Below are 144179 nucleotides of genomic sequence, written 5' to 3' on the forward strand. Positions count from 1 at the left end.
TCTTCCTTGGCCTACCACTGCATTCCAGTCTCCCATCACAATTAGATTCTCGTCACCTTTTACATATTGTATTAAATCTTCTATCTCCTCGTATATTTTTTCGATTTCTTCATCATCCGCTGAATTAGTAGGCATATAGACCTGCACTATTGTGGTGGGCATTGGTTTGGTGTCTATCTTGACGATAATAATTCTTTCACTATGCTGGTCGTAGTAGCTTACCCGCTGCCCTATTTTCTTATTTATATTAAACCAACTCCTGCATTTCCCCTGTTTGATTTTGTGTTGATAATTCGGTAGTCGCCTGACCAAAAATCCTGTTCTTCCTGCCAACGTACTTCACTTATACCAACTACATCTAACTTTAGCCTATCCATCTCCCTTTTCAGATTCTCTAACCTACCACAACGATTCAAACTTCTAACATTCCACGCTCCGACTCGCAGAATATCAGTATCCATCTTCCTGATGATCGCCCCCTCTTGTGTAGTCCCCACCCGGAGATCCGAATGGGGGACTAGTTTACCTCCGGAATATTTTACCCGGGAGGAAACCATCATCAGTACATCATTCATACAGAGAGAGCTGCATGTCCTCGGGAGTTAGTTACGGCTGTAGTTTCCCGTTGCTTTCAGCCATGTAGCAGTATCAACACAGCTAAGCCATGTTGAGTATTATTATAAAAGAGTCAAAATACATTAAGTGGCCCCACATCTTACCTACATTACTAAAAAGCAAAATTTATATCATACCTGAATAGTAGTAAATGAGAGAATTTTATTTTAGCTAATAGTAATTTTGCCAAATTCAATATATTATAGAAATTAAAAAATTAGGTCTTATGGCGATGATGGGATAGGAAAGGCCTAGGAGTGGGAAGGAAGCAGCCGTGGCCTTCATTAAGGTGTGAAAAGGTGCCTGGTGTGAAAATAGGAAACCACGGAAAACCATCTTCAGGGCTGCCGACAGTGGGGTTCAAACCCCACAACTGCGCGACCCAAACCACATGGCCAACTCGCCCGGTGCAGTGTTTTCTTAACTTCACATCTTTATAAATGTAAGTTGTAAATTAATGAAATTTCCAGAACTATTATCAAATGCAAAATATGACAATTGGAAGGTATAATTAGCAAATTAAAATAATCAGTTCTTAATAATATATAGCAATATTTCTTTATTCTCAAGCAGCTAAAATAAATATTCTTTTTATGTATCAAACCTATTTTAAACATTTTCAATTATAGTGAAAAAGTTTGCTTACCTCCATTTTTCAACAAATGACAGCTCTTCATTGTGCACTGTATGTGTCCCTCACTAGACCACTATAAATTGACCTTTCCACTTTAACCATTAGTTGTGAAAGGTACATGCTCCTATAGTATAGTTTATGTTTCTCGAATAACATGCTGACTTCTGTACCAATACAATCCTTGTCACCATCCATAACAATGTAATACTACTATAAACCTACACAGTACTGCCATAAGTTCTGTCAGTAAAATCTAAATGCACACTACTATGGTAATTGTGAATGAAGAAGAGTGGCAACGCTGTATGTCATCGTACAGAAGGTCACCTTCACGACTCCACCAGTAACCGGCTTGCAGTGTGCCATCAGCAGGCAGCAGTGAAAGATGGAGTGTAAGAGAACTGTATCACTGTATTGGCCTTATTTCATTGCGGAAAGCGAGATAAGGAAATTTTTTCTTCATTGAAACCTCTTGGTATCGATTAATGATTTGTGTTTCGGACAATAGCACAATTTAAAAAAATGGGTGGAACTGTTGATTGCACCAGATTGGGCCATCCTAGGAGTGTACGCAGAAATGAAGTTACGAATGCTGTTTGTGCAAGGATTCGACACAATCCTTTGCTTAAACAAACAATTTTGTCTCGTGAAATGAATATATATCCACGAACTATCTCGCGTATTTTGAAGGATGATTTACGTGTTGGTGCATATAAAAGATACACGCGGCATTTACTAACTGAAATTTAAAGGAGATATGCCGGTTTCGATCCCAGGCTTTGTTAACGACGTATGGGGAGAACCAGTATTGCAACATCCTATTCACAGATAAAATACTATACACTGTGGAGGAGTCATTTAACAAGCAAAACAATTGTGTGTATGCATGGTCCTCCAAGGAAGCAAGAGAGAAAGTTCCACGAGTGCAGCGCGGACATCACCCTGCTTCTGTCATGGTATGGTGGGCGGCTTCCTGGCGGGGAGCATCAGAGGTGCATTTTTGTGAAGGTGGAGTAAAGACTTCTGTAGCTGTCTACCAGACAATGTTGGAAAAGGTGATCTTACGTATCAATTCAAAGCTGTTTGAAACGCAGGAGTGGTTGGCAACCAATGTCCTACCATTCTTTGCTGCTGCTGACTGACCTAGTGGAAGTCTGGACCTGAATCCATTGGATTATTCTCTGTGGCAGAAACTCAAGGCGATAGCATGTCAAAAACGGCACCACAAAATTGAGATGTTAAAAAAGTTAATCATTTCAGCTGTCAAAAAAAAATTCCACTGGACACGATTTGTGCAGCTATTGATGAGTGGCCTCAACGTCTTTGCCACTATGTTGCTGCACATGGTGATCATTTTGAATAAGAGTATGTTCATTCGGTAACATTTTTTGTGTTTTTCAAACCAATATGTATATTAATGGATTTGCAGTTTTATTTAGTAGTTATATGCATTGGAAGTACCGACAGAACTTATTACAGTACTGTATACAGTCTTCAGATCCTCGAGGGTAAATTAAGCAACCGTGGTCAGTATTATCTCTATTGTTTACTACGATAAAAAGGTTTACCTACCCACTAAAAGCTTTCATTCCATACTCTGATGGCGTACTACGGTCCTCTTAGAGGTTGACTTTCTTTCTAAGCCCAGGAGATGTATTGTGGTGATTTGAGATGCAGACCTGTCTTGGCATTCGCCTTAGTGAGACAGGAGAAGAATTCTCAGGACAGGCGATGGCAGAAGCCTACTATGGTCAGTGATAAACGGGTTTTAAAGCACACAAGACAATATTAAGTAAATATAATCATTTGTTAAATGTTACCATTTTATTTCAAGGACTTTCCAGGTACAAAACATGTGAAAATACGAATTAGAAAATCGTATAACACTCTTAATAAAAATTTATCAATACAAACAATTTTTTTCAACAATGTAAAAATATGAGCAATACAATGCATAGCATTAATTTTATTTCTCTCCCTTCTATTGAGAAGAATACCTTTAACAATACTCCAAATAGAATATTTATTACATCTTCAATCTAATGTTAGAAACACTTCCTACAACATTGCACAGAGTAAATTACATATATGACTAGATAAAAACAATATGAAATACTAATACTGACTAAATAAGAATATATTTAATTCCATGAATTATTCTTCACTTGCACTACAAACTAGAACAATGGAGTCAGAGTATATTCCTCATCCCCTACACTACAGATGATCACTGGAATACAGCAGGCTAACTCTTATTACCCAAACCATGCACTTCTCAGTTACACTGGAAGTATGTAGGAACTTGTATGTAGAACAGTGCCTTGGTAACACAAACACTTTAAAAAATAACCACCATCATCATCATCATTTTCATTTTCCCTTGTCCATCTCCTGCCAGCTCAGGGCGTTGATGGTATACCATCGCTCATTTTTAGGCTACTGTTCCAATGGGGTCACCCCTCCCAAAGACTTTTTAAAAAACCTTGTGAAGTTAAAAAAAAAACTTTCCAAGACCTGAAGAAATACAAAGTGCAAAATACTTGTAATTTTAGAAAGACTATAGCTAAAATGATTGGCAAGGTTCAAAAATAATTCTATTTTCTCCAGTAAGATTGCCATAATCTCGTTAAGAGACGCATCACAAGAGCCGAAAGCTGAATTTTGTCCTTTGCTCTTAGAACGGCAAAGACGATGGATATAGATGAAGGGAGTTAACAGTTCCTCAGTCAAGCAGAAGTAAATTTTGTTACATGAGTCTGAGCTGAAGTAAGAGGTGCAGAAACTAAAGCGAACTGCCAACAAATTTCATAAAGAACGTGCCACTAATAAACCACTGAAGGCATCCGTGGCAACCCATGTTAAGGGCAAGGAGAACCACGCATTTAGCTGCAAATCTGTGGACATTTGTGATTTAGTAATACAGTGGAACCTCGATTATCCGTTTCCGCAAACTGCGTTTTCCCGGAATAGGCGTTCAAATTACGTGATCCCGCGAGCATCGTAATTAAATCACGTTGTAAAAATTCCGCATTATCCGTTCCTCGAAGAAACGATTTCCCGGATCAACCGCCCAGAAATTTCAGTCCCATCAACGCTAAATCCTCGATCAATCGTTTTTTAATAAACTGTACCTCACGAAAGGATGGCTATGCATACTTTGGATCTTGACGTTAACGTCCCGTCATTGCGATAATTAGAGCAAGTACTTTACTGGAAAAGCGATCGGCGGTGAACTTGCATAAGGGACCATCTTAGCATCGCATTCGGGTGGTATTGTTTAGAGAATCTCGGAAATCATAAAGCAGAGAGTGGCCACAACAAATTGTAAGGAGAGACAGCGCATTTCGACAGCTCTGCTTGAAGACGGAACAAGTTTCGTCAAATGTTCGCACTTATAAAACGTCCAAATTATATCCAGGGTTAGATGTTTATGTTTTTACTTTTTCTTCGATCGTACTGCCGAACAGGTTTTCGGCACTCTCTTCAGGGCACTGTAGAGTAACTGGGCTTTCGGGCAGGAATCGAAACTGCTCCCTCTTATAACAAATTTAGGACCGGATATTATCGTACACGATTATATGAGCGAGACCAGAACAGATGTTGCACCTTACATTAAGAAAGAAAGCCATGGGAGGTTTTGGGATTGCCTATTACTGTTCTGGTCCTAATGTAAGCCTGGGAATTTCACGTTTTCGTTTCAAAATGCCAAAAACCGCAGTCGTTTTATTTGCGCACGTTCCATTTAAATGGTTTGTATCATTTCCAACTCGTACTGACATGTGCAGCGAGCGCGCTTTCCAGATGACCTCAAGGTCACGAATAACCGTAATTTCTGAAGTTTTGATGACATTCTTTTTTCTCTTTCCAATTTGATTGGATTAGTGACGGGGAGAACTGAATACAAATACGTTGAATCCTCTACTGTATGTGGTTGAATATAACAAGACCAACTACAATTACATCAGACCGTAATCCAGGAAAAACATGGCGGACATCGGTGGGCGATATGAGAGGTTGAGGGCAAGGTTATGCGTGTTTATTCCGAGTCACCTACAGAAAAGATCACAAGTCGAACGTCATGAAATGCAACTCATTAACTCGAAATATGAATAATTAAATACGATATATAGATGTCAACAAAGAACATTATTAACCTTACATGAAATACTATGACACCACTATTAACCACCGCCCATTATGTAAAACACGCAAACAAATTTCTCCAACAATATTTCAACCCTCCAAAATCCACCTGTATTGTTGAGTAGGTACAAGCGATATTTGTATGATACACTTGGCCATCTAAAGAACTCGTTACCTTATAACTCACCAGAATTGACGGCAAAATTGTATATTACATAAAAAAGAACATAATCCTCATGTTCACTCACGGGAAAGGGGTTAGGTTTAGTTTACGCACGTTCATTGTAAAACGTTGAAAATTAATTACATCATTCTTGCACCACCGTTTAATTTTGTCTCTAAATCATAAATCTTGGTCATGATTTTCCGGATGTTTTTGGGGCTGATTTAATTTTCTTTGTAGTAAGGTACGTTGGGTGATAGGGCAAATGCTAGGATAGGCATCATTAGTTTTAACTTCGGAAGTTTGCGCGGCACTCAAATTAGATCACCACCTTACCTTCTACGGGTATATCATGTTTTCCCTAACAATACATTTGATTTCAAAAATGATAAAATGATTAATGTACACAGCATTATTAGGCCTATGATTCGGTTCGAAGTTTTCCTTACGAATGCTCTTAACCCAATTTTGCCTTAATATTAGGTCTTTTGGAAACGGGAACACTGAAACTCTTACTTACATCCAGGCACACAGCACATTAAACTATAAACATATTGCATAGGTAACTAAAAATGAAGAAAATACTTTCAGAGAACAACACAAGAATGAACGTTAACCTAATCACCGCCGATATTGTTGGAATAAATAAGCTCTTTGAGAACAAACAGCTTCTTACGGCACTGAAAGAGGATCTATAACCTTCTTAAGACCATAAATAAATATAATGTACGATTAATAATTTTCAAATTTCCGTAAATATTTGGTAACAACACGACTTTCACAAATCAAAACAAACGCATGCTAACACTCCAGCTGCCGCCATTATGGACAGTTTCGATAGGTCGGTTAAGGTCTGAGATATTGTAGTTGGTCTTGAATATAATGCATTCGAGAAGTTTGAGAATCGATACATTCGAAACCATATTTTCGAGTTCAACATAACCTTTAAAAGTCGACGTAGGCCTAATTTACGCGGTACGAGATTTCCAGAAACTGACTACGAACAGTATACTGGAGACCAAATTACAACGAAAGTTTAAGAAAATAAAGAATTTCGCCATCATGTTGGGCGCTTTTGTATCTAATGTACTTTATTTTATTAGATGACAGAATTAAAAACTACTTGTCGACTGTCGTTTGGCTTGGCGTTATTAGATTTTTCGAATAGTTTGGCTAATCAAACTTACTGAACTAAAAGAAGTTTTCACGGGAAACTGACGAAGATTCTCCTGTAAAACTGAATATAAGCACCTATCGAGATTTTGAACTCGCGTACCGGTAATTAATGCGGTTTCGCGGTCTAACATGCCTGCCTCTCATCCAGAGGGCCCGGGTTCGATTCCAACCAGCTCAGGCAATTTTATCTGGATATAAGGACTGGTTCCAGGTCCACTCAGTCTACGTGATTACCTTTAATTGAGGAGCTATCTAATGGTCAGATGGCGACACCGATCTAGAAAGCCAGGAATATCGGCCGAGAGGATTCGTCATACTGACCATGCGTCACCTCGTAATCTGCAGGCCTTCGGGCTGTAGTATGGTTTGGTTTAGGAGTTTTTGTAACATTATAATTATACATACCGGTATTTCATTTTTGTGATGTTGAGCCAAATTGTTGATGGTTTTCATTCATTCCCGGAATTTCCGTTTTCCCGTGTTGTACGTTTTATTTTCATGGTCCCTCGAAAAATGGAGAATCGAGGTTCCACTGTATTGTGTTTAGGGTAGTTACCTCGATAAGGAACATCTGTGCTGAATTTCAGCCATCTAGCTTCGTTGAAAGTGTGAGAATTTGTAATAATAATATTTGTATTTTACATATTTATATCGAACAATTTATTTTATTTTCTGTTCTACGGACATCAGGATTGTAATGTACAGTTGATCCCCATTGGCCACTATTCCTTTTGACTCCTATGGATGCTTCTTGAAGGCGTATTCGAGGGCTTAGGAGAAGAGTGTCATTTTCATACTCTAGCCACTGCCTGACTTGATAGTGGTTTCTGACGAGCTCTGAGTAACTGGAGTAGATTCCTGTCTTGTCCATAGCTGTTAAAATCTGGTAGTCGACGTAGGCTAGACATAGCAGGATATTTTACTCGTGCTCTTATCAATAAGTGTCCCGGTAATCTGGAGTTGGTCCACGATGATAGTTATATCCTTTTCTAAATGCAGCCTGTTCTACTGATTGATAAAAGTTATATTTGTATGTCAAAGATTTGGATTAAGTAATAACTTGTTTGCTTTTGAAGTGGCAGTGAAAGTAACTTACAACCCCAGCACCTTCTACTACTTCATCTGCAGTGTGAAAGACCATGAAGTAGAGATCAAAGAGGAACCTGTCTGGGTTGAAGGAAAAGCAAACACTTCACTTGGAAATTTTGAACTTGTGTCAGAAATGAAACCTATGGAACAAAAAACCAAAACAGCATTTAGAGAAGCTGTGCCAACCCAGAAAAATGCATTTGAGATCCTGGCTATACTTGTGTTCTCTGTGATGCAATTCAACGGATCTTTTATAAACTTCACTCCATTTTCCAGAAATACGACAGATTAGAACAAGATGTGAAGATGGCAGCAAGCAGCTCTGTAGTGATACGAGTTCTCCGAGTTTGTGTCATGTTTTTAATGGTAAAAAGTGTAATAACTTCTGTAAAAATAGTACCGAAGCACTCCTTGACAAACTGAAAATCGTGCACGGATTTAGGATTTTGAATTAAAGAACGCTTGTTAGTAGCATCTAAATGTGAAATTAATTCTTGGATGTAGTGTGGAAGTGAAGATCTACGGCCTACCGCAGCAACAGGTAGGGAGCGCCTGGTGGGGAGCAAGGTTGCCAAACCACCCGCATCATTACTCCACCTTGTGATACTTTTCGTTGCTCTTAGTGGAGACGTGGAATTGAACCCAGGACCAAACTCAGGAGTCTCATTCAACCGCCTGTGCAGCATGTGTAATTCTAAAGGTCGTGTGAATCGGTTATTTGTAACACGTAAATCTTGTCACTCGCCAGTTCACAGAACATGTGCAAAAATTAATACATCACTACTGAGGAAAATTAATTCAGGTGTACAGACATGGTCATGTTGGAAATAAAGTTTTCCTCAATTCTCAGAATCTTTTTTTAACATGATATCAAGCAGTGTAAATAGTGATTTGACAGAACATTGGACTGCAGGTATCAGGACAGTTACGGTGTTCTCATTTAATGCTCGTAGCCTGAAATGTGCGAAGTGAAAACAGGCGGTCTTGCCTCTTTAGACTCATCAATTGTGTGCGTTAATGAATCCTGGCTAAATTCGTCAATATATGACACAGAAGTGATACCTCAGTCATACACAGTATTTAGGAAAGATCGATCATGGACCTAAGGTGGAGGGACACTTATTGCAATTAAACCCGAATTTAACCCTGTGCGCCTCCAGCAGCTGGAAACAAAGGCAGAAGTTGTATGGGTGGGATTCACATGTGCTGTCTCTAGGCCGTGTGGATCACAAAAGAAATGATCAAAATGATACGTAAAAGGAATGCTCTTTACAGGAAATGGAAACAGGATACAAGCAATCTTATGTGGGACAAATATAAATGTGTGAGGAACACAACCAAGGAACTCATCTGCGAAGAATTACAATAAGTACATAAACAGGTAAGTGGCAACAGCAAAGACATGTGGAAATTCCTAAATAGGAAACATGGCAACTCGGCACCAAGTGTATTCTACTCTAACGGAACACCTCCCCCGAAGCTATTGCCACAACATTCATGGAGAAATTTAGAGAGAACTTTAATGAGCCAGGGAAAAGTACAAATATATACCCAAACACAACTCAGCCATCACCCCTCTCCCTCTCCAACCTTTACTTCACGGGGTACAAGGTAATTAACAGCCTCCGAAAGACTCGACCACATACTGCTTCCGGGCCGGACAACATAACTGCAATTATTTTAGTGCAGTGCACTGAAGCATTAGCCCCCTCTTTGTGCGCCCTGTTCAACTAATCAATTAACAGTGGCTGTGTACACAGTGAATGGAAGTGTGCAAACGTAGTACCAATTTTCAAAAGTGGAGGAAGTGATAACATTGATAATTATAGGCCGGTGGCAATAACACCACTCATTTGTAAGAGTATGGAGCGATTAGTAGCAAGGAACGTGTTTTAATTCTTATGGGAAGGAGACCTGATTGGCTATTCTCAGCATGGATTCCTCCCGGGGAGTTCTTGTGCAACCTTCTTAACGAAAGTCGTTGATGACTGGTAGTATTACTTCGATCAACCAGATGTGATTCAGGTAGACTGCCTGTCACTTGATTGGAGCAAAGCCTTCGACCAAGTGCCGCATGAAAGACTTCTGTTAAAGCTATAACAGCTTGGTATACAAGGCAGACTATTGATGTGGGTGAGGTCCTTCCTGGAAGGTCGAACACAGTGTGTGGTATATGGAGGGGCCTGGTCACAACCTATCAAAGTGACATCAGGAGTAGTTCAAGGTTCTGTGATCGGTCTCCTGCTGTACGTCGTGTTTGTGCTCGATCTTACCGGATGTATAACTGCACACATGAGACAATATGCAGATGACACTGTTTTGTATAAAAGTATAAAGAACATACAAGACAGTTGAAAACTACAATCAGACCTACACAATTTATCTGTATGGTGTTGCGTGAATGGGCTAAATATAAATGTAAATATATTAGGGTAAGCAGATCAAGAAACTGCACAGAGAACACATATGAACTAAATAAGAATATAATACCTCAGTGTGTAAATATCAAACTTTTACGATTAATTATTTCTAAGGATTTGAAATGGAATCTGCAGACGGAGGAGGCAAGGCGAAAAGCGATAAAAGTCGTGGGATTTCTTAGCAGGAACCTAAAAGGCTTCAAATCAGGGGCCCTATGAACAGTCTACCTTAGTATGGTAAGACCCATACTAATCTATGGTTTCCCTGCCTGGAGCCCCACCACAGTCACAAATCTAAACAAACTTCAGAAAATACAGAATCGGGCGGAAAGGCTAATAACTTACGGCTCCCATCTTCATTCGGCTAATTTCCCCCACAATAGAAACCATTGTCAAAAGAATTGACTTGATCTTCCTCCGAAAATCCCTCGCCGGCTCCATTAACCTTGACCCATTTCGCCACCTTTCCTTATCCTTTCACTGTGTCCGCAGAGGCGTTAATCTCGTCCCTCCATTTACCCGCACCACCTCCTACCAATCCAGTTACTACGGCTGCTCCGCACGTCTCTGGAATAAGCTACCACCTAAAATAAAAGCCTTGCCTCTAACGCAGTTTACAAACCATGTAAAAAGATGTAAATCTCTGTGTGTACATGGACGGGAGAGAAAATGTCGAGTGAATGAATTACTGTACGAGTGTAAATATGGGAATAATGTAATTATTGTATATATTAGCTTAGTAGGTCTGTGAAGCAACTAATGTACATGGGGCTTGCCCTTTTTCGCTAAAGCATCCATAGGATCTGTACGATTTGTGGTAAGTAAATAAATAATAATAATAAATCTCTTCTGTCAAGTCCTATACAAAACCATTCTCCCAGGAGAATGCCATGTAAAATGCATTATATATTTTTTTATTGATATATTAGATGAACTAATTTTAAATTTTGTCCCTTAAGGATTTCATCTAAATGTCAGTAACCAAAATAATGTAGCTTTGGTAAATATCATGCTAGAAATATCTCCTCTAATACAGGTAATTTTTAAAATGCCTAGAATTACAAACTTTATTTTTATAGTTTTTTTTTGTGATTTCCAAGTGCTTATTGTACTAGTTTTTTTTTGTTTTTTTTAACAGAATTGTGAACCTAACAAGGGTAATGGATTAGACAAACAGAAAGTGGCTGGTACACGCAGATGAGGTTTGCGTTTTCTTTACTATATCTGCATTCTATCTCCAGTGTTGCCAACTCAGCTGATTTTCCGTCAAATTTGGTGGATTTTTAAACGGAACAGCGGATAAATTTTCCATTTAGCGGGCAGCAGACTTTTTGACGGATTTTCAAACTTCTTTTAGCAATTTTCAGCAGTAACAATATCACCTTTCATCACCAGGGGAAAAAATAATATTGAACTTACTACGGCATAATAGTCTAGTTATTCCCGTTGAACTGAACTTGTGCTGCATATTACCAGTCGTTTTCTAGACCAGCTCTGGCCCACAGCCTCAGCCAGAATTTGTAATTCCCGTTGAACTGAACTTGTGCTGCATATTACCAGTCGTTTTCTAGACCAGCTCTGGCCCACAGCCTCAGCCAGAATTTGTAACAATCGTTACTGTATTCTTGATGAGCCGGGTAGCGTCGTGTTTGATAACGTGTTTCTTTTGACATAAGGTTTGTTTTGGTATGTCAAAATGTCGAAAGAAAAGGTTAAAAAGTAGTCAGATATTTTGTAAAGAGTGAAACTTTAAAAGACTAGTTGGATGAGCTGCACAGTGATCCCAACCACGGACGGCGCATCTATTGGCAGTGCAATATAAATGCGATATTGTTTGACATTATTTCTTTCCATAGTTATCAAAACCAATGAAAACAGTAATGAAAGTGAAAATAACTTTCGAAATACATTTGAAAATTTCCGTTTGTGCTTTGCTGCTGTGAACTGCGAGCATATATTTTGAAAAAGAATAGTACCATGTGGCTTCATATGAAACCAAAGGACCTCAACCCAGCACATCTGTTTCAGAGCATATAGTGTGGGAAGGAGAAGATTATGAACTCCTGTTCTGCAACTGGTGAGTGTTCAGTTAAGCTCTTTTATTAAATCAGCTGCCAGTATATGCTATTTTGCTTCAGTTCGAAATTTAGCGGATTTTCAACTAAAATTTAGCAGAGAAAAGATTTATGGGTTGGCAACTGTCTATCTCATTCTTATCACCGTTTCTCTTGCAATGCAAAACAAAGGCCTTCATAGCTGTCATGCAAAAGGGATACTTTCGGTTTGTCTAGTCTTTTGTGTGTACTTATGGCTGGGTAAGTAATTTTTCACTAGTACCATTGCATAAGGAACCTTTTTATAATCAACTGAATTGTAATATTTCTGAAAATTGTTGGTTCTGAGACTAAGGCTACATTCAATCTAATTTCATTAAAAAAAATCTAAACAGAAGAGATATACACCTGTTAGAGATTTTGTGGTTTTTAATTCATATATATGCTCAAAACATTGCCACTGAAATGGAATCCACCTAAGCAGATCCTGACTGGGCAATTTTCACCGTATGCAAGAGGTTACATGCAGGAACCATCTTTGGAGTCGGCCCTATGTGAGTCCCAGAGTGCATTATCTGGTAAGAGTTCCATGTCAGTGGTATGAGTGAAGACCTCAACGGAATTTAAAGTGGAGAAGATGGACTTCGGAGCGATGGAGATTGTGGAAGAGGCAGCCCAGTACTCGAAGATTAGTATGAGAACACAATTCATCAGCACTGTTTGTTTCCCGTGTTAGGGGCCGCCTGAATAATTGCTGGCAGTAGCTCTAAAATGCCTTTAGGAATAGTGATCCCATCACAAGAATAGCCTAAAAATGAGCGATGGTAAATATCAGCTTCGGAAAAGGAAAGGCAATGGTGGAGAAGTACCGTCAACCCGTCAACCTGGCAGGAGCTGGACAACAGGAAATGAAAATTATGATGCTTCTGCTGTCAGAGCATAAAGTATCCTTGTAAAATGTGTACAGTTTCTATTTGCTTGGAGTGCATAAAATGCACAGAAGGAAGGAAAGAAAAATGAAGTACAGAAATGTACTTCACTTTCAAGGTATCTGTATATTTTATCTCACTATATTTCAATTATAAAAGTAACATTTTCAAGTGCCACTGTTCTTGTTTCTCTCCTGTCCTTTGCATCCTTACTGAACGGAAATAACAACTTAATACTTTAGGAATAGAATTAAAATCTGAGGAGTTATTATACTGCACATGCAGGTATTAAAAGGAATATGTTCCCAACTCCAAATACCTTAAAAGTAACAGGTGTTTCTCAGATGTTATGATAGCACCTATGTGACAGTAAACCATAATACAAACAAAAGGTTAAATTTTAAAAATTTCAACCACTGATTTAAAATGACTAAAGCTGCCACAATTTAAAAAAAAAAGAAGACAATGACTCCACATGTGCAATAAAAAACTTCTGATTCAAGGCCACTGCATTCGACAGACCTGAGGAGCTGTAGGAGCCAGGATATTGTTGAAGTTAACATTTGAGTGAAGAGGAACAGGAGGTGGAAGACATGCACTAGCCTCCGAAGTAATAGCTTGACGACGTGGAAACTCCGATACATCTGCAGCTGCAGAGCGGTGACCACGAGGTGGTGTAACCAAGTTCTTCCCACCAGGAGTAGGAGCAACCTACAGGGAAAAAGACATTTATGTTCAGTCCTGGTTCCAATACAGAGATAAGTCCAACTCTGTATTTTATTTGATAGCATGTGGTAGAACATCAAAGGACAGAGTACAGAAAGAAAGAAAGAAAGAAAGAAAGAAAGAAAGAAAGCAATGAGTAATAAGAAGAAGGCATGTCAAGTACAGAATAGTGATAAAAAAGAAGAAAGCAAAAGAAAATATCAGTGAAGGAAAGAAGAAAAGTAGGGAAGGATTAACAAGAGTGTTGGAAGAGGATGCAAACAGCAGTAAAAGGAAACTGTATTAACTTGCAGGGCAGAAGAGAAAAGAAAAAGTTTACACAAAGGAGGTAAAGAAGAAAAATGAAGAGGATGTAAGGAAATGATAGCAAGATATTTCAACAAATTTCTGAATGTGAGATGTGATTTAGACAAGATAATACAGGAACATCTGAGGAGACATAAGCCCAGGATGGTATCACAATGGAAGAGAGAGAATCTACAGTCAAACAATGAAAGTGGGAAAAGCATTGGGAATTAATGAATTATGCGCGGAAGTTGGTTTATACTGCCTACAAGGTTTTGGAAAAAAGAAAACCAGTTTTTTTTTAAACAAATTGTTTTAAACCAAGTTTAATTTCAATTATTCAGTTTAAAATAATTGTGGCTTCTCATTCTCAAGTCAAAGAAAAGTACAGTAAATGATTATGTTATTACTTTCTAGTAGTGACTCAGTTAATGCAACTTTTAGAGCTTTACAGTTTTCCCTCTGTGGATCAGCGAAAGAGAGTGTCAGCCTCCGGATCCCAGGATTGCGGCTTCAAACCTGGCAGAGGTTGACACATTACTGAGTATGGCTTCCTTGTTAACAAATTATTCAGCCAGTCAGGCAAAATACAAATTTAAAGAGAAAGATCTAGAATGAAAGCTCATTCCCAAAATATATGCCCATAAAACTAAACCCACAACATCAGCTAAGATATCAACATCTCAATCACAGTTGCTACAGATAAGAAACTAATCCTGCGGCCATTGAATTACGCAGGTGAGGAAAACTGCACTGTTGTCAGATGTGGGAATGGCGAAGCGACAGAGGGTCAAGAGTCGCTTACCTCTGAGCACGGATTGGCAACGAAGATCGTGGAGTTCTGTCTATTACAAGTAATGAAAATAATTTTTTCTGTATTAAAAGAATCTTAATAATAATGTAAGAAATTTATTTAAAACTTCAACCTATTGAATACAGTGCAAGATGTTAACGTGTTAGTTAAACATCATTAAAATAGTTGAGACATGTTTTGCCCCTTTTGTGGGGCATCAGTCATATCAATACCTCAAAGTTCTACCAGACGTCTGGTTGGAAAATTGAAAAACATGTTGCATGAGTGAATACATTAAAAAACTTTACAGTATCTTGTTATTAACAAAATATCAAATTGATTAAAAATATGTTGCACTGGTGAACATGCTTGTGAATTTTTACTTAAACAATGGCTGTCATATGTGTAATAAATGACAATAGTGATAGCCTAAAATCTTATACGATGCCGAAGTTCGAAGACAGTTTAAAATTTATACACAAATATTGAGAATGAATGCAGAATACAATACAATTACAAAATACTGTTCATGTATTTTACATGTGAAATGATGTGGAAAAGCACTCCAAATTTGTGCTAATTTCACTTAAATTTGATCTTAAATTACGTTCATGATGTGGTCTAATGGAATTAGCATCAAGATGTGGAAAGTTTGTATATGGTTTGTGACCAGCTCATGTGAAACACGTTGCTTTACGTCGTAATTCAACCTAGATGTCTAAGTTGCGTAATTATATTTTAGACCCAAACAAGTTAGTTCGCTGAAGTATCCATGGGCTATTCAACTCTGTTGGACACTCTCTATGAGAAGTAGTGCCTAGTGCATGTAAACAACAGTTGATATTTGATTAAAATTGAGCCTATGTTGAAACAGTTGAAATAATGGCTTAAATGAGGGCAGTTGAAGTGTCGTTAATATCTTCACATTTGACTATATTTTGAAGTTTTAACGGTGTGTTTCAGTTGCCGGAGTATGGGATATCGGTATTATTAGTTGAACGGGTGACAGTCAAAACGTTGTGCGATGTAATTAATGTTGAGCTATCTTATGTATGTGAAAATCTGAAAAGAAGGACAATTCCTTAATTAGTTGAGTGAAATAACGATGGGGAAAAATAATAGTCGAATCAATTTTCTCAACATTACAATTACTAAGACCCCTAACAATTTTGATTTTCAAATTCACAATAAACCTTCATTCACCCCCACAACTATAAAACAAAATTCTCTTCACCCACAGTCACACAAACAAGCCTCATTTTACAGTTTGGTGTACAGAGCACTAAAAATTCCTATGTCAACCACCAATTTGAAAAAAGAAATAAATACCATAAAAGAAATAGCTAGTTTCAATGGATACAATCCCTCAATCTTACATAAAATAATCAATAAAGTGAAGTTGAAATTGACCACGACCCTCTCCCCACAAAAAAAATCAAAGGATGCATCCTTTACCTATACCAATCCCATCATACATCAAATTGCTACCCCTCTAAGGAAACATGATATTAAGATAGCCTTTAAACCCAAAATTCAAATAAAAAATTATTTTTCAACCACAACAAGATAAACTCGGATAACAATAAATATTCGGGTTCCGGCATTTACAGACTGAAATGTGCTGAGTGCAACAGTTCGTACATCGGTCAAACGGGAAGAAGTTTCACAACTAGATATGCTGAACATTTTAATGCCCAGAAACACAACAAACACTCAGCAATGAGTATCCATATGAAGGACACAGGACACAGTTTCACCACAATCGAACAAGACCTTCAAATTTTAAAAAGGACAGATAAAGGCAGACTTATGACCGAGCTCGAAAATTTGTACATTTTCTTGGACCAAAAATAGAACAGTAATAAAAACTTAAATGATCCAATAGATAACCGAAGCCCTTTATATGAACAATTAATAATTTTGTTTAATAAGTTAAATCTGAAAGACAAAAGACTTATTGAAGTCCTTAAAACACCCTCTTCAAGCACCCCCACTAAGCCGTTCAACATAACATGCCCCTGTTCTCCCTCCAATACACACAACTCCTTCCCAAGCGCCAATCACAAGTCCACTTTCCTCCACCAAGACGTCACACGTACAACACGAGGAGTAAGACGTTAGCGACAGCCAGCGCTTCAAAAACCTCTTAGCAATAAGTTAACAGCGCCATGACACTAAAAGTAAGCTTTAACTCCATATTCTCTAACGCATTTCAGTTTTTGTTTTTCCCCGTCGTTATTTCACTCAACTAATTAAGGACTTATCCTTTTTTTCAGATTTTTACATATGTAAGATAGCTCAACATTAATTACATCGCACAGCGTTTTGACTGTCACCCATTCAACTAATAATACCGATATTCCATACTCTGGCAACTGAAACACACCGTTAAAACTTCAAAACAATAGTCAAACGTGAAGACATTAACGACACTTCAACTGCCCTCATTCAAGCCATTATTTCAACTGTTTCAACATAGGCTCAATTTGAATCAAATATCAACTGTTGTTTACATGCACTAGGCACTCCGCCTCATAGAGAGAGTCCAACTGAGTTGAATAGCCCATGGATACTTCAGTGAACTTGTTTGGGTCTAAAATATAATTACGCAACTTAGACATCTAGGTTGAATTACGACGTAAAGCAACGTGTTTCACATAAGCTGGTCACAAACCATGTACAAACTTTCCACATCTTGATGCTAATTCCATTAGACCACATCATGAACGTAATTTAAGATCAAATTTAAGAGAAATTAGCACAAATTTGGAATGCTTTTCCACATCATTTCTCATGTAAAATACATGTACAGTATTTTGTAATTGTACTGTATTCTGCATTCATTCTCAATATTTGTATATAAATTTTAAACTGTCTTCAAACTTTGGCATCGCATAAGATTTTAGACTATCACTATTGTCATTTATTACACATATGACAGCCATTGTTTAAGTAAAAATTCACAAGCATGTTCACCAGTGCAACATATTTTTAATCAATTTGATATTTTGTTAATAACAAGATACTGTAAAGTTTTTTAATGTATTCACTCATGCAACATGTTTTACAATTTTCCAACCAGACGTCTGTTAGAACTTTGAGGTATTGATATGACTGATGATGCCCCACAAAAGGGGCGAAACATGTCTCAACTATATTAATGATTTTAACTAACACGCTAACATCTTGCACTGTATACAATAGGTTGAAGTTTTAAATAAATTTCTAACGTTATTACAGTTTTGTTTAGTCGAAGCCGATCTGCTCCAGGTCCACGTATTCTTTAAAGTAGTTATATTTTCTATATTAAGCAGTCCATTATATAATATTAAAGTATTTAAAGTTATACTGTAAACCATGAACAAATTAAAATATTTTGATAAAACTGATACAGATTAATACGTAATCCGAAAGTTCTTACTGTATCCTGTGTTCTGCGCTGGCACGCGCGACCCGAACGACCTCAGCTAGTGACATTTATATGGCCACTTTTCCATGAAAACTAAAAGACCCATGGAAACATGTTTCAGATAAAAATAAAAAATAAAAATTTTGACGATTTTCTACATTTTTCCCCGCAGACAACATTTTATTGGCTGAAGAAACAAAAACGTGGCCACCTACTGAAAATTTGAATACACGATTTTATGGATTTAAATTTACTTGTTCAGGTTTTTATTAATAATTATTTTAATTGGATTATGTGGAAAATATTTTTTTATACTGCTGAAATCAGCAGTCTTTCCTGAAGCTTGTAGTATAATTTGTTTTGCAGGAGACTGGGACAAAACAAACCACTTCCTGCTCCAAAATGTGTTCAATTAGACATTTCTTTGCCAGTTGCTACATAACCCTGGCAACAGTGTAATTTCTCTGACCCGCCTAATTTGGTGGCCGTGACTATAAATAATATTCACATATGGTTAAGAAACAAGAAATCAACAAACAAATTTAATGCAACCGTTTAGCCCTAAGCAACTTTTGGCACCCCACTCGATGTTATTCTACACTAATTTTTTACATGATTACAATAAAAAAACAAAAGATCACCGACAACAAAATCAGTAACCTAAGCAATAAACAAACTAAACCAGAAAACAATAACCACAACAAACTCACTAACTTTTACCCTAGAGTAATGAGTAGATCAAACACTACCTTTTCAAATAAGGAAATAAATCAGTCAGAAAAAGGTTTCAAGTTCAACTGCTATGAATATCACATGGAAAACAACATAAAACAACTAATAACTGTCGTAGAAATTGCTTGCGAAAACATATCCATGGGGATCATTGTAAGTACCTAGGTGTTAATATAAGGAAACGTCTTCATTGGGGTAATCACATAAATAGGATTGTAAATAAAGGGTACAGATCTCTGCACATGGTTTCAAGTTTAAGTTTCATTATGATACAGGTTCTCCACCAATCAGAGTTCAGATTTTCATTATGATACAACTGTTTGACCAATTAGCTAAGGATAGCATCGCACCTGCGCTCAACGCACTAGCTTCGCACTTGTTCCCAAAATCAAACATGTCGGACACACATATTAACATCAATGCACCTTCTACTTCCAATATTCCACAACAACACGGCACATCCCGCAAATTCACTTCACCAAACTGTACAATAAACAATTTGTATTTGAAATAAAGCTAGGTTATGATAACCTTCTATCAAAACTTTGAAAACATATGACATTATCAAGGTCTCTGATCCACTCATGGTAAATCAATAACGAGCAAAGCAAGTTTTATAATTTCCATACGAGTGTCTTAATTACCATTGCAGGTGAGTTGCATATGACTTTTTATGCTCAACGATAATTGCAACTCTATTTTTAAAATATTCATAAATTTATGTCAAGAAGTTGCTTGACAGTTGAGTTTACTGAACAGAGCGCAAAAGCATGAAAGTGACACTGACTATAATGAGCCTATTTAAGATTCAGTTTTCTGACATATAATATTTATATTTCGGCATCATCGGGCATAAAAGATATTTCTTAATCATGTATTCATTATTTTTATCAAATGTAATGGCTGATGAAGTCCTATAACAAAGATGAAACATGCACCAAAAATATGTGATTTTTAAGTATTGATGATGATGATGATGATGATGATAAGTTAATGATTTTAAGAATCTGATTAGTACTGAATGAGGAGGAGCCGGAATCATTTCCTTTTGAGGTTCATTAATACAGGATGGGCTCCTGGAGAGACTTTCTTGGCCAGAATGGTTCGTTGGTTTTCTAATTCATCCCATTCTATGAGGTTTAGGTCTAGAATCTGGGCTACCTAGTCCATGTCTGGAATCTTACTATCCTCAAAACATCCCTAAACAGACCTTCCTTATAGTAGGGAGAATCATCGTGCTGATGCAGACCATACTTTTCATCAAACTTATACTCTGAATTCCATGTAATATTACGACAGTAAAGTGATATGCTCAGTTATTGTCACTATTTTTCACAGGATAGTATTTATCAAAATGCAGTATAACAACACAACACAATGTGAGACTGTTTTATAAATCATTCATTCATTCATATCCTAAAGGCAAGGCCTTGTCGTTGCAACCACATTTGTCTCTCATCTGCTGAGCGTTTCAGATCAACATATTTTTTCAAATTCAGCCTGTCCATCACAGAATCCAGATACTTCTTCCTCGGTCTTCCTCTTCCCTTCTTACCCAGAACTTTTCCTTCCATCAGTTTTATAAATAACCTCTTATATTGTCCAAATAAGAGCCTCTGTTGCTCAGGCGGCAGCGCGCCGGCCTCTCACCGCTGGGTTCCGTGGTTTAAATCCTGGTCACTCCATGTGAGATTTGTGCTGGACAAAGCAGAGGTGGGACAGGTTTTTCTCCAGGTAGTTCAGTTTTTCCTGTCATATTTCATTCCAGCAACACTCCAATATCATATCATTTCATCTGTCATTCATTAATCATTGCCCCAGAGTGGTGCTACAGGCTTCGGCAGCCGGCACAATTCCTATCCTCGCCGCTAGATGGGGCTTCATTAATTCCATTCCTGACCCAGTCGAATGACTGGAAAGAGGCTGTGGATTTTCATTTTCGTTGTCCAAATAATGCTGCCATAAATCAACAATTCAAATAACAAAGAATACTGACAACACTAGTTTTAAAAAGCCTTAGAAACTCCTCTACTTGGATTAACAGACAACAGATAGGGAATCTGCCACCTGGGCGACTGCCCTAAATACAGATCAGTAGTGATTGATTGATTGATTGATAATTTGCACACTTCTGTATCGTTCTCTTTGTAGGCTGCATCCCTTGATTACTGAATACTGTATTGTACCTGAGAGGAGTATGAAAATCATGGACTTTCAGCCACAGTATATGCAGAGAATTCTACAGGTCTTGAAATAATATAGTCTGTTAAAATAGTTACTCACCTTATCGTTAATCTCTGGGAAAATAGTGCTGAGGTTGAAGTTCGTAAGCGTAGTTCCACTAGAGTTGGTGGCATTGGGTGAAGCAGTTGGATGCTGCTGCTGCTGTTGCTGTTGCTGCTGCTGCTGCGGAGTCCGTGTCACTGACAGGGTATTGAGAGTTGTGTTGCATGATGAAAATGGAGGTAAATAATTGGAATGATGAGGCCCATGACTGCTGTTGGTCTGAACTGGAGGACATGGCTGGGAATAGAGAGAACCTTGACTTGCAGCTGGACCACCAGTGTATACAGATGATCCACTATGCTGTGAACTAGGAGTCAAAAATGTCCCTGAATGATTCACATAGACTCCATCGTCTGTCAACAGAGGCGAACCTATACCAGGAGGCATAGCCAAATAACTCAAGTCCACAAAACCACTAACACCAGATGTCGTCGTTGATATTACTGGATCAGGAATACGTCTTCGGTTACGTTGTTTATTCAAAGTACAGTTACCAGCATTTATATTACTAGTTTGGTGGTGTGAGGAATTATTTATGCCGGTACCACTAACTCTGCGATTATTACTGTTACCATTGGCAAAAGGTAGACTACTATTCACCGAATTTGATGATCCATCATTCCTGCTGGGCAGATGTAACCTAGTACGATGGTAAGGTGGTGGCACACTAGGTACAAGAGCATGCCCATAAGAAAGACTATTACGGCTTTTACTTCCTGTCCGATGACACGATGAGCCTTTCGAGATGGTTGATGGAGGAAAGATGAAAGGATTACTTGTTTCAATATCTGTAAGAAAACTACCAGATATAGACACAGGAGGCAATGTAGAATTTGAAGATGTATTACCAACAGTAGGCATAAAATTAGATGTAGGATATAGAGATCCACTTCCTTGTCCAGAAGCAGATGATGGTTTAGGATAGTTAAATGTATTGTTATTATACGACTGTTGGTCCTGATGCGAGTGTTGAGAGAAATTATTGTGATTATTGCTCATACTAGCAGGGTTACCATCTTGAGAATGTGGAACAGGTAAATCAACAGATCCAAAATAGTTTCCAGGCAAAACTGTATCTGTATTGAACGGTGGTGGGATTTGTAACGACCGCGACACTTGATGATGAGGATAATTTTGGTGACAGAATCTTTCGGTTACCATTGGTGGAGGGAGAGAGATTACTTTACTACTTGGGCCATCCAATATTAAGGAGCTTGTTCCTTCATCACTTTGGGTATTGTTCAGACCAATAAGTGCTTCAGCAGAATAACTACTGACAGGTGCTTTGTATGTAGAAGATGCCGCCCTTGCATTTGTATGTTTCAGCATTCCACTGGCAACAGGCCAATTAGTGTTATTACTGGTGACAGGAGGCTGGGTATCCTGATTGTTGAAACTCACAGAAAACCCAGAAGCACTCTGAGGTAATGCTGAATTATAGTGGTTATTGGGAAGTGGAATATCAGAGCCCTTTCCAGGCTCCCTTTCATTAATATGGGAGAGGCTCATTTCTCCTGAAGAGAAGTTCACAATATTGGACTGTTGTTGTTTTCTATTTGTCTCCTTTTCAATACCACGATGGGATGACAGCCCCTTGTTAATATCTGCATTATTTGAAGAGACAACTTGCTGCTGGTGATGCGATGTATTGTTGTGTTTACTTGTTCCAAGAGGTTGCCTATTACTATGACTACTGCGACGAACCATGCTGGTCTGACCTCTCGATGAGCTGGCAGCAGATTTAGCCTGATCCACTAGCTGACTCACAGACAAAAAACTGCTACTTGATGACTGATTGCTGTTACGGTAGTCATGAGATGAATTTCGGGAATTATTTCGAACTTTTGTTCCTACATCAGCATTCTTCTCAGTTTGTCGAGCCTCAATCTGTTTCCCAGTTGGCTCTCTTTGGTGCTCATTTACTGATAATGACATACCTCCTTTTCTGTCAGTGTCACTTTCATTGAAATTAGTGAGGTGGAATGGCTTATTTGCAGTACTGTCATCAGTCAATGGTAAAGGATAATTTGTTCCCAGAGCCAAATCACCTACCAATGTTGGAAGAGTAGAAGGAACAAAGACGGAATTATTTATATCAGTTGGCATGATCGGTGCTGCCTTTCTCTGAGACCAAGATAAATTATATGACTCAGAAGACTGATTCTGCTCTAAGATCCTTTCAGTCTGTCTGTGCTGTACTGATTTTGCATTGTGATGACTACTTTCTGAAGTTTGGCAAGAGAGACTGTTTGAGGTAGTATTATGAGCACCATAAAATCCATTGTTAGTAAAGTGTCTGCTATCAAATGGAGGTAAATTAGAACCAGGATTTGTAAGAAGCAAGTTATGACTATTGCTACAAAATTCAAAATCCTTGCTACTCTGCAAAGAATCTGTCGATGTAACAGATGTCGACATGACAGAATTTGTGCTAAACGTGTTAACTGTTGAAGATGGAGGAAATACAGAGCTCTGACAAGAACGAATATCAGGTGCTGTCATCCAATTCACAGGTGGACGATGAACTTGCTGCTGTTCGTGGTGGGAATGTTTTTCACTTTGAAATGGTCCATTTTGTCTTGAGACCTGATGGAGCTTTTCATCTGCAGCTGAAGGAAACTTAAAATGTACATCACTACTGGCTTGAGCAACAGTGGTATGAACATTGTTACTGTTCTGAAATTCTAGATGAGAAGTTGGAATTTCTTCGCTACCGTTTACAAACATATTGTTTGTAAAAGGGCTAGGTGGTTTATGCATTGGATGACTGATAACACTGTTCAATGATGCAACACTTTTTTCATGCTGACAGTTTGCAGAAAGATCTGGAGATGCTGTTACGACCACTGTTGTACCCATGCTTCCCTTCTGACTTGTTACATACTTTGATGGAGAAACAAATGTTTGAGGAATGTTTGCAACAGAGTTTGATACAGAACTGAAATACTCGCACTGATTGGCATTTGACACTGTGGCCATTGGTGACAAGGTGCTCCAAGACAAAATGCTAAGGTTAGAGGAGTTATGTGCTAAAGAGAATGACGATGCAGCTGAAGATTTACAATGATCTCCACCAGCCTGTGAATAGCAAGATGATGCAATGACTGGATAGTCATTAAAATAATTATTATTAAAGGAATTAATAGTCACGGAAGGTTGACTGTAAGCACTACTAGCACATGTAGTAGGACATACATATTTCATTTGCATTACATTACTTCTTCTTGATGCCGCAGACTGCATATCTGATTTGAGAGATGCAGAATCACTTGTTTCATGTCTGATAGCATTAGTCATTGTGTCGTGAGGTTCAACGCTCGAGGGATATATCTCGAGAGCATTCTTTCCACCATCATGCATGGCTTTTATAGGAAATGACTGTTGCTTTGCACTGGGTGTAGATCTTTTGAGTTCAGTGATATCTTGCTGTAGAGGAGGAAGTGAAGAACTACCAATGTCAGGTCTGTGAAGTTTATGTGATGCATCTGCAGGCAATCCCATTGGATCTTCCAGAGTACATAAATGGGGTTTCTTGGCTATACCTGAAGTTCCATAAGATTCAGAATCCAAGCGAGTCACTTTGAATGTTGACATGTCAGATGTAAGGGCTCTTGAAGATGCAGGATTGTTCAGACAACTTGTGGCACCTTCTTTACATTCATTCAAATTAACATTCTTTCCAGATGAGGACATTAATTTATTGTCAGAGCAATCTGATGCAGTAAAGGTATTTTCTGAATATGCTTGAGTTCCAACACTTCTACTGGTGAATTTCAGTTTCCCATCAACAGCCCTGTTGTCATTATTACCAGAACTTGAGGCAGAAGATATTTCAATATCCATCCAGCTTTTAATACCAGATTTAGGTAGCTCTTCAGGTATATCCAAGTTAACTGCCGGTTTTCCAGTATTTTGTGATGCATTAGAAGAAAGGGCTTTGTCTGCTTGTGAGGACTCAAATGATCTACAAGAATGACTACTTTCTAATGTCTGCATAGTTTGTCCAAAATCTTTTTCATTGCAGTTGGCAGAGCTAGTTGATTCAGAAGGAACTGAGGAAATCTTGGCTGCACCGGAGATATCACGAAATTCAGATCTTTCAATGCAGGTGATAGTTTCAGAGTTAGTTGGGTCAGAACTGATGTTGCCTATTTGTAACAAGGTTGATGTGCCTTGCATACTGTCACTTCCAACATCCTCCTGATTGTCAACCATCATTTCAGACACTTTAGAAGTTGAAACTAAAGGGAAAGCAAGCAGGAATGCAGCTGTAGGAGAAATTGATTCAGAATGTTGTACCCCAGATGGAACTTGAAGGGTAGCAAACAGATCACTAGAAAATTCACTATTTGGAAGAGAAATCCCCAATGTTGAATTATTGGCAATACTAGACTCTGGGCCATCCACATTCTTACTCGATTCATTTTCAGATGAATTTGATATGGGAATAAAGGTATTGATACTATTATGTAAAACAAGGGAGTAAGAAGAATATGAGTTGGAAGTTGTGACAAGTGCAAAGTTATTAGACTGAGATGGTGATGTGTCTGAAGTACATGAATGGGTTAATGCTTTAACACTGTCTACTAAATTATCCTTTTCCTTTGGAGATGTGTCTGTTGCAGAGTTTTTGGGGAATACTTCAGGATCTTCCATGGATCCATCAGGATAACCAATATCTGATGACTCATCAGGTTTCAATGATAATGTTCTTGAATTTAGAATTTCTTCTTGCATAAGTGGAGCTTTGTCTCTTTCCAAGGCTGCATGACTGAGAAGTTCACTTTTGTCACTTAGTGAGTTAGCATTATTTGTCTCTGTAACAGAAGATCGTATAAGCAACTTTTCTGTACAAGGTACAGATGTTTCAACAGAACAATTTCCCACATCAACATTTTGAACAGAATTATCAATAGTGGATGGACCACTTTTTACCTCTGTTTCACTCATATTTCCTGCAACATTGATAGGCATTTCTGATCCAGTAATTGATAGTGAAGAACCTGTAAGAGAGGTCCCCTCAGTTTCTACAGCTGAGTGTTCTACATCCTGATCTTCTTTGGAAAGTGACTTACGAACTTCACACACTTTTTCAGAGGAGTTTTGGCAGTTAAGATTATTCTCTTCAACTACAATCTTATCCTCAACAGAATGATCTAAATTTTGATCAAATTTTTCCAAAACTTTAGTCTTGTTACACAAGGCATCGATAGAGTAATTACCAGAACTCCCAATTTTAGAACCCTGAAAATTAGATCCTTCCACATCATCATTTAAAGAAGTTGGTGCAGACTCATTCTCATTCCGCTCTTTACTTTCACCACCCTTCAAGCGTTTACCAACATCCATGATTTGACTTCCATCATCGTGCTTACGTTTTTTACCTGTGTCACACACAGAAGAATGAGAACATTTGTCTTCTTCAAGACTTTCTAAATGGTTCTCATCACAGGCTTCCACATGATCATCAGGATATGAATTTCCACTATACTTTGCTTCAGGAGTTTCGTGTTCTTCTGAAGGACCTATTTCACTGCTAATATCACATTCTGGTAGATTACCTGCAGACAAATCAGATTTTTCATTTGAACATGCAACAGATTCTATATCCTCAGTCTGTGATATTTCAACATCCTTGCTACTGTCGCAACCTTGTTGCAAATTACTAGTAGTCAACTTAGCAGTAATTTTGTTTTTGTTACTTTTGACTGTCATATGAGTCACTAATTTCTTGGAGAAACTGAACTTGCCATTTAATTTGTTACTATGATCTGGCTTACTATGGACTTTGTTCACCGCAGACTTAATCGACGAGATCGACTGTGATGTTGATATGCAAGGCTTTGGGTGATTACGAGATGATAATGCAGGTATGGGTACTTTATTTGCAAACGTGGTTTTTGTAGAATCAATTCCTTGTCTGTTTATGGGTTTTGGAAGACACAGTGGATATGAATGAGGTTGAGAAAATGTGGCTGAGGTAGTTGCAGTAACAGAGTTCTGCATTAAAATCAATGACTGCCTTGGAGGTGTTGGCATATGATTGGGGTTTACCACAAACTGGGCTGTCTGTGTTGGTGGTACTGCTTGTGATTGTGGTAGGATAGGAACAATACTCCCATTAGCTAAAATAAGTGTTCCAGGTCCCAGTCCCGCAAGGCCTGTCCCGGGATTAGCTAACACTGCTGGAGGCGGACAAGTCTGAATACCTGTAGCCATAATTGGAGCAGTCAACAAATGAGAGTTAGTCATTGCCACTAAACCATTCTGTTTCACCTGAGGACATACTCCTATATTGCTTGAATTATTTGAAAGAACCAAAGGGATTGGTTGAGGTCCAAATGTTGGAGTTGCAGTCTTCTTGGCATTTTGTGTGTTGGAAGCCACGACAATGCATGGCTGCCGAGCAGTCGAGGTAGTTAGGACGGGATTGGTTCCATGAAGCACGATGAATCCGGGTGGAAGCTGTGGTCCTGTGTTGAGAAGAGTAGTTCTTGCGGATCTGTCATGTGCAGAAACAGGAACATCTGCACCGACAACTACAGAAGTTGTTCGTTTCTTGACTTTTGCCTTCTTTTCCAAATCTTTTGGGAGTTTTCCTTCTTTAGTAGGAATACGACCCACAGGAGAGGTAGATAAGGCATCTACAGCTTGTTGTTCAGTGAGTTCTGATACCGAGACCTTATTCTGAACTGCCTTCAGTTCACTTTTTGGAGCCATTTTTAGTTTCATCAGCCTCTTCTTGACAACTGTCTCTGTAAAATATAAATTATGTTAAGTGTACCTTATAAATAAATACTGTGAAGAATGCAACTAAAATATACATAAATTTGATTCCATACACTACTAGCTCAAAAACAGTAGAATCTATTATAAAATGATCATGAATGAGTGAAAACAGTTATGAAGAGTAAGTCTCCACCGTGAAGACTTAATGTCATCAGCTCGGCAACCTACAGGTAGACCCACATCTGTCAAGAAACGCTTTAGTAGAAAATTCAAAGAAGGAATTTTGCATTTAAAGGAGATATATTTAAAGGATACTTGATGAGCTCAATTTAGAAACATTTCATTCTTGTTTGATGCTCACCATGACTAAAAATAATCCATACAGGAAAGCACTATTTTAAGAAAATGTGGAGAAGATAATATGTTCCTTGAAAAGCCCCTCTAGATATATTAAACAATACTTTTAATTGAGTATCTTAACAGAGCTTACCAGGCTGCTCACAATATCCAAACTCTCAGCACGACACATTTGTGCTACAGGTTTTAAAATGACATGATTTAGCAAGAGCTATGGTATAAAGTAATATGCCTTGCCCCTTATCAGGAGGCCCTGAGTTCAATTCTCAGCCAGTAAAAGGACTTTAATTTTTGACTGGTGGATCGAATAACATCACTTCTAAAATTTTGAAACACTGTAAATGTCTTGAGTTTTTAATTTATGGATACCTTGATTTCTACATATAATTTAAAGACAGTCGTTAACAATATATCAATCTTTCTGTGATTATAAATTTCACCTGTTAGTAAATATTTTAATTTAAATGTGAATTTACATGTGTTATTGCATAAACTGACAATCAGCCTATATTACCATTTATGGACAGTAGAATTGTTCAAAATAATTTAATACAGTAAAACAACTAACTACCCTGCACAGAATAATACGTATACTTTTATAACATCATTAGGGATAGAGGTGAGCATGGAAACCTTGGGTCGATACGGGTTAGTATGGAACAAGTGCTGTGGAATGGCTAGGTTCACAAAGAGAAATAGTTAACTGAGAAAAAAAAAAAGTCCAAGAATATATGTATATTACTAGAGACAAAAATGTTGAAAATAACACTACATCACAAATCCAGTGTGATACCAAATGTAACAGATATTGCCCTGTCGTAACTGTACTGACAAATTCAGGTAAAAGTTCATCTAAAATAAATTAAAAACTAAAGAGATTTGAAATAGAATATCTCTTTCACACTGTGCTTTTCTTCCTTCCCCCCCCCCCCTTTTTTTTTTTTTTGGCAAGTTATACTACCGATTAAACAAAATTGTGCTATGCCATAATCATTAGTGAGTAAGAATTTACCTTGACCTTATATTTCAACTGAACAAAGGAACATAAGCTATATAATCTGATGTGGCTTTATTTCCACTCCTATTACAATTTAACTATTAAATTCTTCACTTTATTAACACTTGAATGTTCTTTATTGTTTGATTTAAATACCTTCAAACCATATATTTCAGTACTCCATAGCTATCTTATGAACATTAGGTCAAGGATACTTAAATTACAGATATCACACTCATCCAGCTAATTCATAAATATTTAAATGTTAATTAACCAGTCCAAAATAAGCTTGTATTTATTTACTTATAATGTTACCAAAGTACACCCATTGAGAACTACTTCTTCTACTACCGCTTTTCCCACACTTGTGGGGTCGCAGGTGCGGAAGTGTCTCACACAGGTTGATTTGGCCCTGTTTTACGACAGGATGCCCTTCCTGACGCCAACCATGTAATGTAATGTAATGTAATGTAATGTAATGTAATGTAATGTAATGTAATGTAATCAATATTGCATGTTTCTGTGGTGGTTGGTATATGAAGAGGAAAGTGTTGGGACAAACACAAACACCCAGTCCCCGAGCCAGAAGAATTAATCATACGTGATTTAAATCCCCAACCCAGCCAGGAATCAATCTCGAAACCCTCTGAACCAAAGGCCTCAACGCTGACCATTCAGCCAAGGAGTCGGAAGAGAACTTTGTATACTAATTTTTTTAAATCTGAGCCTAAACTTCACATGTATGATAAAGGTTGAAATATCGTTTGGTTATCGTTTGAACTCAAAAATATAAATTTTATCAACATCTACATTTGAATTCAAAGTACTCATACACACACAAAAAAAAATCTTATTCCTGTCATAATGTAAAGAAATGTTATGCTGGAATTGTGGCAATTTATTATGACACGATTTCACTTAAGGGAAAAAATAAGTAGGTTAAAGAAACTTACATTAATAGATATTCTGACCCCGCTATGTGGTCATGGCGGTCTCCACGAATCGTACCTCATTGCGGCCCCTTTCGGAGGTCCTTTACAACATGTGTCTTACCCTTCCGCTCTCCTCCAAGATTTAAACTTCCATCATGGGATTGAAAAAGTTTGCAGGTTGATTAGTCATCATCTTCCTCTTACACATATCGAATTCGGGTGAAAAGGGATGTGGACGTCTTTGTGATGTCTTGCAGGTCACAATATGACGCCTTTTCCCTGATGAACATGTGCCATGATGAAATGAACTTACGAATTTGCACCTCACTTTTGCGAAATGATCACCTCAAACTTGTTCAAATCTAACACAACATAGGGTGATTGTAACTTAATTTTGTCCTTTGACAAAAGAGAACCCCTTTATTGAAATAATTATGTATATCTGCTTTCCACTTCATGTTTAAACAAACTCAAGTTCAACATGTACCACATGAACGAAAATGTAGCTTGACTATGTGTCAAGGACTGATGCGCACATGTCACACTTTCTAGAATGAATGAACATAAAAGAAAATGTAGCTTAACCATATGTCAAGGATTGATGTGCTCATGTCACAGTTTGTGAAACAAATGAACATTGCTTTGTTAACAAAAATCACTGGATATTTACACTCATTTTTGTGTTACTTCTCTGTGTTTTGCAGTTCATTTCTGAGTAACTCACATTAAAGTTCCAACATGCCCTACTCAAATGTGAGTGGGCTTTTACTGTCATACTTCAAGATTACTGTTCAATTTAACAAATACTTCCAACACATTTATACAACTAACCAACAATGTACAGTCACTTCCCAACACAATGCCACACTTTGCAACTTTGCGTTGTACAACTGTTGGAAAGACGTTGTTCCGGAATGTACAGAGATCAAAGTTCTTCTCTGCGTCCGTTTTATTCCCCTCCATGTTGTCCAAAGACGTCGGGCGGACAGATGCATCACTTCCCAATATTACCGTGAGTCCAAAGAACACATTGTGAAGACGACACACACGTGCCCGGGAAACATCGGGATGGGTCCACAAATGTGACTGTTTAAGGTAATATATATATAGTATATGTATAATTTACAAAACAAAACGTAATTTTTAGTATATTTTATAATAATGCACTTTTGAAAGTTTCTTGCAATTCTTTACCTTAATAAGTGTGTCTAAACAAAGCTATTTTAGATAATCCTTTGTAATTAGTAGATTTAAATACAAAAAGATATGCAGATAAGGTTTAAAATGATTATGTTAATGCATGAAAACTGATTTTTTAATTACCCACTTTCAACAAAAGAATAATGATTAATACTAGAACAGCAGAAGGGGTCAAAACTAATCTCGTAACTAATGACTTAAAAACCATTTGTACATTTTACAATCTTAAAATTTTACTACAATATCATAGAAGGCAGAATCTTGGTAGCATGCCTTATTAACAAGGACTTAGTAGTGGAAAAGTTGATAACAATACATTCATTTAAAATTATGGTACAGTAAGTTTGCTCTCAAATATTTACAAACAGTTAGTATGTCTAAAATCTTGAAGAATGACTTTTAATTCAATCTTAAGAACTAATAATTAGGTTACAGTCACTTGAAATTAAGAGTCTATAAAAATTCTAAGATCTCTTCATCTTGATAATTGAAACATGTGACAGGATAAACCTTAGTCTTCATGAAGTTTAAACTCTTGTTGTCATTTGACACTGGCAATGTTGAATAAGTATGTACTTGTTGACATCAATGACCGAAGATTTGAAGCAATGAATTAAAATGAAGCGTAGTTGAAAGGGACGTAATTCGACGAACTGTGTAGCTAAAAGTTGTTAAATAGGCTATTGCTTGTTGCTATGTCCCTCCGAGATGCGGAACAACAGGCAGTCACTATGCAACTTTAGATAACACCAGACAGATAAGCAGTAATTGGAGGGACATGCCAATAAGCGATAGCCTATTTAACAACTTTTAGCTACACAGTTCGTCGAATTAGGTCCCTCTCAACTACGCTTCATTTTAATTCATTGCTTCAAATCTTTGTCATTGATGTCAACAAGTACCTACTTATTCAACAACATTGCTGATGTCAAATGACAACAAGAGTTTGAACTTTGTGAAGACTACGGTTTATCCTGTCACATGTTTCAATTATCAAGATGACAAAATGTTAAGAATTTTTATAGACTCTTATCCTCAAAGGATAACAAACTTTTAGCCCGATCTCATTTTCAAATTTCAAATGACTATACCAGTAACCTAATTATTAGTTCTTAAGATTGAATTACAAGTCATTCTTCAAGATTTTAGACATACTAATTGTTTGTAAATATTTGAGAGCAAACTTATTCTACCATAATTCTAAATGAATGTATTTTTATCAACTTTTCCACTATTAAGTTCTTGTTAATAAGGCATGCTAACAATGATTGTGCTTTCTATAATATTTCAGTAATATAACTTTGAGACTGTAAAATGTACAAATAGTTTTTAAGTCATTAGTTACGAACATAAACCAACCTTTGAGATTCTAGATTGGCTGATGATGCTCTATAAAGGAGCGAAACATGTCTCGCATATAACTTCATATTAATGAGGAAGCTCTAAATGTAATAACATTTTGATATACTGAATAGGTGGTTTATAATAAAACATGTTTGTTGTAACACTGTCTTGCGATGGTTTCACTGCCACCATCCTGTATTGATTTTTTAGGATGACTTCTGCATCCTGAATCAGGATCCGATGTTAATTCTTTTTCTCAAAAATCCTATATTACATTTATTTCATCACACGCACTAATGCACTTCTTACGTTGTTAGGAAGAGTGATGCTTCAATTTAGATTTCCATATTCTTTTATTAATTTATTTTATTATTTTATTAATTCGACGTCCTCCAGCCATCTCGTAGTCCTGTATTATCACGCTCAGAGTAGAGAGCCGGCAACTATGTACAACATAGCCAGCAACGCGCGGTTTTGGCTGAGTGGCACCATTCTCTCGTGCTTCGTCCGCGACAGTCTGAGTTGTGTTTCGCTTGGTAGTGAAGGGAGATTTTTCTCTTCATAAGCGTTCTATATGTGATGTACTGTGTTAATATTTTTATTGAACTTACATCTATCAACATGCCACGACGTGGCTGCAAGAACAATTCAGATACATTCTGCTATGTATGTGGAAGTTTCGTGCCGATGAGACAGCGACGCAATATAACCGAGTTCGTGAGAAAGGCCTACTATGCCTACTTTGGCTTGAAACTTGGAGACCAAGACAAGCCGTGGGCACCACATAAGGCTTGTAGAACCTGTATAGAGCAGTTGTGGCAATGGGTGAACGGGAAGCGAACTGTGTTGCCATTTGGTATTCCAATGGTGTGGCGAGAACCCCCAGACCACAGTACTCACTGCTACTTCTGTTCTGTGAATGTGAAAGGATTTAACAGCAGCAACAAAGTAACATTGTGTATCCAAGCAATATTCGATCTGCAATTTTACCCGTTCCTCATGTCCCTGATACACCAGAACCACAGTATCAAAAACATTTACAGGATTGTCCCTCTTCTGAATCTGACACAGAAATGGTGGGCACTAACTCTGACTGTGATTTCTCCCCTGAATGTGCTGAAAAAGAACCGAGACTGTTTGAGCAAAGTGCATTAAATGACTTCGTTAAGAGATCTTGGCCTTACAAAGGAATCTGCCGAGTTACTCGGGTCTAGACTTTGTGAAAAGGAACATGTTGGCACCAGGGGCGACGTACTATTGGTACAGACATCGCGAACAAGAATGTACACCCTTCTTTTTTGAAAAGGAAGCCTTGGTTTACTGCAAAAACATTCCGGAGGTTGTCTTAAAACTAGGAGCACCACAGTATGACCCTATTGACTGGAGACTTTTCATCAACGCCTCCAAGCGTAGTTTGAAGTGCATCCTTCTTCACAATGAAAACAAACTTGCATCCATTCCCGTTGCTCATTCAGTTATTATGCAAGAAACATATGGAAATCTCGAAATGCTGTTGTGTAAACTGAAGTACCAGGAACACAAGTGGCATATGTGTGGTGATTTCAAAGTGATAGGTATTCTGTTAGGTTTACAAGGAGGTTACACAAAGCACCCCTGCTTTCTGTGTGAGTGGGACAGTCGAGCAAGGTTACATCACTGGACTCAAAAAGAATGGCCACGTAGACAATGGATTGTAGGTCAAAAAACATAAAACAAGAAACTCTTGTTCACAAGAGCAAAATACTGTTACCTCCGCTTCATATCAAACTAAGGATTACGTAGCAATTCGTTAAGGCCCTAAACAATGAAGGCGAATGCTTTCAGTACCTGTGTCATCGATTCCCAGGCATCACTAATTCCAAAATCAAGGAGGGTATTTTCACAGGTCCAGATATCAGAAAACTTCTTTCTGATGCTAATTTTGAAGACGTTATGTGCACTGCAGAGCAATTGGCATGGACAGCATTCCAGAATATGGTCAAAAACTTTCTTGGAAACACAAAGGATTCAGATTAAAAACAAATGGTGAATAGATTGCTTGTTTCTTTCCAGGATTTAGGCTGCAAAATGAGCTTGAAAGTGCAGGTTACATTCACATCTGGACTATTTCCCTGAGAACCTGGGAATGCTGAGCGAAGAGCAAGGAGAAAGATTCTATCAGGATTTACAGGAAATGGAACAAAAACATGCTGGCAGATTACTGCTGGTTACTAAAGAGAGAAGGTTCAACTACTCCTTGCACACGAAAAGCAAGGCGTGGTAATTTTTGGTACATTTGGCTGTGATTTTCTACAGATCTGTTAACATAATACACTACATATCTTTATATTATGTTCATAAGTATACCAGTGTAAGATAGGAGTGTTCAGATGGGTGAAAATAATAAGAAAGAAGCGCTCTTTACATGTGATAATAGTAATCTTGCATGTGCACGTGCTACATATTTATAAAATTTTCATTTTGAATTTGCACAAAAACCTGATGTGACAGGGGAAAACTGACTTCAGTTCCGGAATCAGCATGCCTGAAATATACATCTGCAATGCCTTTCCATACCTTGGTAAAATCGACGCCCATCCCGATAAGCAGCCTCTGCGAGAGTACGTCGTGCTTCAACTCATGGAGGTGTTTCTAAACCAAGGGAGAAACGCGATGACAGACAGCATCTTTACATCTCCCCAACTTGCTCAGAAGCTCCAAGAGTAAAATACTTCATTGGTGGGAACAATCAACCTCATTCATCGGGAAAACCCTACTGAGGTGAAGAACCATGTTTAAATTATATTCTACAACCACCTTGCAAGAGACTGGGAACATTTTTTTTTTTTTTTGCTAGTTGCTTTACAATACCAATTTAATGGTCCGTTATTGGACATTATAAATTTTCCAGCTAACTCATTCTTGGTTGCCTGCGTTTCGCCCCTATGTGCTAAGTTGGGCTCATCAGTTGGTACTTAGCACACCCACCAAGACGCATGGCTAGTGCATATCGTGGAGGCCACTGCATAGGCTACTTGAGGCCACCAGCAGTGCCAATGCACTATGACAGACTTTGTCTCACTTCCAAAAATTGATGCCCGCCTGGCCATCAGACGATATAGATGTTGATTCCCACAGGGAATAAGAAATATTTATCCTGAATGAGTAAATTTATAATATCAATTTAAATTAACCAATTATAAATTTACTCATTCCGGACAAATCTATATATATAAAATAACTTGTCCTGACTGACTGACTGATTCATCATCGCCGAGCCAAAACTATTGGACATAAAGACATGAAATTTTGGCGATACTTTCATATTAAGATGTAGGTGCTCGCTAAGAGAGGATTTTTGGATATTCCGTCGTTAAGGGGGTGAAAAGGGGGGTAAAATTTTAAAATGAGTGTATTTATATCTCAAAACTTTAAAAGTTTACAGACGTAAAAATTGGTATTTAGAAACTTCTTTTAAAATAAGGAAACACATATTTTTTTGTTTTCAGAAAATCCCCATAGGAGGGTTGAAAAAGGGAGAAAAATGAGTTGAATGCCTTTAGTCGGGATACCGGTACTTATATCTCAGAAAATAAAGATATTACAGACCTGAGAATTGGTAATTTGATCTATTTTAAAAATAAAGAAACACATATTTTTTGTTTTTGGAAAAACCAAGTAATGGGAGGGTGAAAAGGGGGTGAATTTTTAAAATGAATGCATCTATATCTGAAAACTTTGAAAGTTTACAGATGTAAAAATTGGTATTTAGAATCTTCATTAAAAATAAAGAAACGTGTATTTTTTGTTTTCGGAAAATCCCAATAGGAGGGGTGAAAAAGGGGTTGAATGCCTTTAATGATGATAGTTATATCTCAGAAATTGAAGATATTACAGACCTAAAAATTGGTGTTTGGGGTCTCTCTTAAAAATAAAGAAACGCGCATTTTTTGTTTTTGGAAAATCCAATTAATGGGGAGGGGGGTGAAAAGAGGCGAATATTTAAAATGATTGTATCTTTATCTCAAAACGTTTAAAGTTTATAGATGTAAAAATTGGTATTTAGAATCTCCTTTAAAAAATAAAGGAAGAACACGTATTTTTTGTTTTTGGAAAATCCCAATAGGAAGGGTGGAAAAGTGTGAAAATGTGTTGAATGCCTTCAATGAGGCTACTTATACTTTAGAACCTGAAGATATTACAGACCTGAAAATTGGTTTGGGATCTACTTTAAAAATAAAGAAATAGCTATTTTTTCGTTTTTGGAAAATCTAAATAATGGGGGTGAATAGGGGGTGAATTTTTAAAATGAGTGTATTTATATTTCAAAATTTTAAATGTTTACTGATGTAAAAATTGGTATGTAGAAGCTCCTTTAAAAATAAAGCAACATGTATTTTTTGTTTTCGGAAAATCCCAATAGGACTGGTGAAAAGGGGATTGACTGCCTTTAATGATACTTATATCTCAGAAAATGAAGATATTACAGACCTGAAAATTGGTTTTTGGGGATCTCCTTCAAAAATAAAGAAATTTTTTTTGCTTTTGGAAATTCCAAATACTGGGGGGTGAATAGGGGGTGGATTTTTAAAACGAGTGTATGTATATCTCGAAACTTTAAAAGTTTGCACATGTACAAATTGTTATTTAGAATCTCCTTTAAAAGTAAAGGAACACATATTTTTTTGTTTTCTGTAAATCCCAGTATGAGAGGTGTAAAAGGGTGAATCATGGGTTGAATGCCTTTAATGAGGATACATATATCTCAGAAACTGAAGGTATTACAGAACTGAAAATTTGTATATGGGATCTCATTTAAAAAATAAAGAAACACGTATTTTTTTATTTCTGGAAAATCCAATTAATGGCGGTCAGGATTGACAAATTGGGGTGAATTTTTTGAAAGACTATATCTACAGAATATCTGAGGAACGTAAAATGTTACAGACGTAAAAAGTGGTATTTGGAATCTCCTGTAAATTTAAAGAAGCATAGGTGATTTGTTTTTGGAAACTCCTCTTAAGGGGAACTAAAAAGTGGGTGAAATTTTAAAATGAGAATTTATACAGTATATCTCAAAAAAACTTAACATGTTACAGAAGTGAAAAATGGTATTTTTTAATGTCTATTAAAAACAAAGAAACGTTCATTTTTAGTTTTCGGAAATACCACTTGGGTGGAGGGGGGTGGTAAAGGTAACTGAAAATGGTGTGGAATTCTTTGAATTAGGCTACTGATATCTAAAAAATGAAGATGTTACAGACGTGAAATTTGATATTTGGAATCTGCTTTAAAAGTAAAGAAACACGTATTCTCGCAAAATCCAATGAGGGGGAGGGAGGTGAAAGAATTGAAATATTAACTGACTTAATTGTATGAGGATAGTTACATCAAATAAGAACTAAAGTTGTTGCAGACATGAAAACTGGTTTTTGGATCTCCATTAAAAACAAAGAAAAACCCATTTTGGGGGGAAATCATCTTATGGGGCGAGAGTGAAAAGGAGCTGAATTCCTTTCATGAGGACACATAAATCAAAAACAGAAGAAGTTAGAGTCGTGATAATTGGTATTTAGAAGATCCTTTACTTTTAGAGTAACAAGTACTTTTTGCCGGAAAATTCACTTAGGTGGGGGAGGAGTCTGAAAGGAAGTGAAAATAAAGTGAATTATTTTTATGGGGATACTTATATCTCAAAACTGAATGCAATAGACATGAACATTGGTGTTTGGAATCTCCTTTAAATATAAAGAAACACGCCTTCTTTTTTTTTGTAAAGGGGGGGGGGGTAAATAAACTTAATGGCGGTGGGGTGTAAAAGGAGGTGAGACCAATTGATTTTACTGTTCATAATGTACTTATAAGGAGCCTCCGTTGCTCAGCGCGCTGGCCTCTCACAGCTGGGTTCCGTGGTTCAAACCCCGGTCACTCCATGGGACATTCGTGCTGGACAAGACGGAGGTGGGACAGGCTTTTCTCCAGATACTCCGGTTTTCCCTGTCATCATTCATTCCAGCAACACTGTCCAATATCATCTCATTTCATTTGTCATTCATTAATCATTGCCCCAGAGGAGTGCGACACGCTTCGGCAGCCGGCACAATTCCTATTGTCGCCGCTATATGGGGCTTTATTCATTCCATTCCTGACCCTGTCGAATTACTGAAACAGGCTGTAGATTTTTGATGTACTCATTCTGATCATAAACCGTCAATTTTTAATCTTTCCTGGGTTCGTTTTCAAGAGCCATCTTTTCCTTTGGAGAACGTTCTTAGATTACATTAGATTCTCCTGGCATATTAATAAAAATTTAAACACATTTGAAATAAACAATAGGAATGAGATTGACCGTCCAATTGTTCACCCCTATAATAAGGCCAATTATGCACGGAAGTATGTCATTCGTGTCGCCGGAAATCTCGCACACTTGCTTACGCGCGACAATGGTGCTGGTCACACTGTCAACAATGGCAATGGCAGAAGATGTAATTTACCGCCAAGTAGCGGTCTTGCATCTTGCTGTGGGGTCCAGAACATCTAATAATAATAATAATAATAATAATAGTAATAATAATAATTAATGTTCTGGACCGTCGTGAAATGTGAGGATCGCGCTGGAAACGGGTCCTGAATGGGTAATGACTAAGAATGCAGTCCGGCCGCGGGTTCAGTATCGCCATGGCACCCAAGAAGACACCACGATGGATCTCCTAAAGGATTTGATCCATATTAAAAATGCTTATAGGAAAAGATGGCAAAGTTTTAGGGACCCAGCTGACCGGGTGGAATACCTGGACCTAGCCCGGGAAGTACGAAATCGACTGCTGGAAAGAAAGATTGAAAAATGGGGGGAAACTTGCCGTAATCTATTAGAAAACAAGTCAGATCGCGAATTTCTGCGGATTACATATAAAACAATAAGCATTCAATTATAAATTTCAGTATAATACCGTAGCGAAGCACGGGTATCTTGCTAGTATTTCATATTCCCTGTGGGAATCAACATCTATATCATCTGATGGCCAGGCAGGCATCAATTTTTGGAAGTGAGACAAAGGGCCGTATTCAGAGACATCACTTCAACTTAACTTCATCTTAACTTGGTGAAGTAAAAAGCTAGGCCACTCAAAGTAAAGTTCCGAATTTGTATTCGGAGAGAAAACTTAACTTCAACTCGACTAAGTTAGATTTGAGTTAAAAGCTAGTGACCTGGGTGTCCGATGTCATTATGTTAACGTAATACTTTGCGCGCACAGCAGTTCCGCACATAGAAGTGTTTATGTTATTGTGCTTTGCTTTTTGTAAGTACTGGTACCGTCCTTATAAACTGATTGAAATGGAAGAAAGTAAAAAAGATTGTACTTTACAGCAGATGAGAAAGTTTACATAAAAGAACTGGCATTCAAATATAGGGACATCATTGAAAATAAGAAATTGGATGTAGTGTCAGTTTCAATGAAGAAAAAGAAATGGCAGGAAATCACTGAGAAGTTCAATCTGAATTCCCAACATACAAAGGTAAGTGCAATTTCTAAACCATTTAATTGTAAATGTAATATCGTGGATTGTGCCTAAAATATTACAAAGGTAGGCCTAGGTAATTGCGAATATTAACTGAGGTGAGGTTATGTACGTACTACATATTAAATAAGCAAATGCGACCGTATGTAAACTTCACTATTCCCGGATTGTGATAGGTAGGCTACTTCTAAATTAGGTAAGGGGACTTGTACCTGAAATAATAAACAATGTCTTAAAATGTACGTACCGGTATACTCTTTAACAGTTAAGTTTGGAACCTACAAGGTTATAATTAACATGATAATTTTACTAAACTTTACAATATATGAAATTCTCAAAACTTTTGCTCCTCCAAAATTTACTTAGGTATATACAGCTAAAATATTCATATTGAACCTGGTTTTTGAGTTCCTAATTTTCCTTTCCTCTCTTCTGAGCTTTCTTCTCCTGATTCTAACTTCCTATGCTGTCTTCTGGATTGCTTTTTCTGATTTGAAAACCCTTCTGTGGTCAACTGCAATCAAAGGATTTTTCATAATTTTCCCCACAAACTACTACTGGTAGCACTTTCAGTCTTGAATCAGTTCTTCCATTAAAACATATAACAGCATTAAGTACACATATTTTCAATGTTTCTACACCCACTATGGCAGTTTTGGGTACCGTTCTAGTATCTGTTGCCACATGTAACTATTAACATTCTCGTTCAGGTTCACTGTTCTTTCATCTAACAAATTATCATTGAAATCCCTGTATATTGGATTCATAGGTTCTACTTCATCATAGGAAGGGATTGTTTATGTTAGTATTTCTTCTCTTCTTCTGCCATTGCCTTTGGATTCCAACACTGTGAATCAATGACAGGACCGAGCTCGATAGCTGCAGTCGCTTAAGTGCGGCCAGTATCCAGTTATTGGGAGATAGTGGGTTCGAGCCCCACTGTCGGCAGCCCTGAAGATAGTTTTCCGTGGTTTCCCATTTTCACACCAGGCAAATGCCAGGGCTGTACCTTAATTAAGGCCACGGCCGCTTCCTTCCAATTCATAGGCCTTTCCTATCCCATCGTCGCCATAAGACATATCTGTGCCTGCGAGACGTAAAGCAAATAGCAAAACAAAAAAATCAATGCCAGATGGACAGAGCTGGTGAACCGTCCGTCCGTCCGTCCGTCCGTCCGTCCGTCCGTCCGTCCGTCCGTCCGTCCGTCCATCCATCCATCCATCCGTGTGTGTGGCACAGTTCACACCTGCGACCCAACAGGTGTGGGAAAAGCGGTAATGAAGAATTATATACATATCTTTACAATATTTAATTCTGTCAATATTCTTTGTCTGAAGTCACTATGTTCCAAGCAATCAGAACTGTTGTCATTCATGTTGATTATGACTGGCTCGAAATGAGGGACATTTTCAGACAGTCCATCCTTCTTCCAGCTCTAGTCCAGAGTTTCAAAAGCATAGAAATTGGCATATAAGTAAAATCTCCAATTAATTCCAACAGTTTCAGGCAGAGGCTTTTAATTGTGGGGAATGCCTTATTTACATAAAAATCACATATATTTCCTCGTACTGTGGCCAAAGTAAAATTATATAGTTGGATTTTCGAATACCCCGGTCTCAAACACGGCTTCTTTCCTGACCTGGGTGATTCTCAATTGAAGTGGCTCCTACTCTCTTCACTGATGACAATGATGAAATCCAAGACAATATACTACATTCTGGTACACAGGGAACTTTTTGTTCTCTACTTTTTCCACCTCAATTTGGAGGAAACAAATAGCACTCGAAACCATTGCAAGTTCACCCTCTGACAATGGTGGTCTCGGAGGCATTTTGAAGTGATATGGTTAACGTGCAGAACACAGGCAGACTGAAAATAACATGGGACCAATCGAGGTCATCGATATTCCACTTCACACCTGCCCAGGAGGAGTGTGCATGGCAACACTGGACTTGGTTTCACCACACCGCCTGCTGTTAATTGCACGGTCCAGTGCACACGCAACTTCCATCAATATTACTCTTCATAAATTCTGTATCATACTCTATGGTTACAGTGGTTGCAGTTTTTGATAACCATGACTGAGTGCTTCAAAACAAGCCCATGTTTCCTGTTGTACAAAAATATATTTATATGGTTTTTGGAGATGCTGAGGTGCTAGAAATTTATCCTGGCCTGACAAAAAGTTGCTTTCAAAAAATGATAAGAACTTTTCAGGTGTGGTTGAAATAACTGTAACTTTAGTACTACACTACTGAAACCATACAGTGTCCTGTACAGCTCATTGAAATCATAGGTGCCTTTCTACCCTATTAAAATCACTTCTAAAGGTCGCGTCATTGGTAGGATTATGGGCGATGGGGATCGAGCAGCGTCTGGCCAGAACGGAACACGCGAAAGATCGCCTGGAAAACAAAGGAAGGTTGGGCTGGAGCCAAGCCCTCTCAACTCGCAGACAGAGTTGGAGATATGACGCAATGCTATGGTAGTCAAACGCCCCGAGGAGTGGCCTAGTTTCCCAGGGATCCAAACTAACAGAAGGAACTTTCATTTTTTTATGCACGTTTCACGGGTGCCAACGTTGAATTTTTCCGCGTAAAAATTATAAGATATTTTGATCCAGACATGGGAAAATTATGGGAGACACACCAATGAATAGGGCTGAATTTTCTGCATATCCCAGACTAAAAATATGGAATACTTTATTCAAGGGACAAAAGGAGGTCTCCAGATGTCCAGCCGTGACATATTGCAAACGCATGTGAACCCCCAAGATAAGAGTCATGCTCAAAGATGACTCCACCCCCCAGATGACACTAATGGAATAATTAAAGGCGGGAATAAAATTATGGGAAAACTGCCGATCGCTGGCCGAGCATACCTTGTTCACTGGTATAGCAGAGAGAGGGTTACAATACGTACCATTTAAATGTTTTGAATTCCAGGGATGAAAGGAGCTGCTGTCCTTAATGAACTGTGAATCGTTTACGCCCATAGTCTTCCGGTGTGTAGACCATAAAGGCTGGGCTGGCCCCCGCTGGAGACAGTTCCTAGCAGGTCGCTGAGAGGGGACAGCGTGTTACATTGTGCTCCAGTTTTTACAGTCCGAAACCTATTGACCGCATACTAAGACAGTGTTATTGTGTCCGTCGCAGCCGTGAAATACAAAAGCCTCTGTGAAGTGTAGACGGGAAGCCAAGCGAGCCTAGGCGAATGTCTCTGTGCCGCATGTCAATTAATTAAGCTGCGAGCATAATTTATAAACGAGTAGCGGGAGTCGGCTATGGACAATGCCGGCCTAAATGAGTCCGTGATATTAATAAATTGGGATCACCCAAAATTGCTACTCTAAGTCAGGGTTCTCAAGTATCATGAGCCACCCAATTCATGCTGTGAAGGCACCCGCCTGTGTTTAGAATGACCTGCCCGTTTATTGTGTAAATTCTGTGTGTGTGTCGCGGTAAACAGAGGACCGTGTGACGAGTTGTGGAGTGTTACCCCTTTGGATTACTCTAAGATTTCAGCAGTGAACGAGCTATCCAGGGTGTCGGACTTGTGTGGACCAGAGTCGAAGGACAGCACGTCCGACTCCAGTGCCGAGGCCATGCAGCAGTAAGCTCCGCCATGGGTCTCCCGTGGAAGGAAAAACCACAGCCACCAAACAGATGAGTGATGTCAAATAGAATTTCTTAGCACGTTAATGCAGAACCGGTAGTAGGGTGAGCTTTCCTTTGTAGTACCTAAATGCTGTAAAATAATGCATGTCCTAATATGGAAATTTTATTGTTCTTGATCATGTTAACGTAAATTCAAGGGAGCTAACCCCCCCGGATGACCCTTTTTTTCCCCCTTAATGATTAGTTTATCGTGAGGGGTTCTTCTTAGTAATATGTAGAATATCCTAGCAAGTATGGGAAACAAGGATAGGAGAGTATTTGAGTTCCCCTAGGGGTGGTTGGAACAATAGTGTGGAGATCCAGGGAAAACCATGTCTAAAGGTTGTTAGTTAATGTCCAAGATGGCTAGCATATATGCTGGGGAAACTCATGGGTCAGTCAGACGATGCATGCGTAACTTACACATATAATGATTGCATGTGCAACAAGAGAGAAGAGATCCTGACCGAGAGAGGTATATAAATATGTTATTTAAGTATAATTGTGAAGGACAGTTCGCGAGTTTCCCGTGATTCTTGATTATTTAACCAGAAATGTATGGAGTTTTTTTTTTACTGCAACCAGCTGAGATTGAGGGAAGCCAGTCTTATGTATGGTAAAAATATAAATATATGCATAACTTTGGGCGGTGAGCAAAGAGGATGAGAAGCGTGGAATTGAGGGATCACGAGAGTCCTATGCCCAAGGAAAAAAGATACGCGATATGAGACGTAATGAGAGGGCCGAATGCCCAGATAGTTTTACGATGAGATGATTTGGAAGTGATGGTGCCCACAGTCGGCGCTCTATGAGAAGAATGAGAAGGTATAGAATAAATGAGTATTTCTTGGGAATTCTGCAGTAAGATGAATAAACAAATGAAGTGGGCCATAGATATGTGTCTCCGAGAAAGGAGGGCTGGCCGTTGTAATTGAGAGAAGAATCCGGCGCGGCCAATGAATGAGTGATGGTTGCAGTAAAGTGAATGACCTTCCCGTCCCGTCCTTTTTTTCCTTTGTGAGTGTTTGCTCCTCGCCCTTCGCGACAGAGCGGCCCTGCCGGGCTATTGTAATAAGACTCGGGCTCTGGGTCTCCACCGTGACTACTTGTTTTAAATGGTTCAGCTAAGAACACTTCTGTCAATGATAATATCACAGTGATTTAGAAGGTAATTAATAAATGAAATAAGGGAAGTCTGGGGTTTTAGCTAAATGGTATGTGTTTTTTTTCTATGAATTATGTAAATATCTCTGATAATATGGAAATCATGTAGTGCAGGAACCGGTTAATTACGTGCTAAGAACAGGATGTATTATGTAGAGGGACATCTGCTCATCTCACAGTGTGATCGACAGAATATTAAAATGTAATGAAACGGTATGAACTAATGAGGGAAAGATGGACGATAGTGGTCGCAAAACCTCAATTATACCTTTGTGCAGACGACCCCTTCAGGCGAGTCAAAATTTAAAGTGTCAATTATTTTCTTTTCCTCCCGTATGCGGAGAATTCATTGTATAGGGTTGTATTTTTTATTATGTCATATTTTGAATAAATTAGTATTCGTAACCCCCATTATATGATTCTTGTCATTTGTAGTTATGCTAAGCAGTATCCAGTAACAGTTGAACCCAGAGAATCCTACTTTCAGATTACATAAGGCTCCATCTTAAGAATTTTTTTTTTTTTCTTCATTCGAATATACCATCCCCCACATGCTCGGGCTGCCGAGGCCAGCACAGAAAGTAGGAGGGGACTGGTTCGAAGCTCGTTAGGCAATTCGAGCTGCTCTTCATTCTAGTCTCATCCGTGTGTGTTTACCCTGTTATGTGAAGGCATTCTTATGCGCGGGTCGTCCGTTTGAGGCCCGGAAGGGTGTACTACGAATACATGAGGCTATAACATATAAAAATCTCATTACCATCACACAAGTAGTTTTCCACATATATATTTTTAAGTGAACGGTTGCTAGAGAAGAAGCCAAAAACTGGACTGTACTTACTACAACCACAAATGAAAGATAATTAATGAACTTCAAAAACAGTTTGTCTTATTCACTCTAATGCAGAATTAAACAAGGAAAACATTGGTATAACTCATTTTGAAATAGACCTGTCCATTCATTTGTAATTAATGTCTAAACTCAAGTGTAGTTTCAGCCTCTCCTCCCTACAGTCCTGCATCTTCCAGGCCCCAAGGATGAAGAGTCAGGCTATAAGTTTCCCCAAGAGGGAAAGTCTTCTCAGTTTCAATGAGAGTGTTGATGGAGAGAAGTCCCTCATGTAGACCACTGCCAGTACCTAAGCAAAGGTCTTCATTGGTGTAATCCAGTGGCAACATGTGACCCTTATCACTATGTTGTGGAAACGTGGATAAGAACAATTTATGGGTATTAAAGCTTAAACAGAAATATACAGTTTTAAACTTACACAAATCAATCCTCCCTGTACATCTGCAGATATTACATCTTGTAACACAGCTCTATCCAGCAATTTTTGGCAGCAAAAATGTCTTTAACAAAATCATGGAACCCCAGATTCTTCTTACAGCCTTCAAAAACCATGAAGATAGTTACTGGGATGTAAAAACCAATAACATTATTATCATCTTCTTACAGCTTTTCAGGAATTTCTTCTCAACTGAAATTAATGACAATCTTTCTTGTGTTTCCAAAAGGCCTACTTCTTAAATAAGTTTTTATCTGTTACATTGCCAAGAAAGATCATTTGACAGAGCAGGAAGAGTCAAAATTAACCCTTACAGTGCCAAGATGCCGATGCATTGGCACTTACATTCTGTACGAAAAATGCCAGGATGCCGATTCCATCGGCACCCTCTTATAAGTGGTGTAGTTATGTAGTAAGGTGCTAGATTGCACCCCAAATCAAGTAGAAACAAGGTAGAATGTTTGTAATTCCTTCTTATGTCATTAGATGGCACTGACTAAGCTTCATTTTTGCTAGTTTACACGTCGATTGCGAGTGTATGATCTGTGAGCGCACGACATCTATGATCCAATATTGCAGCCTCCTTGTTTGTTTACGTCCGCTTGTTGTGACTTGTTTTCATTAATTTTACGTTCTAATTGACACATTTGAGTTATTTATCATAATATATTAAGTTTATTATTATTTCTACTGAAGTTATAATTACCTAGCAATTTATTTAGGTCGTAGTCAAGTTGTAAATAGTACATTTATCACAAGGCATGTCGTCACTTAGGCCTAATTCGGGAGAAGAAATTGAGGAACTTTTGGGTTGCTTTGAAGATGTAAGCAACTCTAATTTTATCGAAAGTGATGATTATGATATTTTTGGGGTCTTCAGTTAGCGCACCAGAGAATGATGGAGCCGTGCCATTGGCTAATGGGCTTACAACATTTCGTGCAATGTCAAAGTGTTATAGCGACAGTGCTAATGAATATGACAGTGACAGTGAATTAGATGATTCTTGGTCTGAATGCATATTCCTGAAAGTAATGTCCAACCCCACCATTTTTATCAAATCCCAGGGCCTAAACACGTAGGCCTACCTCAACCTGATGCTCCGCCCATAGAATATTTCAATCTGTTCTTTACACTTTCATTCCTGACACTATTAGTTGATTTTGTATGTTGTTCTGATCTTCTGAACTGTTCTGTAGTAACAAATACTGCTACTAGACACAGTTCCCTCAAATGATTACTATTACTCTCCCAAAATTCATAAAATATTCAATCGTTGACAGGTTACACTGTTCGTCTCTTTCTCTCCACATGTTTAATGTTTTTGGAAATTAGTTTAAAAATTGGAAAGTAGACCTACATTAACAATATAAATTGGTATATATGATCCCAGGTATCAGTTAAGATTAAATATCTTCACTTAGTCACTTTGGGTTTAGTGTACAATGTGCTAATTAATTTCAAATTATGTTTTTCCTTTTTTCAAATAAAAAATAATAATATTTTTGTGCACATTATTCCACAAAATTTTGTTTTTTGAAATGCAAGTCACATGTTTATATTCCTTGGAGTATATCAAGCTCACATAACAAATTTTACCTCCATATCTTTTAAACTGAGACGTAAATAAATTATTTTATACAGTGATGCAAAATCCATTGAAACATACTTGGCATTCTATGCATATGATGACCTATTATGGGTCGGCATCCAAAGGGTTAAAGAACAGAGTTTGGTTACTTCAGATAGTTCCATATTTAATCCTGAACATGTTAAATATTTATAAGTTCTAGTATGCCAGACTTCTTAAATTCTGTGGATGCATGGATGGCCGACAACTCGGTTTTGAGTACCAGGATGTTGAAGTAGCTACCATATGATTCAACCAGGGACACAAATGGCCGAGCAGCAAAAAAAAATTCTATGTATATTTCAAATATCCAAAAGAGCAGGAAATTCCAGCTTATGGAGTTCAGAAAAGCCGTCTGTTATAGTCCAACCATTGTATCACGTACTTCACAATATAGTCCACAGTATGATTTCTTTTCGTCAATTTTCAAATCACCCATTTGCTGCCTTATAGCTTGAACTACATTTTCATTTGGTGAAACTGATTAATGTTAATCAATGCACTGCTCAAGAACAAATTACATTTATTATGTTTGACCCTCAGAAATCTCTTGAATTCATCAATCTTAACAGCACAGTATCTTATATGTCATTAATTTTGGTTTGTAAAATATTAAACAAGATTTTTTCTTAAGGCAGAATAGATGAGAAAAAATTTAAAAGAAAACTAAATTCAAAATCTTATAAAGTGGCAAAGAAACCTCTTGAACAGATTCTTGTTTCACCGTCCCATTCTTCGTTGTTGTTTACGGCCGACTTGAAACATTTCTTTAGATCCTTATTTACTTCCGACATTACTTCAATCAAACACTCTCTATAAATATCCAGTGGGTCAGGGCAATTGATGGCAAATGCTTAGTAGTAAATATGCCAAATGCAGCTTTTCTCTCTGAAGATCTCGAGAAAAATGTTGCTAACCCACAGAGTTTCAGAGATTACTTTACATTATTTCTTAATACCTATAACATTGTTTTAGTACTAGGTTTAGCTTGTGTGCATAGCAGTGCATAAATAAGGCTCACTGATATAGACCGTTATGTGCCTCCATCATAACAGAACATCCATCGTATAGTTGGACAAACTAATTCATCACCAAACTGGAACTGACAGATTACAGTAAACTGAAAACATTCCCAGCCAGAGAAGCAGCAGAGCGAACAGTACTTACATCAATGAACCTCATCAAGTGTAACATAACGAAGCTAGGATGTATGTGTTAAGTCCGTGGCCTCATCATCTTCTGCTTCTATGATCTCTTCTTTTATTAAAAAGGAGAAAAAGGCAGAGGTTTCCAAAAAGTTCTGTAATTTTTCATCATAAGTTGCTCTGTAATGGAGCAATCCAACAGTTTTTTCTATTAATTGAGTTGTGGTTTTTACAATGGCCCCTGAATGGCAGGTCTTGCTCTACCAGGAAAAAAAAAAAAGCATCTATTAGGCAACTAACAATAGACATGTTTGCATTCAATTTATCATAATGTTTGTCCTGATTAATTTTGAATGCAAGGCTTAGGGATTCTTCTATTCTAGTGCTACATACTGTTCATGTCATTTCTCGGCCAGTGTTCTCCCTAGGGCCTTTTTAATTGACGCACTGCCCTGCCATTTTTTACAGACTGCCCGGCTAACTTAACCTAGATATGCGCAAGTTACATTATATTAATACATATTAAGAATAATTGCGTCCTCCAAATTAAAATGTAAATACTTTAAATCTGTTCATTTAAATGATAAATCTTCATTATTTCACATTGATGGGGGACACAGAAAGAGCCTCGCCGAAGAGTGTATGATTTACATTCGGGTGTTCCCTGGGCAACGGTGAGGTGTTAACACCGGCTGATCTTTCCAATACAGAAGTAACATCTATTATTATATAATTACATTCATAAGTCGGGAAAGGTTCTTTTCAGAACCAAAAATGACCGTCATATCTATTTAAACATAGAAGGTATGGCAACTTGTAAACAATAGCTCTTACAAGAACTTTGCCAAACAACAAACTGTGATGCAATATGTGTACAGTAAACTCACAGGGATGAACACCAACCATGTCCTAGAATACAAGGTATGAAATTGGCAGCAGAGAGACTGCATGGACAATATGGAAATGCAATCTTCGTCAAGCCAGATCTCCAGATACTCTCCACATCAATTACAGAAGAAAATGATGTAGAATTGATCACAGTGGACTTGAGCAATTTGGTTATAGTTTCCATCTATAAACCTCCTAATGTAACATTCTCATTCATGCCACCTAACAATCTCAATGATTGGAAAGTATCTTTCTTCACTGGTGACTTCAACAGCCATAGCAGTGTCTGGGGCTATGAACAGGGCAACGAGAATGGTGAGAATGTTTTAGAATGGGCTGAGGAACACCAGCTGTCTCTTATCCATGATAGCAAGCTCCCTTCTTCTTTTAACACTGGTAGATGGAAGCGGGGCTATAATCCACACTTAATATTTGTGAGCGAGAAGATAGCACATCAGTGCATTAAATCTGTATGTACTCCTATTCCGAATACACAGTATCGCCCAATAATGTGTCAACTGGTAGCTGCCATTAGACCTCAAGAGGTCTACTTTAAAAGGAGATATAATTTTAAGAAAGCCAACTGGGAAAGATTCACCAACATACTGGACAAGAAGATCAAACCACTCAATCCAATTCCAGAAGCATATCAACAGTTCAATAATATCATCAGGGAGTGTACAAGAGCTACAATCCCTAGAGGATGTAGAACAAACTACATACAAGGTCTAACTCAAGAAACCTCTACCCTCCTGACAAAGTATCATAAACTATTTGAATACAACCCTTCAGCAATGACACCATCACAATGGGACAAGTAATTTCTTCTATTTCTGAAGTAAAACGGGCACAGTGGTTAAGGTTGATGAAAGAGAATGACATGGGTAGGAGCAGTCAAAAAGCTTGGCGATTACTTAGACGACTCAGTAGTGATCCTAATAAAACTTCAAAACATTCCAATGTCACAGCAAACCAAATTGCACATCAACTTCTACGAAATTGACAACCATATAATCCATGTCGACTTCAGAATAAAGGAACTGAGAAGGATTATGAGCATGAGACTGATACACTCACTAAACCTTTCACTTTATCTGAGCTGAACAGAGCAATAAATCAGTGTAAAAATGGTAAGGCTACTGGCCTAGATTAAATATGTATCTAGCAAATTAAGCAATTTGGACCTGTTGCTAAACAATGGTTACTAGAACTGTACAACAACTGTATAAACACCTGCAAGTTACCCCGTGTGTGGAGAAAAGCCAGAGTAATCGCAATTCTCAAACCAGGAAAAGACCCAAACGATCCATTAAATTACAGACTTATCTCACTGTTGTGTCATCTGTACAAGATCCTAGAATGGATGATCCTTGAAAGACTTAGTGATCATTGAACCACTTCTCATCCCAGAGCAAGCAGGATTCCAAAAAGGGAAAAATTGTACTTCACAGGTCCTCCATCTGACACAGTATATCGAAGATGGATGTGAAAATCATAAAATCACAAGGTTGGCTTTTATCGATTTACCTGTTGCATATGATACAGTTAATCATCGTATACTGTTGTGCAAATTATACAACATGACAAAGGATTACAAGATGACTCAAGTCCTTTGCAATCTTCTCCAAAATTGTAGGTTCTTCGTCGAATTTCAGGATCAGAATAGTCAATGGAGGAAACAAAAGAATGGTTTGCCACAAGGCAGTGTTCTCGCACCCTATGCTCTTCAACATCTTTACGAATTACCAACCTCTTCCAGTTGGCACCAGAAGCTTCATATATACGGATGATTGAGCTATTGCTACTCAAGCAAACTGCTTTGAGATTGTAGAAGAAAAGTTATCAGCGGCTCTTTCGGAACTATTCTATTACTACAGAGGAAACCAATTGAAGCCTAACTCATCTAAAAACTCAGGTATGTGCCTTAAAGAACAAACAGGCGTCAAGGAAACTGCAGGTAGTATGAGAAGATACTCAAGCAGATCGCTGCCCAATACCTAAATATCTAGGTGTAACATTGGATCGTGCTCTCACCTACAAACAACACTGCATGAACATCAAGCAAAAAGTGTCAGCTAGAAACAACATCCTTTGCAAGTTGTCTGGAAGCAATTGGGGTACACATCCAAAGATGATGAGAACTACAGCCCTGGCTCTGTTTTACTTCGCTACAAAGTACGCTGACATTTCTCTAAATGAAACATGTCGATTCATCACTGGCTGTTTGAGACCAACACCACGAGATAGAATCTACTGTTTGGCTGGAATCGCCCCACCAGATATTAGAAGAGAAGTTGCATCCACGAATGAGAGAAGTAAAGCACTTGCCTCATGTGCACACCCATTGTACGGATATGAACCTGCCCACCGAAGATTGAGGTCTAGGAGGAGTTTCCTGAATACAACCAAAGATCTAAATGAATCTGCTCAATCCACAAGTTTGAGATTATGGAGAACTAGAAATCCTCAACTTGCTGGTTGGATGCTACCAATTGAACATCTCCCTCCAGGACACGAGGAACATTGGTCTACTTGGAAATCGTTGAACAGGCTTTGCACTGGGGTTGGTAGATCAAGAATCAATATGGTTAAGTGGGGCTTTCCTGGCACATTCAGGCTATGTGAATGTGGTGAAGACCAAACCACAGCCCATTTCATGAACTGTAGTAAGTGTCCTTAAAGTTGCACAATGGAGGACTTGATGGCTGCAACACCTAATGCCCGTGATTTAACAAAATTCTGGGCAGATACTATTTGATATATATGTTATTAAATACCATTATGTTATGTAAAATCTATGCTTCTGATACGAATAAATAAATAAATTTCATCATAAAGATATTCACCGCTACAATGGGAGGCTAGGGGTACCAGATCCAAAACAGACTATATCTTAACCGACTTCGAATTCAGGAAGTCTGTTAGGAATGTACGAGTTTTTTGGGGATTTTTTGATGATACAGACCACTATCTGATCTGTAGTGAACTAAGTATCTCTAGGCTTAGGGTAGAGAAAGTGAAATCTGTCTGCAAACGAATAAGGGTAGAAAATCTCCAGGACGAGGAAATTAGACAGAAGTACATGGATATGATTAGTGAGAAGTTTCGAACAGTGGACAGTAAGCAGGTTAAGGATATAGAAAGAGAATGGGTGGCATACAGGGATGCTGTAGTAGAAACAGCAAGGGAATGCCTAGAAACGACTGTGTGTAAAGATGGGAAAAAGCGAACACCTTGGTGGAATGATGAAGTGAGAGCAACTTGTAAACGTAAAAAGAAGGCTTATCATAAATGGCTCCAAACAAGGGCCGATGCAGACAGGGAATTGTACCTAAATGAAAGAAACAGAGCGAAACAAATAGTTGTTGAATCCAAAAAGAAGTCATGGGAGGATTTTGGTAATTACCTGGAAAGGCTAGGTCAAGCAGCAGGGAAACCTTTCTGGACAATAATAAAGAATCTTAGGAAGGGAGGGAAAAAGGAAATGAACAGTGTTTTGAGTAATTCAGGTGAACTCATAACAGATCCCAGGGAAGCACTGGACAGGTGGAGAGAATACTTTGAAAATCTTCTCAACGTAAAAGGAAATCTTCATGGTGGTGTCGTGAACAACCAAGTTCATGGGGAGGAAGAAAATTATGTTGGTGAAATTTTGCTTGAGGAAGTGGAAAGGATGGTAAATAAACTCCATTGTCATAAAGCAGCAGGAATAGATGAAATTAGACCTGAAATGGTGAAGTATAGTGGGAAGGCAGGGATGAAATGGCTTCATAGAATAGTAAGATTAGCATGGAGTGTTGGTAAGGTACCTTCAGATTGGACAAAGGTAGTAATTGCACCTATCTATAAGCAAGGGAACAGAAGGGATTGCAACAATTATCGAGGTATCTCATTGATTAGTACACCAGGCAAAATATTCACTCGCAACTTGGAAGGGAGGGTGCGATCAGTGGTTGAGAGGAAGTTGGATGAAAACCAGTGTGATTTCAGACCACAGAGGGGCTGTCAGGATCAGATTTTCAGTATGCGCCAGGTAATTGAAAAATGTTACGAGAGGAATAGACAGTTGTGTTTATGTTTCGTAGATCTAGAGAAAGCATATGACAGGGTACCCAGGGAAAAAATGTTTGCCATACTGGGGGACTATGGAATTAAGGGTAGATGACTGACATCAATCGAAAGCATTTATGTTGACAAATGGGCTGCAGTGAGAATTGATGGTAGAATGAGTTTTTGGTTCAGGGTAATTACAGGGGTTAGACAAGGCTGTAGTCTTTCACCTTTGCTGTTCGTAGTTTACATGGATCATCTGCTGAAAGGTATAAAGTGGCAGGGAGGGATTCAGTTAGGTGGAAATGTAGCAAGCAGTCTGGCCTATGCTGACACTTGGTCTTAATGGCAGATTGTGCCGAAAGCCTGCAGTTTAATATCTTGGAACTTGAAAATAGGTGCAATGAGTATGGTATTAAAATTACCCTCTTGAAAGCTAAACTGATGTCAGTAGATAAGGAATTCAACAGAATTGAATGTCAGATTGGTGATACAAAGCTGGAACAGGTAGAAAATTTTAAGTGTTTAGGTTGTGTGTTCTCCCAGGATGGTAATATAGTAAGTGAGATTGAATCAATGTGTAGTAAAGCTAATGCAGTGAGCTTGCAGTTGCGAACAACAGTGTTCTGTAAGAAGGAAGTCAAGCTCCCAGACGAAACCATCTTTATATCGGTCTGTTTTCAGACCAACTTTGCTTTACGGGTGTGAAAGCTGGGTTGACTCAGGATATCTTATTCATAAGTTAGAAGTAACAGACATGAAAGTAGCGAGAATGATTGCTGGTACAAACAGGTGGGAACAATGGCAGGAGGGTTCTCAGAATGAGGAGATAAAGACAAAGTTAGGAATGAACTCGATGGATGAAGCTGTACGCATAAGTCGGCTTCGGTAGTGGGGTCATGCGAGATGAATGGAGGAGGATAGGTTACCTAGGAGAATAATGGACTCTGTCATGGAGGGTAAGATGAGTAGAGGGAGACCGAGACAATGATGGTTAGATTCAGTTTCTAACAATTTAAAGATAAGAGGTATAGAACTAAATGAGGCCACAGCACTAGTTGCAAACAGAGGATTGTGGCGACGTTTAGTAAAGTCACAGAGGCTTGCAGACTGAACGCTGAAAGGCATAATGGTTTATAATGATAATGTATGTATGTATGTATGTTATCATGTATGTATGTATGTATGTATGTATGTATGTATGTATGTATGTATGTATGTATGTTGCATCAATTATATTATAGCTTTACTATCACATAGTGTCACGCATGAGGGTTGTCTGGATTAGCGCTGAATCCCATGTGAGCACTCAATTCCATAGGACGTCACAAACCCGTATTGCACTCCACAGCAACTGAATGGTATGAACGAGCAGTAGAACACTGGAAGTTCAAAATACACTATTATCCCTTTTTCGTGATAACACTAAAATAATTCAATTTTGCAGTTAGTTTTCCTGTCTGATATTACTGTTAATGCCCTGAAGGGAATAAATTGAAATGTTATCATATTCATTTTATACATAGTATTTCCCACCTGGCTGATGAAAATTTCTGTCAGTACATTAACAGTCAACATCACAAACTCCTTTTGTTGCTCAAATATTTGTATCTGTTGAATATAAAAGGCAAGGCCAACAGTACAAGGAACACAACTTCCTACAGACACACAGCCACGTATCATTTGTATACCAGGAATCAACAAAATGATGCACTCTTCTTTCTGTTACCATAGCTGATATTCTAGAAGTAGGTCTCACATTGTCTACGACTTCTTCCTTAGCAAAAAATGTTTGGCTAGAGATTGAATGTTTTAATAAGTCCTCAATAACACAGCCGCATTGGTCCTCCATAATAAGTGAATTTCCCCTTAACAACAAATAACACGCTTGTAACAATCACTACTGAACACTACAGTCAAGTTAGCCTCCGGACTAGTGCAAACACTACAGTTTATGAATCTCTTGTTCAAACATGCAAACACGTGAGCCTACTGAAAGGCACACTCTGTGAAGTCATTTCGAGTGCATCGAATACGCAAGCATGTCCCGAATGAATTCAAGCTCGTCATCTTCGCCTCGGGGAAATGGCAAATTGAGCGCACAATCGGCATATCTTCATCATTTGACAGATACAAATCTTTCGTCACTTAATGTGTTATTTATATGGAAGAGGAATTAAGCTTTATGGTTTTTATAGTATACAGTATTAAATAAACAATTTATATGCCATAATATTATGTTGTCATATTCATTGATCTTTCATTTTGGATGATCTTAGCCTGGCTAACACAGCAAACACAGCCCTGCTGTACCGGTGGTAATTGCATTAACAAGATTGTAAATAAGGGTTACAGATCTTTTCATATGGTTATGAGGGTATTTTGGAGTTGTAAAAGAGAGGGCATGTAAGTCACTGGTGGGACCCTCACCAGGATTACTTCATTTCAAAACTGGAAATTATCTAAAGGAAAGCAGCATGATTTGTTTTGGGTGATTTCCAACAAAGAGTAGTGTTACAAGGTTGTTGGAAATTTTGGGCTACAGCGGGGAAGACTCTGGAGTAAGGAGATGAGCTGCTCGACTGAGCGGTAGGTTCTGAGCTGTCTGTGGAGAGATGGCATGGAGTAACATTAGTAAAGGATAAGGTTGAATGGAGTTTCTAAAGTAGGATATATGAAGGATGAAGAGACAGTTGGAATTAAGAGGACAAATTGGGTGAAATAGTTGATAGGAAGAAGAATATGGAATTGGAATAATTTACCAAGGATGATGTTCATTAAATTTGCGACTTCTTTAAAATCATTTAAGAAAAGTCTAGGCAAAGAAATGATGGAAAATCTGCCACATGGGCAACAGCCTGAAATGCAGATATTTCGTGACTGACTGACTGAGTTTAAGGAATTACATTTTCCTGGTCCGGATTGCTTATGGCAATTGATAATATTCAACTGTAATGCATGAGGATGAAATACTGATCTGAACTCGTCTCCTCCTCCTGTGGACTGGAAATTCTCAATCCAACAAGTTCAACTTCAATCTCAACACATTAAAAAAAACCCTTTCACTCTTGCAAAAAAATAATTTAAAATGTCAGAATGACTTACTACGATAAACCTTAAAATCATATATAGCCAAAACTACATCACTCCATTTCACAAACAAAACAATGAGGATGAAGAAGAACTATAACTGAGGAATGTGTTCAAAAGGTGCTATTTCCTCTTTCAAAAAAATAGATCAGTATTTTGTCCTCATGCATTACAGCTGAATATTATTGATTGTCATGAGCAATCCAGACCAGAAATGTGTAATTCCTTAAAAGTTGTACCAAACCCAATCATGGGTGCGTCCCATGGGCCTTTTATTTTATGTTTCTTGTGCTTTTCCCCACAATTTTCTTTAAGTTTAAATAGCACCTTTAGAACACATTACTCAATTATCATAAGAGTAACTTGTTATAAATGACCATGTATCAATGGTTTAGAGTAATACTAGCATTTTTCATATCTGCTAAACTTCCGTATCTGCTGATCAGCATTAACACTAGTATTCACCCGTTGTACGTACGGAACAGTACACTGTTAGGTCCACTGTGTCTATTATTTATTCATTACCTCTGTTGGTTTCCTTTATTTTTGTGATAACGTTAGCAATATTGCCGTTAATTATCTTATCATAGGGCCCCAAACCTCCTTTGCTTGCCCCTAGGCCAATGGTCTTGTACCTAGCGGGACTTAACCAATCCAAACCAATGGTTTTGTCACTAACACACCAGTGGTATTGACCACTCCCTTCAACTCAACGAAAACACTTAAAAACTATGCAATTCTTGATCACATAAATTTTACGTTATGCCCACACTTTTCACAAACTCTGGTACTTGAAATCAACTTGTGACGTTGATAAAATAATTAATGGCAAAATCGCTAACGTTATCATACAAACAAAGGAAACCAACAGAGGTAATGAATAAACAATAGACACAGGGGTCCTAACAACGTGCTGTTCCGTACATAGAAGTGGTGAATACTGGTGTTAATGCTGATCAGCAGATACAGAAGTTCTGACGATGTGAAAAATGCTATTTACAATCGTATTGCTCTGAACAGTCTATATCTGTGTGTGTAGATATGGGACATGACTAATCCAGGGTAGTGAAACACATTTGTAATCAATTGTATTCTGCAAGAAAGAAGTGAGTTATCACACACTTCAAACTGAACTGACTTTGCTATGCAGGAATGAAGGCTGGATAAGTTAGAAAAGATCTGCATGACTGAATCTGTGCACATGTGAGACAACCAAAAGAAAACAATTGACTTGGCAATGGTGGGTAAGAGAAAGTGAGGTACTGAACTAAAACAGGCAAATAGAGGGTTACAGAGGCACATGGTTAATTCACAATGCCTTGCATAGTGAATGCTGAAAGGCTATATATACAACATGTATGTAGACATAGGAAAGCACACTGACCTGTCATGGGTCTTCACTTCTCACCATGATTACTGGTGCTCTTTCTAAATTGCTTTTCAGAGGAACAGCACAGAATTTAATACATAATTTCATTACATTTGGGGATATCTTTCTCTTTCAGACCCTTTGGAGGGGATTCCTTTTTAAAAAAAAAATCATAATTACCTTCAAAACCTGTTACAATTTCTGAAATGTAAGGCTTATTGACCCTCCCACAGATAAAAGAGTGTGCAGTTCCTGATAACAATATCAGTAAAGAGATAAGACATTACCTAAGGCAAAAGAATTGAAAAATGACTGACCATAGGCCTTGAATCCCCAGAAATGTGCTCCTTAGATAACTGATTCTGCTAGGATGATTTGTGTATGAGGAGTTGCTGGTTGAAGTCTACAATAATGTTTTGCCAACCAGTGTACATCAAAACCTGACTTTTGCCTTAGGTTATGACTACTTTAAAGCCAGTTCTAAATTTCTTACTATTTTTGAGCTTCTCTTGAGCTGAAGTGGCATCCTCATGTTTTAACTTGTTGGTCCACTTAAGGGGCCGCTGACCTAGGGGACGTCCTTCAGGTTGCAGCTCTGTTGGTACGGTAATGCCAGCATCCCTCAATAAAGCTGTCAACTGTTGTGTTCTTTTTACTAGTTCATTAACACGCTGTTTGAGGTGCTGAACTTGTCTCCCTGAACATAATTCAAAATCATTTATGATAAAATTTCATATACAGGAAATTAACAACTTACACATATGAGACACATAAGACAGTTACTTCACCACATTTACCACACAGATGGCAAATAATGGATATACAAAAATATAAGTTTCTTTCCTCAGCGAACATACCCTCTGTAAGACCTGCCTTCTACATATACCCAGCATCAGTTTTATCAGTAACATTGCAAGTTCATCATGAGTGTACCTCATCCAACATCGTCCCTCAGCTTTCTACACAACCACTACAGTACCTGCAAAAACAGTAACATGGATCTTTCTGCCCCTGTTCACACCCAACACCATCATACCACAAATCCATGGTTTCACAAGTGAAGTCCTTAAACATTTACACCCAATTTCCCCACCCTTTTGACCTTAGAGATTTCAAAGTTGGACATCAACTGATGTTCAGATCAAGGGAAGTGCTCCCCTTTTCCATCACCCCCCTCCCTTTACCCCATAACTAAGGCCCAGATTCATATGCACTAAAAACTCCAAAAATATGCATGCCACATATGCACTAAAATGTTGAAAATATGCACGAAAATATGCACTAAAAATAAAACAAACACACTTATGAAATGCATTATTTAGTTTTAACTTAGCATTAAATTGATAAACATGTTTCATTCCTTGGAAAATTATATATGGCAGTAGGTTTTCAACAGTTTTACAATGTTTTCAGGAGCCAATGATTTTCTGTTGTTGGAAAGAATTAATTTATACGTCGAAAATGATCGTTCTACGTCAACGGACGTAACTGGACAATACTTGTACACTGGCACTGCCTGATTATGTAGTTGCTTATGGATTGAACCTTCTTCAGTCCTGGGTTTGAATCCAACAACACAATGAGTTTCCTTTTAACATTTTCTCCAGTTTATCTTGAATAATTAGTTTCATTTTCCGTACTGATAGTTAACATGTAATATAGATAAGAAAAGGTTCCACCTTATCAATACCAATTTTATTTATATAAGATTAACTTACAGGACCGGTTTCGACTTTTTGAACAGTCATCATCAGCTGTACATTGGTACCTTTACATAAGTCAAATATTGGTTGAACTGTCTTTCCAAATGGAGAAGTTGTGGGGAAGCACTATGTCCAAACATTCAAATTGGGCATGTTTAAGAGTAAAAATTGGTTATATGGTACAATCTAGATAGATGAAAGCGAGTCTCTTTTTTTTTAGGCCTAAAATTCGTGTAAATTAGCTAATTTTTAAAAAGTACAGGTATATTAAACACTCTAAAATGTATAACATATGTTAAAAACACATATTAAAATATACAGTGCATGTTAAAATCCTTTATAATGGCTCAGATCACTTCATTGGAATGGATTTATACGTCTTGCGTATGTCTATATTCTTGTTTGAGTCCAATGTAGATGAAGAATGTCAGTGCTTGCGTTCATCGGCAGTGCTCTCGTGGGGGTTCTACTATATATTAAGATATATCCACTTGTATACATGATAGGTTTATCATATTGTTAATAGCAATTCCAGTATACCGGGTTCTTCTGGACATAATTTATCCACTATGAAGTTCGCAATGTATCGACCACAGAATCGGTTGTTTCATCTATCAATATCCAGATACAGTTCCCTCCTATGTCAGATCGTATCGAATACAGGACAAAAGCATGCATTGAAAGTAAATGGTTCTCCCTATGGATAGACTCATTTAGTGTCTTTTGATTAGCACAATAGATTTCAAGAAACGTGCATAACTGTGATTGATACATGGACTTTAAGTATTGAATGTAGTTTCCGTTGTGCGTGAATATTTCAGATGCAGGTTGGTGGCTCTTTTCTCGTGTATAATATTTTGCTGGTGTGTGTTATTGCTGTCGTGCTTGGGATGCGTTGAGTTTGGCCAGGCCAATAAAATTGGTATTGATAAGGTGGAACCTTTTCTTATCTATATTACATTTCTCCAGTTTAACCAGGGACACCATTTAAAGAACTAATGGTGTTTTGAATTAACTGAAGGGATTCGTGTAGGGGTGCATCACGAGTTTCTAGGCCGTTAATCGCCTCCAAAAGTGACGAAAAATGCAGATGGATGAAACTGATATCCTTATATACAGTTTCAGATTCAAATGCGCACTTTGTTTCACGAATACATGCAGTATGACTATCGTCACTACTTTTAACTACCATACAACTTTCACTTGATAAAAATCCCCTGGTAGAACGGTACTGTAGATAACGAAGTTCCCCATCTTGTGAGAACAGGTTCCGGCGGAAGAGAAACCTGAGGCAGATGAGTTGTTTTACAACTGTACACGAGCCGTTACTTTTAGGAACAATTTATTCCCACTCTAAATTACTTTGTTGACAGATGGGAAGAGGGTACGTACACTCTTCTGTAATATGGTGCAATCCATGGGCCAAACATGATATATGGATGAGATTTGCAAAAAATACTCGAAGAGACTGACCAGCTTTCAACATATACGAAGCTGCATCTGTGACTAAAAGCCACACTTTGTAATGGTCACTCTCCAATTCACTAGGCCACAGAAATCGCAACTGAAATGTGGTTGTTTTTTCTAGCACTTTGCACGAAATGAGGTTTGCCGGGTTCTTCTGGACATAATTTATCCACTATGAAGTTCGCAATGTATCGACCACAGAATCGGTTGTTTCATCTATCGATATCCAGATACAGTTCCCTCCTATGTCAGATCGTATCGAATCCAGGACAAAAGCATGCATTGAAAGTAAATAGTTCTCCCTAAGGATAGACTCATCTGGTGTCTTTTGATTAGCACAATAGATTTCAAGAAACATGCGTAGGTATGGATTATTCCATTTTTGCAGCAAAATGTTGCTGCATACAAAAGCTTTACAAATATTAGCGGAAAATGTACTAACTTCACACCGTGTTTTCATGTTGGTTAAAAGTAGCTGTTGCATATTCTTAATCAGTTCTTTTGTTCAGAAGTATAAAGTTGTTTTCGAATGCTGATCAGTTTGAAATTTTTTGTCGCATTTTACATTCTTATGATAAAAATCATTGTTGTGCGTATTGAAGATACTGAATGTAGGATGCTAAATGGTTTATTTTGTCACCTATTCAATACATATAAATACATGTATTGAATAGGTGACAAAATAAACCAGGCGAAGAGCAGGTTAACAGATGAACGCACTTGTTTAAGCAAACCTTCGGGGGATATTGTAAGGAGAAAGTAATGTCAAAACTGTTGTGAAAGGGTTCATTATCTATCTGCTTGTATTGCGACAACAAAAGCTCTTTCCTTGATCCGGGAATGCTTCTCATGTTGCCAAGGGGTATACAACATATAGAGTTCATTAGATTTTCATTTACCGGGCGAGTTGGCCGTGCGCGTAGAGGCGCGCGGCTGTGTGCTTGCATCCGGGAGATAGTAGGTTCGAATCCCACTATCGGCAGCCCTGAAAATGGTTTTCTGTGGTTTCCCATTTTCACACCAGGCAAATGCTGGGGCTGTACCTTAATTAGGGCCACGGCCGCTTCCTTCCAACTCCTAGCCCTTTCCTATCCCATCATCGCCATAAGACCTATCTGTGTTGGTGCGACGTAAAGCCCCTAGCAAAAAAAAAAAAAATTTCATTTCATTCAGAAATCTTAGAAAAATGATCACACATAAGAGAAAAATATATCTGGATGTGCATTAACTTACCAAATATGCACTAATGTACAAAATATGTGTTAACGTTCAAAATATGCATTTTTAAAATATCCGGGCCCTACTCATAACAGTGTCTACTAGTCAACAATGACCACTATCATTCTTATTTCATCCTCCACTGATGAATGCTGGAGCTGAAAATTTTGGACACATTTCTTTCTTTTGTGTGTAATTTATGAACGTGTGGCTGCACAGCAAGTCACACTCCATCTGCTCCCTATATGTATGAATATAAATCAGATATGGTGTATATACCGCACATTATTCAACAACTTTGAAAACAATTTAATTTTATCTGCCAATAGTTGAGGAAGACAAATTAACCCTACTGTATTTGGTCCCTTCCAACACCCTTCCTCTGGAGCAATGCATTTCAGAGCACCATAATGGGTGATGGACATTAAAATCACCCAACAAGAGGAAAGGAACCGGGCGAGTTGGCCATGCGGTTAGGGGCGAGCGGCTGTGAACTTGCATCTGGGAGATAGTGGGTTCGAATCCCACTGCCGGCAGCCCTGAAGATGGTTTTCTGTGGTTTCCCATTTTCACACCAGGCAAATGCTGGGGCTGTACCTTAATTAAGGCCACAGCTACTTCCTTCCAACTCCTAGGCCATTCCTATCCCATCGTCGCCATAAGACCTATCTGTGCCGGTGCGATGTAAAGCCACTAGCAAAAAGAGGAGAGGAAGTAAGAGTTGATCAATAAGATCAATTACATCACTGATATTAAGAGGCTGGCCTGGTGGGAAATAAACATTAAAAACCGTAGTTGTGACGGGCAACGAAACACATATTGCTACTGTCTCCAGTTGGGTTCTTAATAATAATAATAATATTTGTTTTGCTTCCCACTGACCACTTTTACGGTTTTTGGAGACGCTGAGGTGCCGGAATTTAGTCCCGCAAGAGTTCTTTTAAGTACCAGTAAATCTACTGACATGAGGCCGTCATATCTGAGCACCCTCAAATACCACCGGACTGAGCCAGGATCGAACCTGCCAAGTGGAGGTCAGAAGGCCAACGCCACAACTGTCTGAGCCACTCAGTTGGGCTCATAGTAGCACCTCTTTTTCTATATGCATCAGAATGAGTAAAAATACCAACACCACCGGAAGCCCAGTTAGCACAATCCCCTTCTGTCGAGTATAGTCTATAATTTCTCAGGACAGTATGTTAACTTGGTCTGGGAATAGTTTCCTGAATACAGACCATACTCACCACAAACTGGCTGATTAGTTGGCTCAGCTCAGTAAGATGCCTGTCATAATTGTTACAATTCCACTGTAACAGTGGCATAATGTGTCTTAAAGAAAGAGTTAGGTTTTAAGCGGCGAGATGCTACTTAACTTATACAAATACCCCTATCTGAAGATGTTCAATGTACATCACCTCATCACGTGATGTTCACCTTGAGATTTTGAATGGTTTTTGGGAGCAGGGTTTCCTTTTACAACGGGAGTGTGCAGATTTTCTAGAGGTAGATCTCCTGGCGCTGCCATAGATCCTTTGGATGGACGGCATGTTTCCGCATTTGCAGGATGGGTGGAGGATCGCCTGGTAAGGATGTCCTTCTTCCCAGCCTTTTTTGTTTAGATGGGCTGGGATACCGAGCCCTGGTCGACGATGCCGCCTCTGCCATCTTAGGTGCAGCTATCGCCAACCTCTTCGGGGAGGGAGACTTCCCCTCCCTCCCTCTGCTGTGTGCTCGAAGGCTGGGTGGACACCACCTTTCAGCTTTTACTCTTCGGGGCGTTGCTGACAGGAGCAACTGCTGCCTTGGGTGCAGCAATCTTCATAGGTGTTGGTGAAACAAACAACGAACCTGAGAGACTCTGTGCTATCATGCTAAAGGCTAGTGTCTTCACAGCAGCATTCATGAAATTAAACTTACAGCACTTTCCAGTGTCTTGATCTCCTGGATCATCTTCTGAAATACGTACCACACACAGACTGATTCGAACAAGATACCATATGTCCGAACCTTTGGTATTGATAGCACCGCATGGGAGGCAGGATATACTGCCTCACATTGCAATAATATGTCGTTACCAGGGAGGTGAAAGGAGTAATGGAGTGGCCCTTATGCAGGTCAACTGGGACCACTCCTTGAAAGTGATAGCCATGTTGTTTGGCACCATGGCTGGCTGGGGAGTAGTGTGAGCTAGTTGCTAGTCATAAGTTTGTATTCACCCAGTGAGTTACCTGTGACAAGTTGCCTAATATAACCGTTGTTTATCATGGGTCTTTGTTGTGTATATGGGTGCAACAATAAAAGTGACAGGAACAGAAAACCCAGCATTGCTTTTCAACAGTAAGTTTTTCTTCTCCTAGGCTGGTACATATCAAACGTAGACATGCATGTTTATTTTTTCATGGAGAGAACGTCATTGTTTTAAAATATACATTGGTGTACGTTCCCTAAGAACCCAAACCGTTGGGCCCTGTGGACGAAGGCAGTTAAGGGAAGAACTGGACACCTAGTGTTCATAGAGTTATTTGTACGGAGCACTTTAGGCCTGACAAGTGAATAATACATACTTATCCGGGATGAGACTGAGAGGGAATGCCTTTCCGAATGTATTCCCTGCCTATCCCAGCTTCTTACAGCCATCAGCGCTTAAGGTAATTATCACTTGAGGACTTAAATTAAGATAGTCGCTGATATGCTTTATTGTTCCGTTTGGATGTCATTCTAAATAATCATGGTTTGCAGAAAAGGAAGGAACCACAATCCAGAGATGTTGACGAACTCGAGCTATGTAATATCATATTGAAGAGGGCTACCAGTGACATTAATGCTGTTCGGATGTAAAAGGTGAGAACATTTCCTATTTTATTACAGGAAGAGCTTGGAACACAATATATTCCTATTATAGTTCGGTAGTCCCCATTTTAACTAGTCATTTGCTTATTCAGGATGTTCAATCCCTGGACGAGGAAAATGGAGAAAGCTTTGAACATGCATAGTGTCAAAAGAAAGAAGAGAAACTGAAAATGATAATTAGGGAAAATGAGGGCTTCATTGAGACATATGAGAATGATCATTAAAAATTTACGAAGAAGGAATGCTAGGATGAAAAAAAAAAAAAAAAAGATAGTGACAACTATGAAAACTTTATTTCATTACTTGAAATCAAAAAGTTTAATTATAAATGAGTGCACTATTCAGCTCACTGATATTTCAGGGGTTCGACTAAGACACTTATTCAGAGTGCAAAATGGAAAGATCCAGGAAACAATAATGACACAACATTTCACCAAAGTTACGCAGTTCAGAGGACAGTAATGCTCACGACTGGACTGTGATTGCAATGTTTATTTTTGTTAATTTATGGTTTGTGAATGGCTTTAGTTTGATCAAAAGTACAGTTTTATATGTTAAAACTTTGTGTTCAATGTAGTATATTATAATTAGGTGCCTTGTGCCTAAATAGGAAGAAAACACACTTAGTTTTAACCGCATTCTCCCTCATTCAGTAGTGCACGGTTGTGCTTAAATGGCGTGGCCTCAAGGCTAGCTGTGGTGAAGGGCCACTCCATTACTCTTCTCACCTCCCTGGTTGTTACCATGAATTTCTCTGGTAACACTGACAACATGAAGGAGACGATGAAGGCACCGGTGGCAACATCTTCACCTTTGACTTTGCGTATAATGCGCCAGACATGTCATGCAACGGTTCTTCACGTTTTCCATAAGCTCATTGTCTTGTGATCGAAATGAGATTGTGGTGGAAGATGACTCTGTGAACCAGATTCATGGATTAGTGCTCTTCTACTTTGACGGGGATTTCGCCAAAGTGGTCGCACTTAAACAACTGATCAGCTTGAAATGCAGTGCACGTCTTTAGTAGCATACTGCTGTTGCGCATTTTCTTGAGGTCCTCAAGTTTGCCTAGACCCCTTCGATGTGTCTACTGAACAAGATAGACTTCACCAGCTTGAAAGCAAGCCCATCGGTTCTGGTAACAACCAGGAACCTAGGAAAGCTGGATCCCATACCTTCACGCTGTGTTTATTCCCAGGGGATTGCCCCCTGAGAGAATAAAAATTTGGGCTTTTCGACGTGGTATACCCACTCTGATCAGGGGCCTCTGCAACCAAACCAAGCAGCCAAGGCAATACTCACCTGGTCAATGAAGGTATTGCTCGCGGTGCAATGCTGGATGGTGTCCAATATGGGCTGACTGATGCAATGAGCCCTATGACTCCCTTCCTCAAATCACCCACAAAGCACATACTACGTAGCATACAATTTTCTTTACGTCACACCGACACAGATAGGTCATACGGCGACGATGGGATAGGAAAGGCCTAGGAGTGGGAAGGAAGCACCGTGTCCTTAATTAAGGTACGGCCCCAGTATTTGCCTGGTGTGAAAATGGGAAACCACGGAAAACCATCTTCAGGACTGCCGACAGTGGGGCTCGAACCCACTATCTTCCAGATGCAAGCTCAAAGCTGCGCACCCCTAACCGCATGGCCAACTAGCCTGGTAGTACAAAATTTTTAAAAAATTGACAATAACTTGCTCTTCTGGCATTCGGCTGTGTGGGGACCTGCATTGTCCAGGCGGATACTACTGCCAAGTACATAGCGCTCCCACCCAACAGGCCGGGAATACCGTCTGGACTTTCAAGCGCAATCACACAAGCAGCACGAACATCAAATTTTCATTTGGTCTACAACCAATCCTCAAGAAAAAATAAAGAAGGTACCGGTGGCCATATGACCCCTTTATGTTGCCTTCTACAACAGGCAGGGATTACCTGTGGATGTATTCAGACCCTCCCATCCACAGGGGCTATAATTCATTGTACCAAAGCTGCAATCCATTTACACACCTACATTGCCTCTTACAACAGGCAAGGGAAGCCGTGGGTGTATTCTTTGTCTGTGTCACCCACCCACTGGGGGTTATTAAAATAAAGTAATAATTTATGAGTATTTTAAGGATGTCAGAACTAAATAATCTCTTGGCATCATTTAGGCTTTTTTTAAAAATAATTACTGAATTAACTTAGAAATATTGCTTGTATAACACAGAATTATTTCCAACTATCACAGGTTGTATACAGAGTGACAGAACAATCACTGGCAATCTAACATCCAGAGGCAAGTAAGGTATGTAGTCTTCAAACATTGCCGGGCTGAGTGCCTCAGATGGTTGATGCGCTGGCCTCTGACCCCAACTTGGTAGGTTCGATCCTGGCCCAGTCCGGCGGTATTTGAAGGTGTTCAAATACGTCAGCTTTCTGTTAAGCTGCTGCACACGGCTTGAAACTGAACCCTACAAAGTCGCAAGTAATCCTTCTTGGGCATCGAAATAAAATGACAAGCATAAGTTAATGTCCGTTGCCCAGAGTAACCCTTCAGGATGTTCCAATTCTTTTGTATTGCAAGTGAAGAATCATGGCGTTATCATGGTCGAATACATGACTTGATCTGCACATGTCTTACATATCTGCCATAAAGTTTTCTAAGATCTACATTCTTTATATAAACATATACTTCTTATAAAACTTAGACAGAAATTAATTGAAGCTCTTGTAATGCCACATTTTGACCATTGTGATGTTGTTTTCAATGATGTGAAGCCACAATTGTCCCTAAGGCAACAACATGCTCAAAATGCATGTGTGAGATATATATGCAATTTAAGAAAATATGACCACGTGTTGTCATCTTTCCTAGAACTAGACTGGTCGCGACTCCATGTTCGTCGCAACCATCATACTTTGTCTCTCCTCCATCGAGTTCTTACTACATCTTCCCAATCTTACCTTTCTCTGCATTTCCATTAGTTCTCAAATTTTCATAACAGGGATATAAGGGCTCAAACATCAAACCTTCTCATCATTCCTCACCATCAAACTGCCGCATATAACAACTCATTTTCTGTGTTTGCCACATGAGAATGGAACCATTTACCGGATGACATCAGAGGAATAGCAACCACAGTGTCATTTAAAAAAGCATTACAGGGTACAGCAGAATACAAGTGAACTGTGCATTTCTGGGCTTTCATTGATCGTGCTATTACATTATTATCACTAGTTATTATTATTATTATTATTATTATTATTACTACTGTTTTTATTGTAAGTATGTATGTCTCACTGGTGTGGAATTTTATTTCAGTTATAAAATATTTTGATTGCGTTTAACTGAGCTTTATTTAGTATTAATTACGGTAGTGTTAATTATGATTCTAATGTATAATATTTGGTTTAGTGTAAGAGAAGGCCTAATGGCCTTAATTACGCCAATAAAGATATCTATCTATCTATCTATCTATCTATCTATCTATCTACATACCTGCCAACTTTACAAAACCAAAAATCAGGAGATTTTGATTTTTAAATCAGGAAAAATCAGGAGAAATCAGGAGATACAATTGGTCAAAATTGCTTATTCTACATGTCTTGCGCAACACAGTACTACAATATATTTATAACACTTATTGTCTCAAATCCCGACTGTTGCTATACGAGGCTACAAGGCTAAAAATTACACATCTCTATTCCCTCACAGGAAGTGCGTGAGTGGGATGATCGGTCTCTGATAAGCCTACCGAAAATAGTATGAACTCATGCTCCAGATGTGTGAATCAGTCATGCACTTAGATGCCATTACTTAGCAAATGCATAGATTAATATATTGCATCAAGCACCCGCGCAATTATGCGAAGTGCAATGCTATTTGGATCAAATAACTAGCTGATGTACCCGTGCTTCACTACGGAATTCTCAGGAAGACTGTCCTTATAGTTTTCCCAAATGAAGTCAACATCTCATTACAACGACGCCAGTATGAATGTCGTGATTAAAAGCTATGATTTCATACGAAATATTCGATAAAATGAAAACAGTACATTTTCTCAATTTTTGCGAAAGGTACTACAGTGTCAATCTAACAGTTCAAAGTTTCAGAGCTAGAATGACCAGGCTGCAGACAGCCGCAAACACTCTTGTGCAATTATTCTGTTTAAGTGTGCACACTGCTCATTCAAATCACTACCTCCGAGTAGGGATCGAATAGCTGGAATACTATGATGATCCAGTGTGTAACGTACCAGTAGTATCAGAAAATTTATGAACCAGAAGAATGGCATGCTAAAGAGGAGAGATCTAACTCCCCACTCCCCAGCTTCTTCCTGCCAGTATTCAGGCAGGCTGTTATACTTGAAACCCAGCAGTAATCCCGTCTATCGTAGATAAATGGCAGCAGAATACACAAAGCACATCACAACAAACAATGGTCAATGTAATGCTATTGTTGATCAATTTTATGAGCTTTCTATATTGGAGGCCTTCACATTTAGTTTTCTTCTGAATCTGTGATATTAGAGCATCTAATGTAAAGTGAGTCGTCCTTTCTTTTATGACTCCCTCTTGTGGTATTATTCAAGCGATCGTTCCTTCATGACTTTCTTCATTATTATAATCTTCAAAATTTAATCACCATCACCACCACCAATATTATTGTAGTCAGAACAGTAAAACTGAATAAGCAAATTATCACAAAAATAATTTATTCTATTATTACCACCTATTCAATACAAGCCACGTGCTTCGTGGATGAAATCTACATAATACTATATACACTTCTCAGGGACATGTTTCGCCCCTTGTTAACGGCATCATCAGCCTGTAGGTAACCTTAAGGTCAAATGTCTGAAACATTATCTATTCATATATGGATTACAATGAAAAGTATGTTTCACATTAATCCATGTATGAATAGATAATGTTTCAGACATATGAACTTAAGGTTACCTAAAGGTTGATGATGCCCTTAACAAGGGGCAAAAAATGTACCTGAGAAGTGTAAGTTATACGAATCAATCATGAGAAGTGTCTCTTGCAAAACTGAATAAGACAAATAATCGGAAATTGCATTCTCTGTAACTTTTGTTATGTAGTATTTTTCAATATGACCGCTAAGATAGGTAATTTTTAAAAAAATTTGGCACCTTCCCCTAAACTACCATTTCGAACAGAGTGAATAAAATTATTTATAGCATAGACTGTAGTTCCTTATTCCCTAACTTTACATACAATTCTGTTCACCCATTTTCTCGTACATCGGCGCTGATATGGACTTAGCAAAATAATAATAATAATAATAATAATAATAATAATAATAATAATAATAATAATAATAATAATAATAATAATAATAATAATAATAATAAAAATCTAAATTCATGAATATCTCTGTTATTACAGCTGGTACGGTAAAAATGTATAAGACATAAATGATAGGAAATTTAATAATATATAACTTTAGTTATGTAGTATTTATCATTAGGGCCAATAATAACATAAATATTTGAGAATTAAATTTTAGGCCTTCCCCTAAACTACCATTTCACTCAGCGCGAATAACATTATTTATGGCCTAGATTGTAGCAACTTATTCCCCGACGTTATATACCGATTTTCATTAAATTATCTTCAGCCGTTTTCTCGTGATGAGCCTGCGCACGTACAGACAGACAGAAATTACGGAAAATTAAAACTTATTTCTCCTCGTTAATATGGCCACGACCGGTACGGAAATATCATTCTTTTTAAATTCTGAGCAATGTACAGACAAAACATTTTATTTATATTGAGATAAATTAAAATTAGTCAGAATTGTCTCCAAATGGCTTCTAAAATTTCTAGAAGTCACCCGTCGTTATCATTGAAATTATGTCACTATATTACTAAGAAAGCGACTAGTCTCTAGAATCGACCAAAGAGGATGGAATCGACTAGACTGACGTGAACGAACACGAACATACCACGCGAGAACGAGAGATTGACAATCGATATGCGCGTCGCGATATACAGGTTTCAATAAACATCGCACATTCGCGCACATTTCTCGCATTAATAAACTTCGATATTTCGTTTGAAAGCGGCCATTGAGCGAAGGACTTCCGGCCACTGACGTAAAAAAGCTGAAATGGAGGGATTTGAAAACAAATGTTTGAAGTTCACCAAAAAATCGGGAGAAAAGATAGAATATTCGGGAGGCGGGAAAAACTGTCGAAAATCGGGAGTCTCCCGCCTGAATCGGGAAAGTTGGCAGGTATGTATCTATCTATCTATCTATCTACCTATCTATCTATCTATCTATCTATTCATATATCTGCAGGGCTTGACGAGTTAATCAGCCAGTTCTCGTAAAGACAGTCTTCCCTTATTAGGCTTTTGTTTGTTCCAGTTTGGGAAATTGAGCAAAAACAGTGTGAAACCATTCAATGCTGCAATGTCTGAAAGAGTGTAAAAAAGTGATTGTTGCCATCTTCGAGTGTCCCTCTTTGTGGAATATTTGCACATCATCTGATCCACAGTGTCCACTCCACCCTTTGTCTCATTGTAATACATATTTGTCAGTTTTCTTTTTCAGATCAGATGGGGAACATATCGCTGCATCTGCTTAGTGGATAACAAGAGAAAGTTTCTCTTGGGCTTCTCATGTGGAATGTAGCACACTAATGTTGCAGGAATGTTACTGGAATGTGGATCAGTAAAGGTGAATTTGCTGGAGTACAGCTGTCTTGCTGCAAGTGCCTCTAGTTCTTTTGGTACATTCTTCCTCTTTGCTAGAAGAGTCCCAACTTACGTGAATTTATGATTATTGCACAACTCCTCTGCTAGATTTACTGAAGTGTAATATCGGTCAGTGGTTAAACTATGACCTGAATTATTTATCGGACGAATGAGATGTTTCACATCAGTGGCTGAATTTGAAGGCTGAGTCCCCTTTTTATGCATTCCAGCATATTGTTCCATGCTATGGATGTAGCGGGTATGGCAGTCTGTGAGCATATGGATGAGAATTCCATACTTCCTTGGAGTCTCCTTGAGAAAAATGCTGAATGGGCATCTTCCCCGAAATAATGACATTGCATCCACTACGGCATGCATACTAATGTTTAGAAAATATTACATTCATTAGGTTAAACATTTTGTGAAATGCTGCAAATTTATCTTCATCTTAGAGACCTGTTGGGTAGCTTTATCATCAAATGTAATATTTCTTATGATTGGCTGGAATCTGTTCTTGCTCACAGTGGCGGTGTAAATAAATCTAACAGAAACATTTAACCACAGATCTGGAGTAGGTGTGCAACTGTCATTCATTTCTCCCATGTAGACCAATAACCCTTTATAACCCAGAACTGCCCCTTTCCGTTGTGCATTAATAATCTGCAACATTTCTGACACAGAGAACTTGCTGTCACGATGTTCTGAGCTAAAGGTCTAGTAACATGAGGTGAATTAGAAATGTCTAATAGTTAATTTTCAGATGTGTTGCTGCTAATGCTGTCTTCATTATCTGATCGACTTCCACACCCAGCAACTTCATTTTCGATATCTAATGCATCACGTTGAGCACATTCATAATCACTTTCACTAATTTCTTGATGATGATGATGATGATGATGCTTGTTGTTTTAAGGGGCCTAACATCTAGGTCATCGGCCCCTGATGGCATGAAATGAGACTAAATGCAATGACAAAATAAAAATACAAAATCCTCCACTGACCAGAATTCAAAGCATGAGGACGAAAAATGAACGGATGGATATGAGGCTAAAACAATCAGTGGAGCAACCCGCAATGCCTCAGTTTCAGAAACTGACGGAATACAATAGTGATACTGACCAAGGGACTGCTACTGAATCGATGATGCTTGCAAGCTAAAGGGGCCCAAAATATAAGTCATCGGCCTCTCATAATGGTACTTATCGCTTGGAAAGTAGAACCATGGCATTTGACATGGTGCGGTGCAAATCAAAAGTAGCGAAGACTTGCAGTATACCACACATTATGGTACTACTCACAGGTAATGAAATTCGCACATGTAATACAGACCTATGGTGTTTCACACATAGCGGCGCCATTTACAGGCAACGCAAATCTATGGTTTTCATCACATAAGTGTACTAACCACGGGAACTCGTACTATCCCGTGGTGTTCTTTATATAGTGGATACTAATCATAGGCAAGCAGAACTCTGGCGTCGCTCATATTGTGCTACTGATCACAGGTACCGTAAAAGCTTGACCGCACGGTGCTCCTGATTGCTACTAATAAAAAATCTATTTGGTACCTAACATAGTGGTACTACGCGCAAGTAATAGCGACCCATGGTGTTGCCCACATGGTGGTACTAATCACAAGTAGTTTCATGGTTCTAATCCAATCACCCCTTGGTCGCTCCTTTTAGTCGCCTCTTACCACAGGCAGGGGATACCATGGGTGTATTCGTCTGTGTCCCCCACCCACAGGGGGTTGTGTGTTTGGTCCGCGAGAGGTATTTTATTTCCCTCAAGTTCGCCGGCAAGCCGGTTAGGACCCCTCTATCCGCCACCTGGGACGCGCCACGTGGGAGTATCACCTCTCCCTCTGCTACGCCAGCGTAGTAGGTTCGTGGCACTAATTTCTTCACTAATGCCATATTCTGACTCAGAATCCCTAACTAATGTAATCAGATCAAACAATAGTGAATTCCATACGCTAACAATGCACGCAGTGAACAGGACAAGAGCGCCAAAATAAGCTGAATGCAACAATGAGTAGTGCGCTCTGTAGACGGAATCAGAAATAAAAAACAATGATCACAGAGCTTAGTTCGATGAGGGACACGAGCTACCAAAAAAGGCGCCTCCAAGAGGATATTAAAACAGGAAGGTTCTTGGGTTTCCAAAATAGTTCAGTTCCGGACTAGAAATAAACATACAGCCGATAGATTTTGTTCAGAACTTATAGTTGTAAAGACTTCATCCTCTCTTGTCAACTTTCAGCATTTATTTATTTAATGTCAAAAATTTCATTTTTGGTCCGTATTGAATCAAGATTTACATTAAGAAATCTGGGTAAGTGGTTCCACCTATTCAATACTAAAAAGTTGTGAAGTTATGAATACGTCACATATTTATTTGATCTCATTATTGGGACCCATTTTGGCAACTATACTTGCCATCATCAGCCTAAGAAAATTGTTACAAGGCATTCTGAAAACTACTGTATACTAACATAATTTTAAAATTTATGTATGTACAACTTGTTCTTAAACTAAGTTTATGTATTGGGTCTACACCATAAAACTTGTATATTTAAAATACAAAGACTAGAATAATTCTTATGAGATACAATACAAGTCATAAATATTATACAATCTTTTGAATATAAAAATAGTAAATGACGTCAAATTTCTTGTAGATGTAATACAGGTTGATTTCAGCACTGAGTTTTTGTAAATAATTCTTCATAAAATATATGTTAGTTGTACATTAAGGGCATTCAATTGGCCTTATCGAATTACATTTTAAAATTATATTTAACGTAAAGTAAAATTGGATGATTAGAACATTAAAAGTAATTATACGTGAGGGAAAGTCAGATTACAGCACCGATTTTTTTTATAAAAACAGTTCCTCGTAGAATATATGCTAATGACCTGTGTAGAATCTTTGAGTTTGCCTTGATAGTATCTAGAGTATAGTGTTTACTGTGTGGATACAGTAAATTAAATTATATTAGTATATGTGTCACATAATACTGATCTTATATTTTGAGAGCTGTATCCATAAATATGCATAACTTTGAGAATTGTAGACTGATAGCCGAGAATTCTTGAAAAACCAATATGTTCAGCAGGATTTTTGGTGGATCTAGAAAGATCTCAAACTAAGACAGACCTAAAAGAAAATAAATTGCATGTTAGCATGACGGAAGCGGAGACAAGGAGAAATTCCTTTTGTAAATAGAAACTCACCTCGAGCACCAAGTTGATGAAAGTAAAGTTGAAGAGAAACTACCTTGTGAAATGTCAGACAACAGACCACAATCTCTAGCAGAGAGGCGGAGTGTGTTATGTAGGGGAACGGGTGGTGGCGTTAGCTGGAGGGCATTGGTCGGGAGGGCGTGGGTTACGTTGGTGTTAGTAGGCTAGCGTGTTACATATTATTCTGTATACTGATTGATCTTTTGGTATTTTTAGATTATTAATTACAGAAATAAGTGTATCAAATAAAATTGTAGGTTTTTCGGACAAGTCGTTAAGATTGTAGTTAGGGTTATAATATCGATCTAGTAAAATGAAACATTGCTCCATTAGGTCAAGTAAAAGGCCTTTGTTTATTATTTCGATGATGTCTATATTGTGATTAACTATGATTAGCTATGTTTGTAGTCATTTATATGCTGCCCTATTGCCGAAAATCTCCTGTATTTAATAGCATCGACATGCTCATTGTATCTGATCTTAAAGAATCTTCCTTTCTGTCCAATATATGTGCTGGCACAGTTGCTACAGTGAAATCTGTATACCCCTGATTTATCGAAGGGGTTGCTGGAGTTATGAAATATGTAATTTCTATTACTGGTTCTAAAGGAGATATTGATATTTTTCTTCTTAAATATGTTTATTATTCTGTAAATATCAGGATTAAATGTAAAGGCTGAATAAGTTTTCGATCTAGTTGTTTCTTTCTGTAAATTGGATTTTGGTCGGTGCTTAAACTTATATATGTTCTATGGTTGTAGCCATTGTGGAATGCAATGCTACGTATAGTGTTAAGTTCTTTATTTAAATTTGATTTTGACATGGGAATATTAAAGGCACGGTGTATCAAACTATTATAGGTAGCTCGCTTATGGTTGGGGGGTGTACGGAGTCTTAATGGTAATAGCAATGTGTGTTGGTTTTCTGTAAATTTTGTATTTAAAAGAAAACGGAAGTCTAGTAATGGTTAAATCTAAAAAATTAAGGGCCTTATTATCTTCAGATTCTATTGTGAACTTGATGCCTGGGTCAATATTATTAAGGTGTGCAAGGATGGTAGATGCGTCAGTAGTACGTTGGTCCATAATAATAAACATATCGTCTACAAATCTGGACCATAGGAGTATATTGTTAAATTTCTTGTCTTTCTCTATTTTTGTATATTCTAGGAAATCTAAGTATATATTAGCTAAAATGCCAGATGCTGGTGAACCCATGGCTAGACCGTCTTGTTTGTATATTACCATGTCGAACATGAAGTAGTTACTGTTGGTTAGAATTTTCAGAAGGGTCATAAAGTCAGCTATTTCAAGTTGGTTAAGTTGGCTATGAGTACATAGGTTTTTTTAGAATGATTGGTAAAACTTTTTCTGGTTTAATATTTGTATACATATTGGAAATATCGAATGAATGCATTGTATGATGTGGTTGCAGTTTAAAGCTGTCTAATTGTTTAATTAATTCGAAGGTATTTTTAACAGATTTGTTTGCTTGAAAAGTGCAGTGTTTACTCAGGAATTGTTGGATGAATTGCGCTGTTTTATAAAGGGGGCTCAGTCTAAAATTTACTATAGGACGTATAGGAACTCCATCTTTATGGATTTTGGGTTGTGCTTTGACGGTTGGTAGTCCTGGGTTATATTGAAAAGCTTGTTTTTTTCACTATCAGCTATCAAAAAGGTTGTGTTTTTTAGTATCTGTTTTAATTGTTTTTGAATGGATTGGGTTGGATCTTTTTCAATTATTGTGAAGGATCTATCTGTAAAAAGGTTTTTTTGTTTTGGCGATATCTGTTTGGTCCATTATAACAGTAGTGTTCCCTTTATCTGCTTTGGTAATATGGTTTTTGTGTTTTTTATTTTGTTTTTAAGTTGAAGAATCTTTTTTCTATCTCCAAGTTGCGTTGTAGTTATAGTGTGAACCGGTTTACTGGAAATGTTATTTAGTTGTTTTTTAGCTTCATGTCTAACTTCATCTTGGGAATCATAAGGTATTTTGTTAATAGATGCTTCTGTCTCTATTACTAATTTTTTAGCTGTGTTTGCTATGTTGTAAGTGGGCCAATTATGCTTATGACCTTTGGAAAGGATAGCAATTTCTTCTTCATCAAAGTCAGTGTTGGAAAGATTGATAAAAGGCGGGTGAAACTGGGATAAGATGAGTATGTGTGTTAAGATAGACTTTCTAGGCGGGCTGTTGTCTGCATTGGATATATTGAACAAAACTTGGAATTTATGGTCTAAGTGCCTTGTTTTTGCAAAAGTACAGCAGTCAACTTGCTGTAAACTTTATCTTGAAAACTGTCCCATTGAAAAATGTCTCAAAGTTATGCATATTTATGGACACACCTCTCAAAATATAAGATCAATATTACGTGACACACATACTAATATAATTTAATTTACTGTATCCACACAGTAAACACTATACTCTAGATACTATCAAGGCAAGCTCGAACATTCTACACAGGTCATTGGCATATATTCTACGAGGAACTGTTTTTATCAAAAAAACTGGTGCTGTAATCTGATTTTCCCTCACATATAATGACTTATAATATTCTAATCAGCCAATTTTACTGTATGTTAAATATAACTTAAAAATGTAATTCAATAAGGCCAACTGAATGCCCTTAATGTCCAATTAAGATATATTTTATGAAGAAATTTCTTACAAAAACTCAATGCTGTAATTAACCTTTATTACATCTACAAGCAATTTGACAACGTCATTTACTATTTTTATATTCAAAAGATTGTATAATATTTATGACTTGTATTGTATCTCATAGGAATTATTCTAGTCTTTGTATTTTAAATATACAAGTTTTATGGTGTACACCCAATACAAAAACTTAGTTTAAGAACAAGTTGTACATACATAAATTTTTAAATTATGTTAGTGTAGTTTTCAGAATGCCTTGTAACAATTTTCTTAGGCTGAGGATGGCAAGTATAGTTGCCAAAACCGGTCCCAATAATGAGATCAAATAAATATGTGACATATTAATAACTTCACAACTTTGTAGTATTGAATAGGTGGAACCACTCACCCAGATTTCTTAATGTAAAACTTTCAGCATATCAGCTCCTTGGACCTCTGTCAGCTCACCACACTACTATCCTCCAGCTACTCCGCACACACAGTTTCCTGTGCCTTTGCATGGCTCAAGCCGCTACGTCATCTACTGAGGTCACATTCATCTAGAGCAGACGTTAGGGATGGGAAATGAGAGTGCATGTCTCGAGAATCGCGAGAACTTGATGACAATGATGACGATGCTTGGTGTTTATAGGGGCCTAACATCTAGGTCATCCGTCCCAATACTTTTCTCACAAGAGCATGCCTCATGAGACCCTCAGGAACAGAAGCATGCTCCTTACGTCATGGTTACGCGGCACAATGAGAAAAAAAGGCTTTGACATCTTGCCCAATGGGACATCAGGCTGAGTCGTGAATGTAAGTTTGGAATTCTATTTGCAGGGAATAATACACGAACAAGCTAGAACAAGGACTACAACATCTCACTCAACCCTTGAAGAAAAATCTGTCATTTTATTTAAGCCTAATGATTTGACAGGCGTGAATGCAATACAGTACTGTTAGTGTATATTGATAGCTAGCAAGAGGAAAACATAGGCCTGGGAATATTTCATGGATGTCCCAGAAGATAAACTGTAATGTTGTTCTTGTTTCCTTTTGTAGTTTTTGCGAATACGCTGTTATATGTAAGTTAGATGTTAACTTCGAAATTATTTGTATTTTTCTTTTTTTTTTTTCTTCCAGCTAAGTAGTTACACCACAAAATATAAATTTCATGTTTCCATATTAACAGCTAAACTAATATTCTTTAAATCATTATAACAATGATTTGTTATTGAAGAGAATCCTCCTTATTCAATACCTTATGGTTAATGTGAATTTAAAAAACTTAAATTTCACATTCGTCACAACTATACACGTTTTGATCTTAATTGGATCAACTTCCGTAGATTGCTAAAATTGACATTACATACTGTAGTTAAAAACATTTAAAACTGAAGTAAGAATGATGTTATGAATGTTAAAATGTTCTCGTTAAGAAAAAGTTTATGCTCTTATAAGGTCGTGGTTTAAAATCTTTCATGTGCACTATTGTCCACTTGTCATGATATCCTCTTGATGTTATCATTAGCTGCAAGCCTACTAACTGGACTATCTGATTAAAGATTGATGTTATGTGATTTGGTTTGCTGCCAATAAGGATTACCATAATTGCAAAAGTCTCAGTGGTATGACTGCCTGTAATTGGAAAGTTAAAATAAATTGAATGCCAAAGAAACACAGAAATGTAGTATTGTGTGTTTGCGAGTAACAAAGTTTTGACAAACCTTCTTTTCCCAGTTGAACGATGTGCTTACGTACATGGTTTTGCGCACACTAACCTGGTTTATCATGTGCAGTAACCTCAAGATCTTGAGGAGGAATTGCAGGATGGGAGAGGGACTAAACTTGACATGATTGGTAAAGGAACTGTAGGCGGAGCATGTGAAGTTGTTATTGGTTGGGGGTGGGACCTTTCATTATCAGATCTAAATCTACAAAGTAGCAGAACATAAGTTTCAAATAAAGAATCCAATTTTTCATTAACTGCATTTAAATTGTATTCATGGTTAATATATTGATCTATGTGAATATGCATGTTCTCTAAGGTATTGGCTAAGGGGCCTTTTCGTGCCAAACTAATAACCTTTAAATCTCTTTTGACTGATGTGTAATCATGGTTGGATTCAGTCATATGGATACTTATGGCTGAGAAACGGTTATATCTATTAGCATTTACGTGTTCTTGGTATCTAATTGCAAAGTTTCTCCCAGTTTTACCAGCACAGGATGCTTTACAGGATTGACAACTGATTTTATATACCCCTGACCTGAGATATTTGCTGTTATTATTATTATTATTAATAACGACATGTGAACTGAATAGAACACTTGAATTGGTGTTTTTAGTTCTATAAGCTATTCTTATGCCTTGTCTTTTGAAAGTGTCAATAATTTGATAAATATTATTACCGTTGAATGTGAAAGCGGCATAATTCTTGCCTGAGGTTGAATCCTTGATTAAAGTGGTGTTCAGCTTATTTTTAATTTTATTATATATTTTGTCTATAAACTGTTTCTTATAACCGTTAACATCGGCTGTGGCGTATATGGTCCTAATTTCGTCTTTGAAATCTTTGCGAGATAAAGGGATCTTGAAAGCTCTATGTAACATGCAATTGTATGTATGTTCAGTCCGTCAGCGATGCCGATACGCCACTTTTTTATGGGCTCCTGGATGTGTTGAGCTTTGTTTAATGGTGTTACCGGTTTGTGTTGGTTTTCTAAATATTTTAAAGGACGATTTGTTACTGTTGCTACTGCGAATAATGGTAGGGTCTAAATAATTGAGTGAGCCCTCATTTTCGGATTCTTTAGTGAACTTTACGCGTGGATCTATCTCATTATGGTAAGTAAAGATATTTTTGCTGCTAGTGACTTACTGGTCTATGATAGTATTTTTTTTTTCTTTTTTTTTCTGCTAGTTGCTTTACGTCGTACCAACACAGATAGGTCTTGTGGTGACAATGGGACAGGGAAGGGCTAGGAGTGGGAAGGAAGCGGCCGTGGCCTTAATTAAGGTACAGCCCCAGCATTTGCCTAGTGTGAAAATGGGAAACCACGGAAAACCATTTTCAGGGCTACCGACAGTGGGGTTCGAACCTACTATCTCCCGAATACTGGATACTGGCCGCACTTAAGCGACTGCAGCTATCGAGCTCGGTGGTCTATGATAGTAAAGACGCTGTCTAGATATAACCGTTTGTCAGCCATAAATATCCATATGACTGAATCCAACCATGATTACACGTCAATCGAATGGGATTTAAAGGTTATTAGTTTGGCAAGAAAAGGCCCCTTAGCCAATACCTTAGAGAACATGCATATTCACATAGATCAATATATTAACCCTGAATACAATTTAAATGAAATTAATGAAAAATTGGATTCTTTATTTGAAACTTTTATTCCGCTACTTCGTAGATTCACATCTGATAATGAAAGGTCCTGCCCCCAACCAATGATAACTTCACATGCTCCGCATACATTTCCCTTACCAATTGCGTCAAGTTCCGACCCCCACTGCCCTCCTGCCATTCCTCCTCAAGATCTTGAGCCTACATCACATGATAAAACGGGTTAGTGTGCACAAAACCACGTATGTAAGCACATCGTTCAACTGGGCAAAGACGGTTTGTCAAAACTTTGTTACTAGCAAGCACATAATACTACATTTCTGTGTTTCTTTGGCATTCAATTTATTTTAACTTTCCATTACAGGCAGTCATACCACTGAGACTTTTGCAATTATGGTAATCCTTATTGGCAGCAAACCAAATCACATAATATCAATCTTTAATCAGATACCACCTAGTCCAATTGGTAGGCTTGCATCAAGAATATATCACAAGTGGACAATAGTGCACACGGAAAATTTTAAACCACGACCTTATAAGAACATAAATTTTTTCTTAACAAGAACATTTTAACATTCATAACATCATTCTTACTTCAGTTTTACATGTTTTTAACTACAATATGTAATGTCAATTTTAGCAACCTACTGGAGATGATCCAATTAGGATCGAAACGTGTAGTTGTGACAAATGTGAAATGTAAGTTCTTTAAATTCACATTAACCATAAGGTATTGAATAAGGAGGATACTCTTCAACAATAAATCATTGTTATAATGATTTAAAGAATATTAGTTAACTTGTTATTATCGTATATACAAAGTTTGTTATAAAGACAAGGTAAATCATAGGCTACCTAAAGGGAAAAGCAACATACGACTTTATTCAATGGAAAACAAATTTGGTGGTTGTTGTTGTTGTGGTGCCAATAATTATTAAATACGTGCAACAAACACTCTGGCACATAATGATTTAGTATTGTGTTAATGCCCAGTGTCAAAGTAATGTCAGTTTAAAAAGCGCCAAAACACTGAAAGTGTTTACTTTTTTTTCATGCAATATATTTAAGCAATTTAATTAATATTTTCAATACAAAGCACTTAAAAAGTAAGCTTATGTTACTTTTATTACATCAAGCATTTATAATTACATTATCAACAATCTAATGACAGCAAGATCACGGCGCTTAATTCTTCAAGCCAACATAATTGTACGATTCAATGTTAATGTTACCCACTGTATAGGTAAGTGTATAAATCTAAAAATGAATTATTTTCAGAAATGGGGTATAGTGGGAGACTGTTTGAGTGAGTGCAGAGCGGACATTTGATTTGTTGACTTCTGTGCCAGAAACACATACTAAGTAATTTCCATTACGCATGTACTAAATATACTTCATAATAAATATAACGTCCTTAAAAATAATGTTTTGATGCATGGCCGAAGAACTACTTTGTTTAGCTGATGGCCCGCCTAATCCTCTACAAGGGTTAGCAATGAAAAAAAAAAAAAAGGTTTGAATCGATTTTTATTGTGATGTTTTTAAAATCATCTAAACTAAGTTTTTCCTATGTCATTCCTTTCTGTAAATAAGCAGTTGTGTTTATCTGAACTTAAATTATAAGGTCAAAGCAAACATTCTGCGTGTTTCATGGCAGATCAACAAAAATTATGATGATGCTTGTTGTTTAGAGCAGCCTATCATCTAGGTCATCGGCCCCTAGTGGTATAAAATGAGACGAAATGCAATGACAATTTAAAAGTACAAAATTCATCCACTGATCAGAATTCAAAATGTGATGAAGAATGAATGGATGAATATGAATTTAAAATAATCAGTGGATCCGACCCGCAATGCTTCACCTGCACAGAAACAATATTACTGACCAAGGGACTGTTTCCAAAGAACAATCCTGAATTGATGATCTTGTTGTCTAAAGGAGTTCAATATGCATGCCAATGGTCCCTCATAATGGCACCTATTGCTAGTAAAGGAAAACCATGGTATTTCTCAAGTTGCGGTACTAATCAAAGGTAGCGTAAACTCACGGTGTTCCAAACATTATGGTACTACTCACAAGTATTGTACGTCATACAGGTAACGCAGACCTCTGGTGTTTTTCACATAACAACAACGCAAACCCATAGTGTTGCTCACCTAGGTGTAGTAATCACGGGCGCCGGTATTTCTGTGGTGTTCCGCATATAGTGGGTACTAATCATAGGCAACGAAGACCTATGGTGTCGCTCATATTGTGTTACTAACCACAGGCAACGCCCAGACCCGTGGTGTTTCTCACTTAATAGTACTAATCACGGGCAACGTAAGCCTGTGGTGTTCCGCATTTAGTGGTACTAATCACAGGTACTGGAAACCCACAGTGAACCACTCTCTGCTATTACTAATCACAAAACTATTGAGTATCTAACAGAGTGGTACTACTCGCAAGTAAAGGCGACCCCTGGTGTTCCCCGCGTGATGGTACTAATCACAAGTAGTTTCGTGGTTCTGATTCAATCATCCCTTGGTCTCTCCTTTTAGTCTCCTCTTACGACAGGCAGGGGATACCGTAGGTGTATTCTTCGCCTGCGTACCCCACCCACAGGGGGTAGACAAAGAGAAAAAGGAAGGGATCCGTCACTTCAAAAAATGAAGTAACGAAGAAAGGCAAGTGCCACGAACGGCGTGAAAATGAAAGACCCCCTAGGCCTTGAATACTCTAATACCGTTGGGGTCGGAAAAGAACAAGAGATGACCAAGGGAGCTCAGACAGGATAGATGAAAGTGAGGAGCCTGGCACAAGTGGAAGCAATGCCAGGACTCAGCTAAGGGCCCCGTGGTCACCAACCCACACTCCCAAATTGAGAGCCCCCGGGGGCCCCTTTTAGTCACCTCTTACGACAGGCAGGGGGATCAACAAAAAATGTGGTCGTTTAAAATAACCCAAATTTCGAGCTTCGAGCAAGAAGTTCTAACACTAATATTTCGTTGTAATTTGCAAACGTGCTCAAGAGAGTGCAGCATTATTCACTTTCCCTAGAGATGATTTACATACAGCGCTTTAAGCGGGTGAGGTGAAATGCCCAGCGTGAGCACCTCTGCTAGGGATAGGAATTTCTGTTGCTCAAGAGTCTCGTGACAAATAGCCAAAATCTTGAGAATCTCGCAAATCATCTCGTAAATAAACAAAGTAGCACAGGAAACTGTTGCTGGAGGATAGTAGTGAGGTGAGCTGACAGAGGTCCAAGGAGCTGATATGCTGAAAGTTAATGAGACAGGATGAAGTTGTTACAACTATAAGTTCTGAATACAATCCATAAGCTAAAGGTTTATTTCTAGTGCGAAACGGAACTATTTTGGAAACCCAAGAACCTTCCTGTTTTAATATCCTCTTGGAGGCACCTCTTTTGGAAGTTCATGTCCCTCATCGAACTAAGCTCTATGGACATTTTTTAGTTTTATTTCCAATTCCATCTACAGAGCGCACTACTCGTTATTGTATTCCAACTTATTTTGGTGCTCTTGTCCTGTTCACCGCATGCATTGTTAGCATATGGAATTCACTATTGTTTGGTCTGATTACATCTGAACTGTTTGTGGCATGCAAAAGCATGTATCACAATTGCTTGATAGATGATGAAATATTACAAGTAGTAACATTATTAGCTAGGAATTTTGACTCAGAATATGGCATTAGTGAAGAAATTAGTGAAAGTGAGTATGAACGTGCTGAACATGATCCACTAAGTATTGAAAATTAAGCTGCTGGGTGTGGAAGTGGATTGGACAATGAAGACAACATAAGCAGCAACACATCTGAAAATTATGGTAACTATTAGACAATTCTAATTCACGTCATGTTACTAGACCTTTAGCTCAGAAGATTGTGATAGCAAGTTCTTAACATTGGAGAAAACAATTTCAAAATCACAACACTATTCATTTTCCCAGTTTAAATGCTGTTGCAGCTGAGATTGGTGATGATCACTGGCAGATTTTCATTCAATTTTGTTCAAGTGTATGTGCACTTATTCACACTAGAGTGCAGCATTGGCCAGGCAGCACTTGCTACCAGCGGCAACCAGGGAAAGAGTGAGAGACTTCTGGAGAGGTTAAAAATACATGGTGTGTCATGCGTGGAGAAGAGACGTGGACGGAGATAAATCAAGCTCCACATCCATTTGGATTCAAATATCTTGTTCTGCAATTTTATATTAAGTGTTGTAATTAATGTACGTGTATATACAGTAGTGTGATATTTTCACAACATTTAATATATGCGGATATTTTAGATCCAAGTGATTTTCAAACAGCTCACCTCATAGCAACCTTTTATACAGTCCACTCACCAGTAATTCACATCAACAGAACATTTTTGGTTATCACCGGATCCAGATCTTTAAATTATCAGTGTGTGATTTGTGTTCATTCGAAGTAAATTTACAACAGTTACTCGCACATTATTCATAAGTAATGCAACAGTACTCAGTCACGCCATGTGGAACAGAAACCTAGAAAAAAGCTTGAAACATGGCTGTGTGCTTTTCTTGTTATACATGACACCAACATAAGTGTTCCTAAAATGGCATTGTTGGACTTATCACAAAGTCGATAGTGTTCGAAGGCAATGGTTTGATTAATGAACACAACAACGCAGAGTGTGGAGTTCAGGATAGTGTCTGAAGGCATCAGTTTGACTACTCAACGTGGCAACGTAGAGTGTGGAGTCCAGGATTCATCTTATCAGCACGACTGCAGGACAAAGGATACAGGGAAAATAATCAAGTATTATACAGGTCACATTTTCCTTATCCTATTTTTCGTTATCCCATCCATTCTGAGACAGATGAGCAACAAGTACAGAAGTTAGTAAAGCAAGGGGCAGTTATTAAATATTGAGTAACAATTAAAGCACGTTCGCTGACACATTCAATAGTGATCATAACTTGCATGAAATCAGAGTGCGCTATGATACGTTACTTGATTCAGACAGTAAATATGATACCATTCAGTCTCAGCAAGAAGTGGAAGATGTAACCACTGATAAGACTAAGGATAGGGGGAATATGAAATCTATCCATCCAGTCTCAGCAAGAAGTGGAAGATGTAACCACTGATAAGGTTAAGGATAGGGGGAATATGAAATCTATTACATATAGTTTAAAAGCTAGGATGCAAGAATTATTATTCCCATCACAGGCTCACAGTGCAAGTGGTTCCAGTAGAGCTTGTAGTGCCTTAAATGATAGCTCAAATTTAAGGCTACTTGCAGATAAGTTACCTACATTAAGTGGGAACTATGAAGACTGGTTATCATTTTCAGATAATTTTAAAGCAATAGTTCATAATAATGCAAGCTTAGGACCAATTGAAAAGTTTCATTATTTGTTAGGAGCACTGCAAGGCCAAACTAAGGCATTAATTCAAAACCTATCCACTACTGAAACCAATTAGTATTGCCTGGAGTTTGCTCTGCAATAGATTTCAGAATAACTGCATCAACACACATCAGAGATATTCTGAACATTAAGCCTGTAGAACGCTGTTGAACTTAGGCAATTCATTAACAAATTTTGTAGTAATTTGCAACCTTGAAAGATCTTCACTTGGACAACCCATTGGAAGATGTTAGACCATTTGGATCATGACACGAGGAGAGGGTGGGAATTTGAGTTAAATTCTACAGAATATCCAACACTCCAGCAACATTTTAAACATTTAGAGCACAGATGTGAAGCATTAGGAAGTATACAATCCAATTCCAGTCAAGGTAAATCAAGATCTGTTGTTTCCAAGAATCACATATCAAAAGGGAAAACTCATATTTACACACATTGACTCATAAAGAAGGTCACTGTCCTTGTAATAAAAAAACATAAACTGATTGCATGTGAAATAGCTTAGAAAGAATACAGTGTGTACTTGATTATAAACTGTGCTTTAATTGCTTGAAACCAGATCATGCAGATAAAGAGTGCACTTCTGGACATTGTTGCAAGTTAATAAATTGCACAATGCATTGTTGCATGTAGACACTCCCATGGTGGCAATAGTACATGTAGAGATGTTACTCATCCCAGATCTAATGATTTAGTTATGGCCAGCATGTGCACAGTCAAGTCATAATGATACACCACATGTATTACTGTCAATTGTCATTGTTCAATCAAGCACTACTGATCTGCATTTAGGGCAGTCACCCAGGTGGCAGATTACCTATCTGTTGTTTCCCTAGCCTTTTCTTAAATTATTGCAAAGAAATTGGAAATTTATTGAACATATCCCTTGGTTAAGTTATTCCAAACCCTAACTCCAATTCCTATAAACGAATATTTGCCCCAATTTGTCCTCTTGAATTCCAACTTTATCTTCATATTGTGATCTTTCCTACTTTTAAAGACACCACTCAAACTTATTCGTCTACTGATGTCATTCCACACCATCTCTCCACTGACAGCTGATATGTATTGAATAAGATGGATATAAAAACAAGAATTTGTAACTATGAAGTTCAATACAGGAAAAAACACGAAATTGGTCTTATGCAACATACTGGTTAGTCGAGCAGTTCATCTCCTTTCTGCCAAGTCCTCCCAGCCCAAACTTTGCAACATTTTTGTAACACTACTCTTTTGTCAAAAATCACACAGAACAAAGCGGGCTGCTTTTCTTTGGAATTTTTCCAGTTCTTGAATCAAGTAATCCTGGTGAGGGTCCCATACACTGGAACCATACTCTAGTTGGGGTCTTACCAGAGACTTATATGCCCTCTCCTTTACATCCTTACTACAACCCCTAAATACCTTCATAACCATGTGCAGAGATCTGTACCCTTTATTTACAATCATATTTATGTGATTACCCAAATGAAGATCTTTCCTTATATTAACACCTAGGTACTTACATTGATCCCCAAAAGGAACTTTCACCCTATCAACGCAGTAATTAAAACTGAGAGGACTTTTCCTATTTGTGAAACTCACAACCTAACTTTAATGTTAGAGACCACAATGGAAAATTTCACTTCTTGGCAGTGGTAGTCAAACACATCTAATCTTAGAAGACATCGTGAATAGATTTTTTTTTTTTTTTTTGCTAGGGGCTTTACGTCGCACCGACACAGATAGGTCTTATGGCGACGATGGGATAGGAAAGGCCTAGGATTTGGAAGGAAGCGGCCGTGGCCTTAATTAAGGTACAGCCCCAGCATTTGCCTGGTGTGAAAATGGGAAACCACGGAAAACCATCTTCAGGGCTGCCGATAGTGGGATTCGAACCTACTATCTCCCGGATGCAAGCTCACAGCCGCGCGCCTCTACGCGCACGGCCAACTTGCCCGGTGTGAACAGACTTGAGCTGAGAACTAAGAGAAATAACACAATTGTATTAGGCATAAATCAGATCTCGTCGTCGATTAAACACAAAGTTGACATTGGGATATATTCCATTGCAACCTCGTTCAAGGCTAATATTAACTGTTTAGTAGCTCCAGTCATAACGGGACAGATGCCTACAATGACACTAGATTACAAGTCTTGGGACACTCCTAATAATATTACTTTAGCAGAGCTAAAGTTTTACCACCTGGCTATCACTGGTATCATTACTGGGGTGGAACTATTTCATGACATATTGATAATGGAAAGAAAGACTCGTTCAGGTGATTTTCCTGTACTTTAAAACACTAAGTTAGGTTGGATAATTACTAGCAAGTTTCAACACCACACCACAAATGACAACACAGTGACATCATGCTTCATAAGAAGTGAGGAAAACCTTGATCATCAGCTATGTCAGTTTTGGGAAATTGAAGAAATGAACACAAACCACAACGATTCAAGCAACATTTTAAGGACAACACACCAAGAGATAGTGAGGGGCAGTTCATAGTCAGGCTAGCTCTAAAGGATAATCACCAGGAATTAGGAAGTCCTATGACCAAGCAGTCAGGATATTCCAACAACTAGAGCACAAACTTAACAAGCATCCCGATTTACACAAATGTTATGTACAGTTCATGAATGAATATGAGGAACTAGGTCACATGTAAAAAGTACACACCACAAATGATGAGGACACAATTCATTTCTATTTACCACATGATGCAGTGTTCAAAGAAGACAGCAAGCACCACTACCGCGACTAGAGCTGAATTTGATGCAGCAGCAAAATTCAGCACAGGAGTTACACTCAACGATATCTTACTGGTAGGATAAACTGTACTACAGGATTTGTACTTGACTGTCCGGCGATTTAGAACACACAACATTGCATTCCCAGCAGACATTACAAAGATGTACAGACAAATCCAAATCCATAGAGATGACACAAAATTACAGCGAATATTATGGAGAAAATTTCTGATGGGAAATCCACCTTTACTCAGTAATGCAATCAAGTCTTTTTATAGCTGTAGTGCTTCTATGATGTCTGATGCACCACACAATGCATCAGCTACACAACAATCCCTCTGTAAGATCTGTGATGCCCATGGTCTTCAGCTAGTTCATTCAGACACTGTTGCCAGACACGGTGCTGAGGCAGTGCCACATGTCGCCGTTAACAGGGACGTTCACAACTTGAATAAGTGGCCTTTCCATCAGATGTAATCATCATCATCATCATTATCTAAAGGCTTTGCCTTGTCGCTGCAACCATTGATCTCTTCTCTGTGCGATCCTTTTCATCTCTCCATAATCTTAGCATCCCATCATCTCAACTACTTCTTCAATGATCTTCTTCCGTGGTTTCCCTCTGCCTTTCTTTCTCATCACCTTGCCTGCAAACAAGTTCTTTATGAAGTCATTATGCCAGAGAATGTGACCATAAACTGACACTTTTCTCCTTTTTATTGTTGTTATTAAATGTCTCTGGGTGTTTACTTCTCTAAGCACTGCTTCATTAGTTTTCTTCTCAATCCAGCTAGTTCATGTCATCTTCCTCCATAGCCACATTTCCATTGCCTGTAGTCGTTTCACGTCCTCCCTCAAGAGAGTCTATCCTTCACAGCCATATAGCAGCACACTCCAAATGAATGTTTTGATAAACAATTTCTTTTGTTCAGTATCTAAGGATTTATTAAGAGCTGCTTCTTCTCCTCAAAGGCTTTCTTACACAGGGAAATTCTTCTTTTTATTTCCACAGTGCACCTGTTGTCATCGGTAATAACAGATCCTAACTAGCAGAACTTGTGCACCTGTTTTATTAAAATATTTCCAATTCTGAGATGTGCCTCTGGCTTCATTTTAGATTTGCTTAAACCATAACATTAGTTTTATTTACATTCGTGTTAAGTTGGAAATCTTTTAAGATGGATGTTAATTTGTTGAGTATAATCTGCATGTTCTTCTCATTGTCAACTATCACTGAGAAATTCTCATCATTAATAAGATTGCAACGATTGATAGCTTATTGTTACAGATTTGTGCATAATACTATGACAAGAAAATCGGGCCTTTAAATGTTGAAGAATTGGAACATTCATTAGAAGTCTGCATTTGTATTGCACAAAATGCAACCTTCTCAGATGAGATCAAAGACTTGAAACAAGTAGAGATGACTCGTCTCTAGGAAGAGTTCGATAAAGAATCTATGCCCATTCCTACACAACAATATTCTAAGTGTCGGCGGCAGGCTGAAGAATGCAGCAATTCCATTTTCATCCAAACGCACAATGCTGTTACTATCCAAACATTATCTTGCAAAGCTCATCAAAAGACATGAACATCTTCACCAGTCCCACACAGCACCTTGATTGCTAATGGCTTGTCTTCATGAATGATATTGGATCTTGAACTAATCACAGGAACTCGTACTATCCCATGATGTTCCTCACATAGTGGGTACTAATCATAAGCAACGCAGACCAACGGTGTTGCTCATATAGTGGTACTAATCACAGGCAATGCTCAGACCCATGGTGTTTCTCATATAATGGTACAAAATACAGGCAACGCAAGCCCGCCGTGTTCCGCATGTAGTGGTATTAATTACGGGTACTGTAAACTCTATCCTGATTCACACTCTGTTGCTACTGATCACAAACCCATTATGTACCTAATATAGTGGTACTACTCGCAAGTAAAGGCGACTCATGATGTTCCCTGCGTGATGGTACTAATTACAGGTAGTCTCATGGTTCTAATTCTGTCATCCCTCGGTCGCCCCTTTTAGTCGCCTGTTATGGCAGGCAGGGGTTACCGCGGGTGTATTCTTTGTCTGCTTTTCCCCCACCCACAGGGGGATGAGTGTTTGGTACGAGAGAGCTTTTTTTTTCCTCGCTCAAATCCGCCAGCAAGCCTCTCTTCAATCTTTTGTGTTTTCCATTGCTTCCAAGTTTTCTTATCTTTTTCTATTATCTTTCACTGCCGGCCCAGAGGTGTAGGGGTAGCATGCCTGCCTCTTACCCGGAGGCCCTGGGTTTGATTCCCGGCCAGGTCAGGGATTTTTACCTGGATCTGAAGGTTCACCTCTCCCCCTGCTATGCCAGCGTAGTAGGTTCATGGAGAAGAATTAGAGAAAAGTTGGAAGTCAGTTACAAGAGAAATAATTTGGATTCAGAAGCGGAAGGTCAACAGTAGAACCCATTTTCATTCTGAGACAGATCATGGAAAAGAACTGGGAATACAGGAAGGTTATAGAAATTACTTTTATAGACTTAGAAAAGCCATACACAGCATCCCCAGATCAAAAGTCTGGGAAAGCCTGACACACAGGGGCATTGGCAAGGAACTAATAACAATATATGATAACTATTAGAGCTGTGTGAAGACAACAGTGGGTAGAAGAGAATCTTAATGTCTAATTAAAATAAAGTGACAACCACACTTTAACTTAAAATAGTCCACTGAACATCTAGACTGGTGTTTTCTGATTGAACATATAAAAGTATAAACTACTTTTATGGTTTTTGGAGACACCGAGGTGCCAGAATTTAGTCCCGCAGGAGTTCTTTAATGTGCCAGTAAATCTACTGACAAGAGGCTGACATATCTGAACCCCTTCAACTACCACCAGACTGAGCCAGGATCGAACCTGTCAAGTTGGCGTCAGAAGGCCAGTGCCTCAACCGTCTGAGCCACTCAGATGTTATTTACAAAAGTAAAGTTTTAATCCCACTTAATCAATATATTCATTTGAGGTAATTAGCATTAACTCATTAAAACGTTTTTTGGACTAGTTTCAATCGATGTAATGATCATCTTCAGCAAATCAAACAAGATAAAAACACAACCAAGAATTAGACATAGCTATCGAAAAACATAACTGTGAAATGTCCATTTAAAGACGTGAAATGGCACTGCGAAAGTCCTATAAGAGAAAATACAATGAGCATGAGAATATGTACAAACAATGGGTTAATGATTCTAAAAGCTATGCATGTAGTGCATAATATTATATGTTGGTTTAAAATCTTAATGACTAATTAAAATAAAGTGACAACACACTTTAACTTAAAATAGTCCAATGAACATCTAGACAGGTGTTTTCTGATTGAACATAGAAAAGTACAAAATGTGCCCAGGCACGTAAGATTTGTGTGTCCGATAGACACTAGTTGACTGTACAAGGCTTCTGTGTGTAGCTGTAGTCGTCTACTTTTATCCAAGGTTGTAATGATGTCCAAATTACTGCTGAATGAGGAAAGTTAAGTCTTAAAGAGATATCCTAGTTGTTGGATGAAAACATAAAGCCATATCGATCAACCCGCTGAATGATGTATGTGATAGGATATCTAAAAAGATTCAAAATGACCGTGACTTAGAAAAGCTGATAGAAAGATGGATTCAGAAAAGAAAGAACGAGTGTAGCTCGCTTACTCCATGATGCTCCAGTGGGAGTGCAGCAGTTAACAGCTAGTAGTATTGTGAGAGCTTGGTGGCGGTTTTGGCTCAAGGCGACGGGAGGAAGTGGTAGGGGGAGAAAGAGAGGAGGGGAGGGGAATCTGTATGAGCAATTACTAATGTGATGCTTGTTGAATTTCTTATCACAATATTTGGTGTCTATGGGGATTATAGACTTAAAAAAAAAATACTATTTTAGGATATTTTGTTAATATTAAAGATAGGATTAGTAAACTGGTCAAGAGAAATAAAGCATTCTTCAGTAATGTTAAGGAGAGGGCCTTTCTGATTCAAGTTAATTATGTTTAAATCCTGTTCAATATTGGTGAAATGATGATTAAAATCTTATTATGTTTTATTGCACTGACGTGTTTGAGATAGCGCACATTAAAATGCCTCCCGGTCTGACCTATATAGGTGGTTTTGCAGTCAGAGCATTTTAGTCTGTATATACCTAAACATCCAAATTTGTTGGATGTATTTATGGAATTGGAATTATGAAAAAAAATGTTATTAATGGTTCTAAATATGAATGTTATATTTCTTAAAAGGATTAGTTATGTAACGAATACTAATATTATTGAAAGCAAAATGGCATACTTTTGTTTTGGCTTTGATTCTCTGAAGAGATTGGATTCAGATATGAGTTTGGTTTTATTAATGAGGCTGTTTATGTAGTGGATACTGAAACTTAGAGATATATTACAGATTATATTTAATTCTGTATTAAGATTGGACTGACACATGGGAATGTCAAAGGCTCTATTAATCATACTAGGGTGTTAACCATTACATACTATGGTACATTGCTTTCTTATGAGAAATGGGTCGTGTGGAGTCTACCCCTGAGGTGGCTGAAGGCTGTGTAGGTTTTCCAAATAATTTGAAAGTAAGATGGTCATCATTTCTAGATATTGTACGGTCCAAGAAAATGATAGAATGATTATTTTCTTTCCCTAATGTGAACCTGATGTAGGGGTCCATATCATTTAGCAAATTCAGTATCATTTCACTATTATTTGAGCATTCATCCAGTACCACGAGGACATCATTGGCATACCTCAGCAAATATACACTGTTTTATACTTGGTGCTTGGTGTTTAAAGGGGCCTAACATCTAGGTCATTGGCCCATAATGTTTTTTATGTTATTAATACTCATATATATGAGATGATCATTGTAAATCTCAGCCATGATCCCTGAGGCCAGTGAACCCATGGGAAGACTGTATTATTTAGAGATAATGTTGTTAAAGGTAAAACAATTATTATTCAAAATAAACTCTAAAATATTTATGAATTCTTCTGTTTCAAGAATGCCTAAATTACTGTGCTGTCTTAAACTGCTGCTGACAATAACTATTGTCTTTTTAATAGGAATATTCGGATACATGTTATGTCAAACGAAGCTAGGGAATGGTGTGAGGCAATTTTAAGATTTTTCATGATCTTAAAAAGCTGGATTGAATTTTTGACTGACTGATTAGCAAGAAATGTATAATGGTTACATAAATATTTTTGAACAAATTTTGAAAGTTTGTAAGTCAGACAGGGTCTACAGTTAATTATGAGTCCTGTAGGAACGTCAAGGTAGTTAGAGTAAGAGGTAGGGATCACGCGCAGGTCTCCCCACCATGCTTGGTCGTCAATGACGTCAACGTGAACCCTCAGCGCCTTGTCTTCTGCATGAGGTAGGCTAATACACAGCTGTAAGCTATTCTTTTTTAGCCACAAGTTAGAGATAAGAGAACTTCATTGATATTTTAACATCACCTCACAAAAGGCATTGCACTTCACTATTACAGTAGAGTAATAATAGGAGATCAAATACAGTGTGAATCCAGCAGCGTTTCTGAAGTATTTCGATCTGTATAAAAGATTGTAACAATGCTAAGACTGTGATCGTAGTGGAATGACCATTCCATATGTTCATGTTCTCAACACCTATGATAATAATAACAAGGGGCTCTAATTGTTACAGACTCGAACATTAAAGCTTGCTGACTGCAAGAAATATGTCCGTTGTTACTAGCAATATTGGGAAACTATATACACTGTCAACAATACAAACAGCAAATGTTAGGAAACTGTCCACAACACGAAGAATACAGTAAATGTTCTCCTCCAAGTGCCAGGAAATGACAAATTCCACGTTAACATTAGATAGGCGATATAAATTAATGAGGCTGTATATTAACATTCTTAGGACCGCTTTCATATACAACATAATAAATTGCCTTTCATAAAAAGAAAAACAGGTATGTTATACACAAAGAATAATGCTGAAGAAAAAGAAAATCAAACACACTTTTCCATAGCATCAGTGGTGTTTCTTTGCTTTTTTTTTCTGTTTTTAATGGCATTGTATTAACTGAAACCCGGTCTCTTGAATGTCTTGCTTTTGTTTACAGCGACCATTCGAATAGAAGAACGGCTTCTCACGAAGCAACTTGCAAGCTCATAAATTTGGGGGAATTTCTTCTGCAGGATATCCGTAAGGTTTGTGATGATGTTAGAACCCTCTTTCAGTTCTTTCCCGTGGTAAAATTGAAACTACCGAGTTCGATAGCCGCAGTCGTTTAAGTGCGGCCAGTATCCAGTATTCGGGAGATAGTGGGTTCGAACCCCACTGTCGGCAGCCCTGAAGATGGTTTTCCGTGGTTTCCCATTTTCACACCAAGCAAATGCTGGGGCTGTACCTTAATTAAGGCCACGGATGCTTCCTTCTCACTCCTAGCCCTTTCCTGTCCCATCGTCGCCATAAGACCTATCTGTGTCGGTGCGACGTAAAGCAACTTGCAAAAAAAAAAATCTAATTTCCACCCCTTGTAGTTTGACCTGTTTTCTCTCCGCAATTGCTTTCTATATCGAGGTTCTTCTTCTTCTTTACACTAAAAGCTATATTATAGCCAGTGAAGTCTTCAAGCATCTCATCACGATCCTTGGTTTCGCGACTGTCCTCGAGCTGTTTTACTAGCTCTTCAAGGGCTTTAACGAACCATTGCTCATCCTCCGGTAAACAATAGGATGCTGTGGGCTCAACACTGGCCTTAGACTGGCACACGATATGCGAGTTTAATCGAGTTCATCAGTAGCATATAACACATTTGGGCATAATGTTTCATAATCTTCCGGAGGACAGATGGAATTTCTTATCGCCTCAGAAGCAATGATCTCACCTTTCGCGTCACAGCTGTCGGAAGAGGATGGTCATTTCGAACCCTCGAAGCTGAGAAATCTTTCGATAATATCTTGATTACTTCTGTCACCATTTATTTAGGTCAGTGGCTTTAGGGAATACATGAAAGTGTATGTTTCGTTCCTTCGCGTGCCTGCTATGATTTGTGCAGCCTGCAATGGCATGACAAAGCATACTGAAAAGTGTACACTATTACTGCTTTTTACGTTTTATCACATAAAATAAACACACACGGTTTCTTATAAACCACAGATATGTTACTATCGTGTATTATTAGCACCTAGCATCTGCGTGTACAGCGATTCTTATTCGAACTACCTCCACCTCATTCGGAGCAGATTCAACGCGATGGTCCTATGTGACGTCACAGCTCTGCTTTGCTACTGCGCACCTCTCTCGTGATCCCTACCTTGTATTCTACGTACCTTGTAGGAACGTCAGCCTTGTGGACCTTGGGGAGAGCACCAGCGTTTGGAAGTTTTGGGTTCATAAGAATTAATTTCCGTGTTTCAGAGACTGTAAAGGGAGAGGTACTAAGTATAAGGATTTCTTTTAGATCTCATTGACCTTTTGTCAATGATTTATCTGAAAAAGATTCTTCCGTTTTTTTTTTTTTAATATACTGTAGACTGATTTGTTAAGGATCACAGTAGTATTACCTTTATCAGCTTTATTTATGATTAAGTTATTAGTTTCAATTTTCATTTTTAGTTTGTGGAGTTGTTTTCGTTCAGCAATGTTGTTCTGTGTTTGACCCTGGACAAAAATCGAGAGTCTCTTTTTATTTCGAATCAAAATTAATTTTGTTGTTCAAGGGGGGATTTTTTTGATGGCCAAATTCTGTTTCAGCTACTGTTTTCTTTTTTTGTTTTGCTAGTGGCTTTACGTCGCACCGACACAGATAGGTCTTATGGCGATGATGGGGCAAGAAAGGGCTAGGAATGGGAAGGAATTGGCCGTGGCCTTAATTAAGGTACAGCCCCAGCATTTGCCTGGTGTGAAAATGGGAAACCACGGAAAACCATTTTCAGGGCTGCCGACAGTGGGGTTCGAACCCACTATCTCCCGAATACTGGATACTGGCTGCACTTAAGCGACTGCATTCAGCTACTGTTGTCATAAATTTGTTAAATAGGTGTCTGCCCAATTATGTTTAGGGCCCTTATCGAATACACCGAGTTTGGCTTCATTAAAGCTAGTTTTGGACAAATTCTTGACAGGAGGGTGAAAACTGTTGGGATCATCTTGCAAGGTTGATGGATTAAGGTTAGTTCTATTGTGATGGAATTTCCAGAGATTGATAAATTTCTTAAAAAGAGTGTTCCGTTTACATGGAGTTTGTTAACTGCTGGAAATGTCCCACTGGAACTGCGAGGTATGATGAGCAGCTTGTAAATGAAACTTGTACAGTTTTAGTGTTCAAAAACAATTGTTTTCTGTAAAGGAACTTGATCTCTACTCAGTGGGTAAAAGGTGATCTCAAATTACTAGATGTCAATTGGGTAGATAACGCATGACAGGAAGCACGACCAATAAATGGCAAACAAGTTAATCTGGGAGGGATAGCTGTATCACAAAGTGATGGAACCAACTAGAGGAAAGAATATTCTAGATGTGGTGCTGGTAAAACCAGAGGAGTTCTACAGAGAAACTGAAGTAATAGTGATCAAGAAGCTGTTATAGTTGTTAAAAAGAAATGTAATAGAAAGGAAGGTCGTAAAAGTAGGACTAATTAGACTCATAGACAGGCATGAAGGAGTTTAAAAAAAGTAAATATGATTGGTGTAAAACGGAAAATAAAAATGTAAACAGGCTGTGGACAGGTTTAAAGCAATTGTTGAGGAATGTGAAAACAGGTATGTACCTTTAAACGTGGTAAGGAATGGTAATGACCCACTATAATACAAGAGAGAAGTAAAGAGACTAAGAAGGAGGTGGAGGTTGGGAAGAAATAGAGTTAGAAATGGAAGTGGAAGTAAGGAAAATTTGAAGGAACTTCCTAGGGAACTGAGTCTAGCAAAGAAGTCAGCTAAGGATAACATGTGGCAAGCATAACTGGCAGCCTCATACAAATTTTAGTGAAGAATGGAAGGGCATGTATAGGTACTTCAAAGCAGAAACAGGTTCTAAGAAGGACATTGCAGGAATCATTAATGAACAATGGGAGTGTGTATGCAAGGATCCAGAGAAGGCAGAAGTATTCAATCAACAGTATGTAAAGATTGTTGTTTACAAGGATATTGTCCAGATAGAGGAGGTAACTAATACTAACGAAGTATTGAAATTTACCTATGAAAACAAAGATATTTACAATTAGATACCAAAGTTGAAAACTAGAAAAACAGCTGGAATTGGTAAGATTTCTGGGGATATACTAAAGACGACAGGTTGGGATATAGCACCATATCTGAAGTATTTATCTGATTACTGTTTGCATGAGGAGCTATACCAAATAAATGGAGAGTTGCTATAGTAGCTCCTATGTATAAAGGAAAGGGTGATAAACCTAAAGCCAAATATTACAGGCCTGTCAGTTTGACATGAGTTGCATGCAAGCTATGGAAAGCAATATTTCTGATTATATTAGACATGTTTGCAAAATTAATAACTAGTTTGACAGAAGGTAGTTCAAGTTTAAGAAAGGTTATTCCACTGAAGCTCAACTTGTAAGATTCCAGCAAGATAACTTATAGCAGATATCTTAGATTCAGGAGGTCAAATGGACTGTATCAGGATTGACCTATCTAAGGCATTTGACAGGGTAGATCATGGAAGACTACAGCAAAAATGTGTGGCAAAAGTGTGACTGGAATGGGTGGCTAAATTTCTAGAAAACAGAACTCTGAGAATTAAGAGTAGGTGCAGCATTATCTGATCCTGTAATCATTGAGAGGGGAATTCCTCCAGGCAGTATTACTGGACCTTTATGTTTTCTTATACAGTATATGTGAATGATATGAGTAAAGAACTGGAATCCGAGATAAGACTTCTTGTGGATGATGTTATAATAATTAAGTTAAAAGATTGTGAGCAACTATAAAAAAACCTTGACAATATTGTGAGATGGACAGCAGGCAATGATATGATGATAAACAGTGTTACTAGTCAGGTTGTGAGTTTCACTAATAGAAAAAGTCCTCTCAGTTTCTTGTGGGGATCAATGCAAGTATCTAGTTGTTGATATAAAGAAAGATCTTCATTGGGATATCATAAAACAAGATGGTAAATAAAGGGCACAAATCTCTGCACATAGTTATGAAGTTATTTATGGGTTGCAGTAAGGATGTAAAGGAGAGGGCATACAAGTCTCTCGTAAGACCCCAACTAGAATATGGTTCTAGTGTGTGGGACTCTCACCTGGATTACTTGAGTCAAGAACTGGAAAGAATCCCAAGAAAAACAGGTTGATTTGCTCTGGGTGATTTCTGACAAAAGAATAGCGTTACAAAAATGTTGCAAAGTTTGGGCTTGGGAAGATTTGGGAGAAACAAGGTGAGCTGCTCAACAAAGTGGTATGTATTACAAGTAATTAATATCATTTTTTGTCTGTATTGAAATTCAACATACTTATTAAAATTATAATTGTTTATTAAGTATTGAATAGGTGGCTACTTAATAAACAATTACAATTTTAATAAGTAAAGTGATATGTTACAAACTGTCAGTGGAGAGATGGTGTGGAATGACATTAGTAGATTAATAAGTCTGAGTGGTGTTTTTAAAAGTAGGAAAGATCAAAATATGAAGATAAATTTGGAATTCAAGAGGACAAATGTAGGAAGAGGAGTTAGGGATTGGAATAATTTACCAAATGAGATGTTCAATAAATTTCCAAATTCTTTGCAATTATTTAAGAAAAAACTATAGTATGCGCACTTTTTAGTGATAGATTTTTGTACTCGTTGGAGAAGTAAGAAGGGTTCCGTTAATACTGCCAACTGAATGGAAATGAAATCTGAATTGAATCGATAATATGATCGATCGATATGAATTTTATAAACCTTTTATTATTTTAAGCAAACAACTGTATCACACACACAATATATAATACTATATAACATTTCCCGTTGCGAAACGTGTTCCTAGCATGAATTCTATACTTTGGCTTTGCTGTGTAAACAACAACAGTACGAGTACTTAAAGTGTACGCCAGATGGCGCACAGCGATGATAAGCGATTCTTAGTTTGTGTTTCAAAGGTTGCCAATACGAATCTCGAAGATAACCGAAGTCGACCACTTCAGCACTAGGGTGTAAATCTATCACTAAAAAGTGCGCAGATAGTAGGTAAACAACTGATAGGGAATCTGCCACCTGGGTGATTGCCCTGAATGCAGATCAGTAGTGATTGATTCAAAGATGACCCTCTAGAAACTCTAACCTAAATTTTTGCTTAAATTTGCCTTAATTAACAGATTTTAAGGTTTAAATTTTTTCCAAAGATTTTTGGAAAGCATTTGTCTGAACTGAATATTATCTTTTTAAATGTGCTAACAACTGTCGCACTCTTGGCACTGACATAAGGAAATGATAAAATAATATGTCTCACCCTAGAGATTCTCTCATACTGTATTTAAGAACAGCGTCAGTTGATTACATATGCCCTACCAATGTTTACAGAAGACCAATTCTCTCTGGCTACTGACAGAATGAGGAAAAGTGCAGAAATTTTTAAACAATACAAGAATACTAAATCTGCTCTCAATATCAGGAGTTTGGTCTCAGTGATTAGGAGAACAAGAGAAAGGTTCAAAAATTGAGAGTCTCCTGCTTGGCACATCTGCATGTCTGTTGATATGTTTGAAGTTTACAACAAGCTGCCATCTGCTAGAGCGAAACAGACATGCAGGCAGCCTATATGACACAATAGCTGATGAAACACCTTATTTTTTAACATACAGGCCAGACTGTCAATACGTGCAAGGAGAGGTTGAGCTAGACGTGATCACTTATTTCTCAGTATTTTGAAGCTATATCTTTCATAAACACGAAATTGTTAACTTGAAAACGTGCATCTGTTCAGCAATATAATTCTTAATGATACATAAGCCTATCATCTCATATGCAGTTTCCAAATATCCCTCAGTTTCAAACAACCTCTTTTTATCTTCAGTATCAATAATATAAGCTGGCCCTACGGTGTCAGGGTAGCCTGCCTGCCTCTTACCCTGAGACCCCAGGTTTGATTTCCGGCCAAGTCAGGGATTTTTTCCTGGATCTGAGGGCTGGTATGAGGTCCATTCAGCCTACGTTATTACATTTGAGGACCTATCTGACGGTGAGATGGTGGCCTTGGTCTAAAAAGCCAAGAATAACAGCCAAGATAATTGGTCGTGCTGACCATGACACCTCATAAACTGTAGGTATTCGGGCTGAGTAGGGGTCGCTTGGTAGGCCATGGCCCTTCGGCGTTGTTGCACAACGGATTTTGGTTTCTCATCAACAGTTTAATGTTATTGGCTTTACGTCTCACTAACAACTTTTTTATGGTTACTGGAGACATCGAGGTGCCGGAATTTTGTCCTACAGGAATTCTTTTAGATGCCAGGAAATCTACCGACACAAGATTAACGTATTTGAGTACCTTCAAATACCACCAGACTAAGCCAGGATCAAACCTGCCAAGTTAGGGCCAGAAGGCCAGCGCCTGAGCCACTCAGCCCGGCATTATCAGTATCAAAATCTGGCAATCATATATTGACAATATAACTAACATTAAACCTCTAATAGTTGGCTACCAATGACCATGAAAAAAACACCAGCCCTTAGTATTTTAGAACCCTTACTGCTTCATACCTAATATTTATGCTAAATAATGTCATATTTACCAAGCGAGTTGGCTGTGTTGTTAGGGGCATGCCTGTGAGCTTGCATTCAGGAAATAGTGGGTCTGAACCACACTGTTTACATCCCTGAAGATGGTTTTCCGTGGTTTCCCGTTTCCACACCAGGCAAATGGGGTTGTACCTTAATTAAGGCCATGGCCGCTTCCTTCCCACTCCTAGCACTTTTCTGTCCCATCTTCGCAATAACACCTATCTATGTTGGTGCGACATAAACCCAACTGTTAAAAAAAAGCCCTGTCATAAATATTTTCTATAGGGCCTATCACATTTGGTATTAGGTCTCTGTATCTTGATAATTAATGTGAAATAAAAATAAATTGTAAATATTCTAGCAGGATATTAATAACTTCAAGATGAAAGATATGAAATAGGCTTATACATAGTTTAGAAATAATATCAAATGAATGATCCATATTTGCTTATGAATTTCCCATCAGATAACATCAAACAAATCTGAGAGATAAATTTAGCAAAAAGTAGACTCTGTATGCCTAATCTCATTAGCTATTTAATGCACCACCTGCAGTTTGCCTGGCAAACTATTGGCAGCATTTCCTGTATAAGGTATGTCTATCTCCATTTATGCAAGCTGTATTCATACCAAGTTTTACTTCCCTTAACTAGGAGTCAGGGTATAAACACTGTGTCAATATTACAACTGTCCAATCCTGATCAGTTGCTCCATGAGCAGTGGGAAATGGAGAGAACGAATTCAACTGTGATAACTTCTAGCAGTCCAACAACAAGCTTTATTCCTTGAATTTTACATCCTCAAGACAACGAATAACAAAACATGTCAAAAGCTTTGTCCATCAAACAAATATTAAATGCGTCAAGCAAAGAAGCTAGGTACCTAATACAAATGGTTTATGTAATTATTCTTGATCAATCATGCTGTGTTGGTGCGAAAAGCTGACCAAAACCTGGAACAACTTGTTGAGAGATTATCAACTTATCTTCCCCTCACTAAAATTTAAATCTCTTAAAGAGATTTCCCTGAAAGCTGGTAACATATCCACATCAAACATTTGTTCATATAATTTGAATTCCTGCCAAATTACTGGACTGATTCCCAAAACAAGCTGCATCATATAAGAACAATTATAAACACTACGTAGGTAAAAATACTCACAGTAGCACTTGTTATTGCCACCTTTAACCAGTTCTTTATTCCCTTTCTCCAAATCTTGAATGTAGGCTGCTGCTTTCTGCAGAACATCTATTTTGCTAGCAGTAACCGACGGATCATAGTTTGGTAAAAGGGTTCCCAAATGCTTAAAACACGTATTCAGTCTTTGTCTGCGTTCTCGTTCCCATTCCTTTGATTTGGAGCTGAAATACCAATCGAAGTTCATTCAATGTACTGCTTAATTTTAAAAGCGCACAGTACATGGTCAAGACAATATAAAACAGTTTCATTTCAGACAGAATCAAGACTTAACCCCAAAAGATCAGGAAAGGACAATAAAGGTATAACTATACAATTTATGAAATGGATATTATCTACAATAGCTCCGTGTAGTTTGAAAGAAGATCATATGACATTCCATTTACGTCAAAGGGGAGAGGGCCCTTTCTCCTATCATGTATTTATCTATTTTAGCGGTACCTGTTCTCCTTTTTTGGCATAGTTATAATTCCGAAAATGCGTTCCGAACATGGAAACGTTCCTTCTTAACTGTCATCACAACAATCTATAAAACACTTAAATTTTCTAGTTTCCGTCTACACTACACAAATTTGTTTTGGTTTGCTTTGCGTTACTCTGTTTTCAACTATTGCGCTACAATTGCTCACTCTTGTGGGAGTACTACGTAACTATTTACTTCTCTGATCGTGAGAGAATAGCAGAGAATACAGACGCTGCTGCTATCTCTAAATATCTACGAAAACTCCGTGTATTTCCGGTGCTCCTGCTAAACGCGTATATCTAAACGGAACCATGAGACACATCATCAGTCGAGAGGGATAATAAATAAGTGAATCGTTGGACGAAATCTAAACAGTACTATGAAGCGACTGTTTCGTATTTAATCTGACCTCTACATTTACCTTATAGGTGTACGTTGAGAAGAGTTGCGGCGATTCCTTCTTGGAGCTCTGCACTGTACCCTTGACTTCAAACTTCATTTAAATTGTTTTATGCACGTTATGGGATCAGGAAAGATAGGCTACGGTACTAGTTTATAATTAAAATGTGTAAAAATAAAGGAAATATTTCCGCATTACGTTGTAGTTAATCAGGAAGTATTTCCGTGCTAATCAAAGGTAAGAAAACAAACAGTACCGGTACGCTGCACTAATTAATCGCAGAATTTCACGAAGGAATTGCACTAAATAAATAACAAAATGTGTTGACGTCCTTAAAAAATGTCTTGATTTTCCCTGAAGTACCGGTATCATCTCAATACCGGTACTCGACGTTATAGACCCGCCCTGTTCATAGGCGTAGCCAGGATTTCTGTAAACGTAAAGGACATCACCTGTTCTCCAGCAGACACAACAATGATTGTTGTAAGTTACCTACTTTCTTCTCGCACCATGTGCCTGTCAAATCAATCAGACACCACTGATCTGCATTTAGGGTAATTGCAGATGGCAGATTCCCTTTCAGTTGTTTTCCTAGTATTTTCTTAAATAATTTAAAAGAATTTGGAAATGTGTCGGACATCTCCTTTGGTAAATTATTCGAAACCTTAACTCCTCTTCCAACAAACGAATATTTGCCCTATTTATCCTCTCGAATTCCAACTTTATATCGTGATGTTATATTGAGATTTTTCCTACTTTTGAAAACACCATTCACACCTAAAAGTAGTTAGTGGGACGTAAAGCCAATAAAATTATTATCATACCTAAACGCCTAGTAATGTCATTCCACGCCATCTCTCCAATCACAACTCGAACATACCGCTTATTCGAGCAGCTCGTCACCTCTCTCCCAACATTTTGGTAACGCCATTCTCCTGTCGGAAATCACCCAAAACAAATCGAACTGCTTTTCATTGGATTTCCTCCAGTTTTCGAATTAAGTACCCCTGGTGAGTGTCCCATACGCAAGGGCCATACCCTAGTTCTGGTCTTACCAAAGACGACTTATATTCCTACGTTACATCTTTACTACAACTCCTAAATACCCTCATAACGGTGCGAAGAAATCTGTAACATTTATGTACGTGATTACCCCAATGAAGTGTAAGGATGAGTAAGGTGGGTTGCAGCCACACTCTAGAGCATTTTATTCTGGGGTGGTTCGAAGTTGGTAGGATTGATTTTTCTTTTCATCATCCCTGACTTTGTTTGTCTCGCTAGCAGGAAGTCAGTGCCACTGTGACCTTCGATCTGCGTGTTTATCAGTTGTCTGGACGCATCGTGTAGTCGAGTGAGTGAAGTTCAGTTTACTGTCGACTGCACGTTGTGCGCGGAATGCAATAGTGCGAGGTGATGGCCTTTGATAGTGGGGATGGGGAACGAAATTGTTCCCCAAACTTAGAGTCTGACCCTTGATAGTGGGGGTGGGAAACGAAATTGTTCCCCAAACTTAGAGTCTGAATTTGATATTGAGCATGAAAGAAGTGGTATATACGGATTGGGGTAATAACATACCGGTAGTCAATCCAAGCAATAATCAAAAGGTGGAAATTAATTAAGTGGTAACTCCAAAATACACACACGGGCTGCAAAGGTGAATAATACATCGGGTTCCCCAGAAGATGAGACAGTTAGGTCTGATCCACTGCAGAATCTGAGCAAGCAGGGTACCGTCTCCCAAATTCTTGAATCATATTTCAGTAGACACACTGGTCCATATATCGTAAATGTGGAGTCCAGTGATGACAAGAATGTTGGTAACTTGCTTCCTATGGCCTTAGGTCGCCTCTTCTTTGAAAGGAAATAGATGGGATCCAGTCAATAATTCGAAATGCGAAACGGCAAGTCCAAATTAAATTTAGATGTGCACAAGAGGCAAACAATTTCCTCACGTCCTCGATTCCGGTAGAAAAGAAAGGGCGTATTTTGCCTTCTCCAACATTTATAGATTGGAAATTACACGCGGTGTAGATAAAATCCTTTCAAATGACGAAATAAAGCAATTTATCCAATCGCCAGTGCCGGTTAAAACTGCACAGAGATCAAACAGGCGAACGACAAAAGAGGGACAAACAGAATACGGTACGTACCATACCCGCCGGTACAGTAAAAGTCACATTTAGAACCCAGAAGCTCCCAGCAACAGATCTCTATATTTAGTGTACCGTACTACTAGATGTCCATTTATTTCTTTACATTCCGCTTATTTGCAAACACTACCGGCGGTACGGACATACTGCGGCTAAGTGCCGTGCCAGAAGCCCCCGCTGCGCAGTGTCAAATGTGCTTTCATTCGCGCTATGCAAGATTGCCAACAAAGTTTAGTCACCTGTCTTCACCGTGGATAGAATCATTCCGTGGGATCAAGATGTGAGCTTTATTCTCAACAAGTTGCAATAAAAAAAAGCTTTCCTTTACAGAGGCTCGTAGCAAGCTAAAGCCAAAATCATTTGCGCCATTGCGAGTGCTGCAGCAATTCCAACCCTTACAGGAAACAGTTTTCTCAGAACAGTGCACTGAAACTCCAAGACAAAAAAATTACCACAGTAATAAACAACGAAACCATGGTGACTCCGGTCCTCGCCTATGGCAGAGTAGGATACCTGAATCTAATTTTTTTAAAGCAATGGAAAGCGTCACTTCAGTTAAGGCGAGAACACTTCTCAACTCGAGAGGCAGTATGAGTCTTACGTCTACATCTCGATCAGTGCGCACTGATCCAGCACTTAATATGAGAGCGACTAGGCACCATATTTTAAGAAACACGATTTACAGAACGGAATTTCTACAGTAAGGGGAGTGGGTATGTCCAAAAGTTCCGAAATTTTCGAAATTGCTTTTCTGGGGTCAAATTACTCTATGGACTTTACACTTTCAAACGATACCTATAATTGTGTCAAGTCTCATTCTTAAGGGCACTAAATTTTGAAAAACAATGACAGATGACAATGGAGTGGCCGTGGCTTGGAAACAAAAACATTCTCCATCAAGTCACCCTTGAACGTATTTTTCTTTGTTGAAGTTGGCTGCGGCAATAAGCTATGCTCTTAGATCGTCATTCGTTTGTTTTTCAGTTGCTTAGTTCCTTCTTCGAGGTGGTTTCCATTTAGGGTTGCCAGGTGCCCCGTATTATACGGGATTTCCCGTATTTGAAGGCCTGAAATGCAGGCTACATGGGACGCCCTTTTCCCCCATATTTAAACAACTCACTTCTGCCATCGTCAAAATGCCCTGTTTATATTAGCATTTACCGATCCTGCATTTCAGTGCATTATAATTCATCTAGCGATTCTGCACAATGATCAACACGTGTAGTAAGCGAGCAAATCGCCGGCGTCGAACCCAAGCGTGGGAATCGCGGGAGCGGGATGCAGAAGCATCTGGTTTATGTTAACGCATTCTTCAATTTTCAAATTCTTTTAGCAGAAAATGTTAAAGCTGGCAGTTTCTGTTGTATTCTTGTGCCGTGAGAATAATATTTCATACTAGTGTTGTTATAACGTACGATTAAGGGAGATTCAGCATTATTGAAAAAGGCTAAAAGTGAAGAAAAATACGGGTTTTAAACTTTTTATGTAGAAAATAAAAAAGCAAAATACTGTAATAACGTTTGTGCCTACAATGTAATTATTAGAGCCCGGAATTCCATGCACTATCAAATCTCAATATATGCATGCATTCATGCACTATCAAATGACGGAACATGCGCAATAAACTGGAAAATATGCACTATCAAAATTTAGTTCAACATTGTTATATTTTCAGTTCCTTTTGAAACATTGTACAACAAAAATTTCTCCGCATTTTCTTCATTTAAGTTCATTCGTTTATCTGACGGCGCATTTCTGAATACAGATAATAACCTTTCTACGTCACAAGGAGTGACAGATTCATACTTAAATGAAGACATTTAGGACGATGTATATCTGAACTTTTCTCTTTTCAAGAATTAATTTAGCAATTCCTTTCCTCAGTCCATTTAGACACGAGGTCTCACCGTAGACTTTTAACACTTAACAGCACAGTCCTACACTAAATTACAATTTGAAGCGTGTAAGCGTGCTGCTTTCAAACTACCTTCTTTTCTCAATTATTTTGACCTCATACGTTTGAAAACTGAGAGTTCGGAGTTCGGGGTAGGAAATTCCAGGAAAACAAAACAGGATTCCGTGCAAAACCAAGGTTTGTAAGTTGCTATCTCAGTAACGCGGCGTCACAGTAGTGTGATTCAAGTTTTGATTTCTTCGTCTAACTTTGACGAAAAAAAAAAAAAACAAAACAAAAAAAAAGAAATATCATATAGTAATGCAAAATTTAGGGTTCAGTTTTTACTGGGGCACCGTATTCCTAAGGATTAGAGCGTTCGACTCGGGGTCTTCCCGCTTATGTCAATGTTTACTCAAGCAACAGATAAAAAAATTGTTTGGATAACTACATTATAGGACCTCTATGCATCTAACATTGATTGTCAAGTAGTATACCAGGAATACATTTTCTTTCTCTCTCAATAATAGACAAATTACGTGGGCGTACGGTCCCAAATTCTGCAAACCCATGTTCAAAAGAGGCACTATAATGCACGTTAACATAATATATGCGTCAAAGTCAGAAGGAAAGTCATATAATGCAAAATATAAATGTACAATTATTCGCTATTAAATCCAAAATTTTCGAAATATACATTATGCATAAAGTTTCGCCCAAAAAGGCTAAAACATGCAAACATGCACGGAAAAAGTACGGTTGTTTCGAATTGATTAGTCTTAAAACGAATATTTGCATAGTTTCAGAAGTGTAACCAGCTTATTTAGGAACATGCATTTGCATGAAATTCCGGGCTCTAGTAATTATACATGGTATAGTAAGTTATATATCAGTGTTTTCTTGAAAAAAGATCATTCTATCAATTTGACATGACTTGTCCCGTATTGGCATTTCAAAAACCTGGCAACCCTATTTCCATTAATGATATCGAATGTTTTACACTACCGGTAGACTACCGATTGTGAAGCGTTAGTTTTCATTCGGTTTGAAATTGGTAAGAAAGTAGTAAAATACGTTTTGTACTGTGGTGCTCGACTGCTAGTAACTAGTAATAAGTAATAAGTCATTTGCTAGTAACTTCAAAGATCGAATGGAGAAATGTCGACCGTTGCATTATACTATCAATTTGTACAGCGTGTTTGTTTTGTTGGTAGTGATATAAGCGGAAGGGAAGCGGAAAATATAGAGACTAGTGACAAACGCCACACAATGTTCGAGTGAAATGATTGGAAACTGAAATACATTGGTCTATAAAATAAGATAAAAATTCCTGATTAAAGTAATTGTGGTCATTATGTTTCTGTTCATAAAATAACACGTGTTAGCTAATTTCAGACGAAGGTTAGATTTACACCTTACTGTAATGACACCGCATATTAAAGTAATGTGAATACAGCAAACTAAACTAAATGAAAAGACAACATATTCTCCTAGGACCAAGTAAAATTGCATATATTCATTTAAAAATCATTCCATTCAGTTAAGTATAATGTTCAGCCATTAGAAGTTCATGGTTATTTCATGGAAAGTATTTATAAAACGATAGCATGATTATTTACTGTTAAAGTGCACAATAATAAAACTTCATTGATCATTATACAAATTTGAGTCAGAGTCTGCGAGGGGGAAATAAATCCGAACATATTAATCGCTTTATTAGTTTACTTTTGCAGCATAATTCGCCCCAGTCAAGGGGGTCATGCCAAAGAGTATAGAGTTTACTATTGAGTCTGACTTTACTCCATGCGAAATAGGAGGCCGATTTCAGCGCCGACAAATAGAAACAATTGGTATTTGCGATCGGAATGAAAATTCGAATGCAAACGGAAACAGTCGGTTGAACGGTAGTTGACGACTATCGAATAATTTGGTAGTTTTTATTCCATAGTCCCGTCACTAGTTTCCATGGAACTGTTGAATTCTCACGCCAGTTTGTGTCTAGCTTGATTCTGTTATAATTTCGTTGAAATACAGGATAGTTTTCATCTTGTCTTGCGTGTACATTAGTGGACATCATTCCTAGAAGTAGTCTGAAGGTTTTTAAGAAGAAAAGCCGTGTTGGGAAACCTAAAAGTGCCCAGAAAATTCATAATCTCAACAGCGGATCGCCAAGCAATTCGTCATGTGAAGCGAGTCCTCATGTCAGTTCTTCCGGAAAGAAACTGAAGTCATCACTCATCAGACGAAGAGTATAAAACTTTTCTTGAACATTCAAAAGGAGATATGAACGAAATATTTGACATGAGGATATTTGTGTAATTTTTGCGAACAGTGTTGTTTGTTAACAGTGCAAAGAGGATGGCCTTAGTTTTTCTATAAGGAATCATGTAGGTCTTGCTGCTGAAATTATTTTGACCTGTGGCAACTGTTCCCATGTTGTGGAATTTTTCTCATTTTCCTGTGTAGAAATCTGGAATGCAGTAGGACAGAAAGAAACAACCAGAGTTTGTACAATTAATCTTACACTGGTGTATAGCTTGCGGTCAGTTGGAATGGGAAAGTCAGCTGGTATCATTCTCTGTGGTGTACTGAATCTGTCCCCACCTCCTAGTAAGTTCGATAGGTACGTAACTGGTATTGCTTCTTTAGTTGATGATATCGCCTTAGAATTCATGAAGGAAGCGGTTAAGGAGGCAGTTAGTGAAGATGATGGGAATCAAAATTTGAGTGCTGCATTCGACGGTACCTGGCAGAAGAGTGGATATACCTCTCTGAACGGTGTCGTAAACGCCACAAGCGTTGACACCGGTAAGGTTATCGATGTGGCAATATTGTCTAAATATTGCAGATGTGTTGACAGAATGAAGAGAAATCATTCAGATGCCTGCGAGGCCAATTGCAGTGGTTCTAGTGGTGGCATACAGGTCGCAGGTGTGACCAAATTGTACCAGCGTTCACTATCATGGCACAAGGTAAAATGCATCAATTACCTAGGTGATGGGGACTCTAAAGCATTCAAAGCTGTAGAGGCCTTGAAACCATATGGAGATGACAGAACTATAACTAAAATGGAATGCATAGGGTATATCCAGAAAAGAATAGGTACGCGGTTGCGAAGGCTCAACGAAAGCCGAAAGGGTACTAAACTGTCAGATGAAAAGGGGGAGGCTTACAGATGATGCCATAAATCTCTTCCAAGACTATTATGGTTTGGCTATTAGGCAAAACACCCAGAATGTTGAAGACATGAAGCGTGCTGTTTGGGCCCTGTTATTTCACACATCATCAACAGATCAGAATCCACAATATGGATTGTGTCCTACAAGAAACGAAAGCTGGTGCAAATACAACAGGGGGTTAGAGACTGGCGATGTTTACGAGCACAAGCACAGTCTACCAGCTATCATTATTGACGTGATAAAACCAATATTCAAAGACCTTTCAGACAGCGCTTTGTAAAGAAAGTGCCCACATGGTAAAACGCAAAACCCTAATGAGAGCGTAAACAATGTAATATGGTCGGAGCTCCCCAAGACAACGTTTGTGCAAATAAGGACCCTGCATTTATTAGTTAACGATGCAATCTTAGGATTTAACAAAGGGTGCACTGGAAAATGCAAGGTGACCAACAAAATCATCGGTAGTGTTGGAACCTATATGTGCAGAGCTATGCAGTCCGTTGACAGAGAAAGGGTTAAGAAGGCAGGCAGGGCAGTTAGGGAGCTACAAAACAAGGCAGTGGGGGGAAGAGAAATGTGGAAGAGAAAGATTTTGTTGAGATGGAGAAAAATGATTCCCATGGTGCCGGCATGTACTGAGAACTTGACGAAAACTTTGATAGCAATTTATCAAAGAAAGCAATTTTTGGAAATGTAACATCCTTTTTCTGGAGAACTATTCCACATGAGAAGCTGAAATTTTCAGTACCAATTGTTGCAAGTGTACTTCAAGATTTAACATGGCTGTTTTTGAAAATTTCATTTTAGTTCAAATTTTATTTTTGAAAATGTGTAAGAAAATAGTACAAAATGTAATAGTGGGATTCAAATTTCGTAAAAAATCTGCAAATTATTTTGTAAAGAAATGGCTGTGTGAAATTAATCACGAAGGCATGCAGTACAAATGTTGAAAATTATGAAGGCACTGAGTGAAATGTATCCGGAGAAGGAGTACATCCAAATTTGATAATTGAACATTGGAAAGATAGTACATACCTACTCCCTTATGGAGCTTGTAGGTCAAAATGTTCAATGGCCCCATTTACTTAACAGGTTAAATGACAAAATGAATATTATATTTGAGAAACATGCTCAAACTCTGACAGTGGATCTATAGGAATGTATTAGGCAAGAGGTACGAATTATTTCTACTCTTTAATGAATTCCAACCACATATTCTATTAATACAGGAATTTTGGTTGACGCCATATTTTAATTTTCATATTCGAGAATATAGAGTAGAACGGCTGGACGGATATGATCATGAGGGTTCTTTTACCTTAATTGTTAACAGCGTGTCTTATAAAAACTAACCTCACGTTTGCCATACTAAATACATTCACTTTAGCTGTCCAGGTGAATAATATTGTCATCATTAACATTTGTTGTCCAATCGAGCTGCAAGGAAACAAAAGCTCAATGGCATAAATTTGTAAGCAATTGGATGTTTATTCCTCTATACTGATAGGAAGGTATTTTAATGCTCACCATTTCGACTGGGGATGCCAAGGAATCACAACCAAAGGGCGGAACAAACTCCATACTTCGCAGGCATCTCAGTTAATATTATCATCTTTATTATCATCTTTATTTCTCTCCCGATCTACAGTATTGTTACCTTATTGATCTATTAATGGAGAAAAATAATAATGCCTAACCTAGACAGCTTTTATACTGACATACACATAGAATAATCTCATAAAATAAATAAAAATTACATAATCGGTACCTACTGCCATTTGGCCCACGAACGTCTCTCTCACGGAGAACCGATAGCCATGTTAATACAGCAATAAATGAAAACAAGGCAAAAAGGCAAAATTAGGTAAATTAAAATGGCAAATAAAATGAATAGTACAGAACGGCACATCATCCTCTAGTTACAAGGCCGCCCATGTGGGGGACAATGCCCTCCCTCACCTCTTCTGACTGACACAGCAAGATATTACATTCCACTCCAACCTCTCCTCAAACATACTATTATCGCTTGCCGCATAGTCATCACGTTGCTTCGCTGCTGAGTAGTGACCTACATTACATTCCTGTTTCTACTTGGTGCTTATTCTGCTTCCGTCACCCACACTTTGCATATACTAACCACCATCACATTGATTGTATCCATAACCCACCTATTGCCAACAAATTGAATAATCACATAGATCAAAACCACACTGAACAACTAGGTGCACTGTACTTTTCAGATCTCCAAACTAATCACACTCCACTTCCAGTCAAATTACCATATCCATCTACTTTAATTTACCTCTCGTTATTCCTTATGACCTCGACTTCCAACGTCTTACCACTTTACTCAATTGTTTCCTCTTATCAAACCGGAAACACTTCCAGGCCGTAATGACCTAAACTCCATATTAAATTACACACTAAATAACTTATTCACTCTTTACTCAAATACAATTAATAAACACACTCACACCTACCTAATTTAGCTTCTTAACAGTACCTCTAACCACTCACAGACCAAATTCCAACCATCTCGCAGCTGCCCTTCATTATAACACCAAACTTCATAATAATCACATTCACAGACTACCAAATCAAACCCTTACCAATAACAATACAATTCTACCATTCACTTGCTTCTTCTTGTACAACTCACAAACATAACTCTAACCACTCTTATTTCCTTATTAACAATCACTCCATTATCTCAAACTTTCAACTTTCGCGTCACCTCTCGTTGCTCACTACATAATCATACTTATCACCAAAACTCTCACCTTCCAACTATATCCTTTTCACTTTTCCTTAAATATCATAATTCCTTACTCTCCACCTACACCATTTCTTAATCAACCTCCACATTGAATTATAAAACCACCTCTTACTCCGTCAATAATTACCATACCATATCTATAATTAAATCACTCTATCTCAACAACACCACCAAATCTATCTCTTTCAAATCACAATACATTTCCACAATGAATTTACTTCCTCTTATCAACTAACATAAACACTCTACTACTTACCATCTCGACTATATCAAAAACCTCCCTCCACTATGAATATCTTGCCATTCAAACGTATACAACCATAATCACATATTAATTTCAACCCTTCACTCACTATATACCACCAATTTAACCTCTTAATTCACAACTTTCTCACCATCATTTTCCCTCATAATCACGTATTATTTCCTCGCACCACCCCAGTTACATCCACCCACCACTTTTACACATACATTAAAGTTGAACTTGCTAATATCTCACTCATAATTGCCATATAATTTCAATTGACATAGAGATACATTCACTTAAAATATCATAACATACCATCGTTAACTTGATGATAACTCACTCATAATTGCCATACAATTGCAATTAACATAAAGACACATTCACTTAAAATATCCTACTTTTATCTCGACTATATCAAAACCTCCCTCCACTATAATTTCATCATTATTCACCAACCACACCCTAAAATTCAGACACATGCGATCTAAAACTGTTTTACTATCTTTCCCTATAATACCACTATGTCTTCAACCACTATTCGCTTATTTACTTACTAATTTATTAGAGTTTTTACTTCTTGTAACTCTACCCTCTTCATTTTTCCTCATTTCCCACATGACTCTTCAGCTCCTGCTTCTTCTTCCTTTGCTCATATACAGCTCTATCCTCTGCCTGGTTTCTGCTGCTCTTTCCTCTTCACTCTGCACATCCTTCCCTTCACTGCATTCGCCTCTCCGACTTTCCTCTTCTCTGTCTATGTCCATAGCTGTATTCCTAAGCCTTCTTATTCTCGCCCCGTTGTCGACTGCACTTTCCTTTTCACTATGTACGATCGCAGTTTCACTAAGCTCATCTCCCTGCCTTTCCTCGCTTAACTTCCTGTTTCCCTTAGTTATTTCTTTATCACCATGTCCGTCTACTCTAACACGGCTGTCCATAACTTGCCTTTCTTCCACTCTCTTTCCCATTTCTTCTTCTCTCTTCATATTCTCTTCCAAATCCCGTAGTTTCGTCACTGTCCAAAACCTGGTCCAACGGCCATTGGTTACCACTAGTTGTTGACCCTTAATGTAAGCTTTTAACCCTTGAAGTTTGGCCCGGACTAAATGCTTTTAGGTTATTTATATTCCTCATCCCTTCTCTTTCCATGTCCGCGCCTCTTATCACTATTTCCGCCATCAGGGTGGAAAACAACTTCACTTTTATCGGCCTGTTGCCCCGTGCTTTACCTGTCCCCTCTACATCGTCTATATCAACTTCACTGAAGTTAATTTTCATCCTTTTTTGTATGAGATCCACAACCTTGTAGACTGTCAACACTTTGTCCTCTCCTTTTTCATCCGGCACTCCATATATAAATAAGCATTTCTTCCTGCGTTCTTGGCAGCTGCTTTCTATTTCAGCCTTCAGCTTCACCACCTCATCCTCCACGTCCCTTATTTTCTCCTTGAGTGACGCTATTTCTCTATCGTTGATTCCTACTTTGGTCCTTGTTTAGTCTCTTTTTCCCCGTATCCATCGCCTCATATTCTCAAATTCTTTCACTTGTTCCTTCATCATATTTTTAATTTGCTCAAATGGGCATACTTCTTCCACATCCTCCCTAACCACCCTCCTTATTACCTCCACATCTTCCCAGCTCATGTTGCCATTGGGGGTCGGTCCGGGGTTTACATCCACACCCCCTATGACTAGCATTAGCATAATCACCGTTGCCACCAATATCATCTCACCCTTCAATCTTGATTCCACTTTATCTCCTTCACTCCTGGCTATTTCCTTCTGCCCTCGCCCCTGCCAGCTTCCGATAACTGCCCGATATTGATCGACACCAATCATCTTCCTCTTCACTCCCGTCTTCTTTCTTCCACGCACCGCTCGCACTTCACTCCCGCTGTACCGGCACACCCGACTCAGCACGTCTGCTTCTGCTAACTGTCTAGGTAAGACTGTAATCTCAGTTAATAACTCTTAATTATGACTTCCCTATGAGACTAACTGTCCCTAACCGAGCACCGAGTGCGATAGATTTGACTATCTGCAGCTTATTGTTGGCTCACCGAACCACATGGCAGACAATTAAGTATATCCATAAAAGTGACCACTTCCCCATATACTGTATATTACCGTTGGGGAACGTAGAAGACTTAACATATCACCCCATATAGGCATACATAATTATATGCGTTCTTTTCAAGATTTTGCTTAAGATATTTTCGTGGATTTATCTACAGTAATGTAAGATTAATTTTAATTCTGCACGTTTCTCACAGAACGACTTCCTCCTTAGGATTAGGAATTAATATTTCAATGTACATCACCCCTTAGGGTAAAGAAAATATATTCCAGTCATACACATTATAAGCTGGTGGGATAGGTACCGCACGACAATGATCAAACATGATTCGAACTTATTTCACTGTCCCAAATTATGTTGCATATAATCGCTATACTGCCAAAATGCGTCAGATCTTCAATAACAAGAGAAGAGACACATGGAAAAATTCGTAACGAATATCAGTAGGCCTACTACTCCGCGAGTAGTAAAATCCATCGGTAACATTCAACGTCATCACAGAAGTGTCAAGAAAGTATACATCAGTTTTATTGCACACATATTCCAGATTTTGTGGTCCCTAACTTCGTAATCAATCGTCACGAGAGCTACACCCGTTTTTATCTCCTTGTTCAACCAATTACCTATCAGGAATTTGAAGTCACAGCAAGTAAGAAAATTACAACCACATTAGGGCCTGACCTTATCAATTACAATATGATACGCTCTTTACCGAACAATGCAAAAATAATCCTATCTCCATTCATCCAAACCTCCACATGAATGGAATAATTTTGATCTGATCCCACTTTTAAAAAGAATTCCGACCCGAATAACTTTCACAGTTAGCGAGGAATAACTTTGAGTACCTGCGTACGCAAGGTATTTTTATGAATTTTCCTTAACCGACCCACTCTCAACCATTACTGATCTGCATTTAGGGCAGTCGCCCAGGTGGCAGATTCCTTATCTGTTGTTTTCCTAGCCTTTTCTTAAAGGATTGCAAATAAATTGGAAATTGATTGAACATCTCACGTGGTAAGTTATTCCAATCCCTAACTCCCCTTCGTACAAATGAATATTTGCCCCAATTTGTCCTCTGGAATTCGAAATTTATCTTCATATCGTGATCTTTCCTACATTTAAAGACACCACTCATACTTAGTCGTCTACTAATGTCATTCTACTCCATTTCCCCATTGACAGCTCTAAACATACCATCTAGTTGAGCAGTTCGTCTCCTTTCTCCCAAGTCTTCCCAGACCAAACTTTGCAAACATTTTTGCAACACTACTCCTTTGTCGGAAATCACCCAGAACAAATCGAGCTGCTTTTCATTGGATTTTTTCCAGTTCTTGAATCAAGTCATACTGGTGAGGGTCCCATACACTGGAGGCATACTCTAGTTGGGGTCTCACCAGAGACTTATGTGCCCTCTCCTTTACATCCTTACTACAATCCCTAAATACCCTCATAATCATGTGCAGAGATCTGTAACCTTTATTTACAATCCCATTTATGTGTTTATCCCAATGAATATCTTTCCTTATATTGACACCTAGGCAGTTACAGTGATCCCCATACGGAACTTCCACCGCATCAACGCCGTTATTAAAACTGGGAGAGAACTTTTCCTATTTGAGAAACTCACAACCTGACCCTTAAACCCGTTTATTATCATACCATTGCCTACTGTCCATCTCAAAACTTTATCGAGATCATTTTGTTGTTGCTCACAATTTTGTAACTTATATATTACTCTATACAAAGTAACATCATCCGCAAAAAGGCCTTATCTCTGATTCCACTTCTTTACTTATATCATTTATATATATAAGAAAATACTATAAACGTCCAATAATACTGCCTTGAGGAATTCGCCTCTTAATTATTACAGGGTCAGATAAAGCTTCGCCTACTCTAATTCGCTGAGATCTATTATCTAGAAATATAGCCACCCATCCAGTCACTCTTTTGTCTAGTCCAATTGCATTCATTTTTGCCGGTAGTCTCCCATGATACACCCTATCAAATGTGTTGGATATATCAATCACGATAGAGTTCATTCGACCTCCTGAGTCCAAGATATCGGCTATATCTTGCTTGAATCCTACAAGTTGTGCTTCAGTGGAAAAACCTTTCCTAAACCCGAACTGTCTTCTATCGAACCAGTTATTAATTTCTCTCCATTCATTTGGTATAGCTCCTTCATGCAAACAATAATCAAACAAGTACTTCAGATATGGTACTATATCCCAACCCATGGTCTTTAGTATATCCCCCGAAATCTTATCACTTCCAGCTGATTTTCTAGTTTTCACCTTTTTATCTTACTGCAAATGTTGTTGTTATCATAGGTAGATTGATAATATTTCTTTAGTATTAGTCACCTTCCCTATCTGACATTATCCTTGTAACCAACAATCTTTACATACTGCTGACTAAATACTTCTGCCTTTTGAAGATCGTCGCATACACACTTCCCTTGTTCATCAATGATTCCTGGAATGTCCTTCTTGGAAACTGTTTCTGCCTTAAAGTACCTATACATACCTTTCCATTTTTCACTAAAATTTGTATGACTGCCATTTATGCTTGCTATCATGTTATCCTTAGCTGACTTCTTTGCTAGATTCAATTTTGTTGTAATTTTATTCAATTTCTCCTTTATTCCACAGCCATTCATAACTCTATTTCTTTCCAACCTGTACCTCCTTTTTAATCTCTTTACTTCTCTGTTGTAATATAGTGGATCTTTACCATTCGTTACCAACTTGAAAGGTACAAACTTGTTTTCACATTCCTCAACAATTGATTTAAACACATCCCGGAGTCTGTTTACATATTTATTTACAGTTTTCCACCGATTATACTTATTTTTCTGAAACTCCCTCATGCCTGTTTTATCAGCCTTCTGTGTTGCCTAGAATACACTGACTGACAGAGCAAATGCAACACCAAGAAGGAGTGGTCAGAACTTTATGCCAATTGCAGGGTAGACTGACGTCACTGAGGTATGCTCATGATGTGAAATGCGCCGCTGTGCTGCGCACGTAGCGAACGATAAATGGGACACGGCGTTGGCGAATGGCCCACTTCGTACCGTGATTTCTCAGCCGACAGTCATTGTAGAACGTGTTGTCGTGTGCCACAGGACACGTGTATAGCTAAGAATGCCAGGCCGCCGTCAACGGAGGCATTTCCAGCAGACAGACGACTTTACGAGGGGTATGGTGATCGGGCTGAGAAGGGCAGGTTGGTTGCTTCGTCAAATCGCAGCCGATACCCATAGGGATGTGTCCACGGTGCAGCGCCTGTGGCGAAGATGGTTGGCGCAGGGACATGTGGCACGTGCGAGGGGTCCAGGCGCAGCCCGAGTGACGTCAGCACGCGAGGATCGGCGCATCCGCCGCCAAGCGGTGGCAGCCCCGCACGCCACGTCAACCGCCATTCTTCAGCATGTGCAAGACACCCTGGCTGTTCCAATATCGACCAGAACAATTTCCCGTCGATTGGTTGAAGGAGGCCTGCACTCCCGGCGTCCGCTCAGAAGACTACCATTGACTCCACAGCATAGACGTGCACGCCTGGCATGGTGCCGGGCTAGAGCGACTTGGATGAGGGAATGGCGGAACGTCGTGTTCTCCGATGAGTCACGCTTCTGTTCTGTCAGTGATAGTCACCGCAGACGAGTGTGGCGTCGGCGTGGAGAAAGGTCAAATCCGGCAGTAACTGTGGAGCGCCCTGCCGCTAGACAACGCGGCATCATGGTTTGGGGCGCTATTGCGTATGATTCCACGTCACTCTAGTGCGTATTCAAGGCACGTTAAATGCCCACCGCTACGTGCAGCATGTGCTGCGGCCGGTGGCACTCCCGTACCTTCAGGGGCTGCCCAATGCTCTGTTTCAGCAGGGTAATGCCCGCCCACACACTGCTCGCATCTCCCAACAGGCTCTACGAGGTGTACAGATGCTTCCGTGGCCAGCGTACTCTCCGGATCTCTCACCAATCGAACACGTGTGGGATCTCATTGGACGCCGTTTGCAAACTCTGCCCCAGCCTCGTACGGACGACCAACTGTGGCAAATGGTTGACAGAGAATGGAGAACCATCTCTCAGGACACCATCCGCACTCTTATTGACTCTGTACCTCGACGTGTTTCTGCGTGCATCGCCGCTCGCGGTGGTCCTACATCCTACTGAGTCGATGCCGTGCGCATTGTGTAACCTGCATATCGGTTTGAAATCAACATCAATTATTCATCCGTGCCGTCTCTGTTTTTTCCCCAACTTTCATCCCTTTCGAACCACTCCTCCTTGGTGTTGCATTGTCACTGTCAGTCAGTGTAGTATTCAATGTTATTTGCATAGAATTTTAAGTAGAAGATGGGACATTACGTTCAAAAGCATTTGAGAAAAAAATTAAATAATTTGCTCTGATTTTCAAAATTCGGGACATTTAGGGATTTTTAAAAACTCAATCAGGACGTCGGGATACATGCTCAAATTCAGGACAATCCCGCTTTTTCAGGACGTATGGCAACCCTGGTACCAAATTAACATGGATTCCACAATACTAACACACAAATCATGCTTGTGCTCACTGCGTGGCCACAAACGATCGATATTGCATAGGTATACACTTAACAATACTTTTGACTCAGACGTACAAATAGTGGATGCATACTATTGTCAGAAGGCTTATTTATACACTTTTTGCAGTTTCGGTGCCTATCATTATATTGATACCCATCACTATATGGCTTACCTTATATTTGTCACAAAAATCAATAAGGCTCCTTAACGGACTCCAGCTCACTGCCTTTTTCACTGTACAGGAGGAATTTATAATTATAACATGTACAACTCTCTTATTCGTGCTATCATAATTGGATTCACACCCCGGAGCTACGCACTTATTCGGCATATAGAGAGATAATCCACCTGATAGCCGCCCCTATTAGGGTATCGAAAGAACGGCTTCCGATCAGTTCATATGAACAACATTTATTTTATATGACGTTTGGATGAAGTATCGCTTCAGGCTGATTGTCTCTTTCAGATTTGATTTGAAAAAGAAAATCCAATACATGGTACTTCAATTCATTGAATACAAATGGTGTCTATCGCCAAAGAATGTTTCAGCGCTGAGTCCACTATGGTCCGGATAAAGGTGTCCGGGATTTTGTTTATTCTTAAGAAGTTCACCGTCTCGTAGGAGACCCTCCCTGAGGCCACCTAATAAGTCGTTAATAAACAACAGGAAAAGAATAGGCGATAATTAAAATCCTGTTTCAGATCTACCTTCGATTCAATCAATCCACTAACCACCCCCTCCTCTACACTAATGCTACAAAAGAGATTTTCGTATATGCCTTTGATCGCTCTTTTCTGCAACCTTTACCTCCCCAGTCTTTCAAATAAAGCATTCCTGCTCACTGTGTCAGACGCCTTCTGAAAGTCTGCTATAAACACTTTGCTACGTTATTTCCTTACGTATTTATCTATTATTGTTCTAACAGTCATTAAATTGCCTGTCGTCCTCCTCCTTTCTCTAAAGCCAGTCTGGTACATCGATAATATAGAGCAATCCTCCACCCACTTCCTCAATCTGTTAGGTAAAATAACCGTGTATACCTTTCTCAGATAGTCCAGCAGGTTATACTTCTATAATAATAATAATGTTATTTGCTTTACGTCCAACTAACTACTTTTGTGGTCTTCGGAGACGCCGAGATGCCGGAATTTAGTCCCGCAGGAGTTCTTTTACGTGCCGGTAAATCTACTGACACGAGGCTGTCGTATTTGAGCACCTTCAAATACCACCGGACTGAGCCAGGATCGAACCTGCCAAGTTGGGGTTAGAAGGCTAGCGCCTTAACCGTCTGAGCCACTCAGCCCGGCAATATATACTTCTATAGTTACTGGGTTACCACTCTCTCATTTATTTTTATAAATATGACATATTATTCCTTTCTGACATTCTTTCGGAAATTTTGCACCCTCGAATACCTTGTTGAGAAAGTTAACAAAACTCTCCCTCATCTGACTACTTTACACTACTTCCTTCCAATATACATTTGTTACCGCGTTTTTCCCTCCCGCTGTCGTGTTCTTTGATTTACCTATCACTTCCACCAACTCATCACCTGTTATTCCTTTATCCAACTCTTGGCTATCTATCTCTAACCGCCTTCCAATTTTATATCCTCCTTCTACCCTTCCCCACCCTTCCTTCTCACCTATTAGTTTCTGGAAATGCTTCACCCATGTTCAATAATCAATTTTTGGCTTTGTATTTCTTTTCGCCCCACCCAATGAATTTTATTTACTCTCACCCACACCTTTTCGCCTCCCTTACCCTTACACTCCCTATTTATCGCTTCTTTTTCCGCCTTTTGTCATGCCGTTTTCCTCTCCACTAACATTTTCTTAAACTCTTTCCTTAACTTGCAAAACTATTTCCTTAACCCCCTGCCCCCCATATTTCCTGTACTGTCCTAGAGCTCTCATTACTAACTACCTCTTCTCCTTACACTCTTTGTTGTACCAACCCTCCCTCTCTTCCTTAATATTCATCTTACATGCTTTTGCAACCACAGCTCATCTAATGGGATATTTCAGTATCTCTAAAGACCTATCTATTATAACCGTATCGGTAATTGGCTGAGGGAATCAAGGCGTTTTCCAGCGTTATTTGGTCATATGGGAAGTTGTGTTGCATCCGATTGCGCAATTCCCCCAACTTTGTGGCGCCGTCTAAAGGACTTTGTGGCTTGAAAATCCTCGATGATGTAAAGCTAGCTCGGGAAAGAACAAAGAGGGAAGACAACATTCTAATCGCCCCGCCAACTAAAATGGCCGAAATACAGTAGTGCCAACTTCCTAACTTGATTTAAGACAGGGTATTTCGGTATGAGTGCATTAATTAATACGTCAAAAATCGGCAAGTCATACGTGGGCATTTTAGACCTCTGACAAAATTATAAAAGATTATTAAAATCTAGTAATATTAAAATTGTGCCGCTGAAGATAAGGTCCGCGTCCGTGAAGTAGCCACACTAGCTGTGGCCCCAAACGCAGAAAGGGAAATCTTGTAACAAATATATTAATGTAATCATCGATCGAAATACTTTCTGTTGTAACCAAGGTTGAAATTTACAAACACAACTTTTATTGCTTCACTTTATGATATTTACACAATAACTGAAATTTATTTTGAAGCAAAAAGGAATATTGAATCTTGAGAAAAGTTTGTCTTTATACAATATGTACAGGTTTACAGTCTTTATATACACTTCTATCTTGAAAAGATAGTCTTTGTGAATTGACACGTTGATAGTCGTGAACTATCTGGCACACTAACATAAATGTCTTTGAGAGTCCTTGTTTGTTGAAGTGCCTGAATTCCTGAAAAGCAAGTTCAATTGATTGAAGAAATTCCACCTAGCGAAACTAAGGGAGCTTGCATAACTTAGGGAATGAAAATGGCTTGTAAAAGAATTACGGAACATAGGCAGCGGAAACAGGTAAGGGAGCGGTGACCAGAGGTGAAACCTCGTACTGCCAGAAATTCAGTCCACCTGGTCGAAGCACATTTTCAAGAGGAGTAGCCTCCGTGCTCGACGTAGGGTGTATTCTGGAGCTGGACACAGGGCAAGTGGGCAATTGAGCAGGCAGGGAGCTCCTATTTATAGTACACTCGATGGTCAGGCACGCGCACTGAGGGCTGCGCGTCGAAGCTAGCAGAATGATACACAGGCGCGCTTGCAGCTGGCTGGTGGAGCGAGAAAGGGAGCGCCGGACATACAACACTTTCCGCATGTGATAGATAATCTGTCATGAAATTATGAGCTACACGTTTTGACCGCATCACCAATGTTAGAAGACCATTAGAACACTAATTGTGAATACTGGAGTGGGAATGATTGAACCCTCGCATAGCTAGTTGGTGGTAGTTTACATAAGGAGTCGTCCCGTAGCAGGAAGAAAGATTTACTAACAAGTGTTCGAGGGAAGCAGACGTTCGACCGTGTCACGAGTCTGCAGATAGGCTTATATCTTTCTTTTGTGCGGGAGTGATAATGAGTTGTGTCGCGAGGTAGTATGAAGAAACAATTTGTACTTGATATACGATGTGTTAGCATATTATCTGCGAACGGAGAGTGTGGAAATCCCGGTGGTGATGTGAAAACGGTGTGTTAAATAAAGCGGTTATAGAACGATTGCATTTCAGTATTGCCCGTGGGGGCTGTGTATCGCGAGGTAGATACATAAACAGTGTTGGAGAGATAGATAGTTTCCTATAAACAGTGTTGGTGAGATAGATAGTTATCTGTATACTGTGTTGGAGGAGTCGGTAGATCTCTATAAAAAGTGTCAGAGGAATAAATTATTAGGTTCCGATAAACTGTAATGGAGAAATAGACAGATTTCGATAAATAGTGTCGGAGAAATAATTTGATTGTTATAAGCAGTGCAGGAGAAATGACTAACGTTCTATAAGCAGTGTCGGTGAAGTAACTGGATTGTTATAAGCAGTATAGGTGAAATGACTAATATTCTTTAAGCAGTGTCGGTGAAGAATGAAATAAATTCCACTATAACTTCAATATTAATCGTGAAAGTGACGAAGGAAGACGTGGTTAATGGAACATTTGCTTGTACAGCCAGTTCCAATGGATACCAATTTAAGACCATGTATTTGCAGACGGAGGTCGGAAGAGGAAAATTCGAACCAGTGGTTCGTGCCATTAATATGTAGTCCTAAACCATCACCCAGGGCCTCTTCGAGGTTCGAACGTTGGACATCCTAATATTACGATAAGGATATTGATTTGAAGTATTATGTAGTGCTGTAAATGCGGGAATTAATTTCTTGTAAAATGTAAATAACGTAGGCTAGAGTTGTAATGGATAAATACGGTTGTTTGAAACTAGAGAGCAACTTTGATTTGGTCATCGTAATTCATGTGTAGAAATAATTTAGATAAGAGAAAAATTGGATGGGATGATGTTATTTTAAAGTCTACGTAATTTCATTTGATAGTAATGCATGACCGAGCTCGATAGCCGCAGTCGCTTAAGTGCGGCCAGTATCCAGTAATCGGGAGATAGTGGGTTCGAGCCCCACTGTCGGCAGCCCTGAAGATGGTTTTCCGTGGTTTCCCATTTTCACTCCAGGCAAATGCCGTGGCTATACCTTCCAATTCCTAGGCCTTTCCTATCCCATCGTCGCCGTAAGACATATCTGTGTCGGTGCGACGTAAAACAAATAGCAAAGAAAAAGTAATGCATGAGCATGGGTTAAAGAATACGACATGCTAAAGTTTTAGAATGCTTTAAGTAATGAGGAAAAAGTGTTATTTTGTTTTAGATCTCAAACAGTTTTCTTTTCTTTTCTCTTCTCTGTATTGGGGCATTTTACTTCAAGTCCTTAATGCATGAAGACAGGGTCATCTATGTGTCTACACTGACAGTTGTGTAAATATGGGGGATAGCAAATCACTCTGATTAAAAAAAAAATGCATGTTCGAAGAATAGTATAATTGGCTGTATGAATACTGTATGATGCGTGACGTGCCTTGGGCTTGATTACATGTTCCCCAAATTAGATAGGGAATTTTCTTCTAGAGGATAATCTCTTCGTATACCGTTAATAATGGCCACGTTAAGAATCTTAATGATGTATTCTTTATAGGTTAGAGGTAAACCTTGTGTTTATTTTCTGTGCGTTCGGTACGTTTTGAACCCGGGTCACTCACGATTAAATTCTGTGGATTGTACGGATAAATGAAGGTTTGACTTGATGAAAGGTAAGCTTATTGGTAAGGTACGTAAGAATAATTGTATTAATTGTGGTTGAAATAAAGACTACCCCAATATTTGAAGAGGCTTTACAATGCTGCTGTTTTAAATAGGGTCTGTGTTTTTAAATGGATGTGTGGCTCCCCTCAAGAGAAGGGGGTAGTTCCCGAGTGGCAAATGAAATGTGCCGGACGGAGGGAGACCTCTCCGCTCGTTTCTTTTTAGGGCAAGCTCCACAGGAAGGAATACAGATGTCCAGTTTTACCGTGAAAAGTGAGGAGCCCGTAGTTAACAGTATGAGATCTGTATTTGTATTGCCAATTAAATTATGTTCGATTCGGTATGGGAATATGATTTATTTGAACGCTAGATTAATTTTTGTATTCTATAAAATGACTAGGTAGGGATTTCAGTGACCTTATCCTGGTGACGTGTAGAAGAGTATCGGTTCGAGTCCCACGGCAAACCCAGGATTTTTGTCATACACAGTTTTCCAAGCCATCTACATTTTTAAGTACCAGAGAAGTTGTGTATTATATATATATTTATTTTACGATGTTATTTAATATAAATTTTATTCTTGGGTGTGTGTCAGACGTTGAAAGCGGGTTCTGTCCCGTTGTTTGAGTTGTTGTTCTGCGCGATGTGGGTTCGAAAGCCAGACCCAACATTTGTTAATTTTTGTGTTGTCTATTGTGTCTTGTCCATATGTATTTGCATTATATGGCATTATTTAGAATTTTTAACATTTCGTTAGGCGACCACTCAAAGTTAGCTCCAGAATTCGAGATAGAGAATGTTTTTTTCCAATGTAGAAGAATTAGGTTAATGATAAATCATCGCATTTACAAATAAATACATGCATTAGGTATTATTTCAAATTAGTTTTCAAGGAGTCAGTGTGGTTATCGTATGATCCAGAAATAAAAGGAAGATCATTCATCGAACGTGGATTTGAAAAATTGAGCGGATTCATACCTCCAATTTTATAGGTATTTTGGCCGAAATGTGTAGTATTATTATATTCAGGGTTACTATTCTGCGTGTGTTTTACCGAGAGTGATTAAATATGTTCAAAAAGATTTTTTGTTATTCTCATTTGCCATAGTCTTGATAGCATCCTTATTCCTCCCGTTCTGATATGCCTATAAGTTAGTATTTTAATTTTATTCTTGCCAAAATCGCACCACGGCTCCGTGAGACCGGATGTCATAACTACAGGAACCGGGGGGGGGGGATGTGCGGTGGATCCTCGCACGCTCTAAAGGGTATTTGTTCTCCCATCAGTTTGAAATTATATTTTTTTGTTTTTGGTAGCGTATGGTATAGCGTATGGTCCCACTGTATTATTAGACTCTATAGCTGCATCGAACCCTATCCTTATAATTTGAAATTCTGGTATTCTGCGTATGCAAGGTAGTTATTTAATTTCGATTTTCCCTCCTCTGTCCATATATACTTACACACTCTTCGTTTCTTATCCTTTTCACGTCTTCCTAATCCCCTGTCCTCTACTTTCCCTCTCCTGTTAACAATTACATATACTGGGGAATGGTGTGTTACCACCCAATCTACTACCTCAATCTTGCTTATTTTATCTAAAATATCTTCCGAACTAATTACGATATATATAACCTTCCTCCCTCTACCGTAATGTGTGTCATTTTCCCTCCCGTATCTCCCTTCCACCAGCCGTTCAGAATGTACAAATTACCCGCCCTACATAGTTCTAGCAACTTCTGCCCGTAGCCATATCTCCCTGTATCTTCACTAACCGTTACGCTATGGAGGCGGACAATGAATTCGGTGAAATGGAGTTTATACTCGTTATGATTACACTTCGTGTTTCATGCCACGTGTTATGTGATATGCTGAAATGTCTTATAGTTGAACGTATTAAAGTCTCCGTTGGATGAATTATTGTTTAAATTCATCGCGTATTATTAGTGTTGGAATCAGTCTTTACGAAATAAATTCCTGACTCGTGTATTGAGAATTATTGTCATAATATTGGCGTTAACGTGTAATGATAGATAATAGCGTTTTCGCACGTAAACTCAATGTGGCGACAATTACGAAGTAATTTAATGTTTTGATAAGCCCTTATATTTTGATTTAATGATACGATTGTTTCTCATCGTGGGTGTGTAAAATATCCTACTGAATTTATGCACATTACGAGTTACATGAGTCCATTTCTTTCATCATATTTCCGAGGATTTTATGTGTTATCGTGCAGATCCTTCAAAGTAAAGAATGAATTAAACGTGCTAGTTCTCTAAAAGCGTCTACAGTATTTTTGCCAGCTAAATCTCAAACCATGTGTTAACTTTAGTGAATTCCACCATGACCTACTGGATGCGGATTGATCTTAATTGGCGTGTGTAATGAAATGTGCGTGTTATCGAGTAGTGTACATATTTTGTAGAATTTTTCTGTAGATACTTCTCTAATCACCTAAAATGTAGAATTTATTCTAGTGGAACATGGTTGTAGACATTGTAATATTTTTTTAGATTTCTAGTTACGATATTATTTCCCTCAGCTATGTTTGTGCCACGTGTATGATTTATATGTTAATTTCCCATTCCGTGGAGTTATCTACGTTGTTCAGGAATTTTCAGCCTTTTTAAATTAATTTATTCTTTTAGAGGGAGATAGATATTTTTAGGTTTTCATTGAACAGATCGCAAGACGCAAAATTTGTGGCAGTATTAAGACACCAGTATTAAGACAACATTGATTGTAATTTCTTAATTTATTTTTTTAAAATTTTTTTGTTGTCGTATAAAATTTTATTTTGTTTGGACCTTTGGACTTGGAAGAATTGTTTCTTAGAAACTCTCTTTTTATGTGTTGTATCAAAATTATCATTTAGCTTTGAATTTTAATATATTATTTTTTGTTGTCAAAATTGGTGAAACGGCGTGTACCTACACGTGTGGTTCTGGAAGCCCGTTTCCTTCTGTTACGTAAACTAAAACTTTTCTGGAACATTTATTATCAGCAAGAACGAAGAGACTTTTGATTGGAGAAAATAAGAGTTAATGTAATTGGTGAATGTGGAAGTCGAGGATAAATTCTAAATTTTCATCGGTTCTCCTAGGTGGTTGCACCATTTCCTGTTCCTGGATCTGATGCCGCTCATTCAGTGGTAGCGAGGTAGGATCTCTATCTTTGATCATCTGACCATCTTAGTGAGCAGACCTGCTCCTCCTTCGGTCCCGTCATGGAATACCTGGTCTCAGGGTAAGCACTGTTTCTACGTTTATTTCGGTTTTTAACTTCTTTTAAATGTAATAATTTTTTTCTTACGCAGGAGTTTATCCTTGAGATTCAAGTTCACCGCTAAAATTTGTCGAAATGATTTAGGTTTTCAGCTAAGATCTTGTACCTTTCTTTTCGAAGGGAATCGTTTTTTAACCTTGTATCCCTCGGGGTTGCCTCCCCGTATTTCTGTGTCGCCTTACATAAGTACTGAAAATCTATGCCCATTACCTGAAGTGTTTTAGGTAGTGATGCAAGTTTTCTGTACCTCTGTGTTTGGTCTTGTTTCTACTTTGTGTAGATTGGGATTAGCACTCATTTTAATCATCATGTATCGTTGGATAATTTTCTTTCAATTCAAATTAAGTGATTAAGTTTTTTGTACGTTATGCACATGTCTACAGGCATGCTTAACAATGATTTAATTTGCGTTTTATAAAGATCTTTCTATTTTGAGTTCTTAATTTTTTCTTTCTATTTTGAGTTTTGATTTGTTTCCTTTTTCTTAAAATAAATGAGTGTAATCCAAGGGCGATTATCCTCTACGTTTCCTTTCTTCGTAAAAGGCTACGTTCCATTACCTCTCAGGGTCTCTCAGGGTTCCATGCAGCTTTCCACATCCATTCTGTAGTTGTCATGTTTCCTAACCTGTTGTTTACGTTTTGTAGTGCAACGCTTTTGTTGAACCTGAAGTTTTCTTTTACTGTATTTAAAAATTTATAAATTTATTATTTTATTTGTGTAATCAAGCCTTAAACGGTTACATTGGTAGCAGAGCGTAATTTTGTGAACGAAGGATTAGTAGATGGTAATTGACCCGAGCTAACTTTAAAATTAGGTAGGATTGTAAATGCACGTCTTAAACATTCTTATCTTGTATATTAGTTCCTTCCTTTCTTGATGTCTCGAGCCTTTCCTCATCTTTCTCATTTGAGAATGAAGAAATTACGCTACGAACCCCGAATTTGTAATGTAAATCCCGCAAGTGCCGTTAGGGACGATATGAGTTTATTAGCTTCTTCTCTTAACTTACCAGTGACTGTTCCTGAGCAAACCGCAAATGACTTGTGTGAGTCTTTGGCTGTGATTGAGAATAAATTGTCTGAGCATAATGATATAATTTTGTTTTTCATTCTTCTGAGCCCTCAGAAAATCAATTAATGTGGATTAAAGGTCAATTACAGCATTATACGGATCGTATCCGGGATTTGTTGTCTCTTAATTTGCCGGGAAATTAATGGCAGGAGTGCGAATCATTGTTGACATCATTTTACTAATCATTTGATAAAATTGTAAGTTTGCTTGAAGGACATGAATTGTCTAATTCGATATCTGATATTCAAGTCCCAACCTCTTCAGAAACTTGTGAAAGTGACTGTAATTACCTATTGATTGAATCTCCAGTTGTTCCTCACGTAAGTGAAAGTATTACTCCAGTTTCTATTCTACAGCTTCTCAAGCATGTACCGTGGTCACAAGTGTTAGTGATGTTATTCAGGAGTATCGTCCTAACTTTTCACACGTAGGTAATGTTGCTACCTCTAGTAATGTCACCCAGATGTACAATCGTTCTAGTAGGCTCTTTACTCGATTGTACGATTCTAATGTGGATAATGTTTCCCAGGTTTCTTCATCTGCTCTATTTTCGAGTGCTTCTGTGCCTTATGCATGTAATGTGTCTTCTGCACATGTTGGCATGCCAGCCAATATTTCGATGGCACCTACTATTTGTAACTCTACTGTTTCTCAGTGTCAACCTACCTTTGTTGCACAACCTGTTTCTCATGCAACAGCGCAGAACTATTTTCATATCCAAGTGCCATTCGTGTCAAGTGTTCCTTTATGTGGTATAACCCCTAACTAAGTAGTCAGTGCCCCGATTGTTCCTGCGCCTATATCGTTATAGTCTAATGCTTGTCCCAACCTCACTTTCAGTGCTTCATCATTTTCTCAAGTGCGCTCGAATCATGGTCATTATGCTGCTGTAATTCCTTCTCATGACCACTCTAGTCCTTCCAAGGTATCTTCTACCCCTACCTTTTCTCAGATTTTCTCCAATTTACCTCACACATTGACAACTATTTTTAAGGGAGTGTCTAAATTTACTGCCAATTCTATTGATGAGGTTATTTATTTCCTTCGCTTTTAATAGAATTTAAATATCAGGTTATTGTTTATAAATTGAGTAATGAGCAAATTTTAAATGGAGCTCTTTCTGAGCAGAGAATTAGGGCCATTTCTGAGAGTTGGACTGTTGATCGGTTTCATGCGCATGTACTTCAATTCTTCATTATGTCTCGTGCATTGTCTTCGTTGGTGCAGAAACACAATTTTTAGAGTGCAGCATTTTAATGGACATTTGTCAGAGTATATTCAGGATATTAAATTCTACGCCACGATTTTGTGCTTAATTATTCTGAAACTGAAATGGTTTCCAGCATTGTTGAGGGTTTTGCTCCTAACTATCGGTCATATCTTGCTCTTTCACCACGACCAACAACTTTTGCTCAGTTTGAAGCTATTACAGTTTCTGCCGAATGTATTAGATCTGCCGACCAATTAGTTGTTGCGTTAGCACCCCTCCTATGAGTACATTTTTTCAGGTTACTAAAGCCGCTTCTTTCTTTTCTTCAACGCCACGCAATTCTCGTGTATGTTTAGTTCTGGTTCTCCTGAACATTTCCAGAGGAATATCCTAAGATTGAGTCCTTAGGCAATTTTAAACGCAATGTGCGTAGAGTTTCTTCCACCACTAATTCTTCTCAACACTGTGGATCGAATAGCCTTTTCTCCCGGCAGTGCCCACGTAATTCTTCTGGGCCTGGGCGTCCTGGCAATAGTAATTCTAGATGACTAACCGCCAATTCTCGTGATGAATATCAAATAGCTGCTTAAGATTTTGTTTATTGTAAATGTACGTTAAAGGATGTTTTGCCTAATTCTGAAGCTGATGTTATATCCCAGTCTGAACCTAATGAAAATTTTCCACAATCTTGTGGTATTTCCGCTATTCCTCCTTGTAGTTATCTTACATATGCTTAGAGGTAAATAATGCACCTGTATGCCCATTAGTAGATTCAGGAATTAGCATCACATTAATAATAATTTCGTGTGGCTATTTTTAGCCATGTAAGCCCTTGTAAGGCAGACCCTCCGATGAGGGTGGGCGGCATATACCATATATAGGTAACTGCGTGTTATTGTGGTGGAGGATAGTGTTATGTGTGGTGTGAGAGTTGCAGGGATGTTGGGGACAGCACAAACACCCAGGCCCCAGCCAAGGGAATTAACCATTTAAGGTTAAAATCCCCGAACCGGCCGGGACTCGAACCCGGGACCCCTGTTACCAAAGGCGAGCAAGCTAACCATTTAGCCAACGAGTCGGACAGCATCACATTGATGAGTGAGGATTGGTGTAATTCCATGAAAACTGTAAGTCACCTCCGCTGAAATCAGAATCTTTCAGTTGACACACGGCTAATTCTAACCCTTTGAGTATAGTAGGATCTCTAAATGTCAAAATCAGAATCCGGGCTTTTGCATGGAAAATGCCTGTACTAGTTTCCAAAGATTTATCTTGTCTATGCATTTTAGGTTCAATTTTGATTGCTAAAACTGGTATGACTTTGGATCTGCAGTTCAATGAATTCCATTTTAAATTTTCAATACGAATCTATGAGTTGTGTTATCGCTCCCCTATTCTTACTTATCATGTCAATGCTATTCCTGAAGATACTGGTGAACCCAAAGCTTTTGATTTTGATCATTTGCCTGATGATGAGGCCAACCAACTCAGGAATCTCTGCGATAAATTTCCTGATGTATTTACTGACAGGTTAGGTTAAATAATGTTCTAGAGTAGAAAATAGAGGTGACTGATAAGATTACTGTTCGTTCTCCTCCGTATCGCCTGTCTCCACCTAAAATTAAAGCCCTTAAGGCCATTATTGACTAAATGCTTGCTGACGGTATAATACGTCCCTCTAAATCTGCTTATTCTTCTCCCATGATTCTTGTCCCTAAACCGCAAGGTGGTTTTCGCCCTGTCGTTTATTATCGGATGTTGAGCAAGGAAGTTGTCCTTCAGTCTGTTTCCCTTCCCGATATTCACTTTTATTTTTCTTGTTTTGCTAACGCCAACATTTTTACTACTTTAGATCTGAATCAGGCATATTATCAAATACCTCTTGCTGAGGAATCCAAGCACCTCACGGCTTTTGCCACTGATTACAACCGTTATGAATTTGAAAGACTCCCTTTCGGCATGGGTACTAGAGAAGCTGTCCATACTCCTCTACTAGATAATGTTCTGTCAAACATTAAATTCAAGTTTGTGTACAATTACCTTGGCGACTTGGTAAATTTCAGTAAAAAAATTTGAAAAGCACCTTATCCTCTCAATGAAGTCCTTGAAAGACTGCGTATGCAGGCCTAAACCTTAAGGCCGGCAAGGTTATTTTCGCCCAACCCCAAATGTCATTCTTGGTGAATATTGTGTCAGAGAACGGTGTCTCCATTGATACATCTCGTACCTCTGCTATTCAAAATTTTCCTACCCCTACTGATGTCAATATTGTAGCCAGATTCATTTGTATGGTCAATTTCTTTCGTAGATCTATCCACAATTTTGCTGAAAGAGCAGCCCCATCAAATGCATTGAGAAGAAAGGATGTCAAATTCGTGTGTGGTGCTGCCCAAATAGAAGTCTTTTATGAATTGAAACCTGCCTTATGGAACCCTCCTGTTCTGCCAATGCCAGATATTCTAAACACGTCATTTTTCAAACAGATGCTTCTTCGACAGGTATATGTTGTGTTCTTCTTCAGGAATTTGAAGGTGGACGTCGTCCCATTTCTTTTGCTTCACGTAGTCTAAATCTTGCTGAGCCGAACTATTCTATTTGTGAATTAGAAGCCTTAGCTCTTGTTTTTTCTTTAGAACGTTTCTGAATATATCTTGAACATCTTCCTTTCGATCTTGAAACTGATAATCAGGCATTAAGTTGGGTATTGGACAAACCAAGACGTACCAGTCGTCTTGCGTGTTGGGCAGTACCATCTCAGAATTTTAGTTTGAAGCTCGTCTCATTCGTGGCACTGAAAATGTTGTGGCTGATAGCCTCAGTAGAATGTTCTATCCAGGTAGTTCTGATCCTCAGTTAGGATCTTCAGATCCCTCTCCTGACTAGGTTTCGGCCTTTGTGATCGTAGTTCTAACTAACTCGGCTTTTCTTTTGAAAGATGTGTCCAAACATCAGGAAGATGATGCTAAATTAAAGGCTGTTATTGACAGGATTAAATCTGGTGAAAATGTTAAACGTTATTTTCTTAGGAATGGTGTTCTATGTTGTCCTGCTCATGCTAGAAGAGACCCAAAATATTGTTCCGTCTAACCTAGTTCCCGCTCTTTTCGAATATTTTCATGAATCCCCAGTTGGTAGTCATCTTGGCGTTTTCAAAACTAGAGAGAAAATCCGTAAACATTTCATTTGGAAATCCATGGACGGTGAAATCCGTAATCTTGTCAAATCTTGCAAAACTTGTAACATTAGTAAGCCTGCACCTAATATCCACCTACGTCTGTTGTCATCTGAGCAATCTCCTCGTCCTATAGAGAGATTATTCATACACTACATTGGTCCTTTCCCGAGGTTTCTGGCCGGCCAACGTTTCATACTCGTATGTGTCGACTCTTTCTCGCGTTTTACGTGGCTGTTCCCAATTAGTATGGCTAATAATCTCTTGTTTGAAACAGATCATTGCTTCCTTTGGAGCGTATCAATTCTTAGTGAGCGACACTGCTAAATCTTTTACCTATGTTCAGTTCCGTAATTTCTGTTTTGATTTGTCAGTTTCTCACGTAAATACTGCCCCGTATTATCCGAGGCCTAATTACGCAGAAAGAGTTCATGGAAATCTTAGATCTGCTCTTATTGCCTATCACTCTGCTGACCACTCTAAGTGGAATTCATCGCACAGTTGGTTGTCTTTTGCCTTTAATGCTGCTGTCCATGCGAGTCACAGGCAAACGCCCGCTTCATTAATGCTAGCTTTTACTCCTATTCTCCACCTTCGAAACTATGGTCCACTAACGATCTCCTTCCTGACGTCGCCAACACAGAAACGATCCATGATACTTGGCATCGTGCGCGTAAAAATTTGAAGATTTATTACGCTAAAGATCAACGTAACTACAATCACGGGCGAAGGCCGCACACTCTGTCTGTGGATGACCAGGTTTTTGTTAAAACTTATCCAGTCAGTAGTGCTGCGGACAATGTTATTAGTAAGTTAGCCCCCAGGTTTTGAGGTCTCTGCACAATCTTGAACTTTCTTACCTCGGTATCTCTATTGGTAAGTGATCCTGAAAGGGGGAGGATCAGCAGAGTGCATTTATTGCAGATAAAGGTACCCTAGTTATTGGTATTAGTGATGCGTATTCCTTTATCTGTGACCACTTATGTCTTAATTGTAATAAATGTCTGTATTAATTTATGACTGGTCAGCCGACATATGTGTTATCCCTATGTATATAAACCTTTGTGTATGATTAGTATCAGTAAGTTAAGGAATAGGAATTGTAATTGTGATTTGTGATTATATTAGTTATCCTCTTTAGGTATTTTTAATGTAATGGAATTTCTGTGGTAATGATTAGGTTATGTGAGATTTTGTTTTCCGTTCACGACTTAGGAAATTGTAACTGTACCCTCGAGGTTCTGGGGTAATGTAATGTAGACTTTCATGTTTTATCTTTGGTTCTTTTCCTAAATTAATAACATAGTGCTTGCCCTGGGTTTACCGGTATCCCGAGTGTGGAAGGGAGTCTCTCAATGGTGCACTTACTGAGCAACCGGTTGGGTGATATTCGTTTCATTATTTTAACAAGATAAAAACTCTCTTGGATAACATCGTTTGTCTTCGTCAAAACCTTTCAGAATTGGTGGACACTGGTCTTGCCTGTTCTATTACCCTTTTCTGCTGCGTATCTGTTTGTATTGCATACATGCATCCGTTATCATTAAAGACTGTTATGCCATTCAGCGTTCAGTCTGCAAGCCTCTGTGTATTTACTAAACGTCGCCACAATCATCTATTTACAACTAGTGCTGTGGCCTCATTTAGTTACATACCTCTTATCTTTAAATCGTTAGAAACTGAGTCTAACCATCGTCGTCTTGGTCTCCCTCTATTTCTCTTACCCACCGTAACAGATTCGCAGTTGCTAAACATTTTCTGTCCATCTGGTGGACATACGACTGTGCCTGTCTGGATGCTGCACTACACTATTTGGTCGCAACGGTCCAATTCTGGGATCAGAGTTGACGGGAAGTTCCAGCCTTTATGTGGTTGGACTGAAAGTGTATAGGGAATCTATTGGCAGACGGCCGGTGTCGACAGCTACCTAAATTAGCGATACCCAAAAGAAAAGGCAGTGGATGCATATTGACGTTCCTACAGTCAATGTCTTAGCTTTTCAGCTAAGATCTTGTACCTTTCTTTTCGGAGGGAATCGTTTTTTAACCTTGTAACTAATAATGTAATTAACTTATCCCTCGGGGTTGCCTCGCCGTATTTCAGTGTCGCCTTACATAAGTAATGAAAATCTATGCCCATTACCTGAAGTGTTTTAGGTAGTGATGCAAGTTTTCTGTACCTCTGTGTTTGATCGTATTTCTACTTTGTGTAGATTGGGATTAGCCCTCATTTTAATCATCATGTATCGTTGGATAATTTTCTTTCAATTCAAATTAAGTGATTAAGTTTTTTGTACGTTATGCACATGTCTACAGGCATGCTTAACAATGATTTAATTTGCATTTTATAAAGACCTTTCTATTTTGAGTTCTTAATTTCTTCCTTTCTATTGTGAGTTTTGATTTGTTTCCTTTTTCTTAAAATAAATGCGTGTAGTCCAAGGGCGATTATCCTCTACGTTCCCTTTCTTCGCAAAAGGCTTCCTTCCATTACCTCTCACGGTTCCATGCCGCTTTCCACATTCATTCTGTAGTTGTCATATTACCTAACCTGTTGTTTACGTTTTGTGGTGCAACGATTTTCTTGAACCTTAAGTTTTCTTTTCCTGCGTTTAAAATTTCATAAATTTATTGTTTTATTTGTGTAATCAAGCCATAAACGGTTACAAAATTAATTAATTTATTGAATAATAATTTATGAACAGATGAACAATTCATGTGCCGATTTAATTTGAGTTAAAAACCAAGGAAAAGCACACTTAATGTGAAAATTTAATGTCAAATTTAAGGGATGTCAGAATTTTCATTGTTATTAACGATGATGAATTTCAAGCCGAATTTATGGCGTAAGTTTACTTCAATAACTATTACTTTCCACTGTTCATTTCAACTGAGTTTACAGTTTGAATATAATCTTCTAACATTCGATGATTTTCCAGATTTTTACGAGAGTATTTGACCACTGAATAACAGCTTTCTTAAAATTGTTAACTTAAATCAATGAAATAAAAGAAATAAGAACGAAATTAATGTTGTTAAAATAATTCTGTTAGAATGGATAGTTCATATTTTTCATGTACCTCTGCTTTTATTCTGCAATGATCATTTCCATCATCATAGCTCGTTAGGATGACATCATTCTTTTAAGTACGCCCTTTTATTCGCCGAATTCTTTGTTATATATCCCTGTTCCTTCAGCCTCGTGGTGTAGATCAGCTGAAGGCTCTATTATCCTTAATAATAAATGTAGTTTATAAAGATCAATTTGCAATATTAACATAACATACGCACACCCATCTAAGATTTCAACTGTATCTTAGTAGATATTGGCGACAACGTTGCTTGAATCTAGCACGTAGGAGACTGCTGTTGTACACGGCTGTCGTACCGAAGAAATAACAAATTATTCTGTGTATCTCGTGGTGCGATGAGAGTGTATCTCTTCCTGACCGTGTTCCGAAATTGTGATTGGATGAAATTGACAGGAGAAATAAGGAAATGAGCATGAGGACAATATTTGAAGAAGAAGGCATAAAGCAGATGCCAGTTGGGCAAAATTAAACTGGCCTAGATATTATTTACAATAGGACTGATGCGGGATTGACCTTTGTTAATGAACATCATAGAAGACACTGGAAATGGCCTCATCTGAAGAAATTACAAACTGAGGATCCAAAAGTCATGACTCCACTTCACTCAGTAACTACCTTCAGACTCAAACACGCGAAGGTTTAACGCAAGCACGACAGTAAATTTGTAAGGATATCGATGCAGGTCCTTTTTGATAATGTTTCGACACGAATATCTCTTAATTCCCAGTTGCACAGATAAACGGCCTTGAGATTTTGTCGGACTTTTTTTCAGGCTTTCCTTCACTCGTGCAATGTTTTATGGTGTTCGAACTCTTTTCCGAATAGTTACGGTTTTTTTTTTTTTTTTCGCTACAGAGTCCGTTTCACGTTATGTTGCCACTAAGTTTTACATTGCAGACTTTACTGAAGGTTTTGCAAAAACACTTCTAGTCTTAAACTTTTGCACAAACAGTTCCGCACAGGTTTCTTGCACGAATCGTGCTTCGCATAACACTCGACAATGAACACGCCCAGTTTTATCGTGAGCACTATTTTGTGTTGTATTCAAATTGATCACTAAAGACGTCTGCTCTTCTGACACAGCGACGTACTCTGGGCAGAGTATGCGGGAGATGTGCATGCGTACACATGTGACAGCAACCCATTGGTGCTCTGAAATCAAGATTTCCAGCATTTCAAGGGTCAGTCGGTCTTATAAATATTTTCCGGGCCAGTTTTATTTTGACCCACCCCTCCCTTAGTATATCACGGTACTGTTTCAGTCTTTTTTTAAATGCTATTTGTTCAGGGCGTCGGCCCATGTGGATCTTTTGCCCCTATTGGCACCATATTGTATGAACCTGCGTGTAATTGGAATGGCGGTAGTGTGGAATGCTGTGTGTGAGGAAAGGAAGATTTAGGACGTCACAAACATCCAGTCCCCAGGCCAGGGATATTAATTATTACAATTAAAAACCCCTGACCCGGCCGGGAATCGAAACCGGGGCCTCCGGGTGACAGGCGGACGCATTGCCCCCTACACCGCGCGGTCGGACTGTTTTAGTCTTTTTTTTTGCTAGGGGCTTTACGTCGCACCGACACAGATAGGTCTTATGACGACGATGGGATAGGAAAGGCCTAGGAGTTGGAAGGAAGCGGCCGTGGCCTTAATTAAGGTACAGCCCCAGCATTTGCCTGGTGTGAAAATGGGAAACCACGGAAAAACATCTTCAGGGCTGCCGATAGTGGGATTCGAACCTACTATCTCCCGGATGCAAGCTCACAGCCGCGCGCCTCTACGCGCACGGCCAACTCGCCCGGTGTTTTAGTCTTAGCCAACTAAGTTCACCGTAAGCATGTGTAATACGGTCATGGTAACTTAGGTTACACTGGCATCTTGCGCGTGTTGTAGTGTGTCAAGTCGTCATACACGACGTCACAGTAGTTGAAACGATTTTGTTTTTACAATTTACTTCACGTCGCACCGACACAGTTTGGTCATATGGCGACAATGGGATAAGAAAGGCAAGGAAAAGTCGCTGTGGCCTTCATAGCTGCCGACAGTTGGTATCAACAACTTTCTTTACGTCACACCGACACAGAAGGTCTTACGGTGACTATGGGATATGAAAGGCCGAGGAGTGGGAAGGAAGCGGACGTGGCCTTAATTAAGGTACAGCCCCAGCATTTGCCTGGTGTGAAACTGGGAGAACACGGAAAACCATCTTCAGGGCTTCCGACAGTGTGGTTCGAATCCACTATCTCCTAGATGCAAGCTCAGAGCTGCCCGCCCCTTACCGCACGGCTAACTCGCCCGGTGAACCCACTATCTCGCAGATGCAGGCTAACAGCTGCGCGCCCCTAACCGCCCGGCCAGCTCGCCCCGTTAGTTGAAAAGAGGCAATACCGAGGTGCAAATGAGCCGTTCCTTTAATACTGGAGAAGAGATATTGCGGGCTCTTCAAACAAGGAAATCCTTTCATTTGTAGGCTGAGTCACCGATCTGATTGAGACTTGATTCATCGACTTCGGTGGGAATATTTTATTGAGCCATATCAAAAATAGATCCCCAATCGTATATTTAGTACCGAGTTTGGGTGTCAATATTTGCTCGTTTAACCACCGCATTGACAGGAGTGAGCGGCGGGAAGCAGGTAGCGGCTGGCCAGTTCATCTGCCACGCTATCACTCTTTCTTTCTTTCTCGCACATATATTACGAGGGCGAATTAAACATAAATGGGATTCTTTTCTTTTTTTCTTTTCTTTTTTAATTCATTTATTGAAAACAAAAGACAATTACAATTTATTTCTCCACGTAGTTTCCCGCTTTAGAAACACTTCTTTTCCCAGCGAGAAGGAAGAATTTTTATCGCAGCATTGTAGAATGAAGCTGATTACGTGAGGAGCCAATTGCGCACGAATTCCTCCATGCCCTCATCTTCAAATTGTTGCCCTTCTAGAGCTGCTTTAAGCGGTCCAAACAAATGAAAATCGCAGGGCGATAGGTCCTGGCTGTAAGGAGGATGATCAAGTTGAGTCCAATGCATTTCCTATAGTTCGGAGAACATTATATCTGCAGTATGGGGCTTGGCTCTATCGTGGAGGAGGATCACCTGCCGAATCGGTTGGTCCCGTCTTTTGCGGCAATATGCATCCCTCAAGCAGTATTGATTATGCGTCGCTCATGCAAAAAATCAATGAGCAAAATGCCTCGCCGGTTGAAAGAACCTTACCAGCTGACAGCCAAGTCTTGGTTTTCACTGGGGCTACATCCCCTTTCCCCGCCACTTCTTACTGACATGTTTGGATTCGGGAGTGTAGTGATGGACCCACGCTTCGCCGTATGTGACGATACGACCGAAAAATTCATCAACTTCTTTCACAAATCTTGCTGTAAGGCTCAGACAGACCTCCCAACTTCTCAACTTCTGATTTTCGGTCAAAAGGAAAGAGACCCATTTGGAACACACTTAACGAAACCGTAGGTCGTTTGTCATGATCGCTTGACAGATCCCATAACTTATTCCGACCCGTTCTGCAATTTCTGGTACTCTCGCCCATCGATCGTCTTCAACAATGTCTCGAACCGCACGAATATTTTCGTCCGCAATACTGGTCCAAGGACGGTGATCATGTTGCTGATTTTCCACACGTTCTCGTCCTTCCTTGAACTCTTCATGCCAGACAAACACACGCGCCCTTGACAATGTTTGATTACCGAACTGTGCAGGCAATCTATGGGAAACTTCCGTCGATTGAACTCCTTCACGAGCAAGAAATTTTATAATTATGCATTGCGCAGTGGAGGGCTGCACCTGTTGCTCCGACATCGTGAGCGTCACTGAAGAAGCGGTTGGAAGTACGTAACGCCCAGCTCTCTCCACTCCGAACGGCCCCACCCAAGCATACTAGAAGCACGGGTCAGGTCCTACCAACTGTTGATGCTCAGGAACCAAAATCCCGTTTATATTTGATTGACCTACGTACTCACCTAGCCTCGGCTTCCCACAGCTCATTCCTGTCTATGCGATGCGCAAATGAACACCATTTGACACCACAAAATGGGTGTTAAATATACGACTGGGCATCTAATTGGATATGGCTGAACAAAACATTCCTTATGAAGTGGTCGTACCAAATTTCAATCAGATCGGAGACTTACAGATGAAAAGCTTTCATTGTAGTGAAAATTTTCGTCTATAACACCGATAGCTTGGGCTAATTCACTGAAATCACTTGGTGAATTTTGTGGGTAGAGTTTTCGTAAATTGAAGTTTTTTATAATTTTTGGATTAAGTCATGGCTGAGAAATTATTATAGCTTCAGATTTTACGTTATTTAGTCCGAGTCCATGCGTGTCAGTGCAGTTACAAAGTGTTTGGAATCTCTATTTGCGATTATGAAAAGAGAAATATAGTAGTTAATTGCCCGCTCCAGACTTCACGTCAGATTTCGGGACAGTAGTCCCAATTCAAAGCCCGAGAGCACGAAGGCGGCGAAAATACCATGTATTTATGTATTTTACGTAGACAGTGAAGTGAGGCAGGCATCCTCCTCATTAGCTTCAATATTTCAATGAACCTCTTACCCGTAATCCTACAATCAGTTAGGATATTGCTGAATAAATAAATAAATAAATAAATAAATAAATAAATAAATAAATAAATAAATAAATAAATAAATAAATAAATAAATAGTCCACCTCTGTGGTGTAGTGGTTAGTGTGATAAGCTGCCACCCCCGGAGGCTCCAGTTCAATTTCCGGCTCTGCAACGAAATTTGAAAAGTGGTACGAGGGCTGGAACGGGATCCACTCAGCCTCGGGAGGTCAAGGGATTGATTCCCTCCTCATCCATCCTGGAAGTGCTTTTCCGTGGTTTCCCACTCCTTCTCCAGAAAAATGCCAGGATGGTACCTAACTTACGGCCACGGCCGCTTCCTTCCTCTTTCTTGTCTATCCCTTCCGATCTTCCCATCCCCCACAAGGCTCCTGTTCAACATAGCAGATGAGGCCGCCTGAACGAGTTATTGGTCCTCCTTTCCAGTTGTATCCCCCGGCCCAAAGTCTGAAGCTCCAGAACACTGCCCTTGAGGCGGTTCCCGAGGAAAAAACTAACGATGGAGAGTAAATGGATTAAGAAAGAAAGAAAGAAAGAAAGAAAGAAAGAATAAATACATACATACATTATCATTATAGACCGTTATGCCTTTCAGCGTTCAGTCTGCAAGCCTCTGTGAATTTACTAAACGTCGCCACAATCCTCTATTTGTAACTAGTTATGTGGCCTCGTTTTGTTCCACACCTCTTATCATCTTTAAATCGTTAGAAACTAAGTCTAACCATCGTCCTC

The 144179-nt window shown here is 38.5% G+C and overlaps 1 protein-coding gene across 1 annotated transcript; it reads right to left on the reverse strand.

Annotated features, from left to right (window-relative positions):
• Positions 1 to 13357: 13357 nt before the first annotated feature.
• Positions 13358 to 104598, reverse strand: LOC136863802 (serine-rich adhesin for platelets). Its single transcript, XM_067140141.2, has 6 exons — positions 104482 to 104598; positions 103840 to 104204; positions 64942 to 65127; positions 59280 to 59483; positions 21452 to 28209; positions 13358 to 13934 (listed from the first exon to the last, which is right to left on the reverse strand). The coding sequence occupies exons 1-6, from the start codon at positions 104499 to 104501 to the stop codon at positions 13722 to 13724; spliced, it is 7746 nt and encodes a 2581-aa protein (XP_066996242.2). The 5' UTR covers positions 104502 to 104598; the 3' UTR covers positions 13358 to 13721.
• Between the last annotated feature and the right edge of the window lie 39581 nt (positions 104599 to 144179).

The sequence above is a fragment of the Anabrus simplex genome, chromosome 2 (assembly GCF_040414725.1).
Source record: "Anabrus simplex isolate iqAnaSimp1 chromosome 2, ASM4041472v1, whole genome shotgun sequence".
NCBI lineage: Eukaryota > Metazoa > Arthropoda > Insecta > Orthoptera > Tettigoniidae > Anabrus > Anabrus simplex.

Bases quoted from the DNA above. Each gene is read 5' to 3' on its own strand.
- LOC136863802 (XM_067140141.2), bottom strand. From the start codon at position 104,501: ATGCCAAAAAAGGAGAACAG. The intron at 65,128-103,839 runs GTGAGGGGAAGA...TACGTATTTCAG, and splicing joins TTTAAGAGATTTAAATTTTA to AAGATGATCCAGGAGATCAA. The intron at 59,484-64,941 runs GTAAAAGCTGAA...AATTATGTTCAG, and splicing joins TGTCAGCAACGCCCCGAAGA to GGAGACAAGTTCAGCACCTC.